The sequence below is a fragment of the Bubalus kerabau genome, chromosome 16, assembly GCF_029407905.1.
Source record: "Bubalus kerabau isolate K-KA32 ecotype Philippines breed swamp buffalo chromosome 16, PCC_UOA_SB_1v2, whole genome shotgun sequence".
Taxonomy (NCBI): Eukaryota; Metazoa; Chordata; class Mammalia; order Artiodactyla; family Bovidae; genus Bubalus; species Bubalus kerabau.
In genome coordinates, this window is record NC_073639.1 from 49,424,270 (window position 1) to 49,568,448 (window position 144,179).

The window sequence follows — 144,179 nt, forward strand, 5'->3', positions numbered from 1 at the left end:
GGGAGATGCTTCTGGCCCTTGGACAAGACCTACACTGTCCACAGACACTGATCTTCATGCCTCCTGCCCTTCCTAATCCCTCTGCCCGGCCAGGTTCTTGGGGGGATCTTCCTCCAAGTTACTGGGTCTGCTCAGGGGACGGGGCATGGACCAACGGGTACCAGGACACAGAGGGGACCAAGGCCTTCAGCGTCTTGGCACAGTTTTACATTCTTACCAGGAACAGCTGTTCCTAGTTTGCTTGTGTAACTGAAGGTCAGTGGGAAGAGCTGGGTAAATGTGTGTGTTGGATATGAAGTGTCGACTTGCTCAAGGACATCCCTTCTCCAAGCTGGGCCCCAAGGGGAGGTGGGGGCCCTTAGACCAGGCCTGAGACCTTCACTCTAGCAGAGCGATGGGGCCTGGGCCATATGCCTGACCCCCTGCCTTGTGGAGATGACACTCAAGGGGCCGTGGCGAGGGGAGGCGATGTGGATGAATCAGGGGTGCAGAGTGGAACAGTGGTTCCCAGAGACACCCAGGCCCCATCCCTGGAACCCATGGATGTTCCCTTAAAAGGGGGCCTTGTAGATGTGATTAGATTACAGATCTTGAGATGGGGGTGCTAACAGTGGGTCCTTATTAGAGGGAGGCTGGGGAGTGGTGGTCCAGTGGCTAAGATTCTCTGGTCTCCCAGTGCAGGAGGCCTTGGTTCCATCCCTAGTCAGGGAACTAGATCCTGTGCGCTGCGTCTAAAATCCAGTGCGGCCAAATAAATAAATATTCAAAAAGAAAAAGAGGGAGGTAGAAGGCTCAGAGTCAGGGGGCAAGTCCACGTGGTGATGAAAGCAGTGGTTGGAATGATGCAGCTTGGAGCCAAGGGGACGCAGGTGCCTTTAGAGGCTGGACATGGTGAGGGCAGAGCCTCCCCGGGAGACCTCGAAGGAGCCAGCCCTGCTCACACCTTGCTTTCACCCCCACAAAACTGTCTCCAGACCCTCCAGCCTCCAGACTGTGAGTAAATGTTTCTTGCTTTGCACCTCTAGGTTTGTGGCCACAGATACTGCAGCCACAGGAAACCTCTGTGCATCTTATATCAGGTGGTGGGATGGGTGGAGCTGGGGGAGTCAGGAGGGAAGGCAACATTAAATGGGGTGTCAGTTTCTCAAGAGGCCTGAGAAAAGAGCAGTCTGGTGGGGGGGCCAGCCTATGCAAAGGTCCTGGGGCAGCCGCTGTGCATCAGAGGTCCAGGCAAGGGGCTGAAGTGCCGAGAGAGGAGGGGTAGTTTAAAACTTGTCCTTGTACTCTGAGCTGTGTTCCCAAGGGGACCACACCCCTCCCCCTCGAACCTGGGTAAGCCTCATGTCCTCCTCCATCAACAGGTGAGCCTGAAGGATTCACGTGGTGACTTCCAAGGCTGCCTTAGAAAAGGCCATGGGCTTCCTTGGACCCCCATGCACTCACTGCAAGACACGATCTCAGTGGGGTGGAGAGAGGGAGAGAGAGAAGGTGAGAAGGAGAGAGAGATACCTGGGAAGTCCCAGATGTTACAGCTGGGTCTCTGTGTCTTCCTAGCTCAGGGGCCAGCTTGTGGGTGGAGAAGCCTTTTCGTGGTCCAGGGTGGCTATGGGAAGACTCCGAGGTGCACCCCTGGGAGACAGGATGGGGGGGAGGTGTGTAGTGCTGCCACATTTGGGATGTTTTGCTGGCATGTAGATGCTGTATTGCTTCGTTAGAGACGCTGTAACAAGCATCACAGACATTTATTTTCTCACGGAGGCTGGAAGTCCAAGATCGAGATGCTGCAGGGCTGGTTCTCTCTGAGGCTTCGCCCCTTGGTGTGTACCTGGCCGTGTCCCCACATGGTCCTCCCTGTGTGTGTCTGAGTCCTCATCTCTTCCTATAAGGATACCAGTCCTATGGGATGAGCCCCAGTCAATGGCCTCACTTTTCCTTAATTACCTCTAAGATCCTGACTCTCAATATAATCACATATTGAGGTGCTGCGGTTAGGACCGCAGTGTTTGCATTTTGGAGGAACACAATTCTGCCTGCAGCTGGCCCCATATGGAGGGTGAGGGGACAATAGTCAAAGGTGAGAGGTCTTCGGGGTGGGGACCGAGCGTGCAGGGTGTTGGGCAGGCAGAGTGGCTGTGGGGGTCAGGCTGCAGGGCTGCTGGGGTCTCTGGGCCCCACCTTGATCGACCTCCCAAGGGCAACTCTTGGACCTAGAGCTGGACCCTCTGCCCAGCCTGTCCAGGCTGTGTGCCCAGGAGCAACCCAGCCCCTCCCTCGCCTGAGAGGAGGTAACGTCCCTGAATCACAGTCTCCAGAGAAGGAATTACAAGAGAGATCAGTTCTGGTTCAGAAGACTTGTGTTCACCTCTTGGTATTTGAAGAGAAGACATTCTGGCTGCTGGGATTGTCTGTCGGACGTGCATGGAGGCACTCAGGCTGAGCCTTGTCTCCCCCTCTTCTTCCATCAGAGCAAGTTTAGCCCCTCGGCCCCGTTGGTCTGTGTGAGAGAGGAACAGTTTCAGGCTCCTCAGAGAAGCCTAGCTGAAGCCCAGGGAAAATTAGAGAGCTGGTTTCAGGCATGGCTGGTTCCAGTGGCTCTGGACACAGACTCTCACAAGGCTGACCTCTCATGCTTCCCCACCCTTGCCCAGAAGAGGAGGCCTTTCCTAAGGTTTCAGGGAAGGTTCTGGATTGTCTCACTTGGGTCTTGTCGTCTCCTCTGGGAGACAGGCCAAGCAGAGGTGAGTGCTGATTGGCTGGCCTGGGTCTGGGGCGGAGGGTCAACCTGTCAGCCCCACCCCCACCACGTGGGCCCGGTGGAGTGCAGGTGCTAGAAGCAAGTGTTGGCAGAGGATGCAAGTTCCTGCACCCCTTCCAGGCTTGCCATCCAATCACTGTGCTCCCGGCGCTAATTTAAGGGCATACAGACCCAACTCAGTGAATTCTTCTGGCCTCCCTACTCAGGGGTGCCATAGCTACTCCCAATGTAAAAAGAACCTAAGCTGAAAACCAGTGTCCACACAAAAACTTGCACATGACTGTCCATTCCAGCATTATTTATAATGGCCCAAAAGTGGAAGCTGCCTAAATATCCATCAAATGATGATGGACGGATAAACAAATGTGGTGGTTCCACACAGTGGAATATTATTCACCCCTCCCCCAAAATCTATGAAGTTGTGATGCATGCTGCAGCGTGGAGGAGCCTGGAAAACACTATGTAAGCAGGAAAAACAGAAAGAAAAGCCACGGAGTATATGATTATAGGAAATGTCCAGAACCATGAAATCTAGAGAGGCAGGAACCAGAGACAGCCAGGGCTGGGGGAAGGGAAGGGGGCGGTTGGTAATGAGTAGGTGGTTTATTTTGGGGTGATGGGGATGTTCTGGAATCGGATGGTGGTTGATGGTTGCATAGCATTATGGATGTACTTAAAAGTCACTCAGCTTTAAAGGGGTATATGGTGTGGTTTGAGTCACCACTTAAGAGAAGGAAATACGGGAATGAAGGGTTAAGGGCTCTGCTCCAGGTCCCCCAAGTGAAGGGCTGGCGGCTTTGACCCGCCCTCCCCATCTGTGCTGTGTGGCCGCCACTCTTCTTGCCCCTGGCCCCACACAGTGAATAGCTGATCAAAGCAGCCGGCACTTTGTAAAGCTGACAAAAAGCCAAGTTACTGTGCTCTCACTGAATCTGAGTTGTGCCATGATTTCAGAGAGCGCTCAGAAGGGAAACTGCCGCCAAGCACACGACGACGGACTGCTTTGTCACGTGCAGTAGATTTCCGACTTATTGGATGAGCTTTCTAGACTTAGCAAAACACAGCTCTTCACCATGTATCTCTATTAAACATGCATTAAAGGAATAAGGTAGGGACCTCCCTGGTGGTCCTGTGGTTAAGCCTCTGCCCTTCCACTGTAGGGGGGGCGGGTTTGATCCCTGGATGGGAAACTAAGATCCTGCATGGCACAGCCAGAAAAAAAAATTTTTTTTTTTTAAAAGGAACAACATAAGTAAAGCAGGCTGGTGAGGCGTTGGAGGCACTGTCAGGTCTGTGCTCTGTCTGGTGGGCTTTGTTCTTTTTGGACGAGGGGAAGGGGGAGGAAGCATGCGCCTTCTGAAATAGTCCATGGAGGAGCCTAGCCCTCTTGGAATGCAGCTGAGAGGGGGAGGTCTGATGCTTGCACTGCTCTTGACTCAGCCCTGCGTTCCTCAGAGCTAAAGCCTGCTCTTCCACAGCGTTTGGGGTTTCCTTCCAAGGCTGTGCGTCGGGGTGAGTGGTGTCCCCCCAGATCCATATCCACCCAGAGCCTGAGAATGTGAGCTTATTTGAAAAGTGGGTGTTATAGATGGAATCAAAGTTAAGGCTCTGGAGATGACCATCTTGGATTATCCAGCATGCAGCGTGCATGCGCGCTCAGTCATGTCTGACTTTGTGACCCTGTGGACTGTAGCCCTCCAGACTCCTCTGTCCATGGGATTCTCCAGGCAAGAATACTGGAGTGGATTGCCATTCCCTTCTCCAGAGGATTTTCCTGACCCAAAGATCGAATTCATGTCTCCTGTGTTGGCAGGCAGATTCTTTACTACTGAGCTACCTGCTGCCCAAATCCAGCGATGGGAATCCTCAGAGGAGGTGAGAAGGGGGGAAACGCACGGAGGGGAGGAGGCAGAGATGGGAGTGATGATGCAGCCACAAGCCAAGGACTCGAGGATGCCGGCAGCACCTGGAGCACGAGGAACCCCTGGAGGAACCAGCCCCGAAACACCCGGGACTCAGACTTCTGGCCTCCAGAGCCAAGAAGCAGCCCCTTGTTAGTGGTGGCTCAGTGGTAAAGAATCCACCGGCCAAGGAGGAGGTGTGTGTTCAGTCCCTGGGTTGGGAAGATCCCCTGAAGAAGGGAATGGCAACCCACTGCAGTAATCTTGCCTGAAGAATCCCATGGACAGAGGAGTCTGGTGGGCTACAGTCCATGGGCTCTCAGAGAGTCAGACACGACTGAGTGACTAAACAACACCAACAACAGCAAAATGGTGGTTTGGGCGGCCGCCCAGGACCCTAACACAGCTGCTAACTGTCCTTTGTGCCTACCCTGCCTTCCTGCTGTTCCCTAAACTTCTCTGCTTGGGAAGGGTTGGTGCTGCCTGTCTTACCATCAGGGGCTTCCTTGTCCTCACCCTGGCCTGCCGGTCCTGTCCACTCTGCCCTGCCCAGACCCCCTTCCCCTCACACGCTCCTAATTCAGCTGGACCCATCTCCTGTCCCTCCAGGCACATTTCTGCCACAGGACCTTTGCACCTGCTCTTCGCAGCACCCCCAGCCCCCATGTCCCTCCTGAACCTCAGTCTCTGTCCTGTGTCACCTCCTTAGAGGTGCCTCCGTGCGGCAGCCTCTGCGAAGCAGCCCTTGCCCCTGCTCCCTGTTTGGTTTTTCCTCCATGCAGTTTTTACCACCTGCCCTCTGGTCCATTCTCATCTGTTTACTCTGGGCTCCCCCCAAGGCCAGGCACTGCCGTCCTGCCCTCACGGTCTCCCAGCAGCACCACGATGGTCTCAGAAAGGGTCCTCCGCTTGGAGGGGATGCTGCCCCAGCCCACCGTCAGGAGGCTGAGGGGACCAACCACTTTCTGGGTTACAGATGTCCAGCGTCTCCTGGTCCCTCAGTGTGGGGTCCTCAGTGACTGATCCTGGGTCCCTCTCTCCTGTTCAGCTGACCCTGGAGACTTCTGTGACCAGCCACGCCCTGTGGGCACAAGGGTATGGCCTGTTTGACTCCTGTGGCTCCTGTTTGACAGCCTCCTTCTTGGACATTCCTGTGGGTGAGCTACGGCAGGCACCCCCACACGTCCCCAAACTCGGTGCCTCACCTTCCCCGACCCTGCACCCCTGACTCTGTGGAGGGTGCAGCCATGAACCTGGGCATGGTTGTTATTTCTGTAGAATAGCTTACTGTCTTTTTATTTATTTATTCACTTTGGCTGCACTGGGTCTTTGTTGCTGCTCAGGCTTTCTCTAGTTGCAGTGAGCAGGGGTTCTCTGTCAAGGATCATGGGCTCTAGGTGTTTGGGCTTCAGGAATTGCAGCTCACTGGCTCAGTAGTTGCAACACGAAGGCTCAGTATTTGTGGCTTGTGGGCTTCGTTGCTCTGTGGCATGTGGAATCTTTCCAGACCAGGGATCAAACCCATGTCCTCTGTATTGGCAGTTGGATTCTTTTCCACTGTACCACCAGGGAAGTCCTTACTGTGTCTTTAACCAAAAGTGCCCATTCTGAGGGCTTCCCCAGTGGCTCAGCAGTAAAGAATCTGTTTGCAATGCAGGAGCTATAGGAGACATGGGTTTGATCCCTGGGTCGGGAAGATCCCCTGGAGGAGGGCATGGCAACCCACTCCAGTATTCTAGCCTGGAGAATCCCAGGGACAGAGGAGCCTGGTGGGCTACAGTCCATAGGGTTGCAGAGTCAGACACGACTGAATTGACTTGGCACACACACGCATGCTCCTTCTGAACAAGCCTGTGACAGATAATGAGAACAGGCAATGTGTCGCTAAGCCTTGACTTTATTGAAGTCAACAGATATTCCTTTGTTAGTGTTCAGTCCCCTGGTTCCAGTGCTCTGTGGTGGAGGGAATAATCTCCTATTGGTTTACTCGACGTTGTGGAAGATTAGCTCTGGAGCCCAGTTGTGGGGCACCTGTGTTTGGTGGCAGCCTCAGCAGTGGGAGACGGTGACCCCCAGGCATTCTGCAGGAGGTGCTGCCCATGACTGAGGCCACTCCTCCTGAGTGATGCCCTGTCTTCTCCCTGCTGGACTTTAGGCCCAGGGTTCCCAGTGAGCCCGTCAGTAGGTTCAACAGCTCATGTGCACTCATCCTTCAAGCTGCCACGCTTGCAAAACACAGGCATTCCTAGTCTCAGCTTTAGAAGGCAGAGTTTTTGTGTTTGAGTTTCTCTTTTCTTCTTGTCTTTTAAATAAACCTTGGGAATTCCCTGGTGGTCCAGTGGTTAGGATTCTGTGCTTCATTGCAGGGGGCATGGGTTCGATCCCTGGTTGGGGAACTAAGATGTTTCATGCTCAAAACAAACAAACAGACAAAACACCCAAACAAATAAAACTTTAAAATTTGGAACAGTTTACATGTATAGAAAAACTGTGAAGACCACACAGAAGTGCAGATGACCCTCGTACCTACTTTCCTCTGTTAACACCGCATGTGCTGTGGTGCCTTGTCACCATCAGTGAACCGATACAGACAGACAGCGCTAAGTTGTGTCCGACTCTGCGCCCCCATGGACTGAGGAGCCCACCAGGCTCCTCTGTCCATGGGATTCTCCAGGCAAGAATATTGGAGTGGGTAGCCATTTCCTTCTCCAGGGGATCTTCCCGACCCAGGGATCCAACCTGGGTCTCCTGCATTGCAGGCGGATTCTTTATAGCTGAGCCACCAGGGAAGCCCAAGGAGACCAGAATTTCCTATTTCCCTGTAGTTGTAAAGAGCAACTTGGAAGGAGGCACCAGGATCATTCACATTTAACCATACGAATGATCACTTAATTCAACACAAATGAAACCGCAAACTCTGCTGAAAACCAGCTGCTGGATTGAGATGTTTGGCCGTGGGGTTGAGTTTCCACGTCTTCTCGGCAGCAGTCCGGCCTCCCTGCCCCACCCCCTCCACGCTTCCCCTTGGCCCCTCCCACCCGCCCACCACCGCCTCCATGCTCTCTGCCATTGCAGTCTTGTCCTGGATGAAGCGCCTTCCCCAGCAGCCTTGTTTCTTTCTGGGAATGTGGCGGGAGTGGCTGGGCCCTGAGCTCTCACTGGGTCAGGGGAGCGGAATGGTCTGGCTGGGGGTGGGGGGTGGAGGGCAGGGCTTTCGGACCTGAGCCACACCCACCTCTGGGCTGTAGGGGTGTTGAGACAAAGCATTACTAACAACAGGTGGGAGTGTGTTTTGAGCAATGTTACTGCATGTTAAGAGTCTTAGAGATGATCGGGATCCATACTGCACATGCATAATGAGGAGAGAAAGGTTTTTTTGGCTTGATATCCTGACATTTTCAGTTGTAGGATGCGAGAGAGTGCTGTTCATCGAGGGTATGGGGCCGGGGGCTGCCGCGGCTGCCTGGTCTTCCGCCCTGGGGCAGCTGAGCCGGTGAGGGAGACCACAGCGGGGGTTCCCGCCCAGACCCGCGCTGGACCGGGAGCCTCTCCTCCCGTTCTCGCTGCGGTAATGGTGGTTGCCAGTCTCGTGGACCCCAGACACAGAGTCCACGACAGGTGTCGTCTGGGGGACATCTGTGTAAAGACCGTATTTCCTCACCATACCACGATGCTCCCCTAACAGCTCGATGTCACCTGCCATGTTCCCGGAGCCTCTAGACGAGGCTGTGTGCCATTACCCGGAGCATTTGGTTGCAAACAGAAATGTCCAACGTGTTAGACGGGGCCTGACAGACGCCTGGACGAAGGCCCCAGCCCCAGCCCCGACATCGTCTGCCAGCGCTTTCCTGCAGCTGCCCTCATGGATGACTCTGGACATCAGAGGAGGATGCGGGCCCACGACGGACACCCCACCCCATAGTGCTCAGTCAGTGGGTGTCCTGCTGGCATTGGTCCAAGTCATCCTTTTCTTGCCAAGAATCTTTGTCTGGCTCATGCTCCCAGTTCCTTCACAGTGGAACAGCTAAACAGTGGCCCTGAACCAAGCAACAGAGGCGTACAAATAGCAGAGAGAATGGAAGTCACTGGTCGGTGCCCACAGGTCTAAGGACACAGAACCCAGATGTTGTGAAGAAAATGAAGGACCATGTAAAAACAAAACAATTTTTGCAGGTTCAAAAAAACCTATAAAGTTAAAAGAGAGGTGACAAATTGGGAGAAAATTACTTACAAAGTAAATAATACAGAAAGGGGTGCTTATTGTGCAATAAGCAACTCGATAGCAATAAAGAAAGAGCCGAAGCACAGGGCTGGTTTGCAGAGGAGAAATACAAAGGGATTTATAAATACAGGAGAAGTTGCTCAATCTTGCTCATAATTAAAGAAACGAAATGAAAATGTGAGAACTTTTCATCTCTCTGATTCAGCCAAGGTGACGTGTGAGTCACACTGCTTTGATGCGGATGCTGAAAAGACACTCGTGCTTGACTGCAAAGAGCCCTTTCTGGAGGACAATTATTCGCATCAAAATCAAAAGGGTATGTACCCTGAGACTTCCACTGCAGACTCCGTGTTACCTGTGTGCTTAGGTGATGTCTGTTTCAGGATGTCCAGTGTGGCTGTCATGCGGGGGCTGTTCAGACAGCAGGAAAACAAGAGGACGCCCTGACGTGCAAGCCCCGGGTCTGTGCACCAGGCTTGTGTCTGCTGGATGGTGGTGGCCAAGGTGGGGCCTTAACTGCTGACAGGGCACCGTCGCAAGGCAAGCTTGCGGGACAAAGTACAGAACTCCACAAAGCACAGCATGCCACCGCCGTGCGCAGGGACAGGTGTGTGAGACACGGGCGTGCATGCGTGTCCAACGGGCAGCAGGACCACAGCCGCAGCGGGAAGTGGCTCCGCGCCCTCAGCTCTGCGTGCACCCGGGCTCGGCGCCCTGGCCCCGTCCTCCTCCAGCCCGGCCTTGGACAGTCGGTTCCCAGGGGTGTGTCATTTTCTTCCTGACCATCCTCAGCAAAAGCCCTGGGAAGGCGTCTGCTTTCTGAGAAGGAACATCTCAAGGATCCATTTTCTGGTTCTGGAAAGTTGGCAGAACCAGGATGAATTCCTACTTTGGCACAGGGGGGTGTGTGAGTGAACAATGAGGAACCTTCTTACTGGGAGGATGAAGGTCAAACCATGGACAAGGGACAGCAGGCCCTCGCTGCTGGCACTTTAAATAAGGCACAGGCGTCTGCGCACGCCCGGGGCCGCGGGTACTCTGCAGAGAAAGGCCCACGTGACACAAGCAAGGTGGCCTCTCATGGCTGTGGCCGAAGCCTACAGTGGGGTGAAAATGGGTGAAAATACGAGGTATGGGGGCCAAGCGAGCAGGGCTCAGTGAAAGGACAGCTGTGTTCATCACCATCCATCTGAGCGAACGTGGAGGACATAGGTGCTAAAGATAGGAACCCACCCATACAGTGATGCCCTGCCTGGCGGAGGCAGGCTGCTTGCCTCTCCTGCTCTGCGGGGAGCGGAGATGGCAGTGGCCCTGCACCCTGGTGCAGGGAGTGCTGAGCTCTGACCACAGCTGGGGGTGCAGGAGCCAGGGGTCGGGGGTAGTGGTGGTTGTATGCCTGGTAGGGGTGTTGTCAGACTGGCAAAACCAACAGCCATCCCCACGTCCCCTGATGCCCACATAACAAGTGTTAGAGGCCAATGATAGACGACAAACAGTAAAAAAAACTCACAAGCCAGACAAGGAAGAAACTGCCCACAGTTACTAGCTAAAAAAGGTGTTTTCCTCCCATTTTATTTGATAATACATTTTCACAGAAACATGATATTATTTACAAATATACAGGTAAGAGACTGCTGGTCAAAAATCTTAAACTGAAAATGTCATCAAAAAGTAATTTACAAAACCCGCCAACTGTCCAGGAGCCCCGGGGGGGGATGGTCTGTGCAGGTCGGGGCTCTCTGCTCTGCCGGCTTTGGGAGCCCAGTCACCCAGTTGCCCGAGGCCTGTGTCTCAGGAGGCGCTGGTCTGCATGTTTTTGGAAGCTGCTAGCATCGCTCTTACTTTGGCCATGAGGTCCTGTGTGAGAAGAGACAAGGTGAGGTGAAGACAGAGGAGACAGGGGGCAACGTGCTGGGGGCCATGGGTGTGCTCAGGGCAGGGTTCCGTCCCAGCCCCGCTGCTGGGACCCGAGGTGGGATCACAGGCTCAGGGCTTAGGAATCGACCACACAGGTCACCCGGGAAGGAGGATGCAGGGCTGCCCGGAGAGGGAAGCTCAGGGCTCAGCCAGCCCGGGACCTCCAGGCAAGCAGCCCAGGACCCCCATCAGCACCCACGAGAGGAGAAGGAAGTGAAGGCTAGCCCCTTCATAAAAAGAAGGGAGGGAAGAGAGACCCGTTCCCACCTTACCTGAGTGATTTTGCTCTGCACTGAAGAAACGATGGCTGAGGAGATCTGACCGTCCTTTTCCTGAGAAACTCCCCTAATGCAAAGAGAAAGAGAAATCGGGGGCTTAAAAATACTTCAAGCCATTTTGTTTCCAGTATCTTTAAAAAATAAAGCAACCTTATAAATGTATGTATTTTACTTGTCTATTTTATGTAACAAATTTGAAATATTTCATAAAATGTAATCTAATTCAAAAGATATTTTCATATAAACATGTAAGACACATTTACAAAACGATGAAGAAAAGGAGGGCAGCAGAGAGAGCTGGCGTGCATTCAGAACCTGACCATAACCTGAGTGGGCACCTCCGGCCCATTTTTTGGACTTTAGGGGGCATGGATGTGACACACAAGTGATGATGGAGCCTGTACTCAGTTTCACCTTTGAAGAAGCCACAGCTTAGTTTTTGATTCACCCCAAGTGAGCTATGGAGAAGGCAATGGCACCCCACTCCAGTACTCTTGCCTGGAAAATCCCATGGACGGAGGAGCCTGCTAGGCTGCAGACCAGGGGGTCGCGAAGAGTCGGACACGACTGAGCGACTTCACTTTCACTTTTCCCTTTCATGCACTGGAGAAGGAAATGGCAACCCACTCCAGTGTTCTTGCCTGGAGAATCCCAGGGGCGGGGGAGCCTGGTGGGCTGCCGTCTATGGGGTCGCACAGAGTCGGACACGACTGAAGCGACTCAGCAGCAGCAGCAGCAAGTGAGCTATTGTCTCTGCCACTCACCCGCCAGTTTTGGGGGAGATGGGCCAAAATTCACATTCATGAAAACAGTGGGTCTACAAGCAGGAGGGGACATGATCCCAGCACCCCTCTGGGTGGATGGGTAGGGGTGGCTTTATGAAGTGGTACTGTCTGGCAGATACCTCCCAACAGCCAGGGCAGCCAGTCCTTGGGGAGCCACCTCGTGGGCATGGGGAGACTGTGATGGTCAGTGTGGACTCCCACGGCCCTGAAGCCCGTGTGCTCGGGAAGTTTCACCCGTCTGCTCCGGCTTAAGAGTGAGCAGTGGGTTGGCAGGGGTTCTTGGGGCTCAGTCACCGTGCACTCCTGTGCCTGCTCCCTTCCCGTGGTCACAGGGGCTCCGCAGAGGGGGCGACTCCCACCTCACACGGCCCGTGTGAGGACAGAGGCGCCATCATCAGGGAACGGTTGCTGCCACATTACATCTGACGCAGGTGCTTCCCCAGGACTCGCACCCAGGTCTGGGAGGGGAGGCCCCCCACCTGCTCACGGGGGGTGGGGGGTAGGGGCAGCCCAGGGTGCGGGGTGCAGGAGGCAGCCTAGGTTCTCTGACCTCTGTGTCCACCTTAGGCTCATTTTGAGCCTGAGTGACACAGAGAGGAGGGTGTGGGAGCAGGGGTCTGGGGCTTTGCCAGCGCCTGCCCCGTCTCAGCTGCCCTGCGCGGCCCAGAGGTCGGGGCGGGTCACGGCAAGGCTACCTGGAACGCTCCTGGCTGGAGCCCCGGCTCTCCACAGGAGAGATGCTGGCCGAGTGGCGGCGCGCAGGCTGCTTGCTCGGGGAGGCTGGCTGAGATCCGGCCTTGGACTTGGTCCGTGACCGTGAGCGTCTCTTCTTCTTCTTCTCGTGGGGGCTCCTGGAAGGAAAGCAGTGTTAGACAAAGGCACTGCGCTGGCTCTGAAGGAGTGCTGGGTGTGTTCCTGGAGAATTCGGCAACTTCCCCCTTCTATACACATTAACTCTTTTTAAGAACTATGTACATTTAACTTGAAACCTGGATGGGTGTAACAATATATAAGCCATGCAAGAAGTGAAATGAAGACCACCTTTGAGACAGAAGTCCTGAAGTCAGATGCCTGTGGGTTTATAACACGCTCAGCGCTTTATCTGCATTTAAACACCATAAGCAACTGAGTGCTGTTTATGCTTCCTGTTCATTTATGCTGACTTAATGGGAATTTCCAGCCAGAAATGGAAAATGATTAAAACCAAGCACTGCGAACACAAAAGCTCAGTGTGTCCTGGCCTGAAGTGGACAGTGCTCCGGGGCTGCCTGCGCTCCCGCTGGTCCCCACGGCCACGTCTCGCTAACTGTAGCCCACACGCTCCGAGTCACCAAGGCCTGCAATCCCACGTCAGAAATGTGCCCCCAGCTCCGTCTCCCCTTTCCAGACCCTCCCCCGCCCAGAGAAGACATCCCTGAGCTTCCTGAAGGTCTCGTGCTACATCACGTGCCCTGTGACCCTCCTTCCTGTGCCCCTAAAACGCCTGAAGAAAGAGGGAACGTGTGTAGATGGTGAAAGTGTGGAAGTGCACACGGGCGCTGAGCCCCTCCTCTGGGCTTCTTCTGAAAGACCACCTGTTGCCAGTCCTTGAGAAGCCCACCCCGGCACACAGCACAGGGGCCTCCGCAGCCTGCCCTCTTGCTGTGACTGAGCATTTCTGGGAGACTCTTTGCAGACACAGGTCACCGTGAATTTCATGAGCCTGATGCCCAAACTGCAGGGTGCCAGCTGGAGGGTGGATGACAGGCTCCCAGTGCTATAGTGACCCCTAAAAATATTTATTGCTCTAAACACGGACACCCCAGGTCACCGCCTGCACAGCTCAGACTCCTCCCGGCTCCTCAGGACTCAGGTAGCTTGCAGGCCCTCCCCAACCTGCAGACACCCCAGGGTCTGTCCTCACATCCTCTCACCATTTCACCTGCCACCCAACCTGTCACTCACCAGGGTATTTCCCTGATGCCCCTATTCGCCTTGGTAGCACAGTGTGGGGTACAGGCAGGGCCACCCCAGGCACCTGCGGGGGCTCGTGCTTGAGTCCAGGCCCCGATTCAGCTCCCATGGGCCCCTGGCGTAGCAGACTGCTGAGCCAGAGAAGCAAGCTGATCCTCCTGTCTGGTAGGGCACAGCTTTCTGGCTCTGCCTCAACCACAGCACCAGGGCCTGGCCCTGGGTGGTGACAGCCTTATGACTTCAGCTGCGGGAAGTGTCCCCCAGTGAGCTGGGCTGTGGGTAGGTGGCCTCTGTGCAGGCCTGGATGAAGAGAAGTGGTCGAGAAAGAGGCTGTTCCTGGGGCTGGACACACAGAGGTGGAAAGTGCATAATACCACAGGCCTACTTCCTATACTGCAGAGGTTTTGTGAATTTTTGTCTATAGACAAATGCCTAGGATTTCAAAGGAAGCAGGGTTAAAAAAAAAAAAAAAAAGTGACCTCAACCCCAAATCTAGTTAAGCTCCTGTGGCTGCCGATATGAAATAAAGGTAAGTTAGCAATCCTGACCTGTAAATCACTACAACTTGATCTGCATAACAAAACTTTCCAAGTGTTTGCTTAAGGAATTAAGTAATCTAATTATTAATAGTATTATTTTAAATTGAGGTGTGCTTTACATCCAGCAAAATGCAAAGGTCTGAAGTGCTATTTGTTGATTCTGGCCAAGTTGCAGACATGGTGAAACCCAGAAACCTCTCACGATCAGGGACATTCCACCATCCAGAAGGTTCTTCCACTGATGCTCTACCATCTGCACCCCCTTCCCCTCCCTCACAGGACCCACTGCTCTGATTTCTAGCATGTATTAGGTTGGTGCAAAAGTTAACTGCAGTTTTGCACTGCTGAACTTTGCTGTTTGACACTGGAATACATTCTTAAAAAAATGCAGTTTTGTTATATACATCATTTTAACACACATTTCTTGCTTTATGTTTTTTTTTGCTAATGACATTACTTGCTGTTTATATTTATTTTAGAAATGATGTGAGATAAAGAGCAAATTTGAGCGATTTTCTTATTAGAGTTAAAAATGGGTCATAAAGCATCAGAGACAACTCACAACATCAGCAATGCATTTAGCCCAGGAACTGCTAACCAAAGCACAGTGCAGTGGTAATTCAAAAAGTTTTGCAAAGGAGAGGAGAGCCTTGAAGATGAGGAGTGCAGTGGGCGGCCGTTGGAAGCTGGCAACAACCAACTGAGAGGATCACTGAAGCTGATCCTCTTACAACTACCCGAGAAGCTGCCAAAGAACTCAGTGTCGACCATTCTACAGTCTTCTGGCATTTGAAGCAAATTGGAAAGGTGATAAAGCTTGTTAAACAGGTGTCTCATGAGCTGACAGCAAGTCAAAAAAAACTGTCCTTTTGAAGTGCCATCTTCCCTTATTGTACACAACAACAATGAACCGTTTCTTAATTGGACTGTGACATGCCACAAAAAGTGGATTTTATACAACAAGTGGCGACAACCAGCTCAGTGGCTGGACCAAGAAGAAGCTCCAAAGCACTTCTCAAAGCCAAACCTGCACCAAAAAAAAGTCATAGTCACTGTTTGGTGGTCTGCTGCTAGTCTGATCCACTACAGCTTTTTGAATCCTGGTGAAAACCATGACATCTGAGAAGTATGCTCAGCAAATGGACGGGATGCACTGAAAACTGCAACACCTGCAGCCGGCACTGGTCAACAGAACGGGCCCGGTTCACCTGCACTACACCCGGCCGCACGCTGCGAGCCAGCGCTTCAAAAGTTGAACAAATTGGGCTACGAAGTTCTGCCTCATCCACCATATTCACCTGACCTCTTGCCAAGTGATTACCACTTCTTCAAGCATCTCAACAACTTTTTGCAGGGAACATGCTTCTGCAACCAGCAGGACGCAGAAAATGCTTTCCAAGAGCTGGTCGAATCCCGAAGCACAGATTTTTATGCTATAGGAAGAGACAAACTTATTTCTCATTGGCAAAAGAATGTGTTGATTGTAATGGTTCCTACTTTGATTATATGCTGTATGAATCTGCCTTCATACAGTTTAGGCTTTCTCCTGTTAACCGATACCTGAGTTGTTGCCAATTTTGGCAATTACGAATCTCAAGTGGGCATTTGCGGGCAAATGTTTATGGGGAGTGGACACCTGGGACTAGCAGAGTTGGGCCATGGAGCAGTATATGTGGAACCCTGTAAGAAACCGCCAAACTGTTTCCCAAGTGCTGTACCACCCTGCCCCCGCCCTGCAGCTACGTCTCAGGATTACGGCTGCTCACACGCTTGTCGACATTTGCTACGTTAATACCGGGCTTGCTTATTTCCGGCTATTCCTGTCAGTGTAAAGAGCATTGCATTGTGGTTTTAATCTGCATTTCACTAACAGATGACTAATGAAGCTAAGCATCTTTTTATACCCTATCTTCACTGGCTATTTAAATATATTATTTTTCTCATGCACAGTATTTATTAGTTGTTTATTTATCAAGAGAAACTATTCCGTAGCCCAGATATTCATGGTTCATACTTTAGGAACACAGATTAAGTGACTAACTACCACAGAACTCAACCCAAAGAAATCCTTTACATTCCCAAATCACTCTGCACTCTGAAAGACACCAGCCTTCCTCATCTCCTCCAGATCTTTTATGGAATCACAATTTGTGTAGGAAACCGCATATGCCTTCTTTCCTGATTCACCCACAGCAAACTTAAGAGAAAAACTCAACTCCCAGGCACACAGTAAATGCTCCAGCAATATCAAGTCGCAGATGCTTGACCAGAAGGCTGTGCATCCAAGCGCCCATCAGAGAACTGGAAGCCATGGTAGTTTTTCTCCCTGACAGCTCAACAACAACGTCCTTCCAGACTGATGGAGATGAGGACCTTAAATATATTCTGTCATGAAACATCTTTTCAGGCAGTCTGCCCCTTTTCTATGGGGTTGTCTTTTTGGTATTGACACAGGCCTTTGTCAAAGATACACACTGCAAATATTTCTCCCCATCTGGGGCCTGTCAATGCAGTTTCTTAACTGTGCCTTTTGAATGAAATTTTTAATTTCAATGAAGTCAAATTTATAATCTTTTCTTCTTATGGTGGAATTTTCTATATCCTCAAGATTCTCTGTCACTTCATTAAATGTATTCTCCTTATTTTCTTAAAAAAAAAAAAAAAAAACCAAACAACAACACACAGAATGGTTTCAGTTTTCACATTTAGGTCTGTGATACATCTTAAGTTAAACTTGGTATATGGGGTACAGGTCACTGTTCTTCCATTTTGATATCCAGTTATTCAAGCAAATTTTGTTGAAAAGACTTTCCTCACTGCACTGTTTTGGCTCTTTACCTCTTAAAGGTGTACAGTACATACTGTCTGATTGATGAAGCTTTCTAGTAAGTCTTGAATTCGTAGTAAAAGTCCTCCAATTTAGCTTTCAAAGTTTTTTTTCTTTTCTTTTCTAATTTTCCTTTTGTTTGTGGCTGCGCCGGGTCTTTGTTGCCACATGCGGGCTTTTCTCTACTTGGGCGAGCAGGGGCTACTCTCTCGTGGAGGAGCAGGCTTGTGGCTTCTCTTGTTGTGGAGCATGGGCTCTAGAGCGTGAGCTTCAGCAGCTGTGGCTCGTGGAGTTAGTGGCCCTGTGGCATGTGGGATCTTCCTGGACCAGGGGTTGAACCCGTGACTCTGGCAATGGCAGTAGGACTCTCAACCACTGGACTACCAGGGAAGTCCTCAAGGTTGTTCTGACTGCTAGTCAGTTTGCCAATACCTACAAGAAGCCCATGAGAGCTTTGATTGGGACTGTATTGGATCTACAGGTCAATTTGTGAAGAGCATCTGACTAATACCGACCCTTCCAATCCATGAATACGGAGTTTCTCTCCATTTCTTTAAGTTTCCTAAACATTTTCTCTGAAATGTTTTATGGTTTTTCATTGTAGAAAGATCTTACATGTTTCCTTCCACTAATCCATATGTAGTTTGCTTTTCTGATACTGTTATGGATGGTATTGCTTTTAACTTCATTTTTTAATTGTTTTATGCTGCTGCTGCTAAGTTGCTTCAGTCGCGTCCGACCCTGTGCGACCCCATTGGTGGCATCCCAGGGATGGCAGCCCACCAGGCTCCCCCGTCCCCGGGATTCTCCAGGCAAGAACACTGGAGTGGGTTGCCATTTCCTTCTCCGATGCATGAAAGTTCAGTGAAAGTGAAGTCGGTCAGTTGTGTCCGACTCTTAGCGACCCCATGGATTGCAGGCCACCGGGCTCCTCCGTTCATGGGATTTTCCAGACAAGAGTACTGAAGTGGGGTGCCATTGCCTTCTCCGTGTTTTATGCTAGTATACAGAAATAAGAGGTTCCTTAAGATTTTACATAATTATGTAAGAAGATAGTTTTACATTTTCCTTTGCAATCTTTATGCCTTCTATTTCTTTTTCTTGCCTTACTGTCATGGCTATGAATTCTATTACACAGCAGACACCCTGGCCTTGTCTCTAATCTCAGAGGAAGGCACTAGGAAGTGTGATGTTAGTTGCAGATTTTTCAAAGATGCCCTTCATGAATTCCCTGGTGGTCCAGTGGTTAGGACACCACCTTTTCACTGTCGAGGGCCAGGGTTCAATCCCTGGTTAGGGAACTAAGTTCCCGAAAGCTGCTGGGTGCAGCAAAAAATAAAATCGGATGGAAAAGATTTCCTTCTATTCCTGCTTTTGCCAAAAATACCGCCCCCCCACCTCCATTTTTCTTTTTAATGAATGGGTGATCAACTGTGTCAAATACTTTTTTCTGCATCCATTGAGATGTTGTATGATTCTCTTCATTTATTTTGTCAACACTGTGAATTACAACGACTGGTTTTTGAATGTTAAAGAACTCGGCAGTTCTGAGACAAATCCCATTTGGTCCCGATGTATTAGTTATTATCCTTTTAGTAAACTGCTACACTCAAATCAGCTAACATTTTGTTAAGAATGTTTGCACTTATTTTCCTGAGAATATTAGTTCATGACTACATCTACACCCCCTGACAAAATACACTCCACACCACACAGATGTGCACACACCTGGCCATCTGCTTCAGGGTGGGCTCATGAAGTGTTCTCTCTTCTGTTTCCTTTGAAGTGTCTATAAAACTGGCGTTCTTCTTTTTCTTGAATGTTTGTTAGACTCTACTGATAGAAGTCATCTGGGCCTGAGTTTTTCGGAAGTTTTAAATTATAAATGAAATCCCTTTAGCAGGTATGGAACTATTTAGACTTTCCATTTCTTCTGTTGTCCATTTGTTGTTTGTTTCTTTCAAGGAAATTTGTCCATTTCACCTAAATTGTTAAGTTTATTGGCATGGTATTTATTTCCTTATTATTCTTTTAATATCTACTGAGTCTTTCATTCTTGATCAATCTAAAAACAGACTAATCAATTAAAAAAATCATTTTCAAAGAACCATCATTTGGTTTTACTATTTTCGTCTGTGAGTCTGTTTTCTGTTTTGTTGATTTCTGATCTTACTTTTATTACTTCCTTGCTTCTACTTACTTTTGGTTTAGTTTGTTCTTCTTTTTTCTAGCTTAAGACAGAAGATTAGATCACATTTTTTAGACTTTGCTCTTTTTTAAATATAAACATTTTAAGCTAGTAACTTCTTTCTGAGCACAATTGCACCCCACAGACTTGAGTGTCACATTTTCATTATTATTCATTTCAAACTATTTTCTACTTTCTCTTGTAATTTCTTCTTTGACCTATGGGTAATTTTCAAATATGTTAATTTTCAAATATTTGGGATCTTTCCAGATATCCTTTTACAGATTTTTATACTTAAAGTCGGCCTTCCTAGGTGGTGCTAGTAGTAAAGAACCCGCCTGCCAATGCAGGGACATAAGAGACGCAGGTTCAATCCCTGGGTTGGGAAGATCCCCTGAAAGAGAACATGGAAACCCAATCCAGTATTCTTGGCTGGAGAATCCCATGGACAGAGGAGCCTGGAGGGCTGCAGTCCATGGGGTTGCACAGAGTCGGACACGACTGAGCAACTTAGCACGCACACACACTTAGTCATGTGGTCGGAAGACACACTCTGTGTTATCTGAACCTCTTGTTATCTGAACGTACTGGCACTAATTCAGTGGTACAGAGAATGGTCTAGCTTGGTGACTGACCCGAGCACGTCATGAGAGTGTACACGCTTCACCGCAGAGCGTAGTGTTTAGGTGGTTAATGCTGCTGTTCACATTTGTTGCATCTGTACTGTTATACTTCCTGCCTTTTTTCCCTTTAATTCTTTCAGTTTCTGTTTCAAGTATTTTAAAGATTTTATTCAACGCTCACATTTAAAACATTATGTGCTCATGAAGAACTGATCCCTTCATCATTATGAAAAGGCCTTCTTAATTTCTAGCACCACTGCTTCAAGTCTATGTGGTCTCCTATTAAAACAGCCATATCGCCTTTCTTATTAGCCCTGTATGGTGTATCTTTTTTCAGTCTTTTAGATCTCAAAGTCTTTGTGTATTTCAAGTGTCCCTTAAGCAGCTTAGTATTAGGTTTCGCACTTTAATGTAGTCTAAATTTCTGCCTTTTAACTAGAGCTTTTAGTCTACTTACATTTAATGTAATTATTTGTACAGATGGTGTTAACAATCCCTTTTGCCTTCCAGTTGTCTATTTGTTCTTTTCCCTTCCCCTCCCCACTTTTCTGCTTTCTTTTGCATTAATAAAGCATTTTAATGTTCTCTTTAACAGTCTCTATTAGAGTTTTAGCCTTTCTTAATTGGTTGCTCTACGGAATTATGATATACAACCTTTAACAGTCATAGTCTACAATGAATTAATAACATCTCATGTATGATGTAACCCATTCCAGTGTTCTTGCCTGGAGAATCCCAGGGATGGCGGGGCCTGGTGGGCTGCTGTCTATGGGGTCGCACAGAGTCAGACACGACTGAAGCAACTTAGCAGCAGCAGCATGTATGATTTAAGAACTGTAGAACAGCAGTATATTCCCACTCACTCGATAAACATTTACTGATGTGCTCAGAGCAGTGCTGAGCTGGAGGAATTCAGTGCTAACCACCCCCTCCCCAATCAATCACTAACTATTTACTGTTATAAAGTAACGGGGACTTCCTGTTGGAGTATATGGTAATATGATTTGGCTAAACATTTTCATGAATTTTACTTTAAAAAATACTCACTCTGCCCAAATTTAGATTTCTAAACACTCACTAAAAGGAACCATGATTCCTAGGAGAAATGACTGACCCCAGGTCCGAGGTAGGGGAAGCACCAGCTAAACCTAGACTATCTTGGGTCAAAAGTGACAAAGTGCTCAAGGAACAATGGGGTCAAATGTGAGACAATGTCACCATCAAATGGAATATAATGGCAATGGATTATTATGCAACCAATATAAAACAAATTCCCCAAACCCCAATCCACAATGATACTAAACAAAGGGTGGGGTGTCTTTAGAGAAAAAATGAGGAGAAAGCCGATGGCAGCAGACATTCACACTGTGCAGCGCCGCCCACAGACTACCTGCCAGTTCAACGAGGAAAAGGCAAAAGCAAGTGCAACCTTAACCAAGCCATCAAACTCAGAGTCACCAGTAACGGGGCAAAGGGACACGTGTGCATCTGTGTGACACCGTGGGGGCCACACAGCATCATTTATACAGTATACAGTACTCTTGCCCCAGATACTTAACAGCAACACAGCCAAGAGGACAAAGAAAGACAAACCCAGAGTGTGGGGTCTTCAATGACCTGGACTGGCCTGGACTCGTGTAAGTCATGAAATACACACATAGAAAGGTGGGAGGGAGGGAGAGGAAGAGAGAGGAAAGCAAATGTCGGAAAAACATTAACAGTGAATTGAGCTACAAGCTTCACGCAGATGGCTGTTCACTGTACTATTTCTAAATAAATTAAAAACTTTCTAGTAAGTTAAAATTAAAAAAAAAAAAAAAAAGTCAGCGAAAGAAGCATTGCATTCAATGATCAGCTTGTAGGAATAATCCTTCAAATCTGGGAGGAGGCACTTTCCCCTCAGTTGGGGGACCTGATGGGATTAGTCACCCTGACTTGGTGCATAATTAGATACCTGCTACTGTGCTGAAGCAGAGACCCCCTTCTCCACCCCAGCAGCTACTCTGAGTAGAAGGACAGAGGGAACAGCCTGACTGTTGGGTTTATATAACTTGCCCGCTAAAAAAACATATTCTGGACCTAGAGACAACTCTAGGTTTGTCATAGCTTTTCTTCTAAGGAGCAAGCGTCTTTTAATTTCATGGCTGCAGTCACTTATCTGCAGTGATTCTGGAGCCCAGGAAAAGAAAGTCTGTCACTGTTTCCATTGTTTCCCCATCTATTTGCCATGAGGTGATGACAAACCTAGATAGATTAAAAAGCAGAGACATTACTTTGCTGACAAAGGTCTGTCTAGTCACAGCTATGGTTTTCCCAGTAGTCACGTATGGATGTGAGAGTTGGACGATAAAGAAAGCTGAGTGCCAAAGAATTGATGCTTTTGAACTGTGGTGTTGGAGAAGACTCTTGAGAGTCCCTTGGACTGCAAGGAGATCAAACCAGTCCATCCTAAAGCAAATCAGTCCTGAATATTCATTGGAAGGACTGATGCTGAAGCTTCAATACTTTGGCCACCTGATGCGAAGAACTGACTCAATAGAAAAGACCCTGATGCTGGGAAAGATTGAAGGCAGGAGGAGAAGGGGACGACAGAGAATGAGATGGTTGGATAGCATCACTGACTCAATGGATCTGAGTTTTAGCAAGGTCCAGGAGTTGGTGATGGACAGGGAAGCCTGGTGTGCTACAGTTCATGGGGTGGCAAAGAGTCAGACGTGACCGAGTGACTGAACTGAACTGGGAGACAACTCAGTTTATAATCACCACCATGAAATCGACCAGTAATCATGCACATGTTCAACTCTTCTGGGTTCCCCCTGAATCCACCACTGCCCACAGACCCTCAGAGTCAGGTCACAGGATTAATCCCATCCACCAGGGCAGGGCAGCTGGGCCCTGTAGTGGGATGAATCTTGACTTCTTTTGTCTGACTTAAAGTTCCGATGATAACACAAGCTCTGATGAATCCTAATATAATTACCATAGTCTGAAGTGATAGCTCTTTTAATGCAAGGGCTAATTTTGAGGGTAAAGCAAGAACTCTTGTTAGGAGAGATTTTCGGCTACAAGGAATTAATTTTAGACCATGCCCTTTACATATACCAAGGGTGATAATAAATTTCAAATGTCAATTACTTGCATAAGGAATAAAATTTAAAATGGACTTCACTTTTCAACATGTTATCCTGGAACAGTCACGTACGCTTAGTGAGGGATTTCTAAGGCACAAAATGAAATTTATAAACAGACGGAATGAGCCTGTACATGAAGCCTTTGCTGAAATATATTAGCTTCACAGCTCCTTTCTGATTTTTCTGTTTTTTCTGTTTTAAGAAAATGAGATGACATTTTATCATTTAATGAACGATCACATAACTAGCCAGACTGCAGGAACATTATTTGGCTAGCAATGCCTTTTAGAACTCTTCCTGTTAAGGGCAGGGCTGATGGAGGCGGGTCTCTGAGGCAGGTTTGCGTGATGGTTGGGTTCATTTGCCCAAGAATGGCCGACACCTGAAATTCAGATCTGTCCTCTGGAAGGCTCCAGAAGGTTCTGGAACTCTGGATGTCCTGACACACACACAAACACTAAGCAGCATAGCCTCATGCAATCTGAGACTACGATGGGCAACAATGGCATCCTGCCTGTTTCTGGACGCCTCAGTCGCTGGGACAGCAATACTCCTGTCCACCTACAACAGCTGGGGCCTGCTTAATTCCAGAGCCAGGGCACAAAAAACAACAAGCCTCATTTCTGGGGCAAATGGAAATACAGAAGCCAAGTGACTTAAAGTATTCCAGTGGCATAACCCACACTGGACGGGATGGTCTCCAGATGGCAATGCTTAGCTGAGAGGGAAACGCCCACTGGTCCACCAGCCACCAGCCCTGCTCCTGACTTGGATTCTCTGTCTTCTCAAGTCAGTGGTGGTACTGGGGTCTCTGGTGGCAGAGGTCAGCCCTAGAGCTCTCTCCCTGGGAGCGAGAGCGGGGGCCCTGGCTTGCTGAGTGTCAGAGGCCCAGACCAGGGGCGGCGGTGATGTGGGAACCTGGCTCCCTCACCCTCCTCAACAGACAGGTCTCTTCCAGTGGTCAAGGGGTCAGAGGACGGACCCTGTCCCTGCTCTCAGGCCCACTCCTGGGAGCCGAAGCTGGGGCCTGGTCCTGAGCAGCAGGGACCTACTTGAGACTTGAACTTCTGATTTTCCTTGTCACTCATCCCTACTGTCCTTTCCCTTCTTGACAGGTAGAGGATAAGGTGCTGTGTGTGGGGGGTCCAGAGGAGCACCTAGACTTGGGGAAAATGGAGGTCCCACGACCCACTGCAAAGACAGATGGTCCCTGGCTCTAGCATGGCAAGTTCCCCTCTGCCTGTGAGTTCCAGAGCAGTGGAAACGCTGCCAGGATGACTCAGGAGCAAAGTAACTGCTTCCCTGGTTCCCGACAGCTCTGTGCTGTGGATGTGGAAGCCCCACCTTCCCAGTACAGGTCCCACGTCTGCGAAAGCTTGGTTGCCTACCTGGACCGGGTCCGCTTCCTGCTGACTCCAGGGCTGTTACTCATCCGGTAGGCGGTGGGGACGCTCCTGTCCTCCCGTCGTCTCTCGGGGGAGTGCGCTCGTCTTCGAGGGGACCGGGACCGGGACCTGGGCAGAGGAAGGTGGGAGTTTCAGTCCTCTGGGTGTGGGGGCAGGGGAGCACCTCCACCACTGAGGTGGCGGCCAGCCCTGGCCTGTCCTCTGAGGCCCGCCCCCAGCCTCCCTACTCTGCCGACCCAGAACGGGATCCAGGCTCAGGGGCAGAGTGCTTGTCACGCCAGTGCTCAACTTCTAACCGGGGCACAACTCATGCTGAGGCTGGAGCCATGTGCTCTTGGCCAGCAGCGGCCAGCTCCCCGACTGGGCGTCTCCCTGCGGGTCTTGGTGGACGCAGGCCTGCTGCTGCTCTTCCTCCCTCTTGCCTTTGCCCTAAAAAGTTCAGCTCACTGATATTTCTATCAAAATTAGGGACGGAAAGGCATTGAGACTCTAGTGAGTTTTTCTACTTGTTCTGAATACTGGCAAGAGGAAGAAACTAAACAGAATAAAGTTAGAAGGTGACTTGCAATTTCTCCTGTGTGCACTCATCTTATGGGCTCTTAACATGAAGAACAGGCTGCAGGCCCACTGGCAGGAAGCCTAAACCTTCAATCCAATTCAGACCATGCCATTCCCGTGAAAATTTCGGCTAAATCATTTGTTTCTGAGATTTCTAATGTTTTACTCTCCCCTTTCCTGTGCCTGGAAAAGGACTATTCTATTCATGCAGTGTCCCACAGACACCAGCACATAGAGCTCCAACTCCAGACCCTCACCTGTGGGGTCAGGTCCTTAAGAAGAGACCTTTAATAATGGGGTTAGGACTCTTATTTAAGTTTTTTGTCCATTCAGTGAAAATACTATTTTGGGGAAATCTGAAATAAGCAGATATCTGAGCAAAAAAAAAAAAAACAAAAACCCAAAACCAAAACAATTTATTTCTGTTCTGTTTCTATGACAACACACTCAAAACCAATGTAAAGAAGAGATGTTTTGATTTTGTCATCTAAAAATATTCTACACTGAATCATTCCAGTTACAACCAAACCTCCCAAACAACACACATGGTTGTTGCAAAGATCAGCCTGTAATCACATTCCACCCTCTGTGTCATGGAGAAAACCCTGAGTCATTCCTGAAAAAACACCACAACCACAGAATGAACCTGCTCCGGGATCAACTCCCCTTGACTCTGGGGCTCCTCCCACACAACTGCTTCTCAGCTTATACAGCGGTTTTGATTTTCCAGACCTTTCCTAAGATTTAAGTAACAGATTACAAAGGTGAGGTCAGTCAGACACCTTGACATTTTACCAGGTTTCCCCTCAAAAGAGCTCCAGGAGGCAAATCTGCTCGTGGTCGAAGCTGCCTGATAACTGTCCCGCTCTGCTGCTGCTGCCACTGCCGAGCTGCTCTGACAAGGCTCCGTGCTCAGTGTCCCTGGGGAGGCTGTGGGTCTGTGATATGGAGGTACACACTTCACATTCAGAATAAAATGTGCTGAGCTGGGCAGCACTAGAACCCTGAAAAAGGGCTCTGCTTAATCAAAACTATCACACCTATGGAACGCTCAGACGCAGAATTCTACAATAAACTCAACAATCAGGAAAATGGATTAGTTTTTAATGTTTGCAAATTCGTAACTTTGAAATACAATACCATTTAGCGGTGGCTATGAGTATTAGATTTCTTTAAAGTGAAGAGGCTGTTACCAGTAGATTTCAAGTTATCTGGGAAAAAAGCCCATCTCAGAATTATGGGCCGTGAGCTATGCCAGATAACACTTGGGTTTTATTTTGATTAAAGAAGCTCTAATGTTTTTATTCTATTAAGTAGGCTGTTAATATTGCTACCACGACACAGTTCAAGAAACAGGAATTCCATTCTTTCCTTAAATCATCTGTATAACGTGACCAGAGGCCTTCTTATAGAGATGCAATAGTCTGAATTCAAAAAACTTCAAGCATAATGCAACTTGGATATTTTTTTCTTAATAATAATAACAGTTTTTGTCAAATAAAAGCATAAGGAAACCTTTTGTCTGAATGATGAGATATTTATAAATAGCTGCTTCTACCAGCGTTTAACCACGTCTGCGACCCACTTCTTCACTCCTGTTACTTCACTGCTCACAGGTCCTCATGGAACCCAACGAGTGTCACTGGTGCCCTGGCAGCAAGGATCTGGCACCAACTGGCTTGAATAACCAAGAGGATCCCAGGTTTTACTTCTTTTAGCTTTTGAACTGTGGACCCAACTTCACTCACAAATCCTTCCTCCTCTCCCGAGGGGCTAGTGTCTCCACAGCTTTTCTCCCCAACACTATTATCAATGGCTGTGGCCCGTCTGGGGTTACGACTCACTTCCTGGAAACCAGCATGTGAACTGTCTCCTCGTGGGAACATCAGTGGCCCCACGTTCCTTCCAAGATCAGGATCAGGAGATAAACCACTCACTCAGTGACTAGATATGCAGTTTATCAGGGGAAGAAGTGAGGAATTACAAATTTCAAACTAAAATATGACCCCAATTTGGCCCACCTGAGTTCTTTTTGAACATTAAATGTAACTGTTATAAAAGCCACGTTAACCTCCAGCCTCTCCTTGAGTGAAAGCCCTGAGGGAACTTTACTTCAGGAAGTGACACAAGGGCCCATTATCCTCCACAGAGAACACCCCAAAATGTGGGGGTGCGGAGTTCTACCTAGAAACCTCCCCTTAGACACAAACTAACCAATGAAATGACACCACAGGTGATCTTATTAAAAGCTTTACAAATAAATTGAATTTCAAGCTTTAGTCTCATTGAGTTTAGTTTTAAAATACCTAAACTGTTAAAACTGGATTTTAATTTTAGGCAGTAAATTGCATGAGTACATCTTTATCCCATTAAGATATAAAACCTAATGTGATATAAAAGCAGAAAACAACAGAGAAAGAAGTCTTATACTTTAATCAATGTTGATTTAAAAGACACTAAATACTGCCTTGCGGTAATCACTGTGCTTTCTGAGAAGCAACAGACTGATTTCCAAAACTAAAGATTTTTCTATGACTAATTCACCTTTGGAGAGCCCGAGTCATCAATAATTTAGACATATTTGATAAATGGGACTTCAACCACACAAGCGTTAATATATTAACATAAAAATTACTTATGATAGTAAAGCTTTTTAATCTTAACTTTCTACATTTTACATAGGACTTTAGTAATTTAATATACAAAAGAAAATATATTTCAACTGTAGCATCCTACCCCAAGCAGAAATATTAACAAAAGTCATTTTACTTGAAGCTGGCAGTAGTCTTTTTAAAACAATCGATTAAATTGTGTCAGGCCCAAGAAACAGTCTGATATATCCTATGTAGACATTATGTCTGTAATGGGTTATTCTATCTGAAAAGACAGTTAAAGAAATAATTATGATAGTTATCATTAGCAACCTCAATATTTTGGTTAAAACTTAATTTTTTTCTTTTACATTTCAAACAATTCATATTACCAAGAACACCAACCTCCCTCATTTCATAACTGCTGCATTCGAAATTCAGTTGGGTCCCTAGAAATTATTAATGTGAGCTTGGATTAAGAAAGCAGGTCTATAACCAGCTTAGAAAAATATATAGTTTTATCAGATAAAACTCACTCTTCTCAGAAATAAGAGCTGAGGCAGGATCCTACTTGGTGAAGGTAACTTATGTCCCTGGGACCCAGAGACCAACCACAGGACAGCTGGGCTCCTCCATACATCCAATCAGACCTGAAACCCACTTCAGCGCCCTGAGCTCAGAGGTGGTCTGATTTCAAGCAGCATCACTGTCACATACAAGCTTTCAAGGCAAAACTTCCTGGACAAATACTTTGAAGGTTTTGTTTTCTAATATTATTTTTAAAAAACAATTTATAATAAGTTGCACTTTGCCTTGATACTTTATTTAAGCTGTAAAATCAATCACCAAAGATCTGCTGATTTAACTTAAGTCAGCTGATTTAACTAAAATTAACTGAAAGTATCATATAGAGATTACTGTGTGTGTGTGTGTCTTAGTTGCTTAGTTATGTCCGACTCTTTGGGACCCCATGGACTGTAGCCTGCCAGGCTCTTTTGTCAATGGAATTCTCCAGGCAAGAATACTGGAGTGGGTCGCCATTTCCTTCTTCATAGATACTACTGAGATTTTTTTATAAGTTTGAGAATTATGAGAATACTCAGCTCTCTTTACACATAAAATACTTTGTTGGTAAAATTAAGGTAAAATTGTCGGCCTGCCATCACAGAACTCATGTTAACCATTTTTTAATCTTTTTCTTTAACTGAAAATTGTACACTAAGGATTAGGATTTTGCTTCTTGCACTTGTCAGCACTGAATGCATGAAAACAATATAAAATACACTTGCATATAAAATATGTAAGTCTAAACAATATAAAATACACTTGCATATAAAATATGTAAGCCTATTCTAAAATAAAAGCTATTTTAAAAATACTAACATAATATACACAATGACTTACTCTACTATAGTCAATAAAAACCATGGAAATCCTAGAGAGCTGAAATTCCAAGTATTTCATGAACACTTCTAGTTCTGAACAGACCAACCTGGGGAAAAGTCTGTGGCCATTAGGTCTGACCAGATGGGTTCACCTAAGAACCAGACACCCACACCTACTGTTTGTGCTCAGCATGCACCACGAAAACCAACTCATTTCTTACATAAGAAGCGATCTAAGGAGCCCTGAGCATTATCAGGCCCCTAAAAGGGATTTAGGAGTAGATTATAATTTCTTCTCTTTGAGCCCTGAAATAAATGAAATCTATGAAGGATTTTACTGAGTATGGTTATTATTCATAGGGCTTATACAGGTCTATTTACTTCCACTATATTATAAGAAATTTTTTCAAATAAGAAACCCTAGTTTTGATATATACATACAAGTTCCTGAGGACTTTCAAAAATTGGAAATATGTCAGCAAAGTTGTTCATTTAATTAAACAACAAGGTGTGTGTGTGTGAGAGAGAGAGAGAGAGGGAGGGAGAAGGAGAGAGAGGGAGAGCAAGGGATAGAACATCTAAAGAACTAGCAAAAATGCAGAGCCAAAGATCAAATTTATTTATCGTGGAGGTAAACCTAATTTCATTGTAGACAAGGGTAAATACTTGTCAAGCCTTGAAGGTCTGGTCTAGGTAAAAACTGGGAAGCATGTTGTTTTAGGGTATGTTCAAGAAAGGCTAATGTGTATACAGTACAGTTTTTTTAAACATAAAAAGTATAGGGCCATCTGCATTTTTCACATGGAAAGGAAAGAAAAGAACATCAATTGTAGAAGAAGTAGATTAGTACAAGTGCTGTGCTAGAGAAACTAAGTCCAACTGACATTCAGTAAGAAATCAGAAGGCGTGAGGTAAGTTTTAAAACTAGAAACTAGCTTTTCTGAACCTCCTGCAAGTCAGATGCTTTAAAAATCAGAAAAGTACCTGCTTCACTAAGCACTAAATTCTGTGATCCTTACAGGTTTCCGTGTTTATTATTTCTGTTGCATAAAACCTTAAGCTGCTTCCTCAAAAGCTTGCTTTTGGTTGAACAGTGACTGTTAGTGGGAGGCTGGAGAAGCAGATTGATTGAGAAAACAGATCTGTGCCCGTGTTTCCTCCTTTACGGGCACTTGCAGGTGTTGTGCCAGTGAAGCTGAACACAGCCACAGTGCACGTGTCTCTCGTGTTGGCAGATACACATTCAAAAGGAATTAGCCTGGGAAAGTCGACTCATTCACCAAACAAAACGCCCCCAACCCTGTGAATTTTCCACACATTTTCAGCAAATACGCTAGGCTTGCTCCCAAGACCTGTTAAAAATTTAAATACCTCTCTTTTAAGAAAAACCTGGCAGTAGTTGATGAATTTTGGGAAGTCAGGTTAAAAAATATTTTGAAAAGAGATTGCAGGACGCATCTCTGCGTAAAGACACGCAGGTGTGTGGGTCTGTGCTTGCGGCAAGCCGGGGGAGGGGAGCCCCGCGCCCCCTGCTGGCGAGCAGGAGCAGCGGGATCCGCCCCGCACCCGACGCCCGGCCGCGGGGGCGCCCTGCACACTCACCTTGAGCGCCGCGCTGTCCGATAGGCACTGGGAAGACAATGCTTTGCTTTTGAGTGAGACCTAGACCTGGACTTGGACGACGAATGATACTTGGGAGACCGCGATCTTGTTCGAGACCGTTTTTTGTGCTTTTTCTTTTTCCTCTCTCTTTCTTCTTCTCTCGGCGGGTCTTTGCTTCGGCTCGAGCGCCCTTCTGGAGGCTTCACGTCTAAAGTTGGCAGAGGTCTGCCTCCAGCCAGTAGAGGACAGGGCACGGTACCAGCCTCCTGGAAACATAAGCACATGTCCGGATCTCAGCAAGGAAGATACACTGTTTCAAAATGTGTTTATAAGATTCCGACTTTGGCGCTCTCTCATCTGTTAGAGCAGCCCATGCCTCCGTCTGTGGCTCTAAATATACCCCCGGCTTCTCTGGGAGAATGATGGCTCCTCAGAGGCCAAGAGCACGAATGCCTACCTCTCACGGCCGAGCCTTCCCGTGCAGGGTCCCGTCCCCAGCCTGCCAGGCTCTGGAGGCTGGATCTGAGAAAAGAAACGCGGCACATGGAGGGCTGTGTTAGGAAAGGAGCCCCGCCTGCTCTTTCCTAAATAATTGTGACTTTCCACTAAAAAGGAGATTCTTCAAATTGCTAGCACTAGGTTTTTATGGATCTCTGCTCTGCCTGAACCAAAAGAGGTTCCTCTTTGATTAAAAAAAAAAAAATTATTTGTCACTAGAACACTCCTTTCTTTCTTTCTATGAGGTAGTGGATATTAAACTGTGTCGATTACTGCGTATTTTATGTAAGTCAGATCACGCCATGCACCTTGAACACAGTGCTACATGTCACCTGCTAACTGGAAAATGGTCCCTCACCATCTGGTGCTACAAGGATGAAGTCACTGGTCACTGGAGTTGCTGACCTTTGACACACCCTGAAAGAAGTTCAGGGCAGAGATCAGGAAAGAGGCCCTCTGTGCTCTGGGAAAAACTGGCAGAACGTGCCTTCAGATAGTTAGACCTTTACAGGAGAAGATTCTAAGAGCGATTCTTGTACCTCCTCATGCCTGGAAAAGCACTAACATTACTAAGAGACATCTGCTCCTCATGATATGCAGCCATCTTCCGCCAAAACGTGTTTCACTTTACTGCACATCCCGCTTCACCAAACTCACGTATACACGGACCCTGCCCCCTACCTCTCAGGAGCAGTTCCTCAGAGGTCTGAGAGGCTGTCTCCCCAGGCTATCATCCTCATTTTTGTCCCAAATAAAACTTGATGTGTACCTTTTCTCAGGTGACACAATTATACCTCAGTAAAACTGAAAGTAAAAAAATAAAGCCACTAATGGGAACCACAGACAAGACAATCCCATCAACGCAAGCCAGCCTTACTCCACATGTATCAACACAGCAAGGAATTTCACTTAATGGGTTATCAGTCTTCAGACCTCTGTATCCAAGTATGACAGACACACAGAGAGTGCACAGATCTTAGGGCTGCTGCCTACTGAACTTTCATGTCAAGACACCAGCGCATACATCAAGGAGCCACCACTCTCAGCAGTGTGCATCCAGAGCAGTCCCATTTCCAGGACTTGTTCACTACGGTCCAACCAGGAAGGGAATTACTACTCAACTTTAAAAATGATGTGGTAGTCCTATTTTATTGACATTTACATTGTCCATGTCACAATGTAAGATTAAAAAAAATGAATTTACAAAAAACAAAAACAAAAAAGCCACACATAAGAAAACCACAAAAAACACCCCCCAAACCACATTTTATATTTGCAATTGCAGCCACCCACCTTCAGCCCCTTTCCCTCATCCTGAGCAAGGTCATTTCCTTGATTCAGTTTACGTGAATTTTAACTACAGCCAGTAAACACCATACACAGAGATATACTGAAAAATCTGGAATTTATCATTTTGTGCCTCAGAACTTTCAAGCTGTTAAGGTTCATGAAAAAAAAAAAAAAAAATCCCAGGCAGGGGCTGCAGCCCCGAGTGGGTGCTGGCTGTTGGCGGGTGGTGGGCTCTAGCAGGCCTGGCTTCCCTTCTCCTTGGGTCCATTTGGATAAGGCCAACTGGATGAGGCAAAGCAACACTTTGTGCAAATGATTCTTCTGAAGCTATGCTTCTTCCCCTGACTTGAGAGGAACCGTGATGGTGGTCTTGTGGGGCAGCCACCAAAGATGTTGCCCCTCCGATAGGGGCATGCCCAGAGAACAGGGCTGCCTTCCTGCCAGCCTCCTGTCGTTTACACTCACAACACACTGTCTTCACATCTTTCATTCACTGTGAGCTGAGAATCGCTCAAGAACAATATGCCCTGCTCCCAAAGCAGTTTATTCCCACCGAAATACTCTTAGTAACCAGGCCCCCTGTGGAAGGGCACACGGCCGCCTGGTGCTCCTGTCGGGCCTTCACTCTTCTCCATCGTGGCAATGCTGCCCAGGGCATTTTTAAGGTTTTGCTTAAACTGTCTCCAGGGAAACCATTTCATCATGAGACAGTTCTTCTTATCAAAAATGTCTTTCTTACTTCAAATTATTTTAGTGCAGTAATCTTTTTCTTCCTTTTTTTTTTTTTTGGTGTCACTTGGCATGGCTTGAAGGATCTTAGTTCCTCAACTGGGGATCGAACCTGTGCCCCCTGCAGTGGAATCGAGGATTCTTAACCACTGGACCGCCAGGTAAGTCCTGCAATAATATTTTTTCAGGTTAAATTTTAAAGTAATTGGTTGTTGTTAAACAATTCTAACATGTAGATACAAAACTTTATATCTGAGAACACCTAATTCCCACTCTGGCACTCTCTAAACACATACAAAATGATACAATAAATTAAGACTAATAAAATGTAGTGAGTTTTCTAACTTTAGAGGTTGGAGGAAGGGAAATGCTGCCCCCTTCACCCCCGCATCCATTGGCTTGTAGAGAACTCTGCTGTTGCCAGGCTGGAAAACCAGCTTTTAGTGCATTAAAAAACCCCAATAACCATGGACTCTAAATTAGGAATATATGTAGGTCTTCTCAGGTGGCACTAGTGATAAAGAATTCACCTGCCAATGCAGCAGACGCAAGAGATGTAGGTTGGATCCCTGGGTTGGGAAGATACCGTGGAGGAAATGGCAACCTACTCCAGTATTCTTGCCTGGAGAATCCCATGGGCAGAGGAGCCTGGTGGGCTACAGTCGATGGGACCGCAGAGTCAGACACGACTGAACACACACACACACACCGCCCCCGCATGAAAAAGTGAGACGGAATTGGGGGTAAAAGTCACCACTAAGAATTTCCAGGCCAGCACACGCGAGGCCTCTAGGAACGCTGAAGGTCAGGGCCCAGGGACCACAGGGCAGTTGGGGCTGCTGTGGGGAATTTCCCTGGAAACCAGAGAGCCCGTTTTAGGAGAACTGAGACTCCATCTTTTATCTAAGTGGATGGTTGAATGAAGAGAAACACAGGATGGCTCTCTCCTTCTCCTGCACAGGGGACAGACAGAAGAATGGCACTGATGAGTGATAATGAGCGCTGCACTAAGAGGGGGAGAAGGGGAAAATATGTCCCCCCAAGGACGTCTGCAAAGGACAGGAACCAGGGGGACGAGGCGCTGCAGGCAGCCACACCAGGCCAGGAGGGGGAGAGGCAGCTCATTAGATGAATCCCTATTTATACGTTACTGCCAGCCTGATGATTTGTATCTCTGAGCTTCATTACTGCTTCTGCTGCCTTTGTCCTAATGCCCATCGTTAGTAACACTTATTTTACCACTGTGGTTATCGTTTATTTCATTTTGAGGCGAGGGAATAAGTAAATCAATATATCAAAAATATAACTTGCAATTAAGTCATAGATCCATTTAGTCTAATAAAATGATCTATTACCCTTCACCATTAAAGTAAAAATCAGCAACTTGGGGGTGGGGGTGGGGGCGGCGCTTGGCTGGGCATTCTGATGACCTCACTGTTTTTTCAGCTTAAAAATACAAAGAGGACATTAAAAACCAAGCAGTTAGACTTGAGAATAACAACAGAATGGGATAACCAATCCTACATGCCCAGTGGTAGCCCCTACAGTGGTGGCTCCAGGGGCAGGCTGTGTGCGCCAGCATGTCTCAGCAGTCTGGAGATGTACGTTCTCTGCAACATGCCAGTGCTTCTGAAACCCAGAAACTTCAAGATGCATCCTACAGCCCAGGGCAGCGGCTCTTGTGACCGCACCTGAAGAAACAGACTCAGGTCATGCCTCTCATGCAGGGTCACCAGCAGTCAAGGGAGGAGCCCAGTGTAGCCCACAGGGGTACCTATGCCCAGAATGTAAGTAAAAATGCAGAGTTTAAGAGACTTGCAGAGATGCAGGTGCTCTACCCAAACATAAGCAGGAGGACCTGGTCTCCCAGGGCCCCCATGACTGCTCGGGAGGTGGGCTTCTTGGCCTCCAGTGTCGGGGAGCATTCCAGCACGGGGCACATGACAGGGCAGGGGTGCGTCCTGGCCTCTCCAACTACACCAAAGGTGTTCCTGTGTGCACAGCTGGTGGTGGGGTACACACTCCAGCAACACAGAGGAAGCAGTTCATGGATATTTATGACACAAGCCATGGAACTACTGGGTTGACCAAAAAGCTCCTTCAGTTTTTAAGTAAAAACAAAAGATACATTTTTCATTTTCCCCAAGAACTGCATTGAACAACATACTCATCATTCTGTTCTATTACCTTCTACTGTTTTCCAGGCAGTTTTGTAATCCCAGGGATTCCCTGGTGGCTCAGAGGGTAGAGTCTGCCTGCAATGTGGGAGGCCTGAGTTCGATCCCTGGGTCAGGACAATGCCCTGGAGAAAAAAATGGCAACCCACTCCAGTATTCTTGCCTGGAAAATCCTATGGATGGAGGGGGAGCCTGGTGGGCTACAGTCCATACTGCTGCAAAGAGTCAGACATGACTAAGTGACTTCTCTCACTTTTGTAATTCCATCTTTCTAACACTTTTTATCTTTTTGAGCCAGGTGCCTTTTATAGTCTTTCAGGAAACTGAAATTTTTTCCACTAAGAGAACTTTGTCAAGACCGAAATACATGGACATCTGAAGGTGCAATGTCTGGTGAATACAGCAGATGGATCAGAACTTCCCAGCCAAGGAAACAGCTGCCTCCTCAGCCAGGTGGTTTTTACCTGATCATTAAGAAATGCGCGATCTTGTGTTACCCCAATGGAAGATTATTTGTTTTCTGTCAACTATTTCCAGACGCTTTTTGTTGAGTGCTGCTTTGTCTATTTGAAGCAGTACTTGTTGCAATTAATCCGTCTGGTTTTCCGGAAGGAGCTCATAATAGAGGATTCACCTCCAATACTACTATATACACAATATCACTTTCTTTGAATGAAGACTGGCCTTTGGTGCATTTGGCCTGCCTCATGATCTCTTCTGTTCCACATTATTGCATCTACTTTCATCACCTGTCACAATTTGTTTTAAAAATGGACTGTTTCATTACATTTCAGTAAAGAATTGCATGGGGAAGTATGGTCAAGAAGGTTTTCTTGCTTAACTTACATGGAGTCCAGACATCAAAGTGATTAACCCAACCAAGCTGGTGCAAATGATCCTCACTGCCTGATTTGAATATTTTGAGTATGTCAGCTATCTCCCAGGTGGTATAACATTGATTGTTCTTAATTAATGTCTCAATTTGAAAGCTATCAACTGGTCTACCCAACTATGGAGCCTCGTCTAGTGAGAAATCTCCAGCGCTAAACTTCAAAAACCACTTCTAACACATCTGATCTGCTGCAGCACCTTCTCTATACACTGCACACATTTTTTTTTGGCATTTCAGTTGTATTTTTTATCTTTCTTGAAATAATAAAGAATAATATGCTGAAAATGTTTTTCTTCCATCTTCAGTATTAAAATGGCTACACAGAAATTGATCAATTTTTATTTATTTTTTAATGCACTGATTTTATGACAGCTGTCACAATACAGAGCTGGAGAGCGTGGCCAGCCAGGGGAGGCTGCGCCTGCGGATGCATCCTTGAGATGCCTTGTGACGTCCTGTGAGCTAGGCTACCCTCACAACTCAGAAAGCAAACCCGACTAGTTAGTGGTTTTGCTTAAGTCGTTTGGGGGCAGTAGGGTAGGTTTCTAGCATGTATAATATAGAGCCCTGACTGACACAGCAATATGGATTTTTAAACTACTGGCAAAAAAGAATGAAAACCCAGCTAGCTCTGTAATGTAGACTGTGCTGTGGTGGTGGAAATGTTCTGTTTCTGCACCACCTGCTGCATTTAGCTACCAGCCACGTGTGGCTATGGAGCACCTGAAATATGGCTAGTGTGGTCAAGGACCTGAAGCCCAAATTTTAATTAAGTTTAACTGAAATTGCCAGGGAGTCCCCTGGTGGTCCAGTGGTTAAGACTCTGCCTTCCAATGCAGGGGGTGCAGGCTTGATCCCTGGTCTCTCCCACATGCCTCCTGGCCAAAAAAATCAAATCATTAAACAGAAGCAATACTGTAACAAATTCAATAAAGACTTTAAAAATGGCCTACATTAAAAAAAAAAAAAACTTTAACAGAAACAAAACAAGATTGCCACATGTGGTTAGCAGCTACCATACTGTATAGTGTATATCCTGAAGAAGGCAAATGACCCGTTAATTTATACTATAAATGATATGAATAACCTGAGAGACTAAGCCACTGCTGAGTCAAGATCTTCCTTGCAAAAAAAAAAAAAAAGACCTTCCTTGCAGCCCCACATGTCCTGTGTCTGGTTTCTGAAGGTGTCTGGCTAAGGCCCTGCACACAGTGACCTGTGAGAAGCTGCCTGTGATGCCCACAGGAGACACAGCAACAGAACCACATGGCAACCAGTGCCAAACAAGCAAAGCGGCCTCTCAGGGACGGAGTGTTAATATTACAGCAAGGATGACTAAGGCACAAATCATCATGGGTGGGGGGGAGAGCATAGGCTGGTTTGAGTCGTGAGCGGGCAAAATCAAAAGGAACTTTAGAAAGATCAGTTACTCATACGCGTATTTAAAAACTGACATTCCTTTTGTTGGTAACACTGAAAAATATTAATCTGTCTTTGATCACAACCAAGTATTTGTCAACAAGTTAGCACACAAACTAGCAACTACTATTTCCTGCTGTGGGAAAACAAATTGCTCAAAAGCAGACTAACACACCTTTTAAAATGAAATCTTATTTCTGAATTAACACTACATTAACTAGGAAATGGGATAATCATGCAAAAGACTCAAGATAACGTTTGAAATCAGACTTTGAAATGCATCCTCTAGAACTGTATTTGCAAATTTCTACCCGTGCTGGGCATGCCCCTGCAACCCTCCCAGCAGGGCAATGGCCCAGGTCTGACTGCTGAGGCCTCTGTCCAGATGACCCTGCGTTTTCCACTCTGTTGGCACCCTCTCCTCCCCTCCCATCAGCTGTGTTTGCTCGGGCGTGCTGCTGCCAGCCTTGCCAGTGCTGCTACATACATATCCTTCCCGTGGAAACACTGCTTTAGCTCGTCAGTGTCCCACTTGTACTGCAGCCAGTGGTCCAGCCTCTCCCAGACCTGCCTGTGTCACTGACTTGTTCTGCGCCTCCTCCACAGACCCTTCGATGCAGGGTTGCAGGCATTATCACTGCCTGCACAGGCTTCACCGGCCTCCCCCACAGGTGAGCCTCTGGGCCTCCTCGCTACTGTCACCTCTCCAAGTGATCCAGGTTCCTCACAGTCCCGGTGCCCCCTCTGCTGTCCTGGGGGCCCGGGGCCCTCACCCACACACTCAGAGCTGCTCTGCACCTTACAGGGCCGGCGTGGTAGAAATGTTCACGTGTAGATGCCAACCCCTCAAAAGTGACTGGTCATGAGAAACAGGTTTCTAATTGATACCCCAAAGCTCCTGGAATTATCACAGAGGCTCAGCAAACATGCGTTATTTTTGTTCCCTTTTTCTTTTCAAACTCTTGCTGGACCTTAAACCTGGCAGGATCATTAACCTGAAAAAAGTTACTGCATCTAAACAAAGTACTGAAGTCTGTTGTTACCACGGAAATGATGCCATGATTCAACAGAGACTTGATTCAAAACTTCTGATTTCTCTTCATTTTGAATTAACAGTGCATGTGTGCACGGACACACATACACAAAATGGGATGGTATATACACAGATTTCTAAGTACTACTTATGAATAGGTTTTTATATATTTTATACACCGCTTAAACGTTTAACGTAACTAGTATCTGTCCACATCAATAAATACACTTCAAGACATCCTTAAAAGTTATACCTAAACATAAAATCACCTCTCCTAACAAACAGACCAATGGAACTAACAGACAAGAATGTAAAAATAGAGCAAATACAAGCGGGAAAAGGGAGCCCTTTACACTAGTGGGAAAAGATGTGATTTAGTGGTTTGTGTTGTGCCTAGCTATATGCTCCTCAAAGTGAAGTAAATTCCCAGTGGGGCAGATTAAAAGACAAAAAAGAAACTGTTGGTAATGCTGATGACACAGAGCTAACACAAAAACAGCAGAGCCAGTCAGCCAGCCAGGAGAAAAGCAAAGGCCATAGAGGGTGTTCTCAGCAGGAGAGCAGAAAGGCCGTGAAACCTGCGAAAAGTTACTCAATGTCCCCTATAATTAGAATTTGTAGTTAAACCAAAGAGATAACATATTTTACCACCTGTCAGACTGAGAATTAAGGTGGATGATAACCCATGCTGGCAGGGAGGCAACAAAGTTATATTCATACACAAGGGAGACAAACAAAACAAAAACATCCCCACCCCACCCCAGAACTGCAATAGTCACTGTAGGGCCTAATTTAACGGTAAATTAAATTTAAAAATCGGAAATGTAATAATTCCACGGTCAGGGATTTACTCTGTGGGTACACTCACCTCAGTGAGTGCACAAGTCACAGGAGCCGTTATACAGTAAAACCCCGAGTAGGGCCCGTGCTTCTGAGAGCAGGGAGGAGTGAACAGCACACAGCACATGCAGATTAGCTTGATATAAGGGCTGATGTGTGAAAGGACTGATGGTCATGCATCCAGTGAACAGTTACCAAGTGTTCATTACATACCAAGCATCACTCCAGATGTTCAAGCTGGTTTTAGAAAAGGCAGAGGAACCAGAGATCAAATTGCCAACATCCACTGGATCATGGAAAAAGGAAGAGAGTTCCAGAAAAACATCTATTTCTGCTTTATTGACTATGCCAAAGCCTTTGACTGTGTGGATCACAATAAACTGTGGAAAATTCTGAAAGAGATGGGAATACCAGACCACCTCACCTGCCTCTTGAGAAATCTGTATGCAGGCCAGGAAGCAACAGTTAGGACTGGACATGGAACAACAGACTGGTTCCAAATAGGAAAAGGAGTCCGTCAAGACCATATATTGTCACCCTGCTTATTTAACTTATATGCAGAGTACATCACGAGAAACGCTGGGCTGGAAGAAGCACAAGCTGGAACCAAAATTGACGCCACTGAACTCCAAGTCCCCTGGACACTGAAATAATACACCCGAGCAGTGGGGCCGGCCACACCAGCCTGAGTCAAGTGCACAGGGAATGGCCAACAGAGTCAGGGTCACCTGTCTCCAGAAGCTGCTTTAGACTGAAAATATTTTCAAGTGTGAACCTCATTTATGATAGCTGCCAATTTAATTCAGGTATTTTGTTTCAAAGTCATTAAAGATATCTATCACCACCTGCAAGTACTGTTAACGTTTTTGTTGAAATAGTTTAGTAGCTATAATCTTTCCCACTAGATGTCCAGGAAGATCAACCCAATGATTTAAACATGAAGCATAAGCACTCATTTCTAAGGTATTACAGATTTAAAATATATGCTTGAAGAGAACACAGTGGGAGATGCCACAAAAAAGACAAATAGGGTAAGAACCTAAGTCTCAGGCTATCTTGTGTTTATAGAGAAGCGATTCTGGTACCTGTGACAATACTGGCAGTACAGCAGACAGAAAAACTGGGTTAAGGATGAATGACTCTGGCTGTAATTGAGTTTGCATTTAGACACAATTTTATTAGAAAATATAGATGCACCCATGTAGAATAATTGGTTAAAGTATCTATGTATGTGGATAACTTTTAATTAAGTCCTTTATTCACTGCCCAAGTGACATCCAAACAATAAGGATAATGAAAATAGCCACTCACACCCCTCCCGTGGAGGCAGTTCCCTGTCTTCCTAAGTTCCCTGCCCTGGTGCTATATGCATAATTTTTATAGCTGCAACCATAAAAGTGGAGCTGCTCCGTATCCTGCCTCTTCTTCCTTTTACATCTAACGCAGTCTTAATGGCTGCCAGTTTCACCCCTGCACTGGTCCAGAGGTCCTCCCAAAGCTGGGCGATGACCGACGGTGCCTTCCTGTTTTTAGCCCGGCTGGTGGCAGCGAGGCCCTCCCCAAGGGGGGACGGACGCGTCTGAAGGCGCCATGTAAGCCAGTGCTCGCTGCTCCCCAGTCTGATCCAGCTATTATTTTTGAGGCCTCCTGCCAGATTTGAATTTCAGACTGACTCCTGAGGTGAGAAAGCTGATTTGACCTTGAACACAATGCTGAAAAAGGCTGCTTTCCATGGAGAAACAAATAAACCTGTGGCTACATGCAGCAAAAATCAGTTGTGAATAATGGCTCTAAATTCTTAGAAATGTCAACGTAATTAAAGTAAAAGACGCACAAGTCCCGTTCTACATTACAGGGGAAAGAGCTGCAAAAGACATTTCAGGGACACCTGGTGAAGTGGCGTGAGCCCTGCTCTGAGCGGTCCAAGCCCCCCTCCACAGCCTTCTGAAGGGAGGAAATGGGCCAGGGGGCTAAGTTCTGGTCCTACAGCTTACGAAAGAGTTTGTGAGGCTCTGACCTCACAACTTGTCTTAAGAGAAGATGACACTGACCGTAACTTATCTAACTTTTCTTTTAATTGAAGTGCTGATAGTAACCTAGATCCCTGAGTAAGACTATAAGCCTAAGTGTGAGCTCAAGGGCTGCTGTGATGGCAGGAACATGAGTGCTCTGGCGGGTCTGTCCAGGCCTGCGGTGGGTGTGAGGTGAAGTTCCGTTGCTCCTGTGAGGTCACCACAAAGCACAGGCTCCCAACCTGGGCCCAGAGGCCTGGACTCTGACCCTGCACCCAGAATGTGGTGTGCGTATGTGCATTCTGGGAATCTTCATCAGACTCTTGCTGACACCAGCTATACAGTACAGGCAGACCTCATTTTCACAGATACTATGGTTTGTTTTTTCCCAAATTGTTGCAATTCACAGATACTGTGTTTTTTTTCTTTTTTCTTTTTACAAATTGCAGGTTTGTGGCACCTCTGTGCCAAGCAAGTCTATTAAGGCCATCCTCCCAACGGCATATGCTTACTTCACATCTGTCTCACAGTCTGGTAATTCTTGCATTATTTCAAACCTTTTTCATTATTTGATCTGTGATCAGCGAAGTTACTACTGCAAAAAGGTTACGACTTGCTAAAGGCTCAGATGATGGCTGGCATTTTTGGGCATCAAAGGATTTTTAAATTAAAGTATAGATTTATCTTTCAGGCATATGTGCTTGCACACTTCAGAGACTACGGTATAGTGTAATAACTGTTACACACACGGGGAAACCAAGAAATGTGCGTGCCTCACTCTGCTGCCAGGTCTGGAACTGAACTCCATGGTCCCTCCACGGTCTGCCTGAACAGGCACTCCATCCCACGGGGGAGAGGAGCAGGGGCTGCCCACAGCCTTCACGCAGCTCGAGAGCTGAGAGGCTGCAGGATTCACACGCAGGTATTCTACCAATGGTGCTTAGTTCAGAGCACTGATGTGGACCCTTTTAAAACTCACCTCTACGCTGAAAGGACTCTCTTCAACTTTCCCGACTTCTGCTTCTGGCAGAGGATTTTTTAAGGTCTGTAAAAATAAAGCGGCTTTTCTTTTACGTTCTGCTTGGAGCTGTTTCTCCTTTGATTCCTTAGACGCTTGGGCCAGCTTTTCCCTGGCAGCAGCTGCCAGTCGATCCTCCAACTTTTGCTTTGCTTAAGGAATAAACAAAGAAAAAAGATGTTTAGAGCAAGCTGTATTTTATAAATACCTTGCTGTCTTAATTTTCACGGGCAGTAGCATGGCCATGAGATACAATGCAGTTACTTTAAAACATGAACATGATACTGATTTCAGGAAAGGTCAACAAAACAGGCAAACAGATTTCTCAGAGAATTAGTTTATAATGCTTATTATTAGTACTTTTCATAAATTTACTTTCAAACTCAAAGTCAGAAAGCTGATGGGGTTCCATAGCAGTGAAACCTGGAATGATGAGACTCTTGGAATGGTTCTTATATACAAGTGCCCAAACAGTCATACCAGGCAATGAACACTCTGTGAAAAGTGTTTTATGCCAAATGAACCGACACACAGTTGAGTTCACACGCAGTAAATGCAGATTTAGCAACACAGGCATGAACACATGTGTGCTGGGGAGAGGAACTACAGCATATCGCAAGTTCCAGGACCTCCTGTGGTTAAAGAGTTATCATTTATCAATGCTGTGTGATCTGTCTGTGTATACATAGAAAAAGCAATTCACAAAACCAGAAGAAGAGTGCTTATTTTGAAAGAAGGGTAGAACACTGCTGGTCACGCATCAGAGATGAGCGGCGGCCACACTGTGACCCATGAAGACGAGCCGCAGTCTGAAAACCAGCAGGGGCCCCGGCCCCTTCAAGGGTCCGATGGTTCTGTAGGGAGAGGCCTCACAGAAGGGCACCTGCTGGCCCAGAACATTAACCCGAGCTGGGAACATGGGCTGAGCATTTGCCCCAGGGCTGCTATTAAAGCACTCTTGGCCACTCTCAGCTCCTCCTCGGAAAACAAATCGCCGAGGGCACTGCATCTGAGCTTAATGAACAGCAGTGCTCCTCATTTGACTGAGAGCTTCTCAGCTGAACAAAAACATCACACAGCTCCCCAGTGGTCTGCTTCCAAAGGCTGGAGACTCTAGTCGGCAGTCCCGTACTTCTGGCTTAGTAGGTTAATCTTGTATGTACATACTTTTCTTTTAAGAAGTTTAAAACATTTGACAAACCTTGCTTTGCTTCTAGCTCCTCCTGGGTAAGTTGAGGCCGCTTCTCCTCAACAACTACACAGGGTGGGGCAACTGCCGGGTTAGTGTTTGTAGCACTACTAGAACTTTCTTGGCCTTCTTTGCTTTCTTCATCATCATCACTGTCATCATCTAGCTTAACACGATTTTTTTCCAGGGGAAGTAGATCATTTTCTTTGGCCTTGATTGCAAAGCTTATTGGAGCAAATGAAGCTATTGAGAAAAGGTGAAAATGGTAATACATTTTAAAGTAACTGGAAGCACAGAGCAAAAATCTCGGCCCCACCATTCACATGAGCATCAGTTGGTGGGAGCAACGTCTGGAGTGGAGCCACATCTTACGCAGAGGGAGGGTCTAGGGGCCGTAGGCAGTGCCCATGATGTCAGAGAGCCTTTAGAAGGATGTCACACACCCCAGGCCAGAGGCCAGATGCAGGGCACTGCAAGCACCGGCTCCAACTCGGGCCACGTCAGGACGCACACACCGAGTGCCAGCTGGGGTCACTTCAGGGCCAAATGGTCAATTTTTGTTGATATTTTCCTTCTTTTTCTGGGCTCAGCACATAGCTGAGTTTCCGTAAGTAAGCATATGATGCGACTCCACTATTAAAAGTTACTTCTAAAAAAAAAAAATCCCAACTATATAAAATAAACTTTTTTTTTTTTTTTTTTTTAAACAAAAGCAAGATAATCTCTTCCTTTATTCAGCAAACATTTGACTGGGTGCCTACTTTGTGCCAGGCATTATGTCAAACTATTCTCTGAACCTGTAAGACAATTTTAAACCTAAGATAACAAAAATTTAGGTGGTTCAAATTTTTTCTCTCCTAGAATATTTGGAATTTTTAATTTAAGAGAAATACAAAGGCCCAAAAGGAAACAATCTTCTTCCCCTTCCCCCCATCCACTCAACACTCACTCACTGGGTCCCTTCTTCCTCAGACACTATGGTAAATGGCTCCTAAGGACACCTAATTGGTTGTAATAAGATACTTTGTTTTAAAAACCATGTGTTATTACTGATGAAAGCTATTCAAGTAAACCTCAATGAAGGGTGATTTTAAGTGCAGCACAAATGCGCTGACTCTGAGAAGGAAGTGGATCTGGGTTAATGAAGGCAGGTTCTGAAGTGGCTGGGGTTGTGAGGGTGAGCTCACTCAGCTGACCCCCGAGGCATCCCCACTTTCAGCATTTTATGGTTCCAAATCCATGTGTGACTTGAAGCTGGCAAATAACCCGATCACCGACATATCATCATCTCTCGTCAATAATCACCTCAAGCTACAAAGCACACCCTAAGATGTTCAATGTTGGTAAACAAGATGTTCATTGTTGGGCTTCCCTGATGGCTGCGATGGTAAAGAATGTGCCTGCAATGCAGGACACCCGGGTTTGATCCCTGGGTCAGGAAGATCCCGTGGAGAAGGGAATGGCTACCCATTCCAGTATTCTTGCCTGGAGAATTCCATGGACAGAGGAGTCTGGCGGGCTACAGTCCATGGGGTAGCTAAGAGACACGACTGAGCAACCTAAGGCACATACAAAGCGCTTTTTTATAGTCAGAATCAAAGGGGCAAAATCAGTCTCTGTGTGGAGTATGCAATGCTATGCACTTGGACTGTGCAGGGTGGTGCACGTTCCTAATAAACCCCAGACAAAGAACACAGGAGGAAAAATACACTTTGTTGGGAGAGTCAATATTAATCATTTTACTGTGGTTAAGAACAGCCCTTATCTTTTGGAGATACATGCACTCACACTGATGGATAAAACGCCAAGATGTTGGGATCTGCTTCAGAATATCCTAGGGGTGGGCTGGACTGAGTGTATAGATAAAATTAGTCAGTGCTGGCCACGGGAGCTGGACGCTCAGTGCTGCACGTGTGTGTGGTGACTATTCCGCCAGGCTGTGTTTTTGTACCTGTTTGAAATTTTTCATAAGAAAAAAGTATCATAACATTAACCCTGTATTGCCTCTAGGTCTCTTTAATAAATCAAAGTCAAAGAAACATGTCACTATAAAAGAAAACTTCAGTTAACTGTTAATCAAAATTACTCAAGTGAACTTGGGGCTAAAGTACTATATCATAAAACAATTTTAAAACAATTACTCCCCATCTTCAGGCCTCCAAACTAAAATAAATTCAACCAACAAATACATTAAAAGGAAAACATCTGGAACACAGCTTAATGCACGCCAACACCATGCATATACTTTAAAGTGACTTAAAATAAGAGAACTGACTAATACGCAGTCGACACGCCTCACCTCACTTCACATTTGTGACCCCAGGAAGAGACAGAAATGAGCAAGCCTCCCCATTTACAGATAAGGAAGCAGGTTAAAAAGGTGAAGTAACTTTCTCAATATAGCTCAGCCAGAAAGCAGGCGATTAGGAATTACTTCCTTTGTAGAATTATTCAATTTACAACTATTGCTTCTACATGGAAGCTTATTTGCAAGTCACATCACAACATGTGAAGAGCACTTCTTACAGCCTTCAGTGTCCTGTTGTGTTAGGAGGCAGCCCAGGCTCCTGGCCACCTCTCCCACTGTGTTCCAGGCCAGCCCTGTCCTCCGACTGGAGCTGTCGCCCGCTTTTCCTCGCCTGGCTTTCTTCCTCGGCTCTCCTCAAATGAAGCCTCTCCTCGGCAGGGCCTGCTGGCCTCTCCTCCTTCAGGCCACTCTTCACAGTTTGTACTGCGTGTGTGGTCTGCTCACCTGGAGCCTGGAACAGGCAAGGACTGCAGCACTAATGTGGCCCAGGTCTGCACCGACTCTCAGGAAACACTTGTGCATGAACCCCGTGTCTGGCCCTCCGCCTTCCACATCAGACATGCTTCCTTTCTTAAGGTCATTAATAACTTTTAACTTCTATGGTAAAATATGTTCTCGGTGGGAAATTGTGAAAACATAGGTGAACAAAATGAAAGACCAACTGCAATCTGGATATGGGAAAAAAACGATCTGAATATCAGTGGATGGTTCCGAGGCACAAACATGTGCATGTGTGCTAATACAGGACAATGGGACCATGCTTTACAGGTTTTAGCCCGCTTATTATTTCCACTTAACAAGCGTAGACAGCTTTCCATGTCAAATACATCATTTTAATAAATGGCAGTCATATTCTTAGTGTGGACATGCCAGTTTATTTCAATCTCCCACAGCTGTTCCCACTTTTTTATTTTTGAATGCTCATGAGCCTTGTGATGAACACCTGGCCGAGACAGCCTGGGGAACCAGCCATTTCCAGGAGCGGGAGGGCGTCTGTGTTTAAGGTGGGTCTCCACCGTCAGGCTTCCTCCTCCAGAGAGGCCTTACCAACAACACTCCACGGACGGTGTGTGAGGGCCCAGACGCCCACACCCTCTCTTTTACTTTAACTTACCAAAGTGGAGGCAAAGAACAGTATCTTGTCAGTGAAGATATATTTTAAAAATCTGTTCACATACCACCTATTTTTCTTTTGTGAACTATCTTTTCGTGGCCTTTGTTTTTCTACTGCAGTGACTTTTCTTATTGATTCACAAGAGCTCTTCCTATAGCAAGGATTTTGACCTTTTATCTTCTGTTATTATTAGCAATCACTGCTGTCCTGACATTTGTCTTTCAACTCTATATGGGCCCAGCTCCCATCAGACCTATTAATCTTTATCATTTATGGCTTAAATTCTTAGGCAGTCCTTTCCAACTCTAAAGACTAGGAAAGAACTATCTAATTTTCTTCTCCTTTCATGGTTTTAGTTTCTGCATTTAAACACTTTGTCTGGAATCATTATTTATTGTCAAGTGGGGTGTAATAGTCTAATTTTTTTCAAATGGAGAGCCTGTTTTTTCAACATCAATTATTGTCATACTAGGGAAGCTGTCTCATAAGCATCTTGGGAACTGTGGGTGCTGTTCCGGCACCTGTCTGGTGCTAAGACTGGCTGTACTGGGAGATTTTGTGGTACGGTACCCCACTGGGACTTCTGCAAGGAACCCCACCTGCCCACACTTGCTCTTACTGCCCTTCCGAACCTGCTTCCATCTGAGAAGCTAACACCTGGGCTTCACAGGGCTCCTGGCCTGCACATTGCTAGGCTTTGTGAGGCTAAGGTACTGGGGCTCAAGAACTTTTAAACTTTCGATCTTTGGGCTCTGGAGGAGCTTAAATCACAAATTACCTTGACCTTGACTTTGTCCTGGCCTGCCTGATTTTAGAGGTATTTCATTGACCAATGTTTTCTAAATTCTTTTAGGCCTATAGATCTATTTTACTGCCTCTCTGGAGATCATTTTAGCAATTCATACTTTCTTAGACAATTTTATCATTTAGTTTCAAAATTTTCAAATTTAGTTATATATATTGTTTCTGTGTACTTAAAAATAAGTTTTTTTCTTCCTTTTTTTTCCATTATGTGTGCATTTGCTTTCTTTTCTACACTGTATTAAACTTGCACAATGATGAAAAGTTTTACTGGTCTTTTAGTATTTCCTCACTGATTTCTGCTTTTTTTAGTGATTTTCCTTTTCTGCTTTCCTTACATGCATTAGGTTCTTGAGTTGAATGCTTGGTTTGTTTTCATTTTTTCTTTACCAACACAAGCATAAGAAGTTATACGTTTTTTTTTTTAAGTTTTCACTACATTTGATAATTTTTTGATAATAGTCGTTTTCACTTTCTTTGACTATTTTAGGGCATGCCACATCTGTAAACTCTGCTCCAGCGTTTAGAATACTTTGCATTCAGAATCTGATATACCTTAATTCCCTGGCATTTAATGCCATAGATACATGTCTAATGTGCCAGCCTGCTCTTTTCCCCCTGTGGAGGACAACCTATTTTTCTTTCTAGATGGCTTTTCTTCCATCTTTATTCTTTTCCTTGGAAATCTGAGGTAAATTCTGAACTTGTTTTCTCATCCAATCTGATTTTGAGTGCTTTATTGTATTTTAAAAATTGGCAATCTTTTTGTAAATCTTTTCCAGATGTTGGATTATCAGTTACACTACTTTTACAGTACCTTTTAATTCTGTGAGAATAGAAATCAGAGAGTAAAAGAATTTTCCTATAACTTAGTAACTGCTTCCAAGGGCTCAGATGCATGTCCTTCTGAACTCTTGCTTCTTTGCAGGTGCAGTGACCTGTCTCAGGCAGGGTGGGTTCTGTTAGACACCTGCAGCTCTCAGGCGTCTCAGGCTCAGAGAGTGCAAGGAGGCGAGCACGGTTTCATCTGCTGAATTACCGGGCACTCACAGGGGAGTGGAGGGTGCCCCATGGAGGGCAGTAACCTTGGCTGAGGGGCTGACCCACTGCATTGGATCACACTGACAGGGCCCAGCTGCCCTCAGATGCTCCTGGCTGTTCTGGTCTTTGGCCTGCTCCCTTCTTTGGTTGACAGTGGGTTCTCCTGGGGGTCACTGTCACTGACTCCCCAAATGTCCGGCTTGTTCCTATGAACTCAAGTCCAGATGGGCCGGCTTGTCTTTCCTAAGCATGTTCCCCCAGCTTTTGGAGCAGTAACCAACCCTACCCTTCTTTTATAATTTTTAATTGAAGAATAATTGCTTTACTAGTAATGGTTTTTACTCTCTACTTACTACATTCTTTTGGTTATTCCAAGGAGAGTCTGAGGACAGCTGGGAGGGGTGAGAGATGAAACACGCATGCTCAGGGAACCTCCTATACTGAGAGGCTTACAGATGCTTTCCTACTCTCCTAAATCACTGGTTCCCTAGTTATTCGTTTGGGTCATTCTGGTCACTCTTGAGAACCTTGTCTTTGGTTGGTGGGAAAGGCCCTCCTGTGGTCCTGGCCCATCCTGCACCGCCTGCCTCTCCTCTCGCCCCAGCACTAGCTCCAGCGCCCCTCCTCCACCTGAGGCCACCAGTTTCACTGCAAACCTCCCACGTGGTTTCTGCTTCACACACTCCCCACACAGGGCAAAGAGACTCCTCTGATCTAAGCTGTAAGGTGTTTTGCCCCTGTCGGGAGCCTCAGGACCCACCGGGAGGGGAGAGCCCCACAAGCTGGCTGAGGCTACCTTGGTGGGTATGCCCCACTTGACACCTGAGTCGCTCGGACTGCTTCCCATCTCTGAACCAGCCACGCATTTCAGATGGCACCGCCCATGCCTGGGTGTGAGCCTGTTTCTGGGAGTCCCTTTCCCTCTGCATGCCCTTTCTTGTTCCCACTTGGTGGAATTCACTGCTTCTTCGCATGTTCTACCACACAGGGTTCTCTGCTAATGTGCCTGTGTCAGCTTTTTTCTTTCTATATGTCTGTCCTGGTAGACAAAAAACTCCTCCCAAGAACATAAAGGGAAACTGGAATGGAGTGAATGGAATACCGCCTGGTGAAAGTGAAGTCGCTCAGTCGTGTCGGACTCTTTGCGACCCGGTGGACTATAGCCTACCAGGCTCCTCTGTCCATGGGATTCTCCAGGCAAGAATACTGGAGTGGGTTGCCATTTCCTTCTCCAGGGGGTCTTCCCGACCCAGGAATCGAACCCAGGTCTCCCGCATTGGGAATACCTGAATGGAATACCGCCTGGTAGAGACCCTCAAGGGAACTGCTTTAACAAATAAAGAAAACTAATTCCATCGGCACAATAGTCTGAATGTAGTTTCAGAAGTCCAAGGGGGTACAAAACATTATTTGAAAAATTCTAAACGCTTCCATTAGCCCTAACACAAGAATAAACTGTTAAAAACAAATGTATACCTAAGATGAGTTTGTATCCAAATGACCCCAAATTCAAAATCAATAAAGTATTGGGTTGGCCAAAAAGCTTGTTCAGGTTTTTCCATAAGACAGTACAGAAAAACTTGAACAAACTTGTTGGCTAACCCATATGCTATGAAGTAAGCAAGTTTCATTACAGCAACTTAAAAGGGGCAGCCATTCCCTCCTGTCCTATGGTTGAAGGTAGCTGACCGTAAGTGGTCTAGCACTCTTCGTTGCTAATTTAAAGTGACACCTACGAGGTACAAGATCAAGAATGGAACTCTCGGTAGTGAGGACAGCGTACCTTTCACAAGCTTCCCGTCTGGGACAGCTCTGCTGGACGACGCCTCCTTCTTCCCTGAGGAGACACCTCTTCCCCCTGTGTCGGCTGCGTCTTCAGACACACTATCTTCCCCAGCGTCACTCGGCTTTTCAGGAGCAGGCTCTGCAGGAGTCTCTTCTGGAGCTGACACAGCCTGCAGAGGTTACAACATGACTCTGAACTGCTCACCGGAAATGATGCAGGATTTGTCAGGAAACAGACACAGAGTATGTATATTTCATGGGACAACAGCACTGCTATGTTACTGCCTAAGTAACACTAAGGAGCATACTTTCTAACTCAGATTTACTATTTTCTGATAGAACAGACTGAAAAGAGGAGTATAAGGAGGTATTTCCCCTCTAACACCATTTTGGGAACAAATGCCCACAACTTCTGTGGAAATGGATCACTGAGAACACATTTAGAACACCAAATTATGCCTGGAACCTGCAGATAAGTCGGTTTTCTTCAGTTTGAGGAGTCAGAGATAAAAACCTGAGGAAATCCACTGATATGTTTTCTACCAAAACAGGTTTTGAAAAACATCAGGGTGTCCGTGTAAATAAGGAGAGGAGAGGAGAGACAGAAGAAAGGATTATAAGGACAGGAAGAAATGCTTCCAACAGGTACCTAAGAATCAAACGTGGGGCCGTTTGCAGGGAGGGAAGTTGTGAAGGGAGCTGCTAGCAGGCGGCCCTCAAGGACAATGGTGGGCAGCACCCTTGACTGGACAAATGATCATCAATGAACTGTGAATGTGGTCAAAGGTTTTAACAGGTATAAAAGAGAGAGGGGGAGAAAGGTAAGTCAGTAAAAGCAAGACATCCATTACACCTAAAAGCAAGTGTAAAATGTATAAGCCCTATTAGTACACATCTTGAGAATAAGACCAGTCTTCCCACACATACCTGTGCATTCTCACCCCCTTCTTTCTGGAGGAAGAACTGCTTCTTAAACTCATAATAGGCATTATACTGGTGCCAAGGCTGCAGGAACTCAAACCTAGCAACAGAGAAGGGTTGAGCCATTCAACAAGACGCGCTCACTGCAACACCTCAGATCCGACCAACCACACCTGCTCCGACTTCACAGTGACCGACTCCTAGGATCTCAACAACCCCTCGTGGCAGCCACAACACCCCCCACACACTTTACAGACCCAGGAGACTGGGGCAGAGAGCTCATCCACAGTACAAAGATCACGCTGCAACCACAGCCTCCTGTTTTTACATTAACAATCTGAGCATGGAACATTATTTGATTAAAAACACAAGGTGAAGTTGGTTCTAAACTTCAACAGCAGATTCTTGAAAAGCATGAATTACCGACTTTTATTTTAGGCAGGTCCAATATTTTTAAAAAATGAAGCAAAACAAAATGAATGAATAAAAAATTGTAACAATAAAGAAGACCACCACCCCAACTCAAAGTAATTGAACAAGATGTATTTATCTAAACATAGGATTAAATATATATGTATATATATAAAGAATTATGTAGCTAGGTTAAAAAAAGAAGCTAAACTAAACCTCAAATACCATCTACCTATCCCATATAAACTCTTTCACTCACCGTTGATCATTCTTGGCCCGCACGCTGGTCTCAAACTTAAGGCCGTTCCTGGCCACGTACTCTGCCAACTTGTCAATCACAGGCTGGATGTCGGGGGGTGGGGGGATGATGGTGGCCACGGGAGCAAGTGCACTGCAAAGATGAACAGAGTCACACCCACAGCACTAGGCCCTCCCCCAGATCACTGGTCGGGGCAGCCGGCACAGCGGCTGGAGGAGGACTCGCACTGTCTCAGTTCCCACCAATAGGTAAGTTACACAGAGACAGGGATGCGCTTATCTGAGATGACTGGGACTCCGGGAACTAATCAAAGCCAACCCACTTGAAACAGGGACTGAAATATCATTGCTGATTGTGAAAATAGGGGTTTTACTCAAAGTGACACTTAAGGTCATGAAAATAGGATCATCTCCTCCCGTTTCCCTCCAATTGCTAATTCTCAGAAGTAACCAAGAATAAACCAAGTGTGGATTTTTTTATCTTAAAAATGCTGGCTAGCATAATTCATCACCCATAGTTTCATCTTTGACTTTCTAGCACGTTCAGAAAGTGGGTCATTTCTACAAAAATACCCAAGTGTTCTGTCAAGTTTCCTGAGCATATTTTCAGCACGTTCCAGTGCCTGGTCAACTAAGACACTCAGAGTCCCCTCCACACCACCCCTGACAAGGGTTGGGGGTTTAGTCCCTGCCGTGCTAGCTCTGTAAGTCAATGGTTTGCTGGGCTGACGGCCAGGTTACCATTTCCCACTTACATCAACTTTACGAAATCCGGGTTTTTGGCAAATAACTGGACTCCATACTGACTATGCCCTATACTGTCTACCTGAGATGGTGACACAAAGAACAGATGCTGGGGCTCCAGGGAGGGGTGTGGGATGCTAACAGTGAGGGAATTTTCTCAGTTGGTTAAATCTCACTGCTCTACATGCCTATGTCATGATCAACCCTGTAACGTGGGGACTTAGATAATAAATACTCAGATAACAGAGACCCTCTGTGTGACCCACATTACAAAGAAGCCCAATCCAAGAACACACATGCTCCAGGTGGTCAGCAGGAGAGCATACCTTGTGGTGATGGTGGTGGAGGTCACCCCACTGCTCGTCTCCGCCGTGGTTGGTGGGGGAGGTGGCGTGGTCCCTGGAGGGGGTGGGGCAGTGGCAGTCACTCCAGTGGAGCTGGACACGGCCACCCCGGCAGGCAGGGTGCTGTAGTAAGTGGCAACGTCAACCCCTGGAGGGGGAGGTGCCAGGCAGTAGGTGCCGTCTGGCAGCATGTAGTAGCTGTAGTACATGGCTGCCACCGTTGCTGTGAAGAGACACATTTTGAGGGCATGAGAGTGGCAAATGATGGGCCAGCTGACTAGAATACACAATGCAGGGAGAAAGGGACACTTGCTCAAATGCAGTGTCCCTTCTGTCCAATGTCAATCATGTATTGTCTTTATTTTTCTGATATAAGAAAGGATGCCCAGGGGGCAAAACAATTTGGAAGAACTGGACAATGTCCGGACACACACCCAGGAACAATGGAATCTGAACATGCACGGGGACATTCAGAGAAGCTCACTGCCTACACAGACTGCAGAATGGCAGATTAGGACAAACTCCCCCATCCAGTACACCAGCTCCCCTCCTTGTGTGTCTTGTGAGATGACCGTCTGAGGACTAAACCCCTCCACTGGCTTCCCTGTTTGACAACAACTCTCCACTCTTTACACTTGTTACTTTCCTCTTTTAAAAATTTGTCTTGGCATAAATCCTTTTCTTAGGTCTCCCAAGGTAACAGACACAAAAGCAAAAACAAACAAATGCAACCCAATAAAACTTAATAAGCTTTTACACAACAAAGGAAACTATAAATGAAATGAAAAGACAACTCACAGAACGGGAGAAAGTATGATGATGTGACCAACATGGGCTTAATTTCCTATATACAAACAGTTCATATATCTCAATAACAAGAAAACAAACAACCCAATCAAAAAATGGGTAGAATACCCAAATATATTTCTCCAAGGAAAACACACAATGGCCAATAAGCATACAAAAAAGATGGTCAACACTGTTAATTATTAGGGCAATGCATTAAAAATACAAGGTATCACCTCTCACTAGTCAGAAGGGCCATCATGAAAAAGTCTAAATAATAAATGATGAAGAGGGTATGAGAACAGGGAATCCTCCTACACTGTTGGTGGGAATGTAAATTGATGCTGCCACTATGGAGAATAGTATGGAGATTCCTTATTCCTTAAAAAACTAGAGCCACCCTATGATCCAGCAATTTCGCTCCTGGGCCTACATCCAGAGAAAACCCTAATTCTAAAAGACATGCACCCCAATGTTCAAAGCAGCACTATTTACAATAGCCAAGATATGGAAGCAGCCTAAATGTCCATCAATAGATGAATGGATAAAAAAGATGTGCTATATATGTACAATGGAATACTATTGTTGTTAAGTCGTGCCTGACTTTTTGTGACCCCATGGACTGTAGCCTGCCAAGACTCCTCTGTCCATGAGATTTCCTAGGCAAGAATACTGGAGCGGTTGCCATTTCCTGTTCCAGGGGATCTTTCTGACTCAGGGATCAAACCTGTGTCTCCTGCATTGTGGGTGGATTCTTAAAACTCAAGAGAATATTACTCATCCACAAAAAAGAATGAAATAATGCCATCTGTAGCAACATGAACGGACCTGAGATTATTACTTAGTGAACTAAGTCAGAAAGAGAGACAAATATATTTGATATCATTTACATGCAGAATGTAAATGGGCTTCCCTCATAGCTCAGTTGGTAAAGAATCTGCCTGCAATGCAGGAGACCCCGGTTTGATTCCTGGGTCAGGACGATCCGCTGGAGAAGGGATAGGCTATCCACTCCAGTATTCCTGGGCTTCCCTTGTGGCTCAGCTGGTAAAGAATCCGCCTGCAATGAGGGAGACCTGGGTTCGATCCCTGGGTTGAGATCCCCTGGAGAAGGGAAAGGCTACCCACTCCAGTATTCTGGCCTGAAGAATTCCATGGATACAGTCCATGGGGTCGCAAAGTGTCGGACATGACTGAGCGACTTCAACACAGAGAATCCAAAATATGATACAAATGAACTTATTTACAATAGAGAAAGTCTCATAGTCATAGAAAAGAATATCAAAGAGGGAAGGAGGAGACATAAATTAGGTATTTGGGATTATCAGATACATACTGCTATATATAAAATAGATAAAACAACAAGGTCCTACTGTATAGCACAGAGAGCTATCCAGTATCTTTTAATAAACTATAATAGAACTGAATCTGAAAAAGAACATATATTATATATAATGGATATAATAAACAAATCTGATACATATCTCATATACATACATGTATATACACGTATGTGTGTGTTTAGTCGTTCAGTTGTGTACGACTCTGCAATCCCATAGACTGTAGCCCACAGGCTCCTCTGTCCATGGGGATTCTCCAGGTAAGAATACTGGAGTGGGTTGCCATGCCCTCCTGCAGATCTTCCCAACCCAGGGATCAAACCTAAGTCTCCCACACTACAGGCAGATTCTTTACTATCTGAGCCACCAGGGAAGCCCATATACATCTGTATGTGTGTCTGTGTGTGTGTGTGTAGATATAAAAAACTGAATCACTTTGATGTACAGCAGAAACTAACACAACACTGTAAATTAACTACACTTCAAAAATAAACAAACATACATTCGTCTTGGAAGTAAGTCATCTCGTCTACAAAGCTGCGCTGCTCTGTAGCCACTGCATGTCCCCACCTCAGCACAGAGATGCACTGCAATTTACTTAGGAAGTCCTGATGGACACTGAGATCACTTTGGGGCTTTATTATTATAAACAGTGGCGTACAATAACTTCTTACATATTTTGCCCACACATGCTAGTATGTGTAAGACAAAGCCTATTTAAAGACAAACAGCAAAAAAAAAAATAAAAATAAAAATTCCTGTATGTTTATTCTTTTTCTTTTGGTGAGGGAAAAAAATTCAAAACCAGCAAAACCACAGAAGACCCAATGATCTAATTAAGCATTTAAATTTCTAATCCTGTTGTAGATAAGCAACTGGTTCTGACTACAGAGATTTAATTTCCTGTTCATTAGAGGATGGTGAAAGATTTTTCTAAGTAAGGAATTATATTTTGATTTTCAATTAACTTACTTTAAGACAAAAACACAAATAGCAAGAGCTATTCACTGCCAGTGGTGTCCAGCACTGGAGGCCATGCAGGGAAGATGCGGGAGGTGCAGCAGCTCCCTACATCCCCTAACAGCTGGATCAGAGCCCTGCCACCCTCGGCGGGAACGACTGCATAGTTCACATGCGCCGCGGGTGTATCCGCAGATGCTAATGACTTACTCTCTGTTAATTACACACGTCTCAATTCCTAGGTTGTGACTCTCTGGCTTGATGCTGTGCACCAACCACCGTTCACGTTGACAACAATATTCCACATTTTCAGAGCAGTGTGTGTGGCCTCAACATTATCTCTACGTGATCTTCAGCATGGAGACATTCAGACCACACCTCTGAAGGCAGGCGCGGGCAGAGATGAGACCACAAAGGGCTGGGCATTGAGGGAGGAAAGGGAGGTTAGCTCTCTAAGCCCAGCACTCAGCACACAGAGTTTGATGGGTGGACAAACTGATAGGACGTTCACATACAAGCTTTTCCTAACCAAAGGAGGTACCTGAATATGAAGAGAAGCCTCTGTGAGATAAACCATAACCTTGAAAAAATGGAATTACGTTTCCCTTCATCCCCTTCAGATAATCAAGCTACCAGGGTCTTTCTTCTCACCCCTTGGGCACAGCCACCATCAGAGGAGGAATGAGGCAGCATCAGCAAGATTAGAGTGTGCCCTGCCCCCCACCCCTCGACAGAGCACACCCCTGTGTATACTGGGGAGAGGGGACAGACAGCAAGTGCTGTCCAAAATGTCACACCTCAAGGAAAGGACACTCCACATCCTGTTCCAGACAGTTAGCCTCTTGCCTGAAAACAAGTCAAAATACATTTAAAAAATGTAGCCATAACCAATGAAACAAATATGAAATAAAAAAAGTCTGTAATTAAGTTTTGATTATATATTATGCAATTATAATTTAATGCATCCTTTATGTAATAGAAGTGAATAAATTATTTCAAAAACTGAGTAACATCCCTTTGAAAGTTTTGATATGAATATGCAGATTAACCATCAGTCTATACCTGAGCTACCCATCATATTAAATTAAAACAAAGACTAAAAATAGGCCTGCCAGAGAAATGGCAGATGAACTTAAGAACTCATCCATTACAAACGTCTAAAAACGTGTGCTAAAATAAAGGAGAAATTTAAAATGCATAGCTGAGCTCAGAAAGAAGAAAAGAATCCATCTCCAGGTGTGAAAATCAAACAAAGCTTCCAAACCCGAAGGCATCTCTTAAGCCTTGGGTTTACTCAGGATGTGGGGATTCCCAGCTGGAAACGGGGCTCAGGCTGCAAACCCTAGGGCCACCCCAGGATCCACTCTGGGGAGTCCTGCAGAGGACAGACTGGAATCAGAAACCCAGGGACAACATGTTCGGGATGCCCTCTCACTTCTTACACAAGAACTCTGTGAGTCCCTTCCAATAAATTCTAATTATACCTTGCAAAGGTGAACAGGAATTTGAAAATCCCTGTACATCCAAAAATAACCCTGATGGCAATGAAACATCGGAGGCGTGGTGAGCTGAGAATGCAGACTTGCTTGCTGCAAGGTGCCTGCTGGGGCAATGCCACAGCTGAGGACTCAACACTGTGGCCAATTATGAGGCTGTTTCTCCAAGATTCTCTGTGCATGGAATGTCACAGATGAAAAGATTTTAGGGAGAAAGTTGTTTCTCTTCTTTTCACCACAGACACTGAGGTCTGGGTGGATGTGACAGGGACAATCTCAGCAAAGACCCATGCCTGTCCTGTCTTGCCCCCTAGTTTATGGTGAACAGCACTGCCCCTCGTTTCTGACCCTGGCACCTCTAAACCGTGTCTTCTGCCTGCTATGAAGACCTTCCTAGTTTTTTTTTTTACATTCAACAAATAATAAACCCTGATGAGGATGTATAGAAAAGGGACCCCTTATACACTGTTGGTAGGAATGTAAATTAGTGTAGCCACTGTAGCAAACAGCATGGAGGTTTCTCAAAAAACTAAAAATCAAATAAACATATATTGGAAAAAAAGAAAATACTAACCTGAAAAGATACATACACCCTAATTTTCACAGCATTGTTTACAATAGCCAAGATATGGAAGGAACCTAAGTGTCCATCAGCAGATGAATGATAAAGAAAATGTAGTATATATACACAGTGGACTACAATTCAGTCATAAAAAAGAATGAAATCCTGCCACCCGCAGTAACATGGGTGGAACTGGAGGGCATTATGTTATAAGTGAAATAAGTCAGACAGAGAAAGACAAATACTATATGACATCACTTACATGTGGAATTTTAAAAACTACAACAGATTAGTGAATATAAAAAAGAAGTAGACTCACAGAAAGAACAGACTAGTGGTTACCAGTGGGGAGAGGGAAGAGGGGAGGGACAAGACAAGGATAGGAGATTAGTAAGAGGTACAAACTATAATGTGTAAAACAAATAAGTGTGACTTCCCTGGTGGTCCTGTGGTTAAGAATCCACCTGCCAATGCTGGGGATGTGGGTTCGATCCCTGGTCTGGGAAGATCCCACAAACCGTGGGGCAACTAAGCCCACGTGCCAGAGAGCCTGCGCTCTCTAACAAGAGAAGCCACTACAATGAGAAGCCTGAGCACCACAACTAGAGAGTAGTCTCTGCTCACTGCAACTTGAGAAAGTCCACATGCAGCAACAAAGACCCAGTGCAGCCAAAAATAAACAAATAAAAATTTAAAAACTTATTTAAAAAATTTACTAAAAAAATAAGCTACAAGGACATATTGCAAAGCACAGGGAACTCAGCTAATATTTTATAATAACTATTAATGGAATATAACCTTTAAAAATTGTGAATCACTATGTTGAACACCTGCAACTTACCACCTCTGCCCCAGGAGGCTCTGCTCTGCCTTCCTGAACACACATTGCTGGGGCTGTTCTCTGCAATCTGGGCTGTTGGCACAGAGGGCCGTGCCAGACCACCTGCACAGCTCCCAGGACAGAGCAAGCACCAGAGACATGTTTAGAGTGAAGCCTGCTGACTGAAGGGCGCATGCGCCTCCTAAAGACCCTTGGGCTGAGACATTCTGCAAGAGCGAGAAGCTGGGCACGCGACACCACCCCACAACACTCGCTGAAGACGTGCACTTGCCCTGTGGGGCCTCACAGCTCTTTAAGTCCTTGAAACCCTTTAAAATGACCACCAACTAAAGCACATGTGTTTTTGTGTATAGCTCCCAAGTCAGAAATTCTTCTAAGTTTTGACAATGCCTGGACCAGATGGCGCAAAGAACAGACAGAAGTCTGGTTCCTGGGAACTTACCACCGTGTCCCAGACTGAACTGGGGCGGGGGGCAGGGGCAGAGGGAAGGTGCAGGGTTCCAAAGGTCCCCTGCGGTTCCGTTTCCCCCTGAGCTTCCATGACAGACTGCTCCTTACTAGGTCTGCTGTTGATCTCAGGATTTTCTGTGAATTTTCCAAGAGGGGATTGGATTTCACCCCAAGTTAAATGTTGATGTGATTTTAATAAAAATCACTGAGTACCACAAACACCTACTCCAAATAAACCCAAGACAGATATTTCAGTGAGGGTCTACACTTTCCAAAGGCAGGTATAGTTATATGGAAAAAATTAAGTGGCTTAAAAGCACCAGGCACATCCTTAAGCACTTCCTCCTCGATACTGTGCGTGCTTAGACAGCTGTAGAACCCAGGGTCACAGAGACCTGCCTAATTACTTCAAAGCCCTTCTATTCAGTTAGCTTCTTGCAAAAATCAGAGCTAATTTACTGATATCTGTATGCAACCTTAAATCTCATATAAATAAATCTAACTCTCAGAAGAGAACGTCAGCACTGGAAGGGTTCTTGGAGATTAGAGACCTGGTGAGCAATACTTGCTGTCAATTCTGGAAGATAAACATGTGTTTGTATTAAAAATGAAAATAGCTTTCCTGAGTTCTGTGGAGAAATGAGTAAATTCTTAAAAAATCGATCCACTCTATTCACATGAGAATGTGAAGCAGCAGCACTGTGTTACCAGCTGAGCGGGCCTGGGCAGCAGCAGCTGCGCCCCCTCAAGGTCAGCGCCTGGCCCCCTAGCCTGCATCCCAGGACTTTTCTAATAAGTTCAATGACTTTAAATCCTGTTTATACTTGCTGATTCCAGAACTGCCATCTCCAGCCCTGAGCTGAACTAGTACATTAAGTGCCTACTCAACACCTGCACTGGGACATCTCCTAAACCTCACAGATGGACTGTGTCCAGAACAGGGTTGTCCCCACACATGGACATCTCCTGCTTCCTGCAGCTGCATCAAGCCTCCTCCCACCGGGTCATCCTGGCTTCCGTGGTCTCTCAGACCCATATTTGACTCCCCAGAATCAGATCTCTTTTGACCGCTGTCCCGGAAGCTCCAGGGTCCCCTTCCTCAACTAGACAGAGCCCTTCCCGCCCACCCAGCCAGATTACTCCTCTGCTGGGAACCCTCCCCAACAGGTCCCCAGCCACGCTCCCCTTCTGTGAGGCACCTGCCTTCAGGCCTCGGGGCCCTGAAAGCCTTGGTTCAAGGGCTTCCCTGGCTCCATCCGCCAGCACTGTGCACTCACTCCCCCAGGGCTCTTGTTGATTCTGTGATGCTCCGCAATGGAGGAAACACTGTTACGGCTATCCCCAGCATCGGATGCCCACGATGCCAGCTTGTTCAATGACCGTATAAATCACAAGAGGAAGAGCAGGAACTGGAATGACACGGAGCAAAGACTTCTAGGAGAGAGAAGTCTGGAACCTTCTGAACTCTGAGGGGCAATATTCAACCCACAATTCTGGGTCCATCCAAATGACCTATCATGTTTGAGAGCAGTATCCAGACATTTTCAGACATTCAAGGATTAAAAAAATAAAAAAAATCGGTCTTCTTGTGTACCCTTTCTTTCTTGGCAAACTACTGGAGGATGTACTCTAGTAAAATACAGGAGTAAACAAACCAACCAGGAGAAAACAGCCCTAACACAGGAAAGCAATGCCTGGAAGTCACCGGAACATCCTGGGCTGCAGGCTGGGAACAGGGCCTGTCTAGACTGGTACCCAAGGCATACAGCTCAGAAACACAGTTGTCAGTCACCACAATGTGGACCGTGAATGCAACCACTAATATCACAGAGAAGTTGCCGCAGAAGCAAACACGAAGCATGAAGCATCAAGACTCGCTTAAAAAGATGGCACTGTTAGCAAGCACCCACATCACTCACTGTCTCTGCAAACTGGAGGCGAGGAAGTCAAAGCAGTGACCTGGCTGACTGTCCTGGCACCTGATAGCTGGGGCTCCTCTGACAGAGATCAGGACAGAGAGACAGGTCCAAAACTTTGCAGAGGAATCGAATTGGTGCACAGGATTCGTGAATAAACTATTTCTGAATTGTTCCCTTTTGAATTTTGATTAGGAAACAGAGGTTTAAATATATTAAAGTTACAAAGTAGCCAAAACCAAAACTAAACGAGTGATATGAGCAAAATTTAGGGTATTAGAGCAGACTTCACAGGGGCACAAGTGAGCCGAATCATCATTTGTCATAGCAAGAGAGATGTCAGAGAAAATCTAGAGCTGATAAATCCAGAAACGGTGCTATAAATGCATTATTCAGAGATATGGAGGAATCCTCAAAAACTTGCAACAGTTAAAGCATTTATTATTTGACTTGAAAATATATGTTTTACTTTGGAACACTTTTAAAAATTATTTTAATCAAAGAGATAAGTAATTTATCCTATTTACCATAGTCTGAGCTCAGGCCAAAGAGTTCAGAGTTCAACATTATTCATTCTCGTCTTCAATGTATTACTTCATGGTTAGTCTTTCCTTTCCTCGGTCCATCCAGCCAATATTTGCGTCAGAGAGGCACCTGAAGCTGGGGATCCAGCAGTACCCACGACAGACAAACCCCACCCTCTGGGATCTTCTGTATGGCAAGTCAGAGTATGAAAGTAAACCAGGGGATAAACAAAGTAAGCTCCAGTTCTGACAAGGGTTATGGAAACATAGAACAGGGTATGTGAGAAGAGGATGAACTAGAGGAAAGGACACTGTGCAAGGCCAGGGAGACCTGACCTGAGCAGCGACAGCTCTGAGCAGCAGCATCGCAGGCCGACGAGGAGCCAGTGCAGGAGCCCTGTGGTCAGCACCCACCGCACAGGAAGCACAGTGTGACGGTGCAGGGCAAGGCGCAGAGGGGAGGCAAGTTTCCGGAATTTAAACGGCATGGGAAATCAAGAGAACGGTTTGCGTAGGGAGGTGCCAGGGCAGCTTCCACTGACCGCCACAGGAAGCATAGGCTACGGGAAGGCTCCCCAAGACTGATAGGGGCTGCAACAGATGACAAGGCCAGAGAGACAGTAGTGTTATGTGGTGAGGAGTGTCAGATTCGAGAGAGGCCCTGAACGTGATCCCCAAGGATGCGCAGCAAGATGTGGGAATCGGGAGGAGAAAACTGAGGTGACGCCTGATGCTCTAGCCTGAATGACAAAGTGAAGGTTGGTGCTGTGCCCTCAAACAGGGGCATGGGGGGGCCAATACAAGAGTCCTGCTCTGCATGCACTCAAGTTAGGGGGTGATGGTGAGAAGGCAGGTGCGGCGGGGGCTGGAAACACACAGACACTTCCTACCACAACAATACACTGTAAATGCTGGAGTCTTAACGAAACAGGTCTTTGCTATAATGTTAAAGTTTGTAGGGCTATCATACTCATAAAAAAGGAGTAAATAAAATAAGAATACTCATATTCAGGTAAAGTCTCTTAAGTAATTTTGGGATAGACCAAGGGTTGGTAAATTTTCACTACAGAAACTCAGGTAGTAATTATGTTAGGGTCATGGATCAAGCAGCAACACCGAGGATATTATACAGGCACTTAATAGTGAGTAAAAACAAAATTCCCACATATTTTTAAATTGCTGAAATTCAAAATACAGTAAAAATAATTGAGTGCAAGTTTTTTTGGGGGGGAGGAGCAGAGGTCCATTAGTGGGAAGAATACAAATCCTTTTACACAGTAAAACTTCCACTGAATTGGGGTTCATAGTGTCCCCATCACCAAGACAACTGTAAAGCCGTCTTAGCTCATGGTCACACACACAGGTGGTGGGCTGGATTCTGTCTGCAGGTTGTGGTATGTCACCTGGGAGAGTGTCACACACCTAGCATTTTCTATTTACTCTGAAGCTAAAACGCTTTCCCCTCCACAAGTGGAATTTTTGTTTTAAAAAAGTTAACTGCAGATCTTACTTCCCTGACCAGGGATGGAACCCTCAGCCCCTGCAGTGGAAGCATGGAGTCTTAACCACTGGACTGCCAGCAAACTTCCCAGCCCAGTGTTCAAGGGAAAAAAAAAATCCCAAACAAAAGGAGACCTGTTCTGCTGTCATCAAACTGGAAGAGGAAAATCTGAAGACTTCTGTAGTGACGCTGAGAATATCTCACTTGTAAAGCTGAGAAACCACTCAAGGGGATCAGTTTTAGACATGTGAACATGTGACTCTGGAACTTTAAGGCCAGTGTTAAAAAGTAATCGCTCTATTTTTTGCAAATACAAGTTATTTCTCAGGATGCCCTGTCTCCAACCATTACTTAAAGTCTCCATCAGTGACCCTCAAGCAAAATGATCTGAATATTTTATACTGTGTTTCGGTTCTGGAGACAAGTTACATAAGAACGGATTCTGGAGAGTCTGGGTGGAGAAGGCAGGAGGCTCAAGTGTGTGACCAGGAGCCCAGGGTGAGGCGAGGCTGCGGGGGTGTGGGGGGCGACTTGGGGAAGGACATCTGCTCCAGGGCATTGTTAGGATCCCAGGAGAGAGGAGAATGGAGTCTCCAGAGGAGCTGCACTTGGAAGGGCAGACAAAGCATCTCAGAGCAGGTGTGAATGGTGTAGAGGAGGGGTGCCCGGTTCTGGGACTAGAGGTCTGGACAGAGCTGCCAAAGTAAGCAGGGTGAGGGGTGAAGGGGAAGGTGAAAAGGAAGAGGCCCCGCAAAAGGAATCCAGCAAGGAACATGCCACGTAGACAGCAAGGAACTGAGTCTGGAAGGAAACAGAACCCAAGCAACCTTTTGAGTTTTTGGGCCACAGATGAATCTGGAGAGACAGGAATTCAATCGAGCACAAAGAAAGGAAGTAAAGCAAGCAATGAGATGGAAGGGATCATGCTGAGCAGGGTCAGGAACCAGGCCTGTGTGTCTGCTTCAGCACAGCCTGGGAGAGCTCAGGATGGCTTCGCAGTTTCAAATGGTTCAAAAACAACCCAATAAAACAACATTTCACGATGCAAATATTCTACGAAATTCAAATTTCGGTGCCCATAAATCAAGCTCTATCAGGCGCCGTTACACGCCTCTGTTCCCAACAGTCAGCGCAGCTTTCACACTCCACCAGCAGCGGTCACAGAGCGCACTCAGTCACCACACTAGAAACACTTACGTCTGGACCTTTACAGGAAAGGTTTGCGAACCTTGCTGAAGAGCTTAGAAAACAAACTGAGGACCCAAACACCACTGCTATCAAGCTGGTACATTTTAAACTATAAGGAACAGAACAGTCACAGCTGAAAAAAATCAAAGTAAGGAGAAGATGGGACAGGAGGTGGACGTGATCATGCTGAATGCCAAAGGGAAACCGAGATTAAAACAAAAAGAGAAAATTACAGACATGGAAGAAAAAGATGATCCAAAATAAGGAAGGTGGCATCTTTTAAAAGACATTCAGAGGTACAAAATAATTTCCCTGAAATGAGAACAGAATCTTCGACTGAAAAGGGTATGCAATAAATTCCAGGAAAACTGAGGACTTCATTGAAAGTTATTAAAATTTAAGAACAAAGAAAGAATTCTTAAGGTATTCAGTCAGAAAAAGCAGTCTCTTAAGGGGGGAGATGGAGCTGGCGACTCTTTCCCTTTTCACAGCAACACTCAGCAATTCTCCCAAGTTCCAAGCAAGTGTGAGTAAGTGAACTATTCTCAGCCAAGTTGCTATTTATGTCAAAGGGCAACACAGACAACACGAACATGCGATCTCAGAGAACAGCAACCAGGAGCAACTAATGAAAACCAAAAGACTTACCTACACAACTAGTCAGTGGCAAAAGTCAGCCAACCTAGGTTTCTCTGAGAGGAAGGACCATGTGAAATTCCAGTTCACAAAGATCTCGGAGAAAGAATACGCAACCCAAGAATTTTATACCCAGACAATTTTTCCTTTCTACACCAGGGTCAAAGGCAGGTACTTTTAAAGTATGTATGAAATAGAAACCTTGCAAAAAAACTACTTATGAAATTCTAATGACCAAGAAATGAATGAGATAAAGAACTCAAACAGAGATGCTCTGACAAAAAATCTAACCCAAAGAACTCAGAATAATCAACCAGGGAATTATGGTTACAGAACTGAACATAAACACTATTTTTAACTCTCACAATCTAAGCATATTTCTTTAAAAAGACAAAAACAAAAAACTAGTTCGTGAAGGGGTAAAGGGAAGGTATTTTAATGAGGACTTAATTTTCTCTAGTTACTTAGTTGATTAATAACGTCTAAGATAAAAAATAAAAAGCTTAAGAAAAAAAACACACACCCTACAATTCCAACCTCTCCAATGTTCTCTTAAGCTTTAGAACTGAATTCTTGGAAGAAACTTTTATCTGACATTCAGGAATTACTTCACTTTGATTTTGATTATAGGTTCTTCAGCCAAATTCAAGTAAAATTATAAAGCTTATTTCCACTGTAACACAAATATTTCTATTTACACTTAAGTTTTTAAAAACATCTTTTCATAAAAATTATCTTTGTATCCTAAAGATGTGAGCTTTCTTTTTTCCCCCTTTGTCCCCACGATTACCTCAGTCTTTTCCCCTGTCAATGATGTTTACCTAGTGTTAAAAATGGCTATTTCTGGATGGTGGCATCTTTTACTTTTCCCCTTTCCCCCTTCTACTTCTCTTGAATTATAATAAAGCCATTTCTAAAGGAGAGTTTGGAAGGTAAGTAAAGCATTTCAAGGTCATGACTTTGCAGGGAAAAAAATGCTAAAAGCAACAGCAAAATCACATTTTAAAAACTGGGAAGAAGCAAGAAAATTTCTACTGCAGCCACGTGATGTGGTTTAATTTCACTTAAGCTATTTATAGAACTAAAAAAACTGAGTTGGCATTTTAGTTTAAAAAACACACATGCTATAACAGTGGGTAGTATTTCAGCATTACTGCTTCCTGCATAATTAATTTTATTTATTATGCTCTTTGGTAAGGATTTATAGCTAAACAGTATAGGACAGCCAAATAAGAACAGCTAACAGCATGAATGACAGACAGCTCTCTGTCAGACTAATAAGTGAAAGAGATTGAGTTTCATATATCTATATTTAAGGAACTTCGAGGAAAAATTCTTTTAAAATAAAAACAGATGCTTTTCTTCCTAGACTGCCAAATCTAGGGAAATCTCTGATCAGCACAAAGTAAATAACAAAGGACAACTGAGTACATTCTAAGGTTATTAAACACCAAGTCATATAAAAGACAGAAAAACTTAGAGACTCCAGCTACCTAGACGGGCCCCAGCAGGTGGGCACCACAGCATTTGTTTTCTGGGATAAAAGCTGCCACAGGGACTGCTTCAGCCTCAACAGAATACAGGGAGAGCTGACAAAACAGTCCTGTCATTAAATCACAGAACTGCAAAGAATTAACTCAGGCTACCAGTGTTTCAAAATAAGCCTCACCCAAATCTGTATTTTTTCTGAGAAGGTTTAAAGGAGTACAAACGGCCAAGGAAGGAGTCACTCTCCTTGCCCTGCACTTTATTTTTCCAGGTCCTCTTCTGAGGGCACCGTGAGTACCAGTTTCTAACCTCTCTTTCCACTTCTGAACTGAATGCTGATGGTCTCACACCAAAACCTATTCCTGGGCCTTCTGCCCTCACCCACACCAAGCGCTCCAGGCAGGGCCTCCATCTCCTCTCTAACTCCAGCAGCCCACCACACACATGCATGCCCTGATGCTTATTCCATTAGTCTTCCTTGAAGGACACAGAGGGCAGCTCAGCCTTGTGCTACTAATAAAAATCTTTTTTACAATGAACATTCTTTTTTTTTTTTTCTTTTTAACTATGTATTTGGTTGCTCTGTGTCTTAGCTGCAGCATGTGGGCTCTAGCTCCCTGACCAGGGATCAAACCCAGGCCCCCTGCTTTGGGAGCACACAGTCCTAGCCACTGGACCACCAGGTGGTGGTGACGGTTTAGCCACTCAGCCGTGTCCGACTCTTGTGACCCCATGGACTGCAGCTTGCCAGGCGCCTCTGTTCATGGGATGCTCCAGGCAAGAGCACTGGAGTGGGTTGCCATTTCCTTCTCCAGGGGATCTTCCTGACCCAGGAATCAAACCCAGATCTCCTGAATTGCAGGCAGACTCTTAACCAACTGAGCTATAAGCGAAGTCCCACAGTGAACATTCTTGTAGCTCAATCTTTACACATATATTTGTAGAAATATAGGAGAAATAAAGGAGAAATTCTGGGTCAAAGGCAGGTGCATTTTAGTTCTGGTCTACACTGTCCACTTGCCCCCCACTCTGCTGGATACAAGCCTACACTCTCACCAGCAACAAGTGAGTGCTGTCAGCCTTGTCCTTTGCTTATGTGACAGCTGAAAAACGGCATGTCACTGCAGGGTCATTTGCATCTCTTTTATTTAATCTGTGATTACTAAGAAATTAAAAAAGGTATACTCAAAAGAACATTTTCCATAGCCCAGAAACTTCTATTTTATCTTGAGAGATATAATTTCAAAGTATTCTCATGTGCTTGAGAATGGATATTTTTTTATCATAATGAAGTCTCAGATTCTTCATATATTTGCTGTAGCCTGATTTAAAAGAAATGTTGGATTTTATTTTCTGTGGAGGTTAGTTAGGTTCTAAAGTCAGCAGATACGATGCCATTTGAGTGAGCAGCAAGGGTAAACCTTTAAAAAATAAAATTGTATGGTCATTTTTACCTTTGTGAATTATTCATACTACAGTTCATTTTTTCTACTGGATTGTTTTTTTCCCTACTTGACTGTAAAAGCTGTTTGTGTATTATTAGTTTTTTCTGCTTTCTTGATGGTTTTATTTTTTTCCTTTAGTTAAATATCATGTCTGTTGGTTTAAATAGATGATTCTTTATCTGTTAAAGTATACTTACTTTCCTGAGACTCTCACATCTGGCACTTAAACCTGGAAGCGATTCTGCTGTTACATAAAAGGCGAGGTTTTAAAGGGATCTTTTCTGAATAGCTTTTTCCTGACACCATGCTTTTCATAAGCCAGCCCTTCCTCATTTGAACCTGTCTCTGGGGGGCTCATTCATCCTCTCCCTCTGAAGAGTCTCCTAGGATTTGTGCTGGCGAGGCCCCAGGAGGCACTAACACACCAGGCCAGGGCATTCCTCCTTAGAAGGCTGAGCCTTTCTGCTTTTACCAGCAGAGTTTTTATCTTTTAAACATTTTCCAGTTAAATGTACTGGAATGTAGGTATTTAATTAAAATGTATGCAAACAGATGAAATCTGGGTGGGAAAAGAGAATGGCTGTTTCTGTGAAAATGAAACTGAATCCTTTAAAAGATGGGTTAAAACACCAATTGCTTAAAATACAACAACAAAAAACTGCTGTGGAACCCAAGGAGGGAGAAAGAACTGTCAAAGTGCAGAAGGAAGATACCGCAAGCCTGGGGTTCTGCTCTTGACGTGCACCTCACCTCACCTCAACTCACAGAACCCAGGCTGGCCATGGTGAGTACGCCCGTCAGAGGCAAGGGTGTGGCCCATGCCAAAAGTTAGTCAACAGGGGCACACGTTCAGGTACGCATGGACGGAGCATTTTCAGACCTGTTTTAATCACAGGCTTTCCTTAAATCACCAATTAATTCAGACTTCTATTATAACATGTCACTTGATTTATGGGCCACATCAGATGTGGCCCTTCGTTGTGCCTCTACTTTTTCATATTCTTGCTTGCTAATTTTCAAGAATCTAACCACAAATAAAAACAAACTTCTTTGAGAACCCAAGTACAGCTATCTGTATTTACTTCTTCTAAGCATTTTTCTGATCCAGAGCCAAATTCCAGCCCAGGGCTCTTCCTGGGAATACCCAGGCCACCTCTCCCACCCTAAGACTCTTGGATGCTAGATGGGCTGTTGTCATGGCAAACCAAGGGTCTGATCCTGGAGGGAGGGCTCTCAGGGAACGTTTCCTTCACTACGTGCTGTTCCCGCATGGCAAGTTCCAGGAAGGGGCCAAGGGGTCGTGCACACCACCCATTCACTTCCTACCGGGAAGCAATCTGGTTTTTGTCCTCCTCATTTCAATAAAACTGGTCTCGCTCCTCGAACAATGCATTTAAATCTGTGTGAAATCTGAAGGATGTTCAGAGCCTGCTCCCCAGCCTCTATGCAGAGCTGACTACTGCTGAGCAGTCTCCACAGAGGAGCTCTGTGACCTCCCTCTGACCCACAGCTTATGATCCCTCCTGCACCCACAGCAGAGGTTTGATGCAGGCACCTGTGAGTAGCATCTGGCTTGCTGCATGTTTTGCTGGCCTGCCTTATATTTTTACAAGATATGAATTCACTGCCAACATCTGTGAGTTGAGATGTTTCACCCAAACATGCTAGATTCCTTGCTTCTCTGGAATACCTAGAAGTTGGTCCCTGCCCTTGCCATGTCTAATCACCCACACGTTCTGTCAGCACCAACTCCTTCATCTCTGCGGGCCTGGGCAGATGTGAGGCTGCCCTTGATGCAGGGTGTGCCCAGGCAAGACCCCCCAAAGGCCCTCTGCTACTCATGTCTGTCACTCTTGCACATGTGTAGGAGATGAAGTGAAGTGAAAGTCGCTTAGTCGTGTCTGACTCTTTGCAACCCAATGGACTATACAGTCCGTAGCCTCTCCCTTCTCCAGGGGATCTTCCCAACCCAGGGGTTGAACCCAGGTCTCCTGCACTGCAGGTGGATTCTTTACCAGCTGGGCCACCAGAGAATGATGACCATCAAAACAACTATTTTGTTGAGGGGAAGAGCCAGTTACTAATGGTGCCCCCTGACTGGAGTATCTCCATCTGGGTTCATGGGTCAGGCAGGGAACCAAGACTTCTCACCTATGAACTGGTTCACAGAAGTTGCAGAGAGCAAGGGTGAAATTATACTGGGGGAAGAGGCTGCCATGAGTCACCCTGGCCTCTGGGGCCCCTGGTGGGTGGCAGAAGGGACTGAAGTCATGGGCTCCCTGGGACCTGCCCACACCTTTCACCTGCCATTACTTGGCCCAGACCACGGGACCTTGCAGTGAAATCCTGAGTCACTGAGCAGCTTCTCTCGCTCGGCTACTCCCCTGCCCAGTCCTACAGGGTCTCTAGACACACTGAGCCATTACCGATATCACAGTTAACTGCATGTACACTAGTGATAAGCAGCGAGAATAACCAGGTAACCGCCACTCAATCCCGAATTTCTATTCCTTCCCAATTTAAAGAAGTCTGATAGTTCTAGGAATCTAGTGGAGGTGCAGGGACAGCGCACTGAACTTAAGGGAATTCAAGGACGGGTCTGAAAAGAGACGGCAAGGAAGAAGGAAACTGGAGACGTCCGCTCAGCGGGCTTGCACCTTGGGCTGAGGCAGCAGCAGATTCGCCTGTGCGGGCTGTCTACACAGAAAGCCCCTGGGGAGTGATTTACAAAGTGCTGCGGGCATTTCTGCTTATTAGGACAGGTCCACCACACCCCAAGCCCAAACCCTAACCAGCAGGTGAGATGAAACGGGGCCAGATCTCTTTGATTTGAACATTTAAAAGAAATTTCATTTGACTTGATTTAAGCATTAAAGATGTTACCTGAGTTCTCTAAGAGTTTTTTTTTTAATAAGGACATATGCATTAAGTTCACTAAAGCAACTGATTTCTGAAGTCTAAAAATGTTAATTTAGCACATCAAAATTACACATTATTGCATGCCAGTGCCAGACAGGAAGTGCATAAGGACACAGTTATCATTTTTAACAAAAGCTTCATTCCCCCCAAACAAGCACTTTATACATTACAAAATGGAATTAACCTCAGGCTGACCCTCTAATCGCTGAGAGTGACAAGCTTTATAGATGGAGTCATTGTATCAGATACCAGATGTAGGCTGAACAGAATTCCCGTGGCTTTGCTAAAGGTTCTTCTCTCATTCAATATTTAACCTCTGAATAAAATAATTTTAAAAAGACCTGGTAGTAAGACCAAGGTTAAATACTTTCAAATAATTTCCTGAATAAAACTTCAAGATTTGCATTCTATTAGTAATCTTAAGATTAAGAAGAGTAGCAACCAGAGAGAATAAGTAGGAACCGAATACAATTCCAAGGTGCACATCAGACACTGTTTTAAGCCCTTTTTCAGCAAAGTGACCATGGCAGACAATACTACACGTCCACCAATGTCTGTTCTCCCTGCTCTTCTTAACAAACTGATTTTATTTAGGGCAGCAATGTGTCCAAATGAAAGTCCATTCCCCAGCCTACGCTGTAGGATGAGAAGATCATATGACACTGCTTTCTGCTCTTGCCTTCCTCTTCATCTGTCCTGGAATGCAGGGCTGATGCTGGGGATAGGACAGCCATCTTGCCAAAATGAAGCAACCAGCAAGAGGATAAGGCCACATGCTAAGGATGCTCAACATAAAGGTTCCTCATGGCACCTCTACCAGACCTGCCCGCCAGCTTTCAGATTTTTTTGATACCCTGCTGGGAGCGCACAACAAAATACTCACAGTCAGTGGTGTACTCCACCTGGGAGGGCTGCACAGCTGCACCATCCGCCGTGGGTGGGGTGGGGGCCGGGCTGTCGGCCTGGGCTTTACGGACCAGTGCTGCAAGGGGGTGATCAGGGTCTACCACCTTCAAAGGCTGCAAAGAGAGAAGATGCCAGGTCACACCATTTCCTGCATTCGGAGTCACGCAGAACCCTTCTGTGGCAAGGTTCATCTCAACTTTAGAACAGCATCTACGCTTCAGAAAAAACTCAGCACATGCATGTAAACATGCGTGCACACAAGGAGGTCCTGACTAATTGTGGCTGAGAGCTCTAGCCGGTCGTGAGATCCAGAGGAACTGAATAAATGAATCACTTCACTCTTCCTAATGACATGAGGGAAAGTAAGGACGGGAGATAGGACTAGACTGCTGCTGAGAAAAGTGTCAGCCTCCAAATTCACTCAAAATCTCAAACTGTGTCCCTCCTCAAAGTAATTTCTCATTTTTAATCACCAACAGCTTTTAAGGTCCAACTGATCAGCCGCACTGTGTGACTGCTGAGAAGATAAGCTTAGGTCTGAGGGACCCGTTTTCTCACATCACAAATGGCAGCATGAGGGCTGTGGATTAACTCCTAATGATAAGGATGAAAAAATAAATTTAGGTTTTTAGGTAACATATTATGTTTCCTGTGACAGATGGTTTCAAGCAGCACATACTCTGTGCACCTATAAAATCCTCTCATAATAAAATCTGTATGAAAAACCCATTTTCTAAGTCTTAACCAACATTTTACTCATTCTAAATATCCCAAATAGTAAAAATAATCCAAAATATAATAAAATGAAAATAATCTGCTTGTGATTATATAAAACAGGACATGTAAGAAATAAAGGGACCAAATCCTTTGCTGCCAAGTCAAACAAAACGGTGAAATATACCTCAATGATCATAAAACGAAATAGAGCTATTACACAAAAACATGCTTAACAACTTCCCAAGGTTAAATTAGCAGTTTTGTTCTGTAAGGAGACCAGCACCTTCATGAGCTCCTCCAGGCGGTTGCACTTCTTTGAGGCGAAGAGGGACGGGTGCAGGTAACTGCCGTCCTCCTCATCGTCATCATCTTCATTGTCAGAGCTGACGCCCGACTCTGAAAGCAAAGCACATTTCAAGACTTTAAGGCACAAGTATGTTGTGTGGGAATGTAGGAACAGACAGAGGCAGAACTATGTGCTGCCATTCCTCGGTTATCTGTCTAAATAATCCCTCTGGGAAATACTCCCCATCTCACTGCCCCACAAGTCACGCAACAGCAAGGCAGGTGGTGAGAAAGGCGTGGCCCAGTGGCAACTCCCCTCTGGCATTTACCGGTCGGGGGCCACTGAATATTCACATTTTTTACAAAAGAGGCAAAAATCTTACTGATTTATGAAGGTAAAATAACAGCAACAGGTATTTTAGAAACCTGCAGGAGACCAACATGGAGAGGGTAAGGTCTGTAGTAAGACTGACACAACTGATTTTGAAAATCATGTTTCAGCTGAAAGAAAAATTCAATGGCAGACAGATATACTGCTGTCTCAGGATGTTATTCGAAATACTTAATTAGCCTTTGCAGTAAGAACTCCACCTTTAGACACTCAACCCTACGCCCTAACCGGGCGTGTACCCTAGAACCATCCACGAAGCATGAGCCTGCTGCTTTCTCTGTGACACGTTCAACAGCCCAAAGGAAGGAATTATTTCCAACCTACATGGATATGCTCTGATGGCATCAATATTTAATTCTACATCACCAATCTATAAAAATATTAATTAAGAATCTAACATATTTTCAGACTTATCAGGAAGAGTGTCACACTAGACTACGGAGCACCAGCAGGTTTAATCCTCGGGCCTTGGCAGCAGGACTTCATAAACGTTCTGGAGGTTCTGCAGTGTAGACTTCAAGCTTGTATCTGTGAGGATGACTCTCCCTACACTTCTCCAGGGTCCCCCCTTACCCCTGCCCCACTCCACCCCAACCAACGCAGGACAGAAACAGTCTCACATACTCTTCTTCTCTTCACTTTTGTTTTCTGCCAGTACCGTATACCGTCCTTCTTTCATCGCTTTCTGGATGAATTTGTAGTAGGGGTTGAGGTAGTGATCGAAGCGTAGAAAGTCAAATTGAGAGTTTCGGGCCTGCTTGGCTTTCAGCATTATCTCGAACTGTGCACCTTGTTTGCACACGAAGTTGGCCGTGCGCTCAATGATGGCGTGCATTTTGGCTGTTGGTGGCTATGAGAAAACACACACATTCATGTCACCGGTTTGTTCTCTTGTTCACTGACTACGTGACTCAAAACATAGAAATGACCCTGGTTTTTATTGACAGCTATAAGAAATTACAGACATTTCAATAGGAAGAGCCCAGTTTGAACAGAGCGACACTGGCCCCTGTCACAAGACACCCAGTTTCTGAATTTTGTGAGGAGAAAACTCCCATGCTGAGGCAGGACATTCTAGCTTTGTACTGAACTGACAGGGGGAAGATTTCTGTAAAAAAATCAACAGGTTTCCGTATATTGGGCACCCTTAACCACGGTTCCAAGACAGGCTTCAGAGGGTTATGAATCTTCTGGGAAGTTGTACGTAAACTCGGCACATACGCATGCATATTCCTAGGAGAGGGTGAATGTTTCAACAAGCTTTTCAAGGATCTAAGAATCACTTCTCTTTGGGCTCTAGAATCACTGCAGATGGTGTCTGCAGCCATGAAATTATAAGACACCTGCTCCTTGGAAGAAAAGCTATGACAAACCTAGACAGCGTATTAAAAAGCAGAGACATCACTTAGCCAACAAAGGTTCATATGGTCAAAATCAGTTTTTTCCAGCAGTCATGTACAGATGTGAGAGCTCGACCATCAAGAAGGCTGAGCACCGAAGAAGTGATGCCTTCGAACTGTGGTACTAGAGAAGATTCCTGAGAGTCCCTTGGACAGCAAGGAGATCTAACTAATCAACCCTAAAGGAAATCAACCCTGAATATTCACTGGAAGGACTAATGCTGAAGCTGAAGCTCTAATACTTTGGTCACGTAACAGAAAGAGTCAACTCACTGGAAAAGACCCTGATGCTGGGAAAGATTGAAGGCAGGAGAAGAGGGTGACAGAGGATGAGATGGTTGGATGGTATCACTGACTCAATGGACATGGGTTTGAGCAAACTCAGGGAGATAGTGAAGGACATGGAAGCCTGGCATGCTGCAGTTCATGGGGTTGCAAAGAACTGGACATGACTTAGCAGCTGAACAGCAAGGTATGGTCTGGCCAGAACAGGGAGGGTTTCACCCACATTTACTGGGTGAATCATCTTGTTGCTTCAGAGTGAGTTTACTACTAGGAATCAGACCCCACCTCTCTCCTGCACCTGCTGCTAAGTTACCTCTACCACATACTGAGCTGAGCAATTCCTACCCACACATAGAGCCCCTCAGACCAGAAGCTGGAAGCCACACATCTGAAATACTTTTATTAATATCAATGAAAAGATTAATACTAGAAAATTACATGCAAATAAAGTGGGAAATGACCTCTCATTAATGACACAGTCAAGATGCTTATTGTCACTTGAGGCCTGAATCCTTCACAAAGTACCAATGCCTTAATTCTCAAACGTGACTCCTGAACTAATGACGTCCTTCACTCTTGAACAGCATAAATGTCTACAATTAAAGCTATTTACTGATCCTAAAATAAACCAGAGGCCATGTTAAAGGCCCACTGGGCACTTAAGTCTGGATGCTGATGCATGTTTTCAGTGGCTTTGCCTCAACAGGAAGATTAATTTTTGAGTCAGTGCATATATAATCATTTATGATTACTTCAGAATAATGACCCTTATAGGAAAATATACCCCCAACTGCCCCCACATGTAGAGATATTCTCTCATGACCCACCCACGTGTTGGGCAGTATTATGGCTACAGTGGTTACAGAGAAACAGGTACTTTCACAAAGCGATGATGAGTATAGAGAAACAAAGTACTTTATGAACGTCCTTTCAAGATCTGCTACTGAAGCAAGTGTATATAAGACAAATGCTTGGTCTGGAGAAAGACATTCTTTGCTCTGTCATGTAAGTTTTAGAAAAATCCTTTCCTATTTAAGAATATAATCATTGCCACCAAAAGATGAGATTTTAAGGATATGCTCAATGTTTAATACGCATGTTACAAAGACTGATACGGGGGAAAATGATTTTCTAATTTAAGAAAGTGACTGAGCCCAAGAAGGGGGGCTAACACCTCCCAGATCCCCCAAAATTAATGTGGCTCTAAGAACTCCAGAGTAGGAATTGAAAATGGGACAACAGTATGTGAGTTCAGAAAACCTGCACCAGTATGAGATTTCTGAAAAGCTCTGAAAAGACTGGAGCTCAGATCCAGGAGCTGGGGGAGAATGAGGGGCCAGACTGGGTGGCACATGGGGTGAATAAGTGAGGAACCTCAGGAGCAGCTGGGCTGGCCCTTTCCTCCTCTGTGATCATGAAAGTGAAAGTCACTCAATTGTGTCCAACTGTTTGCGACCCTGTGGACTATACAGTCCATCAAATTCTCCAGGCAGGAATACTGGAGTAGGTAGCCATTTCCTTCTCCAGGGGATCTTCCCAACCCAGGGATCGAACCCAGGTCTCCCACGTTGTAGGAGAATTCTTTACCAGCTGAGCCAAAAGGGAAGCCCAAGAATACTGGAGTGGGTAGCCTATCCCTTCTTCAGAAGATCTTCCTGACCCAGGAATCGAACTGGGGTCTCCTGCATTTGCAGGTGGAGTCTTTACCAACTGAACTATTAGGCAAGCCCTCTGTGATCACAGCCCCAAATAAATATCAGATTGAGTCATGAACTGCATTATAAAAACAAAACTGGATGTAACAGCAGGGAATATAGTGCTGTCAGGGGTGGAAAGGTCTACTGAAACCAGATTCAAAATCCTGAAGCCAGAAAGGAACATGGTGACATATGTGTTTTTGCAAATATATTTAAGTTCTGCATGGAAAGAGGGACAAACAGTTAAGAGACAAAGCACAGAAGAACAAACATGCACAACACGTGCTGGACCAGGGGTTAGTCAGCGCTCATCATATACGGACAGTCCTCACAATCTCCTGAGAAAACACACGGACTCCACAGGGACATGGGTAAATGAAATTTTTCCCCACCCCCATCCCATGGCAACACACCAGCTGAACACATGGTGAGAATTAACACTCTAATCAGAACAACCTTCAAAGAAGCGTAACCGTGTGGCCCCAAGTTCTGCAATGGCTCTGGGCTGCAAGTGCAGGCCTGACCCACAGGATGACCTGGGGTGGCTGCTCTTGACAGCTCTAGCCTGTGTCCCCGTCACAGATATACTGGTGTCAGGGAGACTGAGCAGCCGAGCAGCACAGTGCCTGGCTCACAGCACCTCCTTAATAAACACTCCTTAGCTGCTGTTGCTATTAACCTACTGGACGGAAACCCAGCCCATGATGGGAACTGTGCACTGAATCCTTCCCCCTTTCCCTTCTGTCCATAAAGTAAGTTAAACAAGCACATTTCATTGGAAGGACTGATACTGAAGCTGAAGCTCCAATATTTTGGCCACCTGATGCAAAGAGCTGACTCATTGGAAAAGACCCTGATGCTGGGAAAGATTGAAGGCAAGAGGAGAAGGGGATGACAGAAGATGAGATGGTTGGATGGCATCACGATTCAATGGACATGAGTCTGAGCAAACTCTGGGAGATTGTGAAGGACAAGGAAGCCTGGCATGCTGCAGTCCACGGGGTCGCAAAGAGTCAGACATGACTGAGCGACTGAACAACAAAGCTCATTTCCTATGTAAATACACTCAAATGGGTGTGCTGAGCAGCAGCACTTCTGGTCCCCATGGCTTGAAGGAAACGTAAGGAGGTACAGAACAGACAGGCCCAGAAGGTCCATGGCATCTCAGGTGGGTGAGAGACCAGGTTGAGACACGCCCTCTACCTTCCCTGCAGTGCAAGACAACACAACCACAAACGGGCCTGGGCGTGTGCAGAACTCGGGAGGTGACAAAGCCTGGGAAAGGAACAGGTAACTGAAAACACCATTAAGACAAGCATTGGGCTACACATTCTGGCAAAAACTAGGTCCTTAATTCCCAAGAAACATACAAGTAGCCCCACAGAGGCAGTATAAAAAGCTAAAATAGAGCTGTGAGGCCACCTGAGGGCTTGAGTCTAGTCTAGGGGCTGGACCTGAAGCAAGTGGCCAGCCTCGAGCCTGCAGCAGCACGCGCCCCCAGGGTGCCGTGACCTCTTAACTGCTCCCAGCCCGTCACACGAAACCCCAGAGCCCCTGAGCCACTGGGTTCTAAACCAAAAGCTTAATTTAGAAACCAAGAACCCCTAAAGCACCTGCTCTCTTTACCATCCCCAGCCCCGCATGGCCAGGAGCTAGAGAAGCCCCTGCCCACCCAGGCAGCATGCGTCCATATAAACACATGCCAGCAGTTTCAACATTTAGTAACCGAGATGGAATATATGACACAGACATCTGTCTACTAGAGCTTCTCCACTAATGTGGACATGACAGTGTATAATGCACACAGCAGATCACTGCTCCAATTCACAGTGATTATGAAAAATCCACTACTGACATCACCATAAAGGAAAAGCAAGCTGTCCACTGGAGACCCAGGGAGCACTCACAACTGGTTTCTACACAGAGCAATTTCCTGCTCAAGAGACCATTATATAATAACATCAGAAGAGAGCAGACTTCCAGTTCAAGACAGTGGAGCAGAAGGACATGTGTTCATCTCCTGCGAGAGCACCAAGATCACAACTAGCTGTTAAACAACCATTGACAGGACACTGGAACCCCCCCAAAAAGATACCCCACATCTAAAGACAAAGAAGAAGCTGCAGCAAGACTGCAGGAGAGGCACAATCACGATAAAATCAAATTCTATACCCACTGAGTGGGTGACCCACAAACTGGAGAATAATAATACCAAAGAAATTCTCCCACTGTTGTGAAGGTTCTGAACCCCACGTCAGGCTTCCCAGGCTGGGGATCCGACAAAAGAACTGGGCATCCCCAGGGAATCTGACCTTGAAGGCCAGTGGGATTTGATTATAGGACTTCCACAGGACTAGGGGAAACAGAGACTTTGGTCTTGGAGGGCACAAAATCTTGTGAACACCAAGACCCAGAGGAAAGGAGCAGTGACCCCACAGGAGACTGAACCAAAACTACCTGCTAGTGTTGGGGGGCCTCCTGTGGAGGCAGTTGGCAGGGGCTCACTGCGGGGCCCGGGGCACTGGCAGCATCAGGTTGGGAGGGTACCCGTTGGAGTAAGCCCTCTTGGAAGTCACCATTAACTCTACCATAGAGCTAGCAGATCCCAGAGCTGAGTTGCCTCAGGCCAAACAACTAGCAGGGAGGGAGTGCAACCCCACCCATCAGCAGATAATTGGATTAAAGCTTTACTAAGCAAGGCCCTTTCACTTTTCACTTTCATGCATTGGAGAAGGAACTGGCAACCCACTGCGGTTTTCTTGCCTGGAGAATCCCAGGGATGAGGGAGCCTGGTGGGCTGCCGTCTATGGGGTCACAGAGTCGGACCCGACTGACGTGACTCAGCAGCAGCAAGCAAGGCCAAGGCCACCAGACCAAGACTCAGTTTTTCCCATGCCAGTCCCTCCCATTAGGAAGCTTACACAAGCCTCTTAGCCTCCTCCATCAGAGGGCAGACAGAATAAGCAAGAGGCACAGTCCCAAAGCAGCTAAAACAAAAACCATATTACAGAAAGTTAATCAAAATGAAAAAGCAGAGTTATATCCCAGATGAAGGGACATCATAAAACCTTAGAAAACTGACTAAATGAAGTGGAGAAGGAACCTGCCAGAAAAAGAATTCAGAATAACGATAGTGAAGATGATCCAGGATCTTGGGAAAACAATGGAGAAGATGCAAGAAATGTTTACCGAAGACCTACGAGAACAAACTAACAGATGAATAATACACTAGAAGGAATCAATAGCAGAATAACTGAGGTAATTGAGGCAGAAGAACAGATAAATGACCTGGAGGACAGAATGGTGGAAATCACTGCCTCAGAACAGAATACACAAAAAAGAATGGAAAAAAAAAAAGAAGACAGCCTAAGAGATCTCTGGGACAATATTAAACGTACCAACATTCACATTATAGGGGTCCCAGAAGGAGAAGAGAGAGAAAAAACCTGAGAAAATATTTGAAGAGAAAATAGCTGAAAACTTCCCTAACAAGGGAAAAGAAACAATCAACCAAGTCCAGGAAGCAGAGAGTCCCAGACAGGATATACCCAAGGAGGAACACACTGAGACACACAGTAATCAAACTGACAAAAATTAAAGAGAAAGATAAAATATTAAAAGCAGCAAGGGAAAAACAACAAATAACATACAAGGAAACTCCCATCAGGTTTATCAGCTGATTTCTCAACAGAAACTCCACAAGCCAGAAGGGAGTGGCAAGATATATTTAAAGCAATGAAAGGGAAGAACCTACAACCAAGATTTCCCTACCCAGCAAGACTCTCATACAGATTTGATGCAAAAATCAAAAGCTTTCCAGGCAAGCAAAAGTTAAAAGAATTCAGCACCACCAAACCAGCTTTACAACAAATACTAAAGGAACTTGTTTAGGCAGGAAACACAAGAGAAGCAAAAGACCTACAGAAGATAAACCCAAAATAATTAAGACTATGGTAATCGGATCATATGTATCTATAACTACCCTAAACGTAAATGGATTAAATGCACCAACCAAAAGACAGAGACTGACTGGGCAGCTGAAAACATGCGCATGTATGCACTTCCACTGACCACATCACTCTGCTTGACACCCCCAAACTGTATGTAATTTTTTTATACTGTGAAGTTAATCATGTTCCCATTATGGCTTGCGACTGTAATCATCTTTTACTTTTTGTCTGGTCATTGATTGATAAACATCTTTCTCTATTGTGATTATGTAACTATTACTCACTTAATACCATTGTACCATGACTGGTCAACAGAAAAACTCTGTATTACCAAAACTGAAGAGGAAGAATCATCAAACCCATGCTGCACTAAATATGGGAGGTGTCATGCACACGTGAGGAGAATGCGAAAAACTAGAATTTTCAGTGTCCACTGTTGATTCAGTGATGCTACAGCGGGACACACAGAAGTTCCTGGTATACCCACATCCATGGCAGGAAGATGCCAAAGAAAAAACTTTACAGTGAGCACAAATAGCCCTTTTCTGGGTATGTACATGCAACAAAAATGTTTTAAACATTCCTAATAAACATGTAGGGATGCTACAAAGCATAGCAATTTATGATGGCCCAACAGTTAAAAGACTGTGAGTCAGAGTTCCTGCCTGCTGTGTGTGACCCAACTTCTTCACTTCTCTTCATCTGTGAAAGAGAGACAGTAACAGGAAGCTACTTCATAGGACCACCAGCATTAAATGAGGTAATAGGTGGAAAACCCTTGATGAGGCCTGTCACAATGTAACCTTAACCAAATGTAGCTGAAATAGCCAGGTGAGCGGAGATTAATCCAACTCTGCCAGTAACCAGCTGCAGGGCACTAAGGTGGAGAGGATGCCACCCAGGTGTTCCTCCTGAGTGCAGGGGCTGCCTGGAGATACCACAGGGTCTTGACATACTAGAGAGGAAAACCAGGTGGAAGTGTGCCAAGGGAATGTCAAGGTGAAGACACTTATCTTGCTACTGCTGCCGTTCAGTCGTGTTGGACTCTGTGCGACCCCATAGACGGCAGCCCACCAGGCTCCGCCGTCCCTGGGATTCTCCAGGCAAGAGCACTGGAGTGGGGTGCCATCGCCTTCTCTGGACACTTGTCTTAAGTGCCCACAAAAACTATAGTAGAGAAAGATAGGGCAAAGCAACTTTACTGAAGCCAAGCTGCTTTGAGTAAGAGGGTTTTTACACCTAAACGTGGCTAAGTCTCCTCACCAGGAATTCTGACTAGGTTTTTCTGCACTGGTAAAACCTGGGGATTCAACCACATGGTCTCTGAGAGTGAGCCAGCTCCCCCAGCCCCCGATGCTCTGGTCTAGTGATTCTACTGTAATGTTTCTCTTTTTCTTTAGAGAAAAGTAGGTGGTGTGTGATGATTTTTCCTCCATTAACTCAAAAATAAGTGTAAAGCATCACACAAACTGTACGGCGGCTGTGACTGTGGTGAGGCTCTCACATGAGTACTTCCCGGTAAGTGCTAACAGCGGTGAATAGCATCGTGAAGGACAAAGACACCTACCAGCTCCACATCAGGCGGCACGTTCAGTCCTAATGGGGCAATGAAAGGCTCCTCGTTTTCCTCCAAATTTTCAGCCTCATTTTTTTCTGTATAAAAAGAAAACGTAAAACGTCAGAACCACAATCTGAAAAGAGGGCGCCACCATCAGTAAGCAACGGTGGAGGGGAGAGCGGCAGGAGCATCACCTGGCCCCTCGTGGTCTTGTTGTACATCAGCTCCCAGAAACACTTCTAATCTCTATTCTGTGTTCACTGTACCACCTGTGGGCAAAAGCACCTCACCAGATCCCAGAGGGGCTGGGGTGGCGCAGCATGGGGCCATGCCTCCCTTGTTCTTGTTTGTTTCCTCCTAGTACAGACACAGTGGCAGCATGGACTCCAGGGCCATGGCGCAGGTGCAGGGAGACAACGCATGAGACTGTTTCCACCCCAAGGCTCTGCACGCAGCAGGCGTGTGACACACTTTTAGCTCTCCTCCTTCCCAGCCCCTCTGATCTGCTAAGCCCACCCCCCAAACTATCTCGGTGGGTTCCCCAGAGGGCCAGGCACAGCACAGGGTGCTCTATTGCAAGACGACCGTTTTCATCACTGAACCATAAAATCCCTGCATGTAACTGCCAAGACCTCTCCACCCAAGCAAGCCACCTCTCTCTTCACAAATAATCAGATGTGTGTCTATTTTCATTTCTTGTTTAACGGTTCACTTAACAAACATCTGTCTACTGGAAGTCAGACAAGACACTACACACTGCAACTTTCTGAATTCTAAGGTACCTATATACATCTCAATTTAATGAACAATTTAAGAGGATATAGTGAAATGTATGAAAACATACTAGAAAACCAAGCTAACATTTTTAAGAATTTCACATGTACTTATTTCTTCAAATAAGATAATGTGAAATAAACATTAAGTCTTCATCAAAACAAATATCTCCATTGTACATAATGGATTCTATTGAAGAGACAACAATTTCAAACTTAATTCTCTGCGAAGCCAAGAAGGAATTTTATATAGGCTTCACAGCACACAAAGACCTGCTGACTGCAGTCTGATGAGACAGAGTGATTTGCAGTATTCATCACTGACCCACAAGCTCACATACCCTTCCTCTCTCCCAAGAACTGAAGACTTACTATGGCCTGAAAGCTCCCTGTAATCAGCAACCCATCTGTTCAGCTCCAATAACCAAATGACACAGCAGAACTGGTAAGTATTAGAAACACTGGTTTGCAACATGCCAAGTAACAGCTTAAAACCCCCAAATTTCTTTGGGAATGAGGCCAAAGGTGTGAATATATAAAAGTATAACTTTACCATATCTCCCTAAAATGACAAAGTGGTATAAACTTTGTTCAAATAGCCTTTCCTTAAGTGCTAAGCTGTTCTCAAAAATAAAGGAGCTTGGAGCAAAAGAGCTATTTGGAACAGGTAGGTTACAGATTTGCTCTGTTCTTACACATACTTTTCTTCACAGAAAAATGGTTTTAGTAGCACAAAATAAAAACCAATTTTTGTAATGCTAATTCAGATTCAAATACATTTAAATCTTTTCTTGTTAAAAAAAGGGATAGATGATGATGAAAACCTGTGAAAATAAAGGATGGAACTGGGTTGGCAACAGTAAGCTGCAGAAAGGGAAGAGAAAGTTACACAGAACTAAAGGCACCGTCAAAGGCTTCTGGTTAATATCACAAGGGTTTACAGCAGTTGAACACCAGGACAGTGCAGTCGCCCCTCAGTGTCTGCAGGGGCACCAAAATCCAGGGATGCTCAAGTCCCAGAGCTGGTCCTCTGTATCTGTGGCTCCACTTCTGTGGATTTGACCAACAGCACAGTACTGCTTTTTATTGAAAGAAGAAAAAAATCTGAAAATAAGCAGACCTCTCCAGTTCACACCTGTGTTGCTCAATGGTCAACTGTATGGCATTTCTGGAAATCAAGGAATATTGAGACATGTTGGTGACTCAGAAAAACAAACCAAAATTAAAATTTTAGACTGTAAGATAATGCAGCAGTAAAGTACAATCTGGTTGGTAGTGGTACTGGGTACCAAACTATTCTATTTAAAAAGTGTGTGTATGCATAGGTACACATGCAAGTATGTATGTATGTGTGCGTGTGCATGCGTACATGTTATTTGTATATGTGGCATTTTACTTATACTAGTGTAAATTAAAAGTTGAGCTGTAAGTTTTACAGGGCCCCAACTTCCATTAAAAAAATTAATCAGCACACAAAGCAAAGTTCTGAGAATGTGGTTACAGAAACAAGATTTAAATATGGAGAATTTACATTAAAGAGAAAACACAGTAAAACTCGGAAGAGAAACTAAGCCACATTGAAGTTCTTAAAATTCAATGTTGTTATTTAGTTGTTAAGCTGTGTCCAAAGCTTTTGCAACCCCATGGACTGTAGCCCACCAGGCTCCTCTGCCCATGGGATTTCCCAGGCAAGAATACTGAAGTGTTTTCAATAATCTAACCATATTTGACATCAGGTAGCCCAACAATTACACTGAGACAGGTGCCCAACACCTAGAACAGGCGTTTGCGACATCTTTCTGCAAAAAGCCAGACAGTAAATATTCCTGGCTCTTTGGCCAGGTGGCGTCTGTCTCAACTACTTCACTTAGTCAATGAAGTGCAAAAGCCACACAGACAAAACAGGGACAAATGAGCATGGCTCTTCCAATATAACTTCACAGAAATGCGCCAACTGGGTCTTCAGTCATAGTTTGCTGATCCCCAATCTAAACTGTTAAAATATTACTGTAGATTTTCCCTAAATAGTCGATTGACCTTGCAAAAGACATCTGGGTTCTACGAATCTCAGTTCTTTCATTGTGAAATGGGGATAGTGTACATTCCTTCCTTCTGATTGAACACTGCATATTTAAAGCACACGGAATGTACAAGGCTCAGAGACAACAAAATTGGAACTGTCCGGAATCCTAAGATGGACGACTTAGTCTAGATTAAGGAATGAGTGTATACTTCTCAAACCTGCAAGAACACGTCCACCGCACCCTAACTTCTGAGGTCTGCTCAGATTCAAAAGTCAATGCTAGAAGGTGTTTAATACCTTAACTAGGCTTTAACTCAATATAATTAAAATTACATCTGGGAAAACTCTTGAGAAGCTTGCAGAACAGAGCTGTGTAACAGTGATTCTTATGTCCATAAAGTAATGAGCAGAATGAAAGCAAGGGCCATGAGGCAAGTGTCTGCATGAGCTGGCCCCCACATCTTGCTGTCATGCCCCGCGGTGAAGAAGCTGGGAGAACCCTAGAGAGGCTGCAGGGCAGACGGCATTTTAATATTAACTGCCACAGTCACTTCATACTTGCCGGAAGATTTGTTACTTGAGGAGAAAACAATTAAGTAAGTCCATATCACAGGTTCAGCTAGCTCCAGAATTCCATCTCTCTATGATGTGATTCCAGTTCATTACTCCGAACATTTGAATAGGTTTCTGAAGTTCTTCTTCTCTTTAAACAGAATATCCTGAATAAAGTGATCCACTCAATGTTTCGAGTGTGTTATCATTATTGATGATTCATGACTGATCATGAATGCAGGGCTGTAATAAAGGTGTTCTCAGGGCTTACCAAAGTGAATATGGACTTTATTTTTGAATTGCACAGCTCCAGTTTTTTTTAGTAGCACTATCGTTTATTTAAAAAAATATTCAGAGTTAATCCAAAAAGGCATAAATTTAGAATCTTTATTTCTAGGTAAATATTACTTACTTCAAAATACTGTGGTAAGTCTACATCCTAGGGCCTATCGAGCCTAACCAAGACACCCTGTGCTATCTTCTGCTTGATAATAACTGACTCCACAGGTGTCCTTCCACTGGACACCTGTCATTATTTCACTCATGGAGTGGCTATGAAGAAGCAGGTTAGCAGGAGGGTGGTTAATGCCTGTCCCTTCACTGCCCTGTGAATGAGTTACTGTGGATTTCAACACATACATTGTCCATCTGGAAACACAGAATCCAGAGTAACTTCCTGCTCCATATATCCAAAAGAAAGAAAGGAAAAGGCAACCAGATCCTTGGAAGATAACTGAACTCTGAATTCATTCCCCACTTCCAACAACAATTCCTTTCCTACTTCTTAGCTTTGTTTTACCCTAACATCAATCATGTTTCCTCTCTGTCCCACGGTGACACTGCGGCTGTTTAGTGCCCGTAATCGTGCTCTGAAGACTCTATGCTTACACGCAGTGCCTGCCCAACATCATCACCCGGGCAGACCCCTCACCTCACCTCTCTGTTTGGAAGGTTCCTCTTCCTCCGTGGGTTCGGATGGGTCATAGTAATCACTGCCGTACGTGAATCCCACTGCATTATAGCTCCCGTCCTCCGCCAGTGCTTCACTCAACCGCTTGTATTCTTCCTCTTGAACAAAAATGAGAATTATGTTAACAGAAGCAGAAATTTACTGAGAAACATTTTATATATTTCTAAAGTTGTGGCTATCAGTAAAGCATACAACACACTTTTTCCAACCTCTTTTCGAGGCAATAATGTTTTTTAAAATTTCACACTTCACATCTATCAATATGTACTTTTGCCAGTACATGTTTACCACAGACAGCGGATTACACGTCTTTTGTGGAAAATTTCTTCCTGCTGAGAAACTTGGGGAGTAAGAACTGTATTAAAGATTGTTATGGCAAAGACAAGAACATCAATTTTAATTTATACGATACTGTTAAAGAAGAACAGTTAAAGAGTTTGGTTTTTGTTTTTTCAAATCCCAGTCTGCCCTCAAAAGCTGGGAAAATTCTCTGTGGCTCTATATATAAACTATCCTGAGGTCCTCTCAGAACGCAAAGACTGCTGTTTTTCCAATCCACTGGGTACTGTCAAGATAATATCAGAAAGAGTGAGTATAAAAAAATGAATGGGAGTAAACTTTTAAATACTTAAAATTTTTTTAAAAAGTTTGTTGCTTAAGTAAGTTTTTCTTGAGCAGTACCTTGCCTTGCCTCCTCCTCAAGCAAGTCCGTATGCAAGGCTAAATACCTCTCTTCATCACACAGGGTCTCTATTCGTGCCTCCTCTTCGGAGAGCTGGTAATCTCTGTTCCATGTGGAATACTCAGCATCGTACTCAGAAAGGTCATGCAGGTGACCGCGCCCATCATATCTGTAATATGAACATACTGGTCAATGGGAAGAAATTAACGTTTGGGTTGGTTCGTGTGTGACGTTTTCTATGTATACTTACCAATTAAAATAAAGAAATAAAAATATTAAAGCAAACATAAAAATGCTTCTCATTATATTTAATTTGGCTAGTCATATCTCACCTACTTTTAAACTCAAGTTATCTTAACAAAGTCTAAATTCCTTTCTAACATTGATAAAACTTATAATTAAAGGTAAACAATCCTTTAATAGCTTAAATGGTATCCACGTCAGTGGCAGTTCTTACCCTTTATGGTTTGGTTAACCATTCAATGCCATTTGTAAGAAAAAAAAAAAAGAAAAAAAACTTTTTTTTCTGAAAAGTCAAATATCATAGCTTACATTCACACAAACCGAATACATAAATACCTATCCGTAAGAACCAAACGGTCGAAATTTCCTCGCTTCTTTCTGCTAGTCCCGAACTCTCAGGAGAGATCTTCACCAAAGAAACTTGCGTCCATTGGAGGTAAAATCTTGGCTAGGCTCGCCCCCTAGCCACTTGGCTGAGGAAATAAGTGCTGGGTTATGTGATAGAGAGACACACATACATAGGAACAGTGACATATACGTGCAGTTTAAGGAGGTTCACTAGAAACAGAGCAAAACTATTAGAAGACGCAGCATAAAATATGTGCTTCTAAACTTTACGCCCCCAGGATATAACATACATGAACACACATCCATGTGCACTTGCGCGGACCCATAGGTATGTTAGCCAGATGAAGACTAAGGAAGCACTTTCTGCTATGCTTAAAATACAAAAAGTTCAATGAAGATGCTGTCAAAGTGCAACTCTCAGATAATGAGTGAATTAGGGAATTTTACTTAAAACACTCAGATTTAGGGTTGCAGAAACATGTAGAGAGACAAAAGTCTGCTTAATTTTTTAGTGCTGACTTTTGTAATGAGGACTAGAAAATACAGGGGGGAAAAAGACATTTACAGGAAAAAAGGCCAAATATTTCAGGGTAGCCAAGTTATTGCATATTATTAAATTTAAAAATTATTTTTACTATGCTGTAAACCTCCTTAACTTACAAATGTAGATCATTATCTTAAAATATTACACATCTACATGTGTAGCGTTTGCTCCCCACTGGTTTTGGAAGACCTAACTCACATCATGTACAGAATGATATGGAAAACTGTAAAAAAAAGCTCAGACTTCCTCGCTTATCAAACTTTAACAATACCACAAGTAACACTTTTCAAAAGGAAGCCACCTGACAACTCAGGCAGCATCATTCAATAGAAACCATGGTTTGAAGGTACAGCATGCTTGAGCAGAGTGCCGGGGCCCTCAGCTCCAGACCTGAGCTGGCGACCCTCCCTCCACGAGTTCTTCTTGTCTAGATCTAACTCCAAGTGGAAACGTTGGGGATGGAAAAGGCGTTTGGTCATTAATGTGTCCATTCTGGCAAGCTCAGAGGTCATCCCTATAGTCAGGTTCCAGGGCTTTGTAGAATCCAGTTTTAATTGTCTCAAACGATGGGCTTCCTTCACTCGGAGAGACTATTCCACAGTTTAATGGTTGGTCACGGTTACTTTTCAGTCTGGGCCCCAGAAGCAGAGTTGCCGAATTGGCAAAAACCAAACCCACAAACAAAAATCCCAAGGAGAAAGAGGGACTGAAAACATGGGAGGGGAGGGGAGCAAACAACCTACATCATGTAAGGTCACCCTTTTCAAATCAAACATCTTTAGAAACTCCAGTCCCAGGACCCCTCTGTCCAAAGTGGCCAAACACCCTCCAGAGTGACTACCTAAAAGCATGTTTGATTTGAAAAGAACATACTTCTGTCTCAGCTCCACCCTTCAGTTTTAAGAGACAGTGAAACCAGCCCTAAGAACAGTACCTCTAAGAGCAAGGCCAGTGTCTGCAAAAAGTCAACTGGCCTTCAATGATTGGCAACTTCAGCCTCAATCTGTGAAACTCATCAGATTAACACAGGAAGGGGGAGGAATGGGTGGGTGGGTGGGGGGGGGGACATCAAATATCATGACGGCGCTCCACAGAGAGCCTTGGGGATAGAGAGGTTCAAAGCCAACTCTTGGGGTCCAAGAGGTCTCTAATCGCGACATCAGCTTGCGGCGTTTCGGGTTGCCCTCCCACCACACGGAGCTGTGGGCGCGCGGAGGGCCCCAGAGCGCCGGTCAGGAGAGGCCCAGGGCCCGGGCAGCTTCCACTGCCCGGAGTGGCAACTGCAACCCAGCGACAAGAGTGAGGGGTCGTGAGGGGCTGCGGGAGCAGAGACGATCCCTCCGGCGACAGACGCGGCACGCAGCTCCAGCCAGTGCCTTAGGGCAGGTTTCACCATCCCCTCCCCCCCCAAAACCAGGGGGATGTGGGGACAGGGGAGGGGGTGTCCCCCAGATCCCCGATGACTCCAGAAAACCCCTTTCAGTCCTGGCCATCAAGTCAACATCAGACGAAATCAAGCGGGCGAGGGAAGGGGAGGACCGGCGGGTGGGGGGAGGAACCGACCTGTCGATGAGGATCTTGTGGTCCCCCATCCAGGGGATGAGGTGTTGTCCCTGTTCCTGGGCCAGGGCCCTCTCATCGTCTCGGAACAGCTTGCAGGCATAGCCGAAGACCAGCAGCTCCACTCGGTTCCCCCCACCGCCGGCACCGCCGGGCCCGGTCTCCTCCTTCGCGCCGCTTTTCCTCTCGGTTTTGGTGCGGCCTCCGCTCGCGCCGTACATGACAGCGTCCTCGGCGTCCAGGCTGGTTTTCTTCTGCGCCGCGGCCGATGTCCCTGAAGCCTCCGCTTGGCCTACCCGCTCAGTCAAGAGCGGCGCATCCCTGCCCCAAACTAGACACTGCCGCCATTGCGGGCAATAAAATGGAGGAGCGCAACTTCCGGCGAGGTGCAGCCCTACTTCCGGCGAGCAGATTCCACTGATTAGTTAATCCACTCGCGTCGTTTGAGCCTCAAGAAAATATTTGGCTCTAGCTTTTCGCATTCGGAGGTGCTGCCACCTTAGGAACTTCCGTTATCAGAGGAAAGCGCGTTTTTGGTGTGGATTTTCTGCAGCGGCAGTCCAGAGCTGTGGCGAAAGCGCGGCTTCGGATCGTGCGTTACCTACACCCGGGCGCGTCCCGACCCTGCGGAAGGAGGGCGGGTGCTTCGTGGGCTGCGTACGCGGCTTGGTGGGGCGGGTGCTCTTGGTTCCTGAGAGAGGCTTTTCTGTCAGCCGGGCCCTGGACCATGCACTCTGGGGCCAGGGACCGTCGGGTCGGGTGCTTGGGGGCCGTGGGGCCATGAGGTCGTGGGGTTGAGTGTTCTGGGGTCGGAAGCTCTGGGACCGAAGCACCGTGGAGTCGGTTACTCGGGGGCGTGGGTTGTGGAGTCGGCTGTTTGGGGTCGGGTGCTCTGGGCTCGGGGACCGTGGAGTCGAGTGCTTGGGGGTCTTGGGGTCGTGAGGCAGGGGGGCCGTGGGTCGTTGCGTCGAGTGCTTTGGGCCCGGGAGGTTGACAAGGGTGTGCCTTGGGAGCAGGTCACATGGCTTTTCTGAAGCGCTTGGTCCTGGGGGTCATGACCCTGGTCTCGCCTACCTCAGAAGGTTTCCTCAGCGATTGTCAGAGATCTTAGTAAGACGCGAAGCCTCTTGCCTTGACGGATTTTTTGGTCCTGGGGACCCGTGTGGGAGGAAAGTGGTGGGAATTCCGTTTGTGGAGACCTGTCAATTGAATGCGGGGTGATTTTGCTTTGGTTTGTTTCGTCTCTTACTCTTATTTGTTTAGTTTACTGGTACAACTACTTTTGGAGACTGTCACTCCGATGAAGTTCAACGTATTTATCTGTACCCTGCAGTTCCATTTGTCCGTGGATACCCTGATGGGTACCCTCCATGTGATGCCCGGAATGCTGTAGGAGACGTGGACGCAAGTGTTTATAGCATCCTTCTTGAATGGCCCCAGACTGGAAGCAGCCCAAGTGTCCATCGACAACAGAATGCTCAAATAAATTGTAGTGTAGTTATATACACGGTGGAATATACAATGAAACTGAATGAGCTGCGGTTACAAGCAAGAGACTGGATGAATCGAAAACAATTTTGAGCAAAGGAAGCAAGACCGAAACGTGCAAAGAGTACCTTTGTGATTCCAATTCTAAAATTCAGTCAGAGTTAGGCTAAAATGGAGCACGCTGGTGGTTCAGTGGTTAAGAATCCGGGTTCAGTTAAGAAAACAAAGGTGGTTCTGCAGAGGGAAATTAATACCCTGAGCTAGTATAAAGGTCTGCTGCTGTTGCTGCTAAGTCGCTTCAGTCGTGTCGGACTTTGTGCGACCCCATAGACGGCAGCCCACCAGGCTCCTCTGTCCACAGGATTCTCTAGGCAAGAGTACTGGAGTGGATTGCCTTTTCCTTCTCCAATAAAGGTCTAGGAAGAGCTGAAAACAGGTAGGTGGGGTAACCCTGAGCCCAACGAGCCAGCACCCCCACTACCGTGGAGGCTGGAGTTGGTTGCTTCCTCAGAGCTGGGGTGGGGTACCTGCTTTGCTTGTGAAGGAAGGGCTGTGCGGAGACCTAGAATCAGGAAGAAAATACAGATAAAACAGGAGATGCCATTCAAAACAGAGAAGCAGACAAATACACCGGCCTCTGCCCTCCAGCACCCAAACAGCATTTGTTGTCCAGAGGTGAAGCCAGTGGGCTAGGAAGCCTGTATGCTCAGCCTGCAGGCCAAGCCTCTTGTGACACTGGATGGAAGGGCATCAGTGGTCATGAGGGCAGATAGGTGCCTTCCCGAGCACATGTAGGACCCATTTGGTCCTCATGAAGCCCGGTGAGAAACAAGACAACAGTCCCCAAATGGGGTTGATGATGCTAAGCCTCACGTCATCAAACTAAGACCTGATTTAATTATGGTTTTGGCTCTCCTAGAAATGGAATCTTAAATCAGCAAATCAGGATTCACCTGATAAACATTAGCTAGCACTAGTTAGGTCGCTTGCTTTTTAGACCCCTGCCACCTCCTCCAGGAGAGTAATCTTGCAATAACCAACCTGTTTGGGGGCTAGTATGACTTCTTGTTCTTGCTGCCTTCTACCTATGAAAGGTTTTATATATATTTGGCTGTTCTGGGTCTTAAGTTGTGGCATGCAGGGATCTAGTTCCCTGACAAGGGATTGAACCCGGATCCCCTGCATTGGGAGCATGGAGTCTTAACCACTGGACCACCAAGGAAGTCCCCCTATAAAAGTTTTGTACAGCTTCTTGGTGCTTCTTTCTGTATGTTAATTTGGATGCTACCTGATTTATGAATCATTGAATAAACCAGTAAGATCTTTAAGGTTTGCTCAGTTGAATTCTATTCTTTGATCGAAGCTGTCCTGTGATCTCAGTCTTACCTGGAGATGTTTGTTAACTTGTCCAAGGTCACACATCTCTGGCTGCATGCCCCCAGGGCCTATGCTCCTACCCATCAAGGCAACTGTCTTGCCAGGCCGAATGTGCTCAGCGCTGGAAATAAGAGAGTTGATGTTCCCTGTCTTTGAAAGGCTCATGATCAAGGTGGGGAGACAGACATGTGAAAGGTTGTTGTCGAATCACGCAAATACACCGGGATTCTTGGCCCCCGGAGGAGAAGAATTCAATCCGGGGCCAGAGACGAGGCTTGATCGCTCAGAGCTTTTGTGTAATAAAGTTTTATTAAAGTATAAAGGAGATAGAGAAAGCTTCTGACATAGGCATCAGAAGGGGGCAGAAAGAGTACCCCCCTGCTAGTCTTCAACTGGATGTTATATAGTCACTAGCAGTCTGTTAATGAAAGAAAGGAATGTCTTAAAATTTAGAATGGCACCAAATGGTTTATCCTGGGCCATAAAATAATTAACTTGAATCTTAAAGAAGGGCAGACCACCATACAAATAGTTTCATTTACATAGATTAGGGGAACAATATCTGAGTATAACATACTGGTTTGTCAAGTAGGTTCTGGGCCAAGAGGCGGAACCGACTTGGAGACAAGAGTTTGGGGTAAAGGCGTAGTACATTAGCATAGCTTAAGACAAACATTTCTATAAGAAAAAGGCATTGGTTATCTCCAGGCTCAAGAATAGCTAACTTCAGGAGAAACCAGGTGTCATTATGGCAACACAGTATTTTAAGAGAAACCTCCCTTTAAATTTGTATAGAGAAGGAAAAAAATACTGCTAGTTTGTTTCCTCCTGCTGCTTAAGAGAGATAAAAATGTCTGACACTTGCAGGCTATTTCCTCCATTTGGAGACCCCTCTCTCCTTGGGGACCCCTAGATTTCTTATCAACCTGTCTAGGAAATGACTCTCTCACATGTAAAGATAAATCTGTTCTGTTGGAATATTTTGTAAGTGGATATTTCTTATGGGGATGCTTTCTCATGCTATACACTGAATGTTAGAATGCCCTTCCGGTCCACCTCTGCTATTATGTTCTCAACATGAAGGCATCTTGTCTACAGTGTGACCCGGGCTTGTCTCCTTCAACTGGATATTTTATAACCTAGTTTGAAGATGGAAAAAAATAGAGTGTTGTGGCAGTACAGTAGTGTGTGTGTTGGTGACGGAATCTTGTTTTTATTTAAAGACTAAAGATACCATATATTTAACTGTTCACAAGTGAATTTCTTCCCCATCCCTTCCATTTTGTTATTTTCAGAAGCTTTGGAACCTCAGGAAGAGAAGCATTTCTTAGCAAAAAATAACAACAAAAACTTGGACTACAAACAAACATCTCTTATTTTTTTAATCTCTCTTCACCAGTACTATTAAAAAAATTTTTTTTAATGTAAAGAGTTCTCTTTATTTTTTAGTTAGGCAAAAATTCAGAAGTTTTCTAGACATATATGTTATACATACTACTTATATATATGTATTCAAAAGCTTTTCTACTACAATTGATAAAAACTTGAGAAAGAACATAGAAGAGATAGAGAAATTGGAAAACAAACTAAATGAAGTGGGAGCACTGAATATGAAGTAGAAAAAGTGAAACAAACTAGGTAAAAGTACAAGATCCTCATATAGTCCAGTTGTTTTTAAACATGGCTGCTCATCAGAAACATATCTGAAGCTTTGGAGGAAAAAACCAATACTTGGGCATTTGTATTTTTCACAAAACTCCAAGATAATTCTGATTATCTGATAATTCCGATTATGCATCTGGATTTTAAAAAGTGATTACAGATTAAACTATGATAGTTTGGTGGTATAGAATTCTATTATTTTTCTGTTGACCAATCATGATATAACATGATTAGGTAATAGTTAACATTATCACAGTAGCAAAAGATGGTTATCAAATTTCACAATCAGTAGCCAGACAAAAAATAAATATGATTACAGTTGCAAGCCATAGTGGGAACATGATTAACCTATAACAATATAAAATAATTACATACAATTTGGGGGCTTAAGCAGAGTGATGCAGTAAGTGGAAGTTTGTACATGCTATTGATTCCTTCTAGTGTATTTACTTCAGTTTGTTCTTTAGTTCTTGTAGGTCTTTGGTAAACATTTCTTACATCTTCTCCATTGTTTTCCCAAGATCCTGGATCATCACTATCATTATTCTGAATTCTTTTTCTGAAAGATTGCTTCTCTCCATTTAGGTTTTTTTTTTTTTTTCCCCTGGGGATTTATCTTGTCCCTTTATCTGGGACATAACTTTCTACTTTTTCCTTGTGATTAACTTTCTGTAATGTTTAGCCACTGTGGGATTATGATCCTCTTGCTTCTGTCTGCTCTCTGATGGAGGAGGCTAAGATGCTGGTGATGGGAAAAACTGGATTTTGCTCACTAAGCTTTAATCCAGTTATCTGCTGATTGGTGGTGGTGGTGGTGTGCTCCCTCCCTGGTAGTTGTTTGGCCTGAGGTGACCCAGCCCTGGGTTTAAGGGCTCTATGATAGGGTTAATGGTGACCTCCAAGAGGGCTTAGGCCAATGGGGACTTTCCAGGACAGCTGCTGCCAGTGCCCCCATCCCTGTGGTGAGTCCCGGCTGACCCACGCCTCCACAGGAGCCCTCCAACACCAGCAGGTAGTTTTGGTTCAGTCTCCTGTCAAGTGGCTGCTCCTTTCCTCGGTCTTGGTGTGCACAAGATTTTGTTTGTGCCCTCCAAGGCTGGAATCTCTGTTTCCCCCAGTCCTATGGAAGTCTTGTAATCAAATCCCACTGGCCTTCAAGGTCAGATCCCCAGCCTGGGAGGCCTGACATAGGGTTCACAACCTTCACAACAGTGGAAGAACTTCTTTGGTATTATTATTCTCCAGTTTGTGGGCCACCCACCCAGCAGGTATGGGATTTGATTTTATCATCATCGTTCCCCTCCTACTGTCTCGCTGCATCTTCTTACTTGTCTTTAGACGTGTGGTATCTTTTTTTTTTGGTGGTCCCAGTGTCCTCCTGTTGATGGTTGTTTAACAGCTAGTTGTGATTTCGTGCTCTCGCAGGAGATGAGCTCACGTGCTTCTACTCCATCATCTTGAACTGGAACTCCCTAGTATATTTCTTGATTTAGCCTTTCTCCTAAATTTCTTTGAAATCTAATTTTCAGAGTGAAAGCCTCTATGCAGTTACAGTGAAGCACTTTTGTAAACAGCTTCATATTTCTTTCCTACTTGGGCCGCTGCTTGGCTCAGATGTGTAAGGGGAGATCTCTATTCCTGCTGTCAACACGCTGGACGGATAGGTCTTTGTTCCTTGCTGTGTGACTTGGTCATGTCACACCTGAGGCTGTGGTCACCTTCATTTATGAACGGCACAGATCCACCACTTACTGGAAATGGAATTGTTAAACCTCTTGTCTGAACAGTATACTCTGTTCTTTTTCATTGGGTTGAGGGAGGTGGGAGGGAAGATTGCAAAAGATGTGTACTAGAACATTTCAGTTTAACATTTATGTTAAATGTATTTCGTTTAACTTTGATGTATATATACTGGAGAAATGGTCCCAATTTTATAATATCTAGTTTCTAGATATTAAAGAGATTGCCAGTGAATGACAAAAATAGGGTTAGTAAACTAACGCATTTTGTACACTTTGTGTTAAAATTCATTGAAAGGCTGTCTTCTGAAAAGGACCTTTGGAAGTGAAATTGTAAATCACATCTAAGTGACATATGTGCCTGTTCTTACCGCCCACTGTTGGCTGGATGGTGAAAAGGAGGAATTGGGAGAAATGAAAGATTCTAGACTAGAATATTCCTTTGTAGAGGACACTTTTGAATATAGCCATTGTTACCTGTGTCTAGTTTATTCAACGCTACTGTGTGTATAGTGGATAAACTTAAGTTTGAAACATCTAGTCTTATTTGAAACATCTTATTTGAAACATCTAGTCTTTCTAGATGTTTAGAAGTGCACAAAGTATGTTAAAAATAGAGGTCATGAAATAATATATTTTGTGGATATATCCTTTTTAAAAAATTAATATGAATTACTGTCTTTTAAGAAATGGAATGATTTAACCACCTCTCTGAGCAGTACACATTATTTTATTTGTACTGGTTCAGGAAAAAAGAAAGTACCGGGGCATTTATGCCAGTATGTTTATAGTGAAGCAAGATTAACCATTGTCCCTTATGTGTCTCTGCATTTTGTTTTACACTGTGTATATAGTATACATGAGCGCCGAAGAATTGATGCTTTTCAACTGTGGTCTTGGAGAAGACTCTTGAGAGTCCTTTGGACTGCAAGGAGATCCAACCAGGCCATTCTGAAGGAGATCAGCCCTGGGTGTTCTTTGGAAGGAATGATGCTAAAGCTGAAACTCCAGTACTTTGGCCACCTCATGCGAAGAGTTGACTCATTGGAAAATACCCTGATGCTGGGCAGGATTGGGGGCAGGAGGAGAAGGGGACGACAGAGGATGAGATGGCTGGATGGCATCACTGACTCGATGGACGTGAGTCTGAGCGAACTCCGGGAGTTGGTGATGGACAGGGAGGCCTGGCGTGCTGCGATTCATGGGGTTGCAAAGAGTCGGAGACAACTGAACTGAACTGAACTGAAGGATTGTTGCTCAGTCGTGTCCAACTCTTTGCAACCCCATGGACTGCAGCACACCAGGCTTCCCTGTCCTTCACCATCTCCTGGAGCTTGCTCAAACTCATGTCCATTGAGTCGGTGCCGTCCAACTGTCTCATCCTCTGTTGTCTCCTCCTGCCTTCAGTCTTTCCCAACATCAGGGTCTTTTCCAATGAGTCAGCTTTTCGCATCAGGTAGCCAAAGTATTGGAGCTTCAGCTTCATCATCAGTCCTTCCAAGGGTTGATTTCCTTTAGGATTGACTAGTTTGATCTCATTGCTGTACATAAGGCATAAATGTCCAAGTTTACAACATCTATAAAGAGGTTGCCAGTGTGTGACAAAAAATAGCAAATAAATACATTGGGTACATTTTATATTAAAATTCATAGGAAAGATTCCGAAAACAACTGGTGGAAGTGAAGTTGTTAAAATCCCCTCTAAGCATTACAGATGCTTATTAGATTTGTCCACTGGGTTGCTAGAGATGAGAAGGGGTGTGGTTCTTGGCTTGAGTGGTTCTATTTAGATGACACTTTGGACTAGATAGCCTTTGTGTGCAGTGTACTCATTGCTGCTACGTGTATGTATACTGGACAAACTTAAGTCCTTATTTGAAACATCTAGCCTTTCTAGATGTGTAAAAGTACACAGCCTATTTTGAAAGTAGAGAGTTAAAGTAGCATCTTTTAAGTATGTGTTTTGTTAATTCACAGGAATGGTTATGTTTGGGGAGTGGACTTGTTAAGCGAGTCTTGGAGAGTAAGCTGGCTGTTGACTGGGGGTGAGGGTGGGAGTGGGGGACAGGGAAGGAAGTGCAGAGAGAAGCTCTCAGGGCCCATTAGCCTTTAGACAAGTTCAGATTGTCCAGCCATTGTTCTGTTTGTGCATTTTAGTTGATATTGCTGTGTATTAAAGAATAAGCAAGTCCTAATTCCCAAAGTTGAACATTAAGGAAATGTATTTTAATCATAACTCTTGCCAATATCTTTATCTAGAGGCCTGTTGCTGATTCGTTGCAACCCCATGGGCTGTAGCCTGCTGTTTCCTCTGTCAATGGAATTCTCCAGGCAAGAACACTAGAGTGGGTTCCATTCTCTTCTCCAGGGGATCTTCCCAACCTAGGGTTCAAACGTTGGTCTGCTGTATTGCAGGCAGATTCTTTACCATCTGAGGCACCAGAGAAGCCCTTTCCCACTTTTCTTTTCAAAGCCCAAAGTGCATTAAAAGCAGAGATAGTAAAACAACCCCTTTAGAGACGTCGTTTTGTTGCTAGGAAGGGCTGTGTCTCCTGGGAGTGTCTTGGAGCTGGATGTAGTCTGGTACATCACTGAAATACTGGAGGAGGGGTAAGAGGAACACTGAGGGAAAGGGCTCTTGGCTAATATGTCCATATCTAGAAGACAGTTTTAGGTCTTACGTGCATTTTTGTAAAGTGCCTAGTTTATTGTGGACAAGGTTCATTCTTTATTTTGCAACATCTTGGCTTTTTAGAAGTCCTGAGGTGACAATGTATGATAAGTTGAACTAGTAAATTAACCAATTTGTAAATGTATTTGTTGTGAATGTGTGCTACATTGCCTCAGGCGTGTCCAACCATTTGTGACCCTGTGGACTATAACCCACCAGGCTCCTCTGACCATGGGATTCTCCAGGCAAGAATACTAGAGTGGGTTGCCATGCCCTCTTCCAGGGGATTTTCCCAGCCCAGGGATTGAACTTGCATCTCATGTCTCTTATGGCAGGTAGGTTCTTTACCACTAAAGCCACCTGGAAGCCCAACTGTCTTTGTTGTAATTGATTAAAAAGAAAAAACAAACAACATCTTGGACATGGAATTCTTAAACTGTCTCTGAGAAATGTATGTCAGGACTTGTTTATTAGGTTAGCGGCAGAGGGCAGAAGGAAGTATAAGGGAGGGGTGTGTGTGGATGTGTTCATGTTTATATTTTGATGATGACCAAATGGCAACCCACTCCAGTACTCTTGCCTGGAAAATCCCATGGATGGAGGAACCTGGTAGGTTACAGTCCATGGGGTCGCAAAGAGTCGGACATGACTGAGCGACTTCACTTTATGGATGTGTGTACATCTCTTGGCTGTGCTACGAGTTCATTGTTCAGTAATTCAATGGAAACGTACCTTTTTGCTAACATTTTAACAGTTTAGATCAGATAATGAATCCTTTTGGAGGCATTATTCTTTTTGTACTCTGTTGCTTTATGTCTCATTTTTAATTGAACGTTAAGGGGATGTAATATTTTAGTCATAACTCTGCTAGTATCTTTAGAGGCCTGTTGCCATTTTTGTGTTTTCTGAAACTTTTGTCACCAAGAAAGGCAGGATTGCTTTTTTTTTTTTTTCCTTCCAGATTGAGTTGACATAGCATATTCTTGGTTATCAGAATATTCATAGCTTTGGGACTTTGAAATGGTAAATATTCATGATGTGTGGTACAGCGTGATACATAACTGTGTGATCTTAGTTGCATAAAAATGGATTCTTAGTTTCAAAAATACACAAATGACACCTAGAAGGATACATCAGACAGTCAACTGCCTGTGATATGAATGCCTTTGTTTTTTGGTTTCCTGTTATGCACATATTAGCTTTTAAGAAAAAAATGTTACTTTAAAAACCTTAAAGAAAATCAGGATATCCATTTTACCCTCGACCAAATTGTTACCTGTCATCATTTTATCCATTGAAGTTGTATTCCAGTTTCACTGTTTGGTATCATTCATGGACTGTTTCATCTGATTCGAGCCATTGTGATAAATTTGGGGTCAGAGCCTGAGGTACTCTCTGAGAGTCGGGAAGAAGGGAAGTTGTTTCCCGTGTGAAATCCGTCGGCAGTTGACCCTGAGCTTATGCCTCCCAGCCGTTATCTGGAACACCCATTTCACCTTTCCTGTTAGATGTGTCTCAGCGTCAGTACCCACACATTCACTGTGAATGTGGCCTAGTATGGCCAGAGAGGCTTTGCAGATGGGATTAAGTTAAGGATCTTGAGGTAGATTATCCCGGATCATCCGCTTGGGCTCAGTGTGGTCACAAGGGTCCACATAAGAGGGAGTTGGGAGTCAGGGGGGCCAGCCTTGAACATGGAAGCAGATTGGATGCCGACGCCTCTAGAAGAGAAGAAGGCAAGAAACAGAGTCTCCCCTGGAGACTTCAGGTGGAACCAGCCCTGCGGGCACCTGGGCTTCAGCCTCTAAGACTCCTGACCTCCAGAGGTGTAAGACAATACATTTGTGTTGTTTCAAGCCACTGAATTTGTGGTCATTTGTTACAGCAGCAGTGGGAAATGAAGACATGTGTAACTCTGTATTTAACTTTTGGGGAGCTGCCAAACTGTTTTCCAAATAGCTGCATCATTTTCCATAGTCCATCGTTTTGATTTCACAGCCATTCTAGGGGGTGTGTACCTCATTATGGCTTTAGTTTGCTTTTCCCTAATGATGAATAATATTGAGTGTCTTTTCATGTACTTAGCCATTCAGATATATTCTTTGGTGAAGTGCCTATTAAAATCTTTTGCTCATATAAAAATCATGGTCTTTTCCATATATTGTGATATACTGACATAGTTCCTTTTTTTAAAAAAATTTTTTTTATTTATGTATTTATTTTTGACTGTGCTGGATCTCCCTGACTGTGCAGGCTTCTCTCTGGTTGCAGAGATTGGGGGCTACTCTCTAGTTGTGGTGCTCAGGCTTCTCATTGTGGAAGCTTGTTTTGTTGTGGAGCATGGGCTCTAGAGCACAGGCTCAGTAGTTGTAGCCCTTGGGCTTAGTTGCTCCATGGCACTCTGAGCCCAGGACCACTGCAGGCAGCATTCAGCCCCTCACGTTGGTGGAGGTGGTGGGGTTAATTTTGGGGCATGCATAATGTACAAGCCGGCTTCCCCTGTGGCTCACTACTTAAGTATCCGCCTACAATGTGGGAGCTGCAGGAGATGGGGTTTGACCCCTGGGTCGGGAAGATCCCCTGGAGGAGGGCATGGCAATTCACTCCAGTATTCTTGCCTGGAGAATCTCATGGACAGAGGAGCCTGGTAGGCTACAGTCCATAGGGTCGCAAAGAGTCAGGACATGAAGCGACTTAGCACAGCAGAGCATGGCGTGACATAATGTATAAAGTGTTTGCAGGCTCACTGGTGATTTGTGAAACAGGCATGAGAACATTTAGTATGCTGTTGTCAAGTAACATTCTTTGCCATCTGTCAAATGAGCCCCGAAAGAATGAAAATGGTGGCACTAAACTGCCCTCACGCAGGGTCATTCTTGAATGACCCTGTCTTTCACTCAAGACTCTGCTCCAAATCAGTGGCAGAAGCAAAGTGGGAAAAATGTTTTTTTTTCCCCTGAGACACTGAGACCAATTCTTAGTGGATTTCCTTCCACAAGGAGCAGGTGGTCTTGGCAAATCAGCTATCCACTCACTGATCTATCCCATATTAAATCTTTTCTAAGCCTCAAAACCTTAAAACCCCCCAAATAACCTGGTTCTTTAAGAGTCCACCAAGTGTCCACTGACAGATGAAGTGATAAAGAAGATCAGGTACATATATACAACAGAATATTACTCAGCCCTAACAAGGAACAAAATTGGGTCATTTGTAATGATGTGGATAGACCTACAGTCTATGATTCAGAGCGATGTAAGTCAGAAACAGAAAGACAAATAATCATATATTAACACATATATGTGAAATCTAGGAAAAAGGTACAGATGAGCCTATTTGCAAAACAGAAATAGAGACGCAGACATGGAGAATGGACACGTGGACATGGGAAGAATGGGAGGATGGGACGAGTTGGAGGTTAGGATTGACATATACACTACCATGTGTGAGAGACAGCTAGGGGGAAGCTGCTGAAGAGCACAGGGAGCTCAGCTCAGTGCTCTGTGATGACCTAGACGGGTGGGATGGCAGGGTGGGAGGGACGTCCAAGAGGGAGGGGATATATGTATACATAGAGCTTATTCACACTGTTATACAGCAGAAACGTTGGAAAGCAATTATACTCCAATACAAATTTTATTTAAAAAAGCAATCTCCAAATAGTCTTGGAGTCTCTGCATCTGGAATATGAAACATGTCAGGCATATGACGCCAATGAGGATGCCACAGTGCTGAAGAGGACCTCAGCCCAGGGCTGCTGGCGAGCAGGTGAAAAGTCTGGGGTGTTATGTGAACTTCTTTTGCTGCTTTTTAAAGTCGGAAGAAGCTGGCCAAACAAAAGATCTCTCCTTCAGGTCACCACTTTGCAATCTCTGATTTACATGCTTTTAAATGTGATTTGAGCCAGCCAAATCATGCTTTTTTTTTTTTTAATTTTATTTTATTTTTAAACTTTACATAACTGTATTAGTTTTGCCAAATATCAAAATGAATCCGCCACAGGTATACATGTGTTCCCCATCCTGAACCCTCCTCCCTCCTCCCTCCCCATTCCATCCCTCTGGGTCGTCCCAGTGCACCAGCCCCAAGCATCCAGTATCGTGCATCGAACCTGGACTGGCAACTCATTTCATACATGATATTTTACATGTTTCAATGCCATTCTCCCAAATCTTCCCGCCCTCTCCCTCTCCAACAGAGTCCATAAGACTGTTCTATACATCAGTGTCTCTTTTGCTGTCTCGTACACAGGGTTATTGTTACCATCTTTCTAAATTCCATATATATGCGTTAGTATACTGTATTGGTGTTTTTCTTTCTGGCTTACTTCACTCTGTATAATAGGCTCCAGTTTCATCCACCTCATTAGAACTGATTCAAATGTATTCTTTTTAATGGCTGAATAATACTCCATTGTGTATATGTACCATAGCTTTCTTATCCATTCATCTGCTGATGGACATCTAGGTTGCTTCCATGTCCTGAGCCAGCCAAATCATGCTTTAATGAAGGGGCTCTGGCAGGGGGACCCTGAGGGGGTCAGTGCTTCTCAGACCCCTGGAATAGCCCGAGCGTCTGCCCCTAACTGTCCCCTTGGATTGCCCTGTAGGGATGTGCTTCCTCAGGGAGTGGGACTGTTTCACGCCCACCATAGCTGCCTCCTCTGGGGGCTCCAGGAAGAGAAATGTCCTCCCATGTGGGCCTCCTTGCTGGATGATGCATCTGACCTCAGAGAGACAGCAGTGGACGTGATTTGAAGTGAGATCTTAGTTCCCTGCCTAGGATTCAAACCTGCGTCTCCTGCATTGGCAGGTGGATTTGTTGCCACCGCACTACCAGGGCTGTGTAGTTTTACCATTAGGAGGATCTGTTAGGGAGGTATTCACCCAGTAAAGGCCAGTGAGGCCAGCACGTGCATGGACAGTCTCCGTAATCTGAGCCCAATCCACAGAGAGCTGGCCTCTGCCTTCTGATTCCCAGGGCCTGGGGTCAGGGGGGGTCAGTGGGAACCATCTCTACCTCCTGCCTAAGAGGCTGGCAGCCGGGGCACCCAATCTGGCAGACTCTGAGGTGGTAACGAGCAGTGGGGTGTGGGCTAAACCCGGAAGTTCTGATTTAAGAACCCCAGAGGCGTGACTTCAGTGCTGGGACCAGACACAGAAGTGGAGGCAAGTAATACCTGGTGTCCAACAGGCTGGAGAGGCTGATTAGCATATAAATGATGGTTGGTGAGTGAATAGCATAGAAATGATGGGGACAAACAGTGTTCCCTGTATCTGGGGCACTGTTGTGTTCCCAGAGTTAAATCTCAGGGATCATATTCACTCTGTCAAGGTGCTGAGTAAACCTGTCTGGGCTTTTCACAGCCCTGCCCATGGCCCTGGGAGCCCAATCAGGGTCTTCTGAATGAGTGGGGGAGGGGATTGTCAAAGGGAGAAAACCCACCTGAGCACCCCCTAGGCAATGTCCCCAAATGCCCTGGCTCCACTGGGCTTCCAAGTCTGAATCCCCATGTAAATGAAAATTGGTGGGTTTAGGGGACCTGAAGCTCTGCAGAATTTAGGGGGTGTAGACGGCTCAACCCCTTGTCTGGAAAATCCCATGGACGGAGGAGCCTGATAGGCTGCAGTCCATGGGGTCATTAAGAGTCAGACTTGACTGAGTGACTTCACTTTCACTTTTCCCTTTCATGCATTGGAGAAGGAAATGGCAACCCACTCCAGTGTTCTTGCCTGGAGAATCCCAGGGACGGTGGAGCCTGGTGGGCTGCCGTCTATGGGGTCATGCAGAGTTGGACACAACTGAAGTGACTTAGCAGCAGCAGCAGCAGCAGCAGCAGACAGCTCAACATTCAGAAAACTAAGATCATGGCATCTGGTACCATCACTTCATGGCATATAATTGGGGAAACAGTGGAAACAGTGGCTGACTTTATTTTTCTGGGCTCCAAAATCACTGCAGATGGTGATTGCAGCCATGAAATTAAAAGACTCTTACTCCTTGGAAGGAAAGTTATGACCAACCTAGATAACATATTCAAAAGCAGAGACATTACTTTGCCAACAAAGGTCCGTCTAGTCAAGGCTATGGTTTTTCCTGTGGTCATGTATGGATGTGGGAGTTGGACTATAAAGAAAGCTGAGCACAGATGCTTTTAAACTGTGGTGTTGGAGAAGACTCTTGAGAGTCCCTTGGACTGCAAGGAGATCCAACCAGTCCATCCTAAAGGAGATCAGTCCTGGGTGTTCATTGGAAGGACTAATGTTGAAGTGGAAACTCCAATACTTTGGCCACCTGATGCGAAGAGCTAACTCATTGGAAAAGACCCTGATGCTGGGAAAGATTGAGGACAGGAGAAGGGGATGACAGAGGATGAGATGGTTGGATGGCATCACCAACTCAATGGACATGGGTTTGGGTGGACTTCGGGAGTTGGTGATGGCCAGGGAGGCCTGGTGTGCTGCGGTTCATGGGGTCGCAAAGAGTTGGACACGACTGAGCGACTGAACTGAACTGAAGACATAGGTGGGTTTTGGACCAAAAAGCTCTCCCTGCTGCCTATGGTCTGCATTCAGTCTGGAATGGGTGAAGTTTGATCCACGGAGGGTTTTTTTTTTTTAAATCTGGGGACTTCCTGATGGTCCAGTGCTTATAACTCTGCCTTCCACTGCTGGGGGCCGGCGGGTGGGGTGGGCGTGGGTTTCACCCTGGTCGGGGAGCTAAGATTCTGCATGCCTTATAGTTTGGCCAAAAAAAAAAAAAAAAAAGTACATAAAAGTCTGAAGCAATATTTACATATTTGGAAACTACTCTCGAAGAACTGGAATGTTTGGCCACATTCTGGTGATTCTGGTGTGGAAACACTGTTCCGGGGCTAGGGAGTAGCTTTCCCTGGGGACTCAGTGTGTCCTTCCCCCATCCCTCCCTGACTCAGTCTCACCAGGCATTAACCCCTTAGTCACCGGGTCCTGAGGGATCTATGTGGGAGCCTGGCAGAAGGCTGGGCACTTAGGGAACTTGGGGCAGTACCTGTTCACCACATTTAGAGACTCATTCATGTTATTTCAACACTAACAATTGTCAGGGGCCAGGTGAGCGCAAAGCCACAGGGCGGGGAGGGTTGGGAGGTGGTGGCAGCTGACTGTGTCATGAGCACCACCCTTCCAGCTGCCTGGCTGCCCTGCTCTCTCCCTGATCGGGTCTGACACCATCAGGGGTACCCGTGGATGTACCCACTGGGATCAGTGCTTCCCGACCCCGGAGCAGACATAAGATGCTTCTCTTCCTCTCTCTGCCCCCATCCTCTGGCTCTGGTTCCTCCTCTCTTTGCAAAGGAAGGAAAAAGGAGAATGCCAGATTTTCCCCCTGCCCAGACCCCACCTCACAGGACTAGAGACTAGGGTCCTGGCAGGGCCTCCCTGCACCTCCCAGAAGACAGTCCTGATGCCATTTCTTCTCTCTCCCTCTCTCTGTCCCTGTCTCTGTTTCTCTCTCTCTCGTAGATTTAGTCACAGAGCTGACAAGGTCAAGGGTGATCATTAAAAGCCCATCGTCTCAGAAGAGCCGCTTTTGCACCAAGCAGGGGTTTGAAATCGAACAAGGTCAGTGCATTAACTGCAATCAAAGGCTGCTGGAAGCTCCCGAACTCTCGCTGCTGCCTCTGCGGTGAAGATGGTCCTGACTCTCCCATCACAGGGTCGCCTGGAGGGGCTGCTTCCATTCAGACCCTGCAAACCTGTCTGGAACATTGTCATAGAAGAGGTTACTTTAAGTGTATTTTCATCCACTTAGATCCACTCGATTGCTCCTAGGTGACTGCTGTTATTTGCTGTGGATGGAGCCTGCCTCTCTGCCAGGATTTTACCAGAAAGTATAATCATGACAACCTTGGGAGAGTTCAGCTGAGTCACCCACCCTCATGGCAGAGGTGCTGGGTGACCCCCGGAAGGCCCCTGGAGACAGAGGTGGCTCCCCAGCCCGGGGACTGGGTTTTCACAAGACAGTGTCTGTCTGCATCTCCCTACTACCCTGATTTCCCTTCTATAGCTTGCTGTCCACACCCTGACACCTCACCCCGTGCTGGGCATGATCAGGGGCCCCACAGCTCAGTGGCACCCCCAGCCCCATCCATCCAATCCCCTTGTCAGGGGCAGGGACTTCCCCACTGCCCCCAGCACCATCCTTCTGCTGCCCAGGCCCTGCCCTTCATTCTGGGGTCCACAGGCTCTCAGGACCACAGGACATGGACAGTCCACGTGGGGTGATTTATGGGGATGGGGCAAACCCTCAGCACCTAGAGAAGCATCACTCAGCTGGGGACCAGTGGGGGACTCTGTGCCTGCTGCTGGTAACAGGCCCAGGGCTGTTGATAGAAGGGAGATCGTACTGCCCCTCAACCCAGGTGATGCGCAGGGCCACCTGAATGAGACCAGTTGCTGGCACTGACCCCACTCCCTGGGGCTCTGGTGGCCAGGCAGGTGGTTCCAATCAGAAGGCTCCTCTGACCTCAAACTCTGCCTCTGACAGTTCAGCTAGAGCCCTGCTAGCATCTGCAGTGGCTTTGTGCAGATGAGAAAAAGCTCTCTGCTCCAGGGGACACCTGGATACCTGAGGAGTGGACCAGGGGCTCCTTCCTGCTCCTTCTGAGACCTCCTAGCAGTGTGCAGCCTGCACCACCAGACAAAGCAGGCCTGACTCAGCTCTTGTGAAAAGAACTTGAAGCAGCTTTAAGGCTAAAACCTGTTTACTCAGCACCTCCTTCTAGAAATTCATCCCAGGGAAATATTCCGGGGTGAGTATGAAGATTTATGATCATAGCAATGCTATTTATAATGGTGGAAAAATTGGAGGCAATCTAAATGTTTAAAAACAGGGATCCATTATATAAATGATCATGCAATATTCTCGCAGCTCTCTGAGCAGGCATTAAAAATAGTGCTGTGATGCGCACAAGGACGTCAGTGCCAGGATGTTCACTGCAGGCTTGTCTGTTGTAACAAAAGACAGAGATAAATGTCTGCAGAGAGGAAACCACTTCAGTGAATCGTGGGCGTCTGAACCATGGATGCCCTGCAGGCTTGGACCATAGTGATGGCCAGGTGGTTCTAATGCAGAAGAATCTTTTAGATTTTTGTTCATTGAGGAAAGGTTGTATAGTATACAAATATATATGTGTGGTACCATTTGTGGACAAACTGTATGTATAGATACACATGTATGTGTGTTAGTTGCTCAAATCATGTCTGAATCTTTGCGACCCCGTGGACTGTAGCCCACCAGGCTTTTCTGTCCTTGGGATCCTCCTAGCAAGGATACTGGAGTGAGTGGCCATTCTCTTCTCCAGGGGATCTTCACGGCTCAGGGATTGAACCTGGGTCTCCTGCATTGCAGGTGGATTCTTTACCATCTGAGCCAGCAGGAAAGCCCTATAGATATACATCCATATGTATGTATAAACTTGTTTACATCCTGACTCTCTCCAGTGAGGCCATCAGGAGGCTTTGTGGCCAAAGTAACAAAGAAGAAAGTCCCCCTACTGAATCCTTTTTTATACTCCATGATTTCAAGCACCACATACTTCATTTGGGGTGGAAGTAAACGAAGCATAACCACACATACAAGTATAAAGCGCTGAGAGCTCTTTGGTTGCCTTGGGGAGATGAGCAGATCTTTCAGGACTGGGGTTCTCATGGCAACATCCAACTTCATGCTGGAAATGAACTTCAAGGGTCGTGGATCTTCACCCTTTTTTCCACAACCCCAGCACCCACTGTATGTATTCATATAATTTTAATACACTTTACATTTTAGAACACTTTTGGATTTACAGAATTATTGCAAAGATGGTACAGATGGTTTCCATCTACTGCAAGCCAGCTTCTGCAATGACTGACATTGTACATTTGTCACTATCAATGAATGAACATTGATGCATTTTTTGGTGCAACTGATATTGTTATTAATTTCTAAAATAGTTTTTTATTGGAGTATAGTTGACTTCACATGGATACATTTTTAGCTGAATTCCACACTTCATCAGATTTCCTCACTTGCCCCGAATGTCCCTTTTCTGTTCCCAGATCCTTCCAGGGACAACACTACATTTAAATATGTGTCTCCTAGGTTTATTTTGGCTCAGAGTTTCTCCCTTTCCTTGTTTTGATTACCTGGACAGTTTTGATGACCTGGATAGTTTCGAGGAGCACTGGTCAGGTGCTTTGTGGGACATCTCACGCTGGGATTTGTCTGGTGTTTTTCTCATGATTACCCTGGGGTGATGGGTGTACAGAGATGAAGTGCCCTCCCATCCCATCAGCCAGAACACCTCCCATCAGCATGACTCATCACTTGATGTTGACCTTGATTGCCTGGCCAGGCAGTGTCTGAGGGTTTCTCCTGTACAGTTACCATTCCCTCCTTTCCACACTGTCCTCCTTGGAAGGAAGTCACTGACTCAGCCCACACTTAAAAGTCCACCTGCTTGAGGAGGGAGATCTACTTACTTTATTGGGGATTTTTCTGCACTGGAGATTTGAATATCCTTCACCATTTATTTACTCAATATCAGTATAAATTCATGGTGTTTATTTCAAACTTTGAGTTACAAGGCAATATGAGTTTATGTTCCTTGTTCAAATTCTGCCAGTTTGGCCATGGGAGCTCTTTCCAGTGGACCGTTTGTGCTGTCCTGTGATTATGTACATGGGCCTATGTGTGTGTGCACGTGTGCTCGCACTTCCTTCATCTCTGACACCACCAGGGGCTGCCCGCTCACCTGTGTGTTTCCTGCTCCAGCCCCAGAGTTAGCTATTTCCCCAGGAGCCCTGGACCCTTGTCCTCATAGAACAATGGACCCACTATGTCCAGTCCCTGCTTCCCCACCTGGGGAGAGAAGTAGTGCATCAGTGACTTTAGGGTCAGAGAGACTGAAACCATGCCTGCTCCATCCCCTGTGAGCTGTGGGCTTCGGTTTGTGGCATGTGAGGTCACATGATGCAGGAGGGGAAACAGGATACAGAGGACGCTGGACCAGTGAGTGTCCCTTGCTGCTTGGAGCTAAGAGAGAAATTTAATCAGTTGATAGAAAATGTGCATTAGATCTCACCCTCACCCCCTGAGCTTGGGGTGGGGAGCTCACCCTCCCAGGAGTTCCCTCTACGACTCCACTCCCTTGTCTCTGCTACCAGTCACCTCCTGGGGTCTAGGCTCACCACCTCCTCCCTCTCCTGTCCTCTTGTAATAGGGAAGAACGCTTTGTATTCTATTACAGGATAATCACTGAGGGGATGTTGCCAATAAGCTTAAATTTTACATAATGGCTCATCTCTGGGCACCCCAGCTCCTACGCAATGAGCATTAAGCTAAAGTACTTATGTTTGGCTCACAAGAAATAGCCTGACCAGGTCCACCTGTGAATGACTGCAGGAAGGACGTAATTAACACAGCCCACCCAGAGGCTGATGGGAACCGTGAAGTGTTTGACCTTATTTCCTCCACTTTTAGTATAAAAGGAACCTGAATTCTAACTCAGGCAAGATGGTTCTTTGGGGCATGAGCCTACCATCTTCTCCCTCCGTTAGCTGGCTTTCCCAATAAAGTCACTATTCCTTGTCCCAATAACTCCTCTCTCAATTATGGGCCTGTTGTGTGGCAAGGAATATGAGCTTAGACTTGGTAACCCTCTCTAGCCATGTCAATCCACAGCAGCTGGCCCTGGGGTCTTGGGAGATCTTCACATAATCTTGGTCCTGCCTCCATCCCTACTGGAGGCATCTCAGGTCTCATTCACCTTTACATCTCTTCTGACTATGGTACTGATAGGGACAGAGTAAAGTGACAAAGTAGGTGATTAAATAGTTAACCCCCCTAGGGGATTGTAAGTAGAAAAAATGTGGGAGACCCCTGTTAAGGTAATAATTACTCAAGAAAGCAGGCTTGATTAGCAACAAAATCATACAGTAGAAGCATGCTGCTGCTGCTGCTAAGTTGCTTCAGTCGTGTCTGACTCTGCGCGACCCCATAGATGGCAGCCCACCAGCTCCCCCGTCCCTGGGATTCTCCAGGCAAGAATATGAAGTGGGTTGCCATTTCCTTCTCCAATGCATGAAAGTGAAAGTGAAGTCTCTCAGTCGTGTCCGACTCTTAGCGACCTCATGGACTGTAGCCTACCAGACTCCTCTGTCCATGGGATTTTCCAGGCAAGACTACTGGAGTGGGGGTGCCATCGCCTTCTCCAGTAGAAGCATGAGATATCCCAAAACAATAAAACAGTGGTGGTATGAAACCCACATCCTGCCCAGTAAGCTCAGTAAGTGATGATCCCATCCCTAAGACATGCTCTCTGCACACATGAAAAACAGTTGTTTGTGGACCTAACATGACCATGTAGGGACAAGAAAACTCCCATGCCCAAACTCCCATGCCAGCTTCCTCCTGGAAGAGGAGCTGATGATGGAAGCATGACATCTCAAAAGAGACAAAGAAAAATTTTCCCCCTTCTCACTTCTCCTTTGATTCTAAAACTGTATGTAACCCAGTAAGTTCTTGGGCATGCCTTCTCTCTCCCACCCACTTGTAAGCCTCACAATCATCCTATTCCAATAAATCACTTCTTATCTATCATTTTGCCTCTTGCTGAATTCTTTCCTATGCTGAGACATAAAGGACAGTGGTACCGGAACTCTTTGGAGGCCCCAGAAATGACACCAATCAGTTTCAGGACCGACAAGAGCTGCCCCATGTCCTTTAGACACAGAGAGGATGTGCTGGCCAGCTTACTACCAGAAGTGGACAATTACATGGGCATAGAGTAGGTGTTTGGTGTCACGAGCAAGCGCAGTGGGAAGCTATGGTTCCGTGATGCCTGACATGTCTTGGAGAGGATGTAGAGTTTTTTTGTGTGCAGACTCCATTACCGGGCACAGGCAGAGGGGAAAGCTTCTTCCTTGAGAAGTAACAGGGTGTGGAGCAGCCTCTGTGCCCATCCCCATCATCGCCCCTTGCCCTCACCTGTGGGGCACCTGAGAGGACACCTGCCCAGCCTGTGTTCGGTCCTAAGGGTCACTGCACACCTTCTTGGCATTCAGGGGAATGGGAGGGGGGCATTTCAGGAGGGACCTGTGGCCACGTCTCCCACTACCCTTTCTCTCTTTGGTGGCTCAGCAGGTATTCCACACAGAGGAAGGAAGCACATCCTGAGGACACGGCTCCAGAGGCAGGGAAGGGAAAGGTGCAGGATGAAGTCTCTGCAATGGCCTCATCATGCAGGGCCTGCACTCCTATCTGGATTCCTTCCAAGAACAGGGCTATTTCCTGCAGTTGAACCTTTTTTTCTGTCACATTTCCTTGATCATGTGTAAATATTTCCTCAATTGGGCACATTTCAAGCTCTATTTAAAGCATAATATAGGTGAATATAACTTCCATGTTCACAGGGCAGAAATGAGCACAAGGATGCACCCACTGGGAGTGAACTCCATGCTCCCCTATCTGGGGAGGGGAGGAGACCCCCGTCTGAATGACCCTTAGATGATGTGACTTATGGTGTTGTTTAAGCCAGAATGATAGGGACAAAATAAAGGGATAAAGTAGATGATTAAATAGTTACTCTCATTAGGGGATTGTAAGTAGAAAAAATATGGGAGACCCTTGTAAGGTAATGATTACTCCAAAAGCATGTTTGCTTAAACACAAAACCAAGCAAGCAGGCTTGCTTAGCAACCAAACTGCACAACAGAAGCATGAGATGTGCACCCCAAACAGTAAAACAATGGCGGCAGGAGACCCACATCCTGCTCAGTAAGTTAATGATCCCTAGGACATGTTGTTTGCACACAGACCTAGCATGACCATGCAGGGAAAAGAAAACTCTGCTCAACCTGGAGGAGGAGCTGATGTTGGAAGCATGATGTCTACACAAGAAAGACAATGAAGTTCTTCTCCTCCCCACTTTTCCCATGATCAGAAAACTGTAGCCCAGTAAGTTCTTGGGTCAAGGCACCTCCTCACCTGCCCACTTGTAAGCCTTACAAGTGTCCTCTTCTAGTAAATCACTTCCTATCTATCACTTTGCCTCTGGCTGAAATCTTTTCTGTGCTGAGACATAAAGGACTGTGGTACCGGAGCTCTTCAGAGCCCCCCAAACACCACCCAAAGGCTTCAAGAGGACGTAACAATTGCTGTTCCTGCAGTTTCATGCGCTCACCCAACGACCCTCCTGCTTTCCACTCAAGAAGCCTCTGTAGGCACCATGGGGCTCATTTCCCATGTGATTAAACTCAGGTGTGCTGGTTTAGACACTTTGGTGGGAAGCACCACAAATGGGTGTGGGCTACTGCAGCCATGAAATTAAAAGATGCTTTTCTCCTTGGAAGAAAAGCTATGATTAACCTAGACAGCATATTAAAAAGCAGAGACATTACTTTGCTGACAAGGGTCCATATAGTCAAATCTATGGTTTTTCCAGTAGTCATGTACAGATATGAGAGTTGGACCATAAAGAAAGCTGAGAGTCGAAGAATTGATGCTTTTGAACTGTGGTGTTCTTGAGAGTCCCTTAACTGCAAGGAGATCAAACCAGTCCATCCTAAAGGAAATCAGTCCTGAATATTCATTGGAAGGACTGATGCTGAAGCTGAAGCTCCAATACTTTGGCCACTTGATGCAAAGAACTGACTCATTGGAAAAGACCCTGATGCTGGGAAAGATTGAAGTGGGGAGGAGATGGGGACGACAGAGGATGAGATGGTTGGATGGCATTACTGACTCTATGGACATGAGTTTGAGCAAGCTCTGGGAGTTGGCAATGGCCTGGGAAGCCTGCTGCAGTCCATGGGGTCACAGAGAGTCAAACACGACTGAGTGACTGAACTGAACTGAACAACCCCATCAATCAGCAGATAATTGGATTTAAGTTTTACTGAGCAAGGCCCTGCCCACCAGAAAGAAAGCCAGTGTTTCCCATTGCCAGGCACTCCCATCAGGAAGCTTACACAAGGCTCTTAACATCTAAGAAGGAGGCTAAATTGATCATGATGAAAGTTAATCAGGATGAAAAAGTAGAAAGTTATGTCCCAGATAAAGGAACAAGAGAAAACCCCAGAAAAACAAATAAATGAAGTGGAGACAGGCAACCTTCCAGAAAAAGAAATCAGAATAATGATAGTGAAGATGATCCAGGATCTCAGGAAAACAATGGAGAAGATGCAAGAAATGTTTACCAAAGACCAGCAAGAACTAAAGAACAAACAAAGATGAAAATACACTAGAAGGAATCAACAGCAGAATAACTGAGGCATAAGAATGGATCAATGACCTGGAGGACAGAATAGTAGAAATCACTGCTTCAGAAAAGAATATAGAAAAGAATGAAAAAAAAAAAAAGACAGCCTAAGAGACCTCTGGGACAATATGAAACACACCATTGGTATTATAGGCATTATAGGGGTCCCAGAAGGAGAAGAGAGAGAGAAAGAACCTGAGAAAATATTTGAAGACATAATAGTTGAAATTTTTCCTAACATGGGAAAGGAAATAGTCAACAAAGTCCAGAAAGCACAGAGAGTCCCAGGCAGGATAAACCCAAATAGGAACACACTGAGACACAGTAATCAAGCCAGGGTTCTCCCGCAGGGAAGCAGGGGACAAGGATGGTTGAAGCAGGAGGACACAACTCACAGCAGCGTCAGACTCTACTAGTAGAACTGGTTCTGTTCATTTTTAAAAATTGTTTATTTATTTATATGGCTGCGCTAGGTCTTTATTGCTTTGCTTAGGCTTTCTCTAGTTTCAGTGAGAGGGGACTACTCCTTGTTGTGGTGCACAGGCTTCTCATTGCAGTGGCTTCTCATTGCAGAGCACAGGTTCTAGGGCACACAGACCTTAGTAGTTGCAGCTCAAGGGCTCATTAGTTGTGGCTCTTGGGGCCCTGGAACGCTGATTCAGTAGCTGTGGTGCATGGGCTTAGTTGCCTCTCGGCATGTGCAATCTTCCCGGACTAGTGATTGAACCCATGTCTCCTGCATTGGCAGGTGGATTTTAACCACCGGACCACTAGGCAAGTCCCATGTTCAATTGTTCTTATCCCACCTCTAAAACACACCACTGTGTCACTATCTTTTTTGTGCAGTCTTAAAAGCAACTTTTTATATATAGCAAGGCATCAAGATTGGGATTTTTTTTAGTTTTTAATGAATAAAAGGATTTACTAGAGTAACTGACTTTTGGTCACTTGGCTCTCAGTAGCCGCACACTCATCTGCAGTCTTGTGGGGGTGGGGGAAGGTTAAGGTTCCAGCCAGTGTGACATCTGCTCACCACCCTGAGGTTAGTTGTCCACGGCTGTGGAGAGGGCACTTTCTGTGGAAGGCACCAGAAACCCTGACTCTAGTCAGTACCTAGAGGGCTCATGTAATAGAGGAATCTATGTATTTTACCTGGACTTAGGTGTGACTGCATTGGTGTCTCTGAAGATACCATCTGGAAGTCATCTGTCTGTCCTCTGAGCTCTGCCCTCTGTGTGGGTCTCAACCTCAGGTCCCCCAGTGTCCCCTGATGGCCCCTAGACCCCCTCTGGCTGTAGCCTCATCAATGCTGCAGGTCCTCCAACCTCATCTGCTCTCCAGAGAAAGCAACTGACTTCCCCAAATAGCTCCTGCAACAGCCCTGATAAGACTCTGATTGGTCCAGGTTGGGTCACATGCCCAAACCCCAAATAATGCTGTGAGAAGGGATGCTGTTAATTTATTACCTGGACTCAAGTCATACGATTCACAGGTAGGAAAACATAAAGGGTCTCCCTAGACCACAAGCACTGACATACGGGTCAGTATGGCAGAAAGTAAAGAGGAACTAAAAAGCCTCTTGATGAAAGTGAAAGTGGAGAGTGAAAAAGTTGGCTTAAAACTCAACATTCAGAAAACGAAGATCATGGCATCCGGTCCCATCATTTCATGGGAAACAGATGGGGAAACACTGGAAACAGTGGCAGACTTTATTTTTTGGGGCTCCAAAATCACTGCAGATGGTGACTGCAGCCATGAAATTAAAAGACACTTACTCCTTGGAAGGAAAGTTACGACCAACCTAGACAGCATATTCAAAAGCAGAGACATTACTTTGCCAACAAAGGTCCGTCTAGTCAAGGCTATGGTTTTTCCTGTGGTCATGTATGGATGTTAGAGTTGGACTGTGAAGAAGGCTGAGCGCCGAAGAATTGATGCTTTTGAACTGTGGTGTTGGAGAAGACTCTTGAGAGTCCCTTGGACTGCAAGGAGATCCAACCAGTCCATTCTGAAGGAGATCAGCCCTGGGATTTCTTTGGAAGGAATGATGATAAAGCTGAAATTCCAGTACTTTGGCCACCTGATGCGAAGAGTTGACTCACTGGAAAAGACTCTGATGCTGGGCAGGATTGGGGGCAGGATGAGAAGGGGATGCCAGAGGATGAGATGGCTGGATGGCATCACTGACTCGATGGACGTGAGTCTGAGTGAACTCCAGGAGTTGGTGATGGACAGGGAGGCCTGGCGTGCTGTGATTCATGGGGTCGCAAAGAGTCCGACACGACTGAGCGACTGAACTGAACTGAACTGATGGGGGGTATATGGGGGTCAACACCTAAAGGAAAGCCATTCACAAAAGAGGTGGAGGGGTGGTGGAAGGAAAAGCTCAGAGCCAATGGTGGAGAGTAACCTTTTTTTTTCTTCTAGATTTTAATTTAAGAGTTGCTTATAGGCTCTTGTATGGGCTTTCCCAGTCGCTCAGTGGTAAAGAATTTGCCTACAATGCAGGAGATGCAAGAGACACAGGTTCGATCCCTCAGTTGGGAAGATCCCCTGGAGGAGGGCATGGCAACCTACTCCAGTATTCTTGCCTGGAGAATCCCATGGACAGAGGAGCCTGGTGGGCTACAGTCTATGGGGTTGCACAGAGTCAGACACGACTGAAGTGACTGAGCACAGCACACATGGGATCTTGTGTTTGGCGCATACACGCACAAACACAGACCAACTTCAAAACCAGCAGTGGTACTATGAGTTCCCCAAACTAAGGAAAATAATATTTTCAAATTTGTAGGCCTTTTAAAAGTAACTATTTGACTTTTGAAAGCAATACATGGATAATTGGAGGGCAAAAAGTTTAACTCTGTGATAATGTTTGACTTTTAGAATTTCGATTCAATTAAGCAAACATTAAATGTGGTTTGTAGGTTTTATTATTTTTTTTTTTTTGGAGTATAATTGCTTTACAATGCTGTTAGTTTCTATGAGAATGACTTTCATTGAAGGTCATCATGTGGGGTTCAAGAACTGCTGTGTCCACTCACCCTCTGTACAAGCTCTCTGGGCTTGTCAGACTTTAGTTAAGCCCCGGGGAAAGTGATGTGCGTTCAAACATTATCCATCATGCCCACACCACGGAAAAAAGGCTGAAAGCCCTGCCTATTTCACACCTGAGTGACAAATTAAGTCTTCAGCCCATGAGAACTGGATTGTGGACTGATGACTTGGGATGCTGGGCTCCTGATAAAGCTTCATCTGCTCTGTCACTCAGGTTCACATCCCTGGAGCTGTAGCTGTGCCCTTACTTCCTGGTAGTGAGCTTACTGCAGTTTACTGCCCCAGGATTCCCACCAAAGCTGATCTGCTGGTGATGTAGAGTCTGCGGAGACTGAGTCAGAAAGGTCCTGACCAGGTGCCATCCAAGGTGGCTTTCCCCCGACATTATGAATTGCTGCCCCCAGGTCTGCATCTGTGCTGGTGGGAGAGGGGGAGGAAAGAAAAGCCAGAACCTCAGCTGTAGTGGGTGGGGAAGAACCTGGGATTCAGGATAGGAGGCCCCATGGTCTCCATATGCCAAGGACTCCAGGAGGTGCCGGCAGAACACCCACCTCTGGGGCAGAAGGACATGAAGAGCACAGGCGGAGAGGTGGCCCAAACCTGAGCCAGAATCTACCTCACAGCCTTGAGACATGAGACAATGACGGCACTGCCCAGACTCTCAGTTTGCCCATCTGTGAAATGGGGACCGCCATTATGGTGGCATCACTGAGTTGTGGTGAGTAGACAGATAACCTCGTTAAAGCAGCACAGGCATAACCCCAGCCTCCTTCAGCAGGAGTGCTCTTTCCCTCTCTCATCTCGAGTCCTGCTGCTCCCAGTGAAGCAGCGCAGGACTCTATGGTTCTCCCCCCAACATCCACCATGTCCTCTGCCTGCCTTTTGTCTCTGGAAAACTTTGGCTAAAGAATAAGTTTAACCAGAGAAGTGAGAAAATATAGAAACAAAGGAAAACAGTCAAAGGAGACCAAGTAATAACACTCTAGTCATTAAGCAACACAGAGGACTTTTAGTTCCTTCTCAAGGGCTGTAGTGGAGAAGGCAATGGCACCCTACTCCAGTACTCTTGCCTGGAAAATCCCATGGATGGAGGAGCCTGGTAGGCTGCAGTCCATGGGGTCGCTAGGAGTCAGACACGACTGAGCGACTTCATTTTGACTTTTCACTTTCATGCATTGGAGAAGGAAATGGCAACCCGCTCCAGTGTTCTTGCCTGGAGAATCCCATGGACAGAGGAGCCTGGTGGGCTGCCGTCTATGGGGTCGCACAGAGTCGGACACGACTGAAGCAACTTAGCAGCAGCAGCAGCAGCAAGGGCTGTAGACAATATTCTGAGCCATCTCGTGTGAGCTGGCTTATAGAATCTGAAACCCCTACCAGGTAGAAGAAATTAACTACATGATGACCAGACTGTAGCCATGACATAAGCTGCCACAGTTCCGAGATCTGGCCTCCAATAAATGGGAACAAACTGACCCTGAAACTGAAGATTAACTACTTAAAACAATCAATGCTGGTCGGACCACTGATGACCAGTTTCAAGATGACTGGCAGAGCTGACCATGCTGTTTCTGCATGTAGCCCCCTCCCTCAGCCTAGAAAAGCTCTTGCCCGCTGGTGGTCAGTGGAAGTCCTTTGGACAGGAGTCTGCCCTCACCCCTAGCATCCAAAATAAAGCAAACTTTCCTTTCCACCAACCTGGCCTCTTGATTGGCTTTCACGCAGTGAACAGCTGGACCCCACTTTTGGTTACAGTGGGAGCTCCGCTTTCTGGGTTCATCTCAGCGCCGGCTTCTCCTGCCTGCTCATTGGGCCCTTGGACCCCATCCCAGCAGGGTCCCACCTCCCAGGGGAGACCTGTGAGTCCTGCCACATCTTGCTGGTATGTTGACTACATACCACGTGTCCACGGTGCCCTGAGCAGTGGGTTTACATCTGTGAGGAAAACAGGAAAAGACCACTTTGTGGAGAATATCCTGCAGTGAGCTCGCTCATAGACAAATCACTCATCCCCAGACTCCTCCCCTCCCCCAGACCTTCTAGGGAACTTGGGCAGGGGCTCTGGCTTCTGGGGTGGAGACCCAAGCAGGATGGAGGTCAGGAGATGCTGCCTCGGGTCAGCTTCACTCTGGAGCAATGTGTTTGGATCTTTACATTCTCAGAGGTCATTGGACCACCTGGCTGCGGCCCCCAGACTTGTGGGAATGAGTCTGGGGCCCCATGCTGAAGTCAGCAAGCCATCTCACTACTGATTCCCCGTGGGATGAGGGGTGCTGGTGTGTCTCCATGGAGCCCTCAGATTCCCCTAGTAGGGCACAGCTGGTAAACCTCTGACACCTCATGCCCGTGGATCCCAGCTCTCTGGTCTGGGGAAATCTCACCTCCCTCTAGCCCTAGAAAACCTCTCCTAGCCTCTCCTTCCCACCCTTTCTCCTAGGCCAGAGCCCTGCACCTCTGTCTGTCCAGAGGGCCTGGCTGGACTTGCTTGGGATCTATTTCCCTGTGTAGCTGTCATAGGTCAGAGATGAGACTGATGGGGGGTGGGGCCACATTCTCCACATCAATCCATGGTGTCTTTTGATAACATCCAGCCATGGAGTGTATGCTTGTGTGAGGGTGAATGTGAGTGTGTGAATTAGTGTACCTGTGTATTCACATGCCACGGCTAACAATGCCCAATTCAGGCACTGTCTCTGATCCTACAGCGAGGGATGATAATGACACACCTGTGGCTCCTTCTGTCTGCCAGGCATGGCACTCAGTGTAGGTAGATAGAAAGATGGATGGATACATAAGATAGATGAATTTAATCTTCTCGACAAGCTACATGGAAGCATTGTTCACAGAACAAAGCAATAAATGTGTGGAATGAATAGCCATCGAATGGATAATAAATTGTGGTACAAATAATTGTATACAGCTTTGAGAATGCACGTTCAACAGGCCCTTTAACACAGAGATGCTCAAAAACTCAAGTTGAACACAATAAGCAAGTCACAGGGGATCAGGGCTGGATGATTACATCCCGTAAATGTGCAGAGTGATCACAGTCACTTCTGTGTGTGAAGGAAGCATGAAGGGGGTTAAAACAGAAACAAATACAAGGTGAGAGGGGAGGCAGGATTGAGGAGATGGTACCTGGGAGGAAGGGGGAGGGAGCCTGGGAGGGACTCGGGGCTGCTATGGTCCTGATGATGTCCCAAGTGTGAACCATCCAACATGCAAGCTACCAGCCACAGGGACCATGTAAACGTACCCCACACCTTCAGCCCTGGCCCCTCCTTTCTCTTCCCCTGCCCACAGCCACAGAGGCAGCGGTGATGGCAGACAGGAGTCATGGAGCTCTTGCTCCTTCTTGATCCCACCTGTGATCTCGTCTCCTCTCTGTCCTCTCATGATGGGTCCTGGATGGCCAGAGCCTAGCATCGAAAGTGGCTTTAGACTCTGACTCCCCAGGGCAATTACTTTACTAAATGAACCTAAACTCATTAATTCCACCTGCACTGGTGTGGAGACTACAGGGGTGGGGGTTGCCATGGCACCGTCACCATGGTACCCAGGCGCCCAGTGACCTACATCAACTGTGTGTCTGTGGAGGGGAGTACCCAGCATCAGTCAGCTGTGCAGGATGCCCGAGGAATGTGACCCTCTGCCTCACCTCTGTCCCCTGATCCCGCTTCCTGGGGACACCCAGGGCCCTGACCTCCTCTCTACATGTACCCAGGGCCATGGGGCCAGGTGTGCACTGCAGGGTCTCACTCCTCTCCTCTCCATGGACCCTACCTGGGGGGTTCACATCTCTGTCCACACAGGAAAGCTGTGTGTGCCTCTAGTACCCCAGAGAGCTTCCCTGGGGGATCAGAGAGCAGAGGAAACCTCATATGGCTTCCCGCCAGTCCTCCTGAGCCCCACTCACCTGAGGCTAGCCTGGTCCACTCAGTATCCACAGCCCCTGCCTCTGTCCCCCTGAGGCCCCATCCCTCCCTCCAAGTCCTCCCTGGACAGAAAGCTGGTGTGGCTCTTCACTAGTGGGGAGGATGGGAAGGGTGGGTGGATGCTGACCTAGAAGCCATGTGGTCACATTCCTGCACCCTGCTCCCCATTTGCTTAACTAGAATGGACCATCCACTTGCCCTTCACCCTCTGCCTGACCTGTCCTGTCCTGATCTTGATCCCACCTGGTTAGAGTCCACACTTACCACACCCTGATAAAACAGGTGGGCAGTGAGCGTCCCCCAGAAAGTGCCGGCCTGGGGTTCCCCATCAGAAAGGGAGCTCTCAGTTCCCAGTCCAGGGCTTTCTCTGTTCCATCTGGAATAGGTGTGTGTGTACATACGTGTGCACAGCATTTGTGAGTACAGATGAGTGTGTGTACACATGCACCCGCCCAGCGTCTCCTCGGGAACCACAACCGTGTTCTCAGCCCTCACTTGAGGGGGCAGAATCCAGCTATACACTCAGCAGGAGGCATGTCATTCAAGTCTGGTGACTGGGGACAGTCCATTTCTTGGGCACAGGGAACACTCCGTGGTCCACAGGGAAATTGGACTATGGTGTCCCCTTCTCTGCCCTCAGGAGAGAGAGAGATCTGGGAAGTATAAGCCTGAAGGTGCTAGGTGCCCCCTGGTGTGACCACAGGGAGACAACTGCCTGGTAATGTCAGGAGAGACACAAAGACAGAGAACACAAAGACAGACAGCAGGGGCAAATTCAAGGTCCAGCTGTGCCCAGAGCCTTCATCCCATGAACTGCCCTTATACATAAGCCAACAAATTCCTTTGCCCTTCCCCCTTTATAAAAAAATTTTTTTTGGCTACCTTGCATGGCATGTGGGATCTTAGCTCCCAGACCAGGATCAAACTCTTGCCTCCTTCAGTGGAATGGTGGAGTCTTAACCACTGCATCGTCAGGAAAGTCCTTGATTCCTCTCTTTTAATACTTAGTGAAGTTGTTACTCAAACACCTCCAAGCAGTATCAGTTTAACCGCATAAGAGACTAGTGAATCTTGTTCTCGCATAAGCGGCTCTGGCTTAGGTGACGCAAACAAGAAAAGCCTTCTGCTCCTCCGCCCCATCCCACCTCCCATTCTGTGCCCCAGATTCCATCTCATTTTCCTGAATCTCCCAAAGCTACCAGCTCTGACCGGGAAGGACCAGAACTGGCTTCAACCAAGTCCTCCTGAGGCAGATGCCCCTTTCCTGGGGTCTCTCTGATTTCCTGACCTTTCTTTTCTGTTGTCTTTTTTAAGGACACACGTGGTTTTCTCCCCAAGGATGCAGGACCAGGGTCTGAGCAATAGCACTAATAACCAGCCTATAGAAGCCCCTGCGGGGAACACACCCCACCCCATCCCAAATGGCACTTTGTTTGTAGCCTCTCTCTCAGGTGGGGCCACAGCTGGTCCCCCTGGGAGCTTGTCCCTCCTCTGAGCTTGCAAACCCGTGAGAAGGCTGACTTGCTGTGTCCAGGGGGTGGGGAGGGCCTGACTCCAGGGCCAGCTGAGGGGTGATGGGAACAGGGTCTGGAGGAAGAGGCGTCTCTTGTCCCCACTGTCCCTGCAGGAAGAATGGCATCAGAGGGGAGGGGCCCGCGGGGGTGTGGGGACAGGGAGGGCTTTTCTTCCTTGCTTTGGCCTCAGTTCCTCCTTCCCGGCTCAGATAAAACTGTGTTATTGTTCAATGTTAACAACGGTCAAGTGTCCAGAGGTTTCGGTCACAAGTCACAGGATCGCATCACACACTAGCTGAGCGCAGAGAGCGAGTGCCCTCTCCTGTAACTGACACGGTCCTGGGCAGAGCATCCTCGGGGTGACCGAGCTCGGACAGCAGCCTGAGGTCGCCCCTCCCATCTCTGCGCAGAGGCTGTCTCCCTGGACCTGAGCGGGTGCGGTCACCGAGCGTGGGCAGGCGTCCTGCAGCTTCCAGCCCCGGAGAAAGCAGGCCCTCCACGTGATCAGAGTCCCAGCAGACGTCCGCGACAGCGTCTCACCTCTGACTCGGGGCCTGTGTCCAGCCCTGAACCGAAGGCGGCGGCCAGGGTATGAGATGTGCACCTGGCCAGGCCTGGGCCCCCGAGAGCGGGTGAGGGTCACGGGGATCCAAGGAGTCTCCGGGAGGTCAGCCGGGGGAGCGAGTGCAGCCAGGAGCAGCCTCCAGAAGCCTGGAGCAGGAAGCCCAGCCTTCCTATGGGCTCTCTGCTCCCATGAGCTGGCTGGGTGCCAGGAGCTGTGTCACCTGTGGAGCGGTCCTGGGTCCCTGAGTCATGGTCTACCTGAAGGGTGGGGCAGAGAGGAGGTGGGGCAGCTAGGCAGAGGGGCTAGGGAGGTCTTGGCATCCAGAACCACCTTTGAAGCAGCCCCTTGGGTACCCACGTGGGGATTTTAAGTTCCAGAAATGGCGCATCCACCAGGGGGTGAGCCTCCCCATGGAGGGAGCCCAGGCACGGAGGGCCCTTCCCTGAGGCTGCTCCATCCACTCACGGAACGACTCCTCCAGGACTTGCTCACACGAGCTCTGTTCTTTATGACTTTAATCCAACATAGCTCGTTAATTGTGGGTGATCATTACCAGGGAAAAGCAGGGCAGGGAAATGACTGGATGGGGAGTTTCTGCAGAGTGATTTGCAAACCAAGAATGGACACGGTCGTAAGACAAATACGTGTTCTAATTTCAAAGTGAGTGTGAGAACGAGCAGCAGAGGCAGGTGCTGATGGGATCTTGCAACCTGGTAGTTTCTCCATCAAAGAGGGAGAATCTGAAGGGGAGAAGGGTGCACGTATGAATGACGCCCCCTACATGTGTGCAGGGCACAGTGGCTGTTCTGCCCCTGGGGAAGGATGGGCAGGGTTCCAGCTCTTTAAGGCCCTGGTGACAGCCCTCCTGGGATGGCAGACTCCATCTGGCCTCTTAGTGCAACTGGACCACCCAGGACCTGGCTGTGAGGGGACATGGCCCTGCCCAGACCCTTGTGCTAAAAAAGCTATTTAGGGACATCAAACACCATCAACACCACCACTGGCCTCAGCATCTTAGTCTAAATGGTCAGGCCAGTTCCATGCTGTTGACTTTTTAGCATCACTGCGTGACCTCCTGGCAATGGAAGAACAAAGTCCTTGCCAGGTGTGAGGGCTCGCCGGTCTCTAAGTGACAGTGGACAAAGGATATGTCCACTAGCTCTGCTGCCCTGGGCTGAGGGCCCAGCAAGTGAAGGGAGAGCTAGAAGTTCAGACCTGATCGTGGCCTGGACCAGAGGAACAAGGGAGGCTAAGGAGTTCTTGCAGCTGGGCCAGGCTCCTGAAAGGCGGATAGGAAAGGTCTGTGGGAGGAGGCAAGGGAAACGGAGGGAAGGCTCCTGGGTCAGAGCTCAGGAAGGGAGCTTCCAAGGATGACCCTGATAAATCCCAGGAACCTCAGAGATGGAGCTGCCCAGATCCATGAGCAGACAGAGCAATACATGTGTAGGGGAGTGAACAGAAATGCATGGGGAAAGGGAGCAAGGTTACTGGGCAGTGGGTGTGCAGGGCAGGGCCTGGGTCAGGACAGAGCTCCTGAGGGGCGGCGCTTTGCAGATGCCTGGGAGAAGATAGGGAGAGAGTCAGGTAAGGATGGAAGAAGGGCTGTCCTGGGAGTGGGCATGGCAGGTGCAAAGTCCTGAAGTGGGAGCTGCACAGAGAGAAGGGAGGGGAGTGGGGAAGTAAACTGAGGGCATCAGAGGGGCCTTGAAGATCAAGCTTGAAACTGTGTTGTTCCAGGATGTCAAGAAACCACTGGAGGGTGTGGAGCAGGGAAGCTATATGATCTGTTTGTCTTTAAAACCACCTCTCCCCCAGCCCAGACCTTTTCATACCAAATCCAGCACCAGTGGACTTGGGCACTTCTGCTGGCCTCTCGGCTCTGGGAGTCGGGATGGGAGGAGGACACTCACCTCTGTCTGTCTCAGGATGTTTACTTAATCACATCTGAGGTGTCCCTGGAGGCTGGGGTGGGGTGGAGTCTCCCACTCGCTCCCTCCCACGATGTAGTGGGGTGGTTTTGGCAATTGTCCCTTTGATTAGCAGCTGATAATTCATTGAGATGGGGTCCATGGGGTGCAGGCTCGTTAGGCCAGCTAATGAGAAGGGAGGTGCCCCTCCAACCTGGCCCCTCATCAGCTCCATTGGAGTCTTCGTTGCAGCATGATTGCTGCATCAGATGCTGCTGGCTTCTTGTCCAAACAAGAGGGCCCCCGGGGTCCCATGAGGCCAGGGAAGGGGGGTGGATGGGAAGGAGGTGGGTCCCAGCCATCTCATTTCCAGCCTCTCTCCAGGGGTTCTGGAGGATCTTAGGGCCTGCTGGGATTTCTGCATCAATATTTACCAGGGATATTGGTTTAGTTCTCTATACTATCTCTGTCTGATTTGGATTTAACAGCATAACATGGATCTCATGGAATGGGTTTGGAAGTGTCCTCTCCTCTTGAACTCTCTGGAAGAGTTTAAGAAGGATTGGTGTTAATTCTGAGATGCTTGGTAGAATTCACCACTGAAGCCACCTGGTCCTGGGCTTTTCTCTGTTGGGATGTTGGATTAATGATTCAACCTCCTTATTCACTGGAAGTCTGATTTTCTATTTCTTCCTGATTCAGTCTTGGTAGGTTGTATGTTTCTAGGAATTTATCCATTTCTTCTCAGTTGTCCAATTTGTGGATGTGATTGTTTAAGAAAGTCTCATGATTGTGTGTATTTCCATGGCATCAGTTACAATGTCTCTGTTTCATTTCTGATTTTTAAGTCTTTTCTCTGTTTTTCTTCTAGCTAAGCATTTGCCAATTTTATTGATCCTTAAAAAACAAATTTACTTTCATTGATTTTTTCTATTCTTATTTTATTTATTCCTGGGGTAATCTTAAATATTTCATCTGCTAACTTTTAGTTTAATTTGCTCTCCTTTTTCTAGTTCCTTGAGGTGTAATATTAAGTTGCTCATTTGAGAGCTTTCTTCTCCTTAAATGTAGGCATTTACTATAGCCTTCCCTCTTAGCACTGCTTTTGCTGGATCAAATAAGTTTTGGTATGAGGAGTTCCATTTTCATTCATCTCGAGATATTTTCTAATTTCCCTTGTGATTCCCTCTTTCCCCATGGATTGTTTAAGAGACTGTGTCTTAATTTCCATGTGTTTGTGAGTTCTTGGCTTTTCTTTGTTGCCAATTTCTAGTTTCATTCCGCTTTGGTCAGGAAAGATACTTGTATGATCTTGATTTTCTTAAAGTGGATAAGGCTCATTTTGTGCCCTAGTGTGTGGTCTCTGCTGGGGGATGCGCTGTGTGAAGTGGGGGAGGGTGTGTGTCTGCCACTGTTGGGTGCAATGCTCTGCGTGTGCCTGCCGTGTTGCTTTAGCCCTGTGTCTCTATTGAACTTCTGTCCAGCTGATCCCTCACTCACTGGGAGTGAGCTGCATCTCCTGCTGTCACTGCATCACTATCTATGTCTCCCCTCAGTTCTACCAATGCTGCTTCCTGTGATTAGGAACTACGTGTTGTGTGGATACATTTTTACAATTGTTCTGTCTTCCTGAATTGACTGTTTCATCATCATACAATGTTCTTTTTTTCTTGTGACTGTATTTACTTAAAGTCTATAATGTGAGATCAGGTATAAGTATAGCTCCCCTTGCTCACTTCTGGTCACTGTTTGGTGGAGGATCTGTTTCCATCTTTTTACTTTAAGACTGTGTCTGTCCCTGAGTCTAATTTGTTGTTGTTGTTGTTGTTTTTTTTTTGGCTACATCGCATGACACATGCGAACTCAGTTCTCTGACCAGGGATCAAACCCATGTCCTCTGCACTGGAAGCTCAGAGTCTTATCCACTGGACCACCAGGAAAATCCCTATCCTCGTGTATTAAGGTGAGACTCTTGTAGGCAGCATATACTTGGATCTTGTTTGTTTATTCATTAGCCACTCAATACGTTTTGACTGGGGAGTTTAACCTGTTTACATGTAATTAAATTACATGTAAATTACTGATGGGGAAGGGCTTTCTATTGCCATTATACATTGTTTTCTGTATGTCTTTAGTGACTTTCCTCTCTTACTGCCTTCCATTGTGTTTTGTTTTTTCATATAGTGATATGTGTGATTTCTTTCTCATTTTTTGGGTACATCCTCCATAGGTATTTTTTTGAGTGGTTACCAATGGGATTACAGAAGACATCTTATAGACATAACCATGTATTTTAAACTGATGACACCTTACCTCCAGTCACCTACAAAACCCCTATTTATTTTTTTTAATTTAATTTTATTTAACTTTACAATATTGTATTGGTTTTGCCATATATCAAAATGAATCTGTCCACAGGTATACATGTGTTCCCCATCCTGAACCCTCCTCCCTCCTCCCTCTCCATACCATTCCTCTGGGTCGTCCCAGTGCACCAGCCCCAAGCATCCAGTATCGTGCATTGAACCTGGACTGGCGACTCATAAAACCCCTACTTCTTTACAACCCCCTCTGCTGCTTTATCTCATCCATGTCACAATGACATCTCCATATGTTTCGTGTCTATTCACCCAGTTGTAACCATCTCATAAAGGTTGTGGACTGTGTGTTGTCTTCAAGCTGACTTTTCTGTGGGGAGTCAGGTGCAGTCTTCCTCTTTCTCCCTCCTGTCCTCATCTCTGGATGCAATAACTCTCAGCAGGGTCCCCTTGTGGGAATGGCCTGTGAACTCTCTTGCTCCTTGAACAGCCCTGTTGAGAAAATGTATAGAAAAGAATTAACCTGGCACGTGAACCACGATTCTTAGAAAGGCTGCTGGCAAAGTTGTTTTGGGTAAGGGCCTGGGAGCAGGACCATGGAGAGTTCCCGATATGGATGGGAATTTTTTCTCAGTGCTAAAGAGAACTTCCCCCATGTCCATCCCCCCATCTAAACCATTGTGAAGACAACATGGTTGATTCTGGGCATCTGCTTGCTTCCTGGGTCTGGGATTTGAGGACATGCCAGGCAGAGGGTGGCTACTTGGCTAGCTCCCAGTGCAACTCTGGGCACTGAGTGTCTGATGAGCTTCCATGGTGACACCATGTCACAGGTGCTGGCATGACCTGCTGGCATGACCTCCTGGGTGGCTGCTTGGGGAGAGGACTCTGGATGCCTGTGCCTGACCCTCTGGACTTGATGGAGACCCAGCCCCTGGTCTGCTCACCCCTCCCAACAATCACTCTCCAGCCCTCTTGTGGCAGTAGTTTCCTCTGTGGCCAAACTCAGGGTGTCCCTCCCCTCCACTCTCAGCTCTCGCCTTTATAATCCGCGTGCTTACTGAATTTCTGTTTCCAAGTCCCTGCTGTGCCTTCCACTTCCCTCTCTGCCTGCACAGCAGTCAATCAGGTGCTGCCATTTCTCTACCAGAAAGATGTACCCATCGGAGCTTTGCACCCCAGGAGATGGGGGGGGGGCAAGTCCATCTGGGACAGAGGGCTTCGGGTCAGCAGGTTCCTGCACTGACCCAGGAGCCGTGTATCTGTTTCACTCTGTGGCCACAAGTCGTTCCATCATCTCTGAGGAGCAGACTGCCCGGCTCCTGAGTCCCTGTCATCATTTCCCTTCACATACACAGAACATTCACATGACATCTTACCTCCAACTCAGGGAGCAGGAGAGATGCTCGAGTAGGAGCGGCCACTGCACACACAGCCTAGGGGGGGATCGGTGAGGACAGGGCCCCGCAGGCACACAAACAGACAGATGGAAGCCCCTGGCATCCCAGTTTTGCTTCCTGCCAGCTGTGTGGTCCAGCAGCTCAGTCACCTGTTGGGAGCCCTGTTTGCTCACCTGGGTCCTGGGTGCTGGCGTCTCCTGGTTTGTGAGCACCGTCCACTCCCACCATCCCTGGAGGCAGTCCGCCTCCTGTCTGGCGTGTGGACCTCGGGTGGCACCGTTACCCCCGTGTCTGCTGCCAGGCTCCAGAGTGGACCCAGGGCCCAGGTCACAGGGAGGGGCTCGGGATGAGGAACCATTGCATTGGGCATGTGATGTGGGACCCCAGGGTCTGGAACAATGGAAAGGAGGGTCAGCAGAGAGCATATGAGTCCTAAGCTGGGAGTGGACGGTGTACTCCAGGAGGGGAGAGGCTCCCTGGATGAGGACTCACTGGAGACAGAGACAGTGTCTGATTCAGGGAGACCTGGTAACAATGTCCCTTGAACCCCAGGACCTGCCGACTGGAATCTGGCCCCCACCTGCCCCTGCAGCTTCAGTCATGTGAGCAGAGCTTCTGGGGTTAAAGTCAGTTTGGGTGTGATTGTCCCTCAATGACTGTCTGAGCGCTGACAACTGCTGGGTTAACACCCCTATCCTGTGTGTGCAAAAGCCTCAGGATAAACCTGGGAGGAGGTGACAGACCCCTGAGCTCACTGACCCTTCACTGGAGCAGAAGTGGGACGTTTTATACATTTTATCATCTTTAAAGCAATGAAGATAAACTGCTGCTTTCTCTGGAGGTTCACAGAGTCACCAGGTTATGGGGCAGAGGTTATGTTATCAGAATAGGATCCCACGAGATGGAATCAGCCTCCCTCCATCTAATTAGGAAGTGATCTCCTCCCTCAGGCACCACCACTCCCAGCCCACCTCCACTGCTCAGGAATTTAATATTCAATGTAAACATTTAATTCTACAGAAGTAAAAACTTCTGTCAAAGCTTGACTTTTCACAAGTGGCTCCTCGGCAGCTGTGCAGTCATTCAAACCTAATAAACTAACTCGGTTCATTTTCTTTGTCTTCACTTAACAGCATAATTGAGTCCCTGGCAGCTGTGCCCAGATGCAGCTTCTACAAACAGGAATTTGCCCCAAATTTGCTCTGAGCATCTCCCCTGGATCAAGCCCAAGATCCCTGAGGCTGGTCAGGGCAGCACATAACTCAGTGACTGCTCACTGTCTCTGCTGGTGACAACGGAAGATGCAGAGGGGAAAGAAGGAAGAAGAACTTATTCCTGCATTCATTCGTTCATGTATTCAACACATATTTGTTGAGTCCCTACTTTATGTTAGACAGTTTTATTCTCTGGAAACACAATCTTGAATAAAACAGACCAAACTCTCAGCCCTCATGGAGAATATATTCAAAAGGTGAAACAGACATTTATTAGATAAAATATACAATGTCAGCTGGTGATTGGCACCCTGGGGAAGGATGAAGGAGCAGGGGGCACGGCAGAGGAGGAGGCAGGGCTGCCAGGCGCTGTTGTTCAGGTTGCGCACTGCGTCACTTAAACAGCACAGCTCACATCACCGTCATGTAGGAGTCACACACACTGGGATGGTTTCCCAGAAGACGGCAGTAACAAGTCTGAGGAAGGGTCCATTTCTAATTTACCCAAAACCATCTAGGAGGCTCAGAGCCCTGGGAAGAGGGGGGTCTTGCCAGGATGACACAAAGTGTGGGACCCTCACTTCCAGGCAGCTCAGCCCCTCATGTCCAGCTCCAACCCACAGCTCCCCACAATGATTGAGGGCAAGGCCATGAACTCACGTGTCCTTGGGACACACAGGAATGTGAGGAGTGAGGGTGCCTGGAGGTGAGTCATGGGGGTGGGTGGAGACTGCGGAGAACAGAAGAGCATCTGCCCCTCCTAAAGGCAGTGCTTCTTGTTCCACAGACAAACCTGCACCAGCCATGCTCACCTGCCCTGGGGCTACCCAGCCCTGGCCCTGGTGCACCCCTGGGAGAGGCAGGGTGGCTCAGAGCTGCAGGAGCCCAGAGCCCGCACAGCTGGTCTGGAGGGAGGGGGTCTTGGCTTCAACATTCCTGCTGAGAAAATTGAGGGTGCAGGGTGATTCCAGGCGCAGGGTATTTACTTGAGGAAATAATGGCTGTCTTGGCAGCTTATGGGTGGAGGGCCCCTTTTGGTCAAGAGGCACAGCAGGAAGTTGGGTCTGATGCTGGAGTGGAGCCCACTTGCCTGGAAGGAAGGGCTGTTGGTGCCAGACATGGGTTCACTGGAGGCAAGGAGGCTGTGTCAAGAAAAGAGGGTCAAAGAACGACAGGTGTGTGCTCACTCAGTCGTGTCTGACTCTTCGTGACCCTACGGACTGTAGCCTGTCAGGCTTCTCTGTCCATGGAATTTTCTAGGCAAGAATACTGGAGCAAGTTGCCATTTCCAACCTGCGTCTCTTGTGTCCTGCTTTGGCAGGTGGATTCTTTACCGCTAGCGCCACCCGAAGGGAAGCCCGAAGGACAGGTGCATGTGGGCCCAGCTGGGCTGTGCGGTTCCTGCAGGGTTCTCACACCACAGCTCTGGGGTGGTGATCACGATGCGGCAGGAATGGTTCTCATGAGTCCAGGAGGGCGGGTGCACATCTGTGTCTGAGAAGTCCTGGTCCCACCTGTTGTCCCGTGTGCGGTGCTCAGATCCCGGGTGGACAAAAGCACAAGCTCAGAACTGGGGGTGGAGGTCAGAGCGACAGGAACGTGATGGAGGACGGAGCTTTCACTTGCTCTCGGGAGCTGTCTTGAGAATGCAATTTACAGAAGGATAGGTGACTGCAAAGCCTTATTTCTGGCTTTGCCTAAAGGTAAATGAATTTGATACAGTTTAATAATTAATATCCTACTGTTTGTGATATGCTGTAAATGTCAGCTGAAACAGTCTTTCTGGGTCCACCTGTGAATCTATGACCTTAGACTCTCCTCCTCTGCTCGCCTTGGTATCTAAGTTGGACCTGGTAACTGACCTCTCACAACCCACCGTCACCTTGAACAAGGCCCACGTTCATTCTCTCAACAAACACTGGTTGCGGCACCTGCTGCGTGCCGGGTGCTGGTTTACTCCAGGACAGGTAGAGGGACACTGTGTAAATGAATACACGGAGACGTTAGACAGGGTTTCCAGGTGGCTCAGTGGGTGAAGAATTGTTGCAACGCGGGTTCAATATCGGGGTCAGGAGGATTCCCTGGAGGATGGCATGCAATCCATTCCAGTATTCTTGCCTGGAAATTCCTATGGACAGAGGAGCCTATCAGGCTATAGTTCATAGGTTCACAAAGAGTTGGATATGACTGAAGCAGCTGAGCATGCACGCAGACATCAGATAAATCCACAGTGCTAGGGCTGAGAAGTGAAAGACGACAAGGCTCTAGGGCGCTGGGCAGGGGCAGGACGGGGTCTCTGTCCTGGCTGGTCTGAGGCTCCTCTGAGGGAGACCTGCACTGTGAGGAGGAGCCAGGGGATCACAGGCAGGAAGAGTGCTCAGGCAGAGGGAAGAGCATGTTCAAAGGCCCTGAGGCCAGGGACCCAGGGGCTCAGGGACAGAAGGCCAGTGTGGCTGGGAGGGGGTGGGAGGAGGAAGATGTGGGAGGTGGGGAAGGCAGTGTGTTCTGACTCAGTCACGGGGAGGAGTTTGGATTTTATTCTCAGTGCATTCCAGAGCTATGGATTTAATGAAGACTTCAGCGCTGCTGTGGGGGCAGCTGATGGGAGGGGAGCAGGAAGTAGCTCATTTCTCCACTTGTTTTACCTACTTAGCTTGTTATTAAAATTACTCCAAGGCAAGCGATGCAGAGCGAGCTGATGCTATTTAATGCACACTTAGCAGGTCACTCTGAGAGCAGCATAAACACTTCTATGCTCACCCTGTCTACACCACGAGGTGGACGAGCGGCTTGTGACAGTGACCTTGTAAATTCTCAGGCAGAGGCCACAGAGGTCGTCTCAGCAGCCAGTTACCAGCCGGGGGGTGTTCTCTCTGGAGCAGGAATGGCCACAGCTGGAAATAAGCGATGCTCTCGGCACAGTGCAATTCTCACATCATTATGATATTTGTTTATACACTCTTGGTTATTACAGAAAGTCTAAACCGTCATCTTTTCCTCTCTACAATGGGACATTGACTCTATTCCACTTTTATAATGGGCCTTCATGTTTGTTGCCATTATAAAAGACAACACGATTTACTTGTCCAAAGCTTGGTAATGAGTTTGAAAAATCTCCGAGGTGATGAGGTGGTGGCAGCAGCCCCAGCCACAAGCTTCTAGGGTCCTGGGTAGTGGGATGAGAGCTCCCTGGGTTCCCCAGGTTCTAACTCAGATATGGCCTGTCTCTAATGGGCTCCTATGGGTCACCTGCCTGCTCCACAAGCTTCCCTCATGGTAGGTAGATGAGCCCTCACCTCTCAGGGGTTGAGTGGACACAAAGACTCATACCCCCATGAACCAAGGGGAGGGTAGAGAGTTGCACCTGAGAAGGGGCCCCTCTGCTGGGCCCAAAGGAGTTGACGTCGACTGGGGCTCCCCATCTGTGAGCTCCACCCCATGTCTGCCCCTGCCCTCTTCACTGGCCTGTTCACCTCGGACCTCCCTGTGGACCTCCAACAGGACACTGCTTTGCTGTAATGTTGCTTTGCTCACACCTTGAGGCCAGGAACAATGCTACCCTCCACCCTCTGCACACCTGCATCCTTCCTACCTCTGGTCCTGAGTTCACATCAGGATGGTTTCCCCAGTAGAGACATCAGATATGGATGGCCTGGGCACATGTGAGAGAGGGGCTGTGAGGTGTGGTTTTATGTGTCAGCCTGGCAGGGCTACGGTGCCCAGGCAGTTGGTCGATGTTCTGTGAGGGTGTTTCTAGATGAGATCGACATTTGAATCAGTGGACACTGAGTAGTAAAGCAGATTGTCCTCCCTAGTGTGGGTGGGCCTCATCCAATCAGGTGATGGCCTGAATACAACAAAAGATTGACCACCCTAAGGTCAAGGGGGAGTTTTGCAGCAGATGGCTTTTGGACTGGGACTTCACCATCAGCTCTCCTGGGTCTCCAGCCCACCCTGCAGATTTTGGATGCACAGACCTCCACAAGTATCTGATCCAACTCCTCACAATAAATCTTTCTACAGACACACAGGACAGCTGGCATGTACATGGGGGTGGGAAGAACTCACACAGGGAAGACTGGGCAAGACCCATCTTCCTGATGCTCCAGAGTGTGACACCCTTTGTCACCTGTCGGCACCCCATTTTCCTGCTGTTTCACCTCTGGCTTCTCCACGATCAACAAGCTTGTCTATGAATTCTGGCATTCCAGGGATCCTCTTAAATTCAATCCATCCCAGCTCTGGGACCATCCAAGCCCTCAATGCTGAGGATCCCACGTGGTCCCATGGGTGAAGGTCCCTGGGCATCTCCAGGGACTGAGGGGAGTCTCTCCTGGTTGGAGGAGGCTGTGATCTTGTGTCATAGCTGTGAGAGCATAGAATGTTTCTGATTCTTTGACAAAAATCCCTTTCCAAAAATTTATGAGCCCGAGCAGCACATTCATTTTTGTGGCGCTGAATGAAGTAAGGCCTGCATTTTTCAAGATTTTCTTTTCAATTCGTTGGGCACCATGTGCATGACTCACAGCTTGTCGAATGTTTTAATTCATGCATTTCTTTCTAAACTGTGTGTGATTGGCAGGAGCTTGGGAGGGTGCTCCCTGCGGAGAACAACTCTAGGTGATGATTCCAATTTGTCCTTGAGCATCCATCCTGGGGACAGGACAGCATGAACCCCAGGATGGATGCTCCCAGCTTCTCTGCTCACCTATGTCCATAGACCTGGGCTAAGAGCTACCCTTGGCTCAAACAGCCCTTGGGAATGGGGGTGTCCTCAGCAGGGGGAAGGGCAGCCTGTCAGGGCTCTGCAAGGGCCTCCCCACACTCCCTGCAGGATCACCCTGCCTTCTAGGGACCTGCAATCCTGGGGCCCCACAGAGGCCTCAGCACAAGGGGTGGGCATTGGAGGGGCCTCCAAGTTGTCCCTGGGCCTCCTGTTTCAAGACCCCCCAGGACCCCTTGTCCTCAGTCCCCCAGCCCCCTCTGAGGGTCACACGTGCCCCAAATGGCAGAGCTTTCCCCCAGCAGCCTAGACAATCCCCCAAGCCCCAGAGCCAGCAGAGCTGACCTCAGAGAAGTGGGGTCTCCAGGGACACAGTTCAGGCATGGACTGGCACCTCCCTTGCCACCCCACCGAGAGCCTGGTGCAGGCCTGGGGGTGAGGGTGAGCCTGTGGACACGGCAACCCCCCAGGGGCTCTCAGGAGGAGTCAGGGGCAAGATTTGTGGGCCCAGAGCAAGATGAACTGCAGAGCCCCTTGTTCCAGAATCAGGAAGAAGCGCTGTTACTGGGACTGAAATATGAGCTCTTTCTTTCTTTCATGGTCTCTCTAGACTTGCCATGGGCTTTTTCATCTGCTATTTTATGTATGTAAATAAAATTAAAATTTTAGGCTTTTAGCATAAATTTTACTACTTGTTTTTATATTTACAACAATAGTTTAGATGCAAATATGAACATTTGAATCATACAGGAAACCACCTGAATGAGGACGGTCATATCTGAGGCTACCCTGGAAGCTGACTTCGGGGGCGTGGCCCGAAGGAGGTGGAGGGGGCCCCCAGGCATGGAACCAGGAGGTGCAGGGGCACAGGGACCCCTGGGGGCGAGGGCAGCCTTCAGGGGACATGCACATTGGCTCCGATGGCCACCATCTCCCCTGCTCTTGTGGACCCTGGGGCTCCTGGTTCTCCCCTCCCCAGCCCACCCCCAAGCTCCCACAGGAGGCCCAGCTCGCAGCTCTCAGTCAGGTTTCCTCATGAGCACGCAGGGCAGCAAATCTGCTCACAGCCCAGGGCAAGCACTCTGCCCTCACCATTCATCACAGGCTTCAGAGAAATGCATTATTCATCCCACAGAGATGGGGTCCAGGCAGGAAGGGGAAGGACGGCTGCTCTCCCAGTCCTTAGGAGAGACCTGAACACTAAGACAGCCCCAGATCCACAAGTCCAGGGGCCACTCCTCCAGACCTGGAGGAGGATGCTCAGTGAGGGGCAGCCCGGAACAGGGAGGTCATGGCCCAGAAAACAGCTGGGGTCTGCAGGCTCCCCCTAAATGCCACAGCTCTGACCCCAGAGCCTGTGTGCCTGAGGGTCTTCAAAGATTCCCCCAAGCTCCGCCTCCGGCCTTTCACCTCCACTGGGAGGGCCTCCAGGGACCCCTGAAGGGACGGGTGCCTCCCAGTCTCCAGGCAAAGATCAGCCTGGTTACAAATGCCTCCAGCTTGAATCCATCTCCTGGGGAAATGTGTCAAAACAGAAACTGCCAGGAAAATTGTGTTATTAGACTTTCTTCCTCCTGATGGCTCTTGAGTTCTCCAAAGCCTTGCCCTGAATTCAATTTAGTTGAGAAACGTCCACTGGTTGCTAGAGAGAGCAAAGTGGAGGGGCAGGTGAGAAAACTCATTTCACAGAGCTCGTGATTAACTGTAGACCCCCAAGGGAGAACGCCACCCCCCACACAAGGGCAAAGACACAGGGCAGACGCGGAAGGACGTTTGTCATGTTTAACAGACAAAGGTTTGGCACAGAACCATCTAAGGGGCTTCCACCAATCAATAATAAGCAGAGAAAACCTGACAAAGAAGTGGCCGGACACTAGGAATAGGCATTCACAGAGAAGGACGGGAGAGTGCAATCAAACACGAGGCTAGATGCTCAGGCAGGTCTGTGACACTTCTGCCTCCAGATCCAGGCTAATGTGCTTTGGAGTGCAGACAGCAGCCGGGGGACCCCCAGCCCACCTCCTTGCAGGGGCGGCTCTGATGCATCCCCTGGAAACTCCCCAGGAGGTGGGCACATCAACCCCATTAGCACAGTGTCCCAGCACCTGCCGCTGATGTCCGTTCCTGACCCCCTCAGCCACGCATGACGGGAACCACTGATCTTGGTGCTAGTGCAGGAAATGGGGTTTGCTACGTCAGTGAGCCTTCCAGGATCCCAGGCTCAGTGAGGCCCGTGATACAGGGTTGGGGGACCCACATGCATCTCCTCCTTGCCTGGGGGACATTCATGCCTTCCGCAGGGGTCTCCTGCTGAAGACAAGCTGGGAAGAGAGGTTTCTAAAGGGAGCTCATTTCCTGTCTTACAACCAGGGGCCCAGGACAGGAGGGGGAAAGCTCCACCAAGAACGGGAGAAAATAATAATGAAAATAGTAGCACAAAGTGTGCCCCAAGCCGTGCCTTTCCCTCATCACAGCTCATCTCCCTGGCAAAAGGCACCATCTTCATCACCATCACCATCATCACTATCATCACCCCTATGTCACAGCTTTGGAAGCCCCGCCACAGGGGTCTAATTGATCACCACGTGAAGCAGGTTACATTTCTCCAAAGGTCACAAAATCTCCTTTTCCCCTGGGTCCTCCTGGGCCTGGATAAGAAGCTGACCCAAGCTGACTGGGCCTCATTCAGCCATTGAATGGGTTGAATGGGCGAGAGGAGGGCTCCCCCCATCCTCTCAGGGTATCCCACAAGTTGCTCCTGTGACCTCTGCTCAGAGTGCATCGGTCGGAACTCAAATCCATTGGTCAGACGGCCTCTGAGGCTGCAACGGAGGCTGGGAAGTGTGGTCTTTACCCTGGGCAGCCATGTGTCCTGAGCATGCTCAGGGTTCTTTTCCAACCAAAGGGCAGATGTGGAGGGGAGAGCCTGGGAATCTGCATTTATAAAAAGCTGCTGGTGATGCAGATGCTGCTGGTCCACAGACCCCAGTCTGAGTAGCAAAACTTTAGGGGCTCAGCAACCCCTGTGTCTTCCCCTGTGTGTGTGTGGGGGCCCATGCTCAGAACCCTGGGGGGTTCCCACTCAGTCATATAACCCATCATGTCCCGGGTCCTTTCCACAAAGCCTCCTGAGGGACCCCTGAGGACAGACCATTGTGGTTTCCTCTGCTAATTAGTGCAGCATTTCCTGCCATGGATTCTCCCCCAGAATGGGTCCCCAGGATGCCTGGTGCCTGTGTTTGTTTTCCCAGCATCGATCCAATGTGTATGAAAGCACAGAGCTGGCTTAGCAGAGGGGTAATTTCTTCTGTACGCATCACACAATACCCCATGCATCACTAATCTTGCTCATTAAAATTTCACCTGCATTCACAGAGAGGAGTCTAAATATACTCAACAATCTCTCTCGGTCGCAAACTTCAGAGGTTGATGTGTTTGAGGCCCAGGACCAGCAAGGGAGAGGACCCCGGCAGCCTCCTGGGTCAGGAGGCAGGTTTCAATGTCCTGGTGATAAGGGAGGAACGGGGGCTACACTGAACCAGGCTGCAGTGCCCCGTGGGCAGGATGCACTCTCTTCATGGACCTGGTAGCCATGTCTCCACAGCCTCCATCCTGTATCTCTGAAGTCCAACACCAGCTAATCCTCACGAAAGGTGAGAGAGCCCCATAAACCTAATACCACAGGATCGGTATGGTGCAAACACTGACAAGTCAGGGCGCTGCCCACTGGGCGGGTCTGGCCCAGCCAGGGAAGCACAGGCACTACTTCCCTGAGATTTGTTGTCCATCCTGCAGTGATGACCACCTTGTGAGACTTACAGACCCCCTGACCCAGCCTCACTGCGTCATAGTTGGGGGGTGGGCAGCTGCACGCCCCTCCCTGACAACCACACTATCCCACACATCCTTTTACAGCAAACCCTCCCCCAGGCTTCCGAGGCTCTGTGAACCATAACCACCAGATTCCTCTACATTGATTCTGCTGCAAAACATTTAATTTTTTCTCCGAGCTCTGAATCCTTCAGGGAACATCGTGGGGAATGCTCTGTCTCTCACCCGCTTTGCACATGTATGGGCATGTCTCCAGGTTAGATCTGGGAGGTGGAGAAGCCAGGGCTTGTGAGGTCTTTGTGCCAATAGATGTGCCCAGATTCCTCTCCACAAAAACCCATTCAAACTACATTCTCACCAGCAGCATGTGGGAATCCTGTTTCACACATTCTATTGTCTGTCCTGCACAGGTTTGCCAATCAAATAGGTGAGAAAGGGTATCTTGTTTTAACATGTTTTCCCCTCATTCCTACTGAGCTGAGAATTTTTCATGTCTGTTGGTCATTTGTAATTTCTCTCTCACGAATTGTGTGTTTATATCCTTTGCCTGAATTTCTACTAGTTGCTTATCTTATCTTTTTCATATTACTATTTGGAAAGGATGACATGTTCTATTTGTGATCCTTTGTTTTGTATTGTGTGAGTGTTTTCTCCAAGTCTGTGGGTAAGTCTTAACTGTATCTTGAGTTGTATAGGGATTTTAAATTTTGAGGTAGTCAAGCTTATGTGTTCTGTATTTTAGCCTTTCCATCTTCTGTGTCTTGTTTGAGGTCTTTTTTCTCTCCAAGTTATACTTTCTTATATTTTGCCCAATGCTTTTATAGTTTTGTTTTACATTTAGGTCTGCAATTCACCTGAAATCACTTTGGGAAATGGTGTGAGGCTGAAGATTAACTTTATTTTTCTTTCATAATAGTAGACAAGTGTCTCAACACCATTTAATGCCATTGATCCCGGAGGATTCGATACATATCTTTTTTTGTATATGAATATCACATATGTTAATGAATCTGTTTCTGGACTTTTCATTATGCCTGCTTGATCTGTTTGCTCTACTCAGTCAGCTCCACCACTCCTTCTTATGTACTTTTGTTACGTGCCCAACCTGGAGAGAGAATCACCACTTCCCCCCTCTTCCTCTCCATCCTCCCCCTTTTCCCTCTCCCCCACCTTCCTCTTTTTTTTCTTCCTTTCTTACCTTTGGGGGCTTCCGTCTGGTGGCTCAGATGGTAAAGAATCCACCTGCAATGCAGGAGTGCTGTGCTGTGCTTAGTCATTCAGTCGTGTCTGACTCTTTGCGACCCTATGGACTGTACTCTGCCAGGCTCCTCTGTCCATGAGGATTCTCCAGGCAAGAATACTGGAGTGGGTAGACTATTCTTCCTCCAGGGGATCTTCCTGACCCAGGAATCAACCTGGGGTCTCCCACATTGCAGGTGGATTCTTTACCAGCTGAGCTACCAGGGAAGCCCAAGAATATTGGAGTCCATAGCCTATCCCCTCTCCAGGGGAACTTCCCGACTCAGGAATTGAATCAGGGTCTCCTGCATTGCAGGTGGATTCTTTACTAGGTGAGCTACCAGGAAAGGCCCACAATGCCGGAGACCTGGGTTCAATCCCTGGGTCAGAAGATCCTCTGGAGAAGGCAATGGCTACCCACTCCAGTATTCCTGTCTGGAGAATTCCATGGACAGAGGAGCCTGGTAAGCTACAGTCCACAGGGTCGCAAAGGGTCAGACACGACTGAGCGACTAACACTACTTATCTTTACTGTTCTTGCCATTTCTCTTCAAGATGAATTTTGTCAATATCTCTAAAAATCTATGTTGAGCTTTTGGTTGGTATTGTACTGAACGTGTAGATGAAAATGGAAGAAAGTCAGCCACGTAATGTTGAGGCTTCCTATTTAGGGATGCAGCAAATCGCTGCTCCCTCCTGTCAGGGAGTTTCGGTGTCTTGCAGGGATGTGCCATCGTCTTTGTGAAGATCTCGCACATTAGTTAGGCTCACTCATGTATGTTAAAATCTCACTGCTATTGCAAATGGAAAATTACTTTTGCATTGAGTCTTCTAATTGATTACTGCTAATAATGAGGACAATCTTGATTTTTTATATTGAATTTTTCTTTATGTCCTTATGATTTGTGATATTCGTTATTGGGTTTTCTGTGTAGGCAGCTGGGCTTCTCAGTTGGCGCTAGTGATAAAGAACATGCCTGCCAATGCTAGGACAAGTAATAGACCTGGGTTCAATCCCCAGGCTGGGAAGATCCCCGGAGGAGAGCACAGCAACCCACACCAGTATTCTTGCCTGGAGAATCCCATGGACAGAGAGGCCTGGCGGGGTACAGTCCACAGGGTCGCACAGAGTCAGACATAACTGAGGTGTCTTAGCATGCATGCATGTAGACAATTGTCTATTCTGCACATGTGAATGGTTGCATCTCTTCCTTTGCAGTATTCTACCACTTTTTTTCTTGTGCCACTCATTACCCAGATCCTCCAACAAAAGTTGTTCATGTCAGGACCATTAGGCACCTTTAATATGTTTTCCTGACTTCAGTGGGAAAACACTGATGTTTCACCATGAAACATGACAGTAAATGGGTTTCTCTCAGTTCTTGGAACTTTGCACGTGTAGTGTCCTGTAGAGTACTCCTGCTTAATCTCCAAAAGTGTTTCAAAAACCATGCACCTAAATCCTGGGTAGGTGAAAAGCATGTAAGAATAAAACCAACTGCTGCCCAAGAATCCCAGCCAGGTTCCTGACTCCAGGCAGGTAAAGTTGGTTTTGTCTCCTGAGGAAATGGACAAAGAGAGACTCTGGATCACCTCTGGGCTTCCGCAGCCTCCACGCCTCTCAGGCCAGAGCCACAGGTAATGTTACTGAAAGCGGGGGTTTGGCTGCTTGCCACTCAAAAGCTGATGAAGAGGCAAGGTTGGTGGAAAGGAAAGTTTGCTTTATTTTGGATGCTGGCAACTGGGGTTGGGGCGGGTAGTGTGAATTCATGTCCAAAGGCCAACCCCTTCCAGCTCCTTGGTGACAATCAGTGGGCAAGAGCTTTTATAGACAAAGGGAGAAGGCTACATGCAGAAACAGCACAGTCAGCTCTGACAGTCATCTTGAAATTGATCATCAGTGTTCTGAGCAGCGTTTTCTTGATTGTTTTAAGTACAGTTAATCTTAAGTTCTAGGATCAGTTTGTTCCCATTTCTTTGAGGCCAGTTCTTGGAATTGTGGCAGTTAATGTCTTGGCTACAGTCTGGTCTTCATGTAGTTCATTTATTCCACCTGGTGGGGGGTTTCAATATCTATAAGACAGCTCACAGGATATGGCTCAGAATATTATCTTTAGCCCTTGAGAAGGAACTAAAAGTTCTTGACTATGCTTAATGGCTAAACTATTAATATTTTGTCCTGTTTTATTTTGCTTCTGCATTTTCTCACTTCTCTAATTAAACTTATTTTTTGACTGAAGTTTTTCCACAGGCAAAAGGCAGGCAGAGGACATGGAGGGGCAAGGACCATAGGGTCCTGCTCTTTTTCAGGAAGAAGAATGGAAATCCACCCCACACGGACCAACTGCCATCCTTGCTAACCATCCCCACAGCCGCAAGGGCTAAGCGTTATGATGTCATTGATCAGAGGAGAACCCTGAATCTCGACAGATGTTAGATGGCTTGACCAAGACTCGGGGGCAAGTGCAGTTTGCAGATGGAACCTATATGTATCTGGACCATGGTTCTTCCAACCATGATGTGGAAGGTAAAAGACTAGTGTAGGGACTTCCCTGGTGGTCCAGTGGTTAAGAATCTGCCTTTCAGTGCAGGGGTGTGGGTTTGATCCCTGGTTGGGGAACTAAGAACCCACATGCTGCAGAGCAACTAAGCCCATGAACTACAGCCATAGAGCCCTTACACTCTGAAGCCTGCGTGCCACAACTAGAGAGAAGCCCTTGTGCCACAATGAAGATGGTGCATGTGGCAACTGAGACCCGATATAGCCAAAAATAAATTAATATTAAAAAAAGAAGAGTATAAACCACTGACATCATTTATATAAAATAAATGGGTATTATGAACACAGTTCAGTTTAGTCCTACTCTTTGCGACCCGATGAACCGCAGCACACCAGACCTCCCTGTCCATCACCAGCTCCCGGAGTTTACCCAAACTCATGTCCATTGAGTCGGTGATGCCATCCAACCATCCCATCCTCTGTCGTCCCCTTCTCCTCCTGCCCTCAATCTTTCCCAGCATCAGGGTCTTTTCAAATGAGTCAGCTCTTTGCATCAGGTGGCCAAAGTATTGGAGTTTCAGCTTCAGCATCAGTCCTTCCAATGAACACCCAGGACTGATCTCCTTCAGAATGGACTGGTTGAATCTCCTTGCAGTCCAAGGGACTCTCAAGAGTCTTCTCCAACACCACAGTTCAAAAGCACCAAGTCTTAGGTGCTCAGCTTTCTTTATAGTGCAACTTTCACATCCATACATGACCACTGGAAAAACCATAGCCTTGACTAGACGGACTTTTGTTGACAAAGTAATGTCTCTGTTTTTTAATATGGTGTCTAGGTTGGTCATAACTTTCCTTCCAAGGAGTAAGCGTCTTTTAATTTCATGGCTGTAATCACCATCTGCAGTGATTTTGGAGCCCCCAAAACTGAAGTCATAAAGTAATTAACCCTAAACAGTGTGGACAAGGACTTTTCACACACGTATGCTTTTCACACACGTATCCTGTACAAGATTGGCCAAAGCCATTGTTCAGCCAAGAGGGTCTTCCAGAGATAATGGGCTTGGCATCTCCTGTGCTGCCTTCCATGGAAGGAGAGCCCACACCACACCTGTGAACCAAAAACCTCAACCAAAATACTGGAGAGCATTAGGACATAAAATCCCATGATGTTCAGTCTCAAGTCCACCTCCCTTTATATGGAATAGCAAGTGACATATTTTTTTTTTAAACTAGTGCTCTAGAGAAACATAAAAGCGAGTATTGTGATGTGAATTAAAAAATGTGACACTTGCAAACTTTGCAGATTTACAAATTCATCTCCTTCCTTGCAGATGAATTGC

At 46.6% G+C, this 144,179-nt stretch overlaps 1 protein-coding gene and 3 long non-coding RNA genes across 9 annotated transcripts; 2 read left to right on the forward strand and 2 right to left on the reverse strand.

The window, feature by feature from the left end:
- Positions 1-10,432: 10,432 nt before the first annotated feature.
- On the reverse strand, positions 10,433-90,813 carry SFSWAP (splicing factor SWAP). Of its 6 annotated transcripts, none has more exons than XM_055550686.1 (19): positions 90,425-90,810; positions 87,726-87,895; positions 87,011-87,142; positions 82,736-82,821; positions 74,461-74,686; positions 73,444-73,556; positions 72,421-72,556; positions 53,468-53,708; positions 52,399-52,530; positions 51,735-51,828; positions 50,806-50,977; positions 43,771-44,001; positions 42,531-42,721; positions 30,662-30,927; positions 25,866-26,021; positions 24,508-24,633; positions 12,554-12,709; positions 11,068-11,140; positions 10,433-10,735 (listed from the first exon to the last, which is right to left on the reverse strand). In XM_055550686.1, the coding sequence occupies exons 1-19, from the start codon at positions 90,640-90,642 to the stop codon at positions 10,670-10,672; spliced, it is 2,985 nt and encodes a 994-aa protein (XP_055406661.1). In that variant the 5' UTR covers positions 90,643-90,810; the 3' UTR covers positions 10,433-10,669. The 6 variants fall into 6 exon arrangements, with proteins under 6 accessions (XP_055406661.1, XP_055406665.1, XP_055406663.1 ...); XM_055550690.1 differs by lacking the exon at positions 90,425-90,810 and adding an exon at positions 88,306-90,410 and having other exon boundaries at positions 87,773-87,895; XM_055550688.1 differs by lacking the exon at positions 43,771-44,001 and having other exon boundaries at positions 90,425-90,813.
- On the reverse strand, positions 32,290-34,425 carry LOC129630218 (uncharacterized). Its single transcript, XR_008703601.1, has 2 exons — positions 33,709-34,425; positions 32,290-33,346 (listed from the first exon to the last, which is right to left on the reverse strand). It is a non-coding gene; the product is annotated as an uncharacterized LOC129630218 (long non-coding RNA).
- Positions 90,814-90,899: 86 nt separating the features above from the next.
- Positions 90,900-112,711, forward strand: LOC129630216 (uncharacterized). The gene is made up of 4 exons (XR_008703599.1): positions 90,900-91,013; positions 91,755-95,960; positions 106,859-107,117; positions 112,521-112,711. It is a non-coding gene; the product is annotated as an uncharacterized LOC129630216 (long non-coding RNA).
- Positions 112,712-123,467: 10,756 nt separating this feature from the next.
- Positions 123,468-130,731, forward strand: LOC129630217 (uncharacterized). The gene is made up of 3 exons (XR_008703600.1): positions 123,468-123,731; positions 127,482-127,577; positions 130,466-130,731. It is a non-coding gene; the product is annotated as an uncharacterized LOC129630217 (long non-coding RNA).
- The last annotated feature ends 13,448 nt before the right edge of the window (positions 130,732-144,179 follow it).

Excerpts from the sequence above, each read along its gene's own strand:
- SFSWAP (XM_055550686.1), bottom strand. The coding sequence starts at position 90,642 with ATGTACGGCGCGAGCGGAGGCCGCACCAAAACCGAGAGGAAAAGCGGC. Across the intron at positions 82,822-87,010 it reads GGAACCTTCCAAACAGAGAG|AAAAAAATGAGGCTGAAAAT; the intron begins GTGAGGTGAGGG and ends CTTTTTATACAG. Across the intron at positions 73,557-74,460 it reads CAAAAGTGAAGAGAAGAAGA|AGTCGGGCGTCAGCTCTGAC; the intron begins GTATGTGAGACT and ends CTTTGCTTTCAG.